Source organism: Syngnathus typhle, linkage group LG19 (genome assembly GCF_033458585.1).
Source record: "Syngnathus typhle isolate RoL2023-S1 ecotype Sweden linkage group LG19, RoL_Styp_1.0, whole genome shotgun sequence".
Taxonomy (NCBI): domain Eukaryota; kingdom Metazoa; phylum Chordata; class Actinopteri; order Syngnathiformes; family Syngnathidae; genus Syngnathus; species Syngnathus typhle.
Window position 1 is genome coordinate 1990099 of NC_083756.1, and position 133880 is coordinate 2123978.

Sequence of the window (133880 nt, forward strand, 5' to 3'; positions counted from 1 at the left end):
TTGTGTTCGGTCCTTTCAGTTTAGCTGCCGAGATGTGGCCTCACGACGGAGAGCTCCAGGCGGCCAAGTAAGCGGTGACGGCTGGAGCAGCGGTGGGGCCTTCGATAAGGAACTGCACCCACCGCCATCTGAGCCTAGCTAGGCTATAACGCTAAAAATAACCCGAATCCAATTAAGGGGAAGTAGAGACGGCGGCTGCACTGCTTGTTGGGTTGTTTTTTTTCTTCCAAAAGAGGACACAAGATTTATGAATGCTGTCTGTCTGCACTTGCCGTAAAAACTCTGAGCATATAATGTACCATAAACAAGATGGAAAGCCTGAATGGTGATCTGTCACATCCGGATGCCATTCCGTGATTTATGAAATCATAAAAAAAAGACATCACCACTTTTAGGGCTTTACGAGTGAATAATATCCAAGGCACATTTAGTTTACAATGACAGCGGTGCAATACTGTGGAAAAAGTACATGGTAATCCTTTACGCTTTTTTTTAAAGTCTGAAACCTGCATAACACTGAGCAAGCTAAAAGCAAAAAATTGCACCTCAGCATCACGCCGACTTCCACAAAATGTCTCCAGTGTGATGAATGAACAATAAAAATATATATAACCCCTCAGGAGTGGTGCGCATTCTGCCCGTTCTAAAAAGCCAACACAATAATTTGATAGGGTCCCAAAAATAAAAAATAAATCTATTCCTCCAAGATAATCATATTCATTTGGGAAAGGAAGATGAATCGGCGGGGAGAAAATAAGAACACCGTCAGCCAACAATAAAACGTCGATATGAGCCGAGGAAGCATACCGTTTACATTTCACTACATGGAGCGAGGGAATGAAAGGGAGGGGTTGAAATATCACGTTGCTCTAAGATATCGAATCAAAAGCCATTTAGTTCCAGACACAGGCGGTTAGGGCTTCGACGTCGCAGCCTAGATTTTGGGAGTAGATATGAGTTTTAATTCGGATCAGCAAAGGACTCAAGGGAGGGAGCGGGTAGAAGTCACTCATCTCAACGGCGAGGTTGAACCGACAGGTAATAAGATGCGCGGAAGGGCGGGCGGCTAACAAGCTAACACGTAGTGTCTTGCCGTCTCTCAAGAGACCAAGTGTTAGCCCTCAATTACCTACGGAGCGTTACCTGGATTATGTCGACGACCTTGTTAATTGGCGCGGCGAAAAGGATAAATCGCACGCAGCAGTTTTGACGAGGTTGTTAACAAGAGGCCAGCGGAAGCGTTAGCCAAAATACATAACCGTTGCTCTGATTCTTTGGAGTTCACATTGGCAAGGTTGCCCTCGAGAGGGTAAAGGCCACATGACGGTGTCGGGCGCTTTGTATTCTGCACCAGATGTGAATCAAAAAGGGCGCCAGCCTGGTGAAACTTAAGGTTGGGGGCAAACCTCATTGTACCCATGGTGTCAAATTAGCCCCGCTCTCAGATCTCACCCCGGCGACATCTCGTCTCTCCCTTGAAGGGAGGAGGAGGGATACACAATACCAAGCGGAAACCCCTGTTTAGAATAAGGCTCAGATTGCCTAACGTAGGGGGTGGTGACTTTTCCTCGCTACCCTTTCTCGGGTGAGCATGGAAGAGGCAAAGTAAGGCGGGCAAATCAAAGGGCACCCCGCTCCTCATGCATAGGAAATGAGCCTTGCGTGCAAAATGCAAGTTTCAAGTCGGGGCAGATGCCAAGAGACGCAAAATGCCTCATTAGCAGGAGAGAACAGTGCCACGATATAGCGATAGCTAGGCCTCGTGTTGACTTAAAACAGAATGAAAGGTTGCGGATATTCCAATATTTCAACTCATCTTTAACATTTGACAGGATAAGCCAGATAAGATAGGGAATTTCCTCCAGGGATAATCTCCGCCGTTGTTCGTCAAATCAAACTGGATTGAGATTAACATATTAGAGGGCTCGGATGCCACGGGATAAACCAATTATCTCGGAGGCACCTGTGGGGAATTTTTAAGACCACATGTGGTCACAATGGCAATCGTTGATATCACGTCATTAAATCTTTTAGTCTATAAAATGTCAAATTGTCAGCCGCATTCCCATTGTGTCAACCAACTGTACTTTAAATGACAGAGCAGACTCACCTTTTGGCAATGGTACGCTCCAGCATTTTTCTTCAGTGCACCGGCGCAAAGGTTAAGTGCATCCAAATATTCAACTGAGTCGCATTCGCTTTAGAACTTAAGTCTCAAAGCCCACACATGAAAAAAAGCGTTTAACGGCATTTGCTGGCGGCTTTCGCCGCAAGATCAGACGAAGCTTCCACTTTCCCACCCCTGCTGTCATTGCGAGGCTCCAGTTGCCAAGGTTATCGACTGGGGGAGTCAATAATGTTTGATCGCAAATACAGACAAAAAAAAAAAAACTCACAGGAGAAAGCGCGCGGGCGGCTTGCAATGAGAGAATCTTAACGACAGCAGCGTTTTACATTCCTGGAGGAGCATTTTTAAAAATCAGCACCAATTAACAGCAGCCTCCTCTCGCAGGGGACATTATTAATCCGGGGATCTATTTGTTTTTGAGGTTTTCGGGGTAATAATGTGCTTGACTGTTCAGAGGATAGCATGCTAATTTGGATTGATTTTAAGACTAACCTGATGTTTAAAGGCTCAAGAAAATCAAATGGCAGTTAAAACGAAAATAAAAAGATTAGAAAAGTTCTATTATGCAAAGTGGCATGGGAGTGCATTCATATCCAAAAAGATCCCGTCTCATTTTGACTCCCGGCACATTTCCCTAACAAATAAGCAACCCGAGTCATGCAAATTGATGTAAATTCTGCTGCAAAGTGCGTTACAAACTCGCAGTCGGAATATTTTCAAGAAGGAGTTCCCGCACTTGGGATCGGTACCCCCAAATGTTACTGACTGACTGCCTGGCTGTGGGAGTAAAAATATTAAAAGCTACTTTATTTAATTTATAGGGTGTTTTAGACACGTGATCCTGTCTAATTTAGATCTTGCGCTGAGACATAAATGCTGCATCTCTGCATTTCAAACACTCCGTGTGCAAATGCAACGCAACCACACGGTTTTACCAACGTTATTTCAGTTTTCTTGTTGTATTGAGTTCAAATCGAGCTTCAAACGAGTCACGGAAGTTCTTTTTCTGCAAAACATCACGCAGAACCGTTTTAGCGGTTATGTTACCCGTCTTGTCGCCGCTCGGGGACAATGGGGGCATCCGATAAGAGAAGAAATGCTCTTATCGTCTGCTTTCATCGGAGAAAAAGAAACTAAAGTGTCACGCGAAGCCTCGTGTAACAGAAAAATCACGAGCCAGCCAAGTCAAAATTGCACAATCACCTCAATGGCTTAAACATTAAGGCTGAAGTCGAACTGACGAACTGATGGAAGCCAAGTTGAAGAAAAAAAACAACAAACCTGAGTGACTTTTCTTTCTTTCCAGGTTAAATGTGCAAGAACTATCAGCAGACGCTAAGCTCTCACGCGATCATTCTTCAAAGTTGGTGCGTGGGGTGATCAGGACCACATCAAGGCAACGAAATAACAACAAAAGGCAGTTTCAACTGGGCTTGGTTCCCATCGATCACAACACGCGAGCTTCTGCTTCGTTGCAAGTAGCGGCTCCCCCCGTGCATGTAGCCAGCTAGCCTGCTAGCCGCTCAGATAAAACAGTTAGGATGTCAAATCTTAACTCTTCGTAGACCGGCTCGTCCTGCGTCCTCTTCACAAAAGAGCCGAGCGTTGGCGCAGAGCGTGGACGTCCATGAGTGTCCGCGGGGCATGGGTCTCTTTGCATGGGCAAGAAACGTGCTCCTGCTCAGCTCTTCTCGCCCGAATAGCGGTTCCCTACTCGCCTCATCAAACCACAATAGAATCTCTGGCGACTCTTTTCAACAGCAGGCTTTTTTACGACAGCTTACGTCTGTTTACGATCGTGTTTCCATAGCGACTCTTCCCATGTTTGTCTCGATGGAACGCCCCTCCCCCCCTCGCCCCCCGAGAACAAAGTTTGCCCTAAAATGCAACATTTTCTGAACTTCAGGTGAATATATCTACAAGTTAATTATTAATGTTATTCAAGAAAATATATTGTTTGATTATACGCCCCGCCATGGAAAATATTTTTTTTATTACTACGTTGTCCTTGGAAAAAAAACTGAACCCAAACGCACCATATGGGGACATTTACAATAATAAGCGAGCCACTCGTTTGTGCAACCGGGACAACACTTAGATAATTGCACTCCTTCATCACAGAGACGATGTTATTACTATCGTAATCAGCGAAGTAATGCACATGGCAAACACAATTCACACGAGCCGAATGACTAATTGATTAATTAGCCGCTAATGGCTGGATCACTCGCACCGAGCAGGACAATGACAGCGGCGACTCGATATTTCCGGTTTAACTGAGGCGAGCTCAACCTAACACCGGCATGAATTAGTTTGCAGTCACCGCCATCTCGTGGTCAAAAGTAGGAAATGTTTTTTTAAGTTATTTGCGGGGCAACTATAAATGGTTCCGAGATTTACCAGGATCACTCCACGCAGCACAAAATGTTACGGAAATAACTATTTAAAGTCCCCTCAAAAGTTTGACATATCCCCCAAAGAAGAGTCGAATTTTGCTCACTGTAAACACTTTAACGCTTATCATCCAACCCAATTTACCACCCGGCAAGTCTACATTGTGTAGAATTAAATATTTGCATGGAAGGTGAAGGGGGGGAAAGCAACGTATGGTAAGTTGCAATGCCTTTTAGTTTGTTTTCATATGACACTTGTTGATGGATTTGTTGCATGAAGAACCAACTTTAATAATAATAATAATAATGATAAATTATATTTATAGTGCACCTTACTTTTTTTTTTTTAAATCTCAAAGTGCTACAGAAAATGCCTTTTTAAAAAGAAACGTCTTAAGACCATTTTTAAAAGTCTCAATAGACTGCGGTGCTCTCAAGTGGACTAGTAGGGCATTCCACAATGTGGGTGAGACAGAGCAGAAAGCCTGGTCTCCTATGGAACGGAGGTTAGTTTTGGGGGTTTTGAGGTGGTAGGTGTTAGATGAGCGGAGATTCCGTGTGGAAGACTGGAGAGTGATTAGTTCCTTAAGGTAAGAGGGTGCGTTGCTATGGATGCATTGATGGGTCAGCAGAGAATTTTATATTCAGTCCGAGAGGTAATGGGAAGCCAGTGTAGTGATTGGAGGATAGGTGTGATGTGGTCGTATTTGCGCACTCTCATCAGGATCCTGGTGGCGCTGTTTTGGATATATTGGAGCTTTTGAAGGCTCTTCCCAGGGATTCCGATGAGAAGTGCATTGCAGTAGTCAAGCCTGGAGGAGACAAAGGCGTGGACGAGTTTTTCCGCATCCTGCAGTGACAGGGTGGGGGGGATTTTGGCTATATCTCTAAGGTGGAAGAATTATGTTTTACAGATGTGTTTGATGTGGGCCTCGTAATTGAGCTGGGGGTCCATTTGCACGCCAAGATTGGTGACGACGGATGACAGCGGAATGTCCTGACCAGAAAAAGTGATGGTTGTTATTGGGGAGGATGTGATCTGGTGTGGAGTCCCGATGAGGATGGCTTCCGTTTTGCATCTGTTTAATTGCAGGAAGTTTTCTCTCATCCATGCCTCTATCTCCTCCAGGCAGATGGTGAGTGTAGTGCAGATTGAATTAGGTGTTTTGTCCAGTTTTATGTAAAGTTGTGTGTCATCAGCATACTATAGTAGTTTAACATATCCTGAAAGGTAGTCCTTTTTTACAACCAATAAGGAAAAATGCAATTTTAATAGAATATCCCTGCAAACCTGCGCTGCAAACCAACAAAACAAGAACAAAGGAAAAAAGTAACAGCGGGCCAGCTGGTGAGAGGTCTAAATATCGTAAATGGTCCCGCCAACCAGCCCCCCTCAATACAAAGTCCATACCATAAGAACACCCCAAAAACACACATATTTGATTGCGTTGCTTTGAGATGAAACTGCCCAAATAATCCTACAAAAAGCTGTGTTTTTTTAGTGTTAGCAATCTTTCAAATGGGTGGAGCCTAAGAGGTGACCCTTGTTCCTGGGCCAATTGCATCTCCCCCACTCTACTGCTGCCTCATTAGCAAACGCTCGACCACACAGGCCATTACGAAGGCCCAAACCATTCTGTGTTGACTTCACGCCATTAAGTCGGATTCATAAGGGGACCGAGCTGGGGCAGATAAAGATTTCATTGCATTACCGAGTCCATTATGCGCCACAGGGAAGTTTGTGGTCCAATAAAATATAGTGAGCTGCTCGGCCGAACGTGCAATTATTGTATACACCGCACCAACGTGTGTCGCAGGTGACCCTTAAAATAAAGCCATGAGCGTTATGCATAATTGATCAGTAACAGTGTCTACATCAGTTTTTCTGCAGACATTGTCATACCTCAGCAGATGAGAACATAATCAAATCTGGTTTGCAGTGTAGGTAATTGCGCTTGCGATAACAGGCCATGAGAATGGGCATTTTTCTGCCCAGAACAGGAATGAAATGACGAATAATGGAAAGGAAATATAGGCTGAGCAGACTGGGCAGCAGCTTTCAACTCATCATCACAAGCAAGCATGCTCAGTTTGTAAAAGTAAGAAAAAACAACTCAGCGTGTTATTGAGAGTGTAGGTTGCAACCATTAGCTTTAATCCGCTGAATGTCTGCGCATGCACATTGACCGTGGTTCGCATTGTAATAATTCAGTGGTGACGGCCGCCTGCCTTCTCATTTTATATTACGCTGTTAATCACCACCGGAGGCTCCAGTCAGTGATGTGGGATAGAATGCTAATGCAGTCATAATATTACAGGCTAGCCAAGGGATATCAGGTTATGTAATTCATCAACTGGCGCTCACCCTGGAGATTGATTGTTGACATATGCGTTGATTGACATATTTTGAAGCGGGGGGGGGGGGGGTTCTTGTCAAACAATGTTCCTCTGGACTTTTCTAAGGGAAAAGGACAGGGTAAAGCTGTTGTAAGCGCTGACCTTGAGTGAATTACTCTTGTGTGATGTGTGTCAATCACTTTCGGTTAAGCGGCGTCCCCGTGGGAGAACTGTCAGTCACCGACCGACACAGGAGCTCCATCCTTTTTTTTTTGCCCGAGACCTCTGATCCTGTCACCCGTCATCTTTCATGGAGCTAAGCAGGCTGTCCTGTCAGGCCTCCAAAATGGGGCTTGGACACTAGTAGCGGAAGTGTGTTTTAATGACGCTATTAAATCCATGATAAGGTCAAAATGTTAGAAACAGCAATCTGTCCACAAGTCTGTCGTTGAACGTACACCTTTTGTGACTATTAATTAAAATTGAGCGTACAGTTTAGTGTACAGGTAAAAAAAAACAAAAAAAAAACGGTGGCCTGCTGGTCTGGCTTGTGAACACGAGATGGTGCTGTTAGAATGGGTGATTATTCTGCGTTGCTCCCACAACAGAATCCTTGTGGTTGTTTTTGTTTGTTCCACTGGATCATGCTTTATTTTATTCTCATCTGACTGCAATTACTCCATTCATCATTCAGTTATGCTTACTGTGTTTAATCTCCTCTGACATGCATTTATCAGAGTATCTGCTGTATTGTGATTTATGTATTTTTTCCATCGTGAGAAAGCACAATCTTGACATCCTTTTCCAATGTAACCTGTCTTTAAAGACTCCCTTAAAAAAGCCCATCGTCCCCAGTCCTCCCTCCTCCTTGAGGGGAAACATGGCTGACTTTGACAAGCTGGGTCATGTTTGCATTCTTTGACGTGCTGGTGTCGCTTATGTGTGAGTCAGGGGTATGCAGAAAGAGTGTCAGGGGAGCAACGAAGCCTTTCCGGTGCCGTTTAGAAGCCGTTGCGCCTCTCGTCAGCCTGTCATTGTTTCTATTTTCATCACGAAGATGTGCTCGTACTGTACACTGCATGCCATGAGCTTCACGTCATATCCCTTCGAGACACTGCTTCTCTGCTCAACTTCAGTCCAATATTTATATGAAAAGGTCAAAGGTCAAAGGTCAAAGGTCAAAGTTGAGGGGTTTTTTTTTCCCCCCACCCTTCTGATCAAAATTCCTATTTATGTGGTTAATAGTGTTTTGGGCCAAGCCATTGACTCGATGATTGTGAGAAAACTATTGCACAGTATTTGCACAAAGGCTAACAGTTAGCTCTTTTATTTCTTGTAATACCACATACCGTATTTTCCGCACTATAAAGCGCACCGGATTATACAGCGCACCTTCAATGAATGGCCCATTTTAAAACTTTGTCCATATATAAGGCGAACCGGATTATAAGGCGCACAGAATAAATAACTCAACGTTGCTCAAACATTAATGCAATCACAATATAGTAACACTCGAAGTAGTGAAAACAATAATAATATATCAATAACTAACTAATAACGTTGCTCAAACGTTAATATCACACAACACAAAATGAACACGTTAAGCTTACTTTAATAAGTTAGTCCTCATCCACGAATCCATATTGGTCCATATATAAGGCGGAAAATATGGTACTATGTTTTATATTTTCTTCTTTGCAATAGATACAATAGTTATACAATTACAGCAACCACAAATTTAATGTAAAACATCACACCATTATACATGCACTATAAAAGACTCCAGTTTATGATCACAATTAACCGTCGTCATATGGCGTCCAGCTCGTTGGCAGCTAGCGAGACGCTAAGCTAGCAGTCAGATTTTGGCTCTTTCTCAATTGGCTTAAAAATAAATGATAAAAACACAGAAAAGCTACATGCAGCCAGGAAAGATCCTCGCTTGTTATTATACTAGGTGGCAATATGTTGAATTTCCTGTTTTATGGTCGTCATCTCAATTTTACTCTTTGCTATCATGGGTGTAAAAAAAATACTTAATACTTAATCTATTTAGTCTCGATGAAGTCCTCGTGGTTAACCTTCAGTTGAACGTATGCAGGTAGTCAGCCTTTTAAAGCGAATTCTGCATCACGGAATACTTTGGGTTTCGTGCACTTCAAACAAACCTCTCAATCCTCTCACAGATTGTGGCTGCGAGCATGAATATTATTTCAGACACATCACACGGATCTGCTTCAGGTTAGTGCATACAAATGAGAAACAGGAGGCAGTGGAAAAGCAGGAAGAAGGAAATCCAAAGCATATGATACACCATGAGTGTTCAGTGCTTTTTTTTTTCATTATAGTCATTTTGATTTGATGACAGAAATCTATTAGATGATCACTTGACACAAAACACTACATCAGATTTAAAGGTGATACTCAAATAATCAAAAAAGTAGTACGTGTATACGGGCGTATATGACCTCAGGAGGCTTCCATACGACCTCTCCTTGATCTTCTGCCTGAATCGACTCTCCGTGTTAGTTTGTTGCCACAGTAACAGATGAACACTTGTCTGCTGTAGCTCAGAGGGAGCCATGGCAACACAGCCCGACGCCTTTGTGTGTGCGTGTCTGTCTTTGTGTGAATCCTGTGAACGGTGCTTGGATGTGTTATTGTCAGCCAGGCAGCATTATGGGAGTGCTATCTATTTTATCTACACCATTACTTTTTTTAAAACATCTAAATATAGTATTTTCCACTTGGATCATATTTTTCAACTGTGATGACTGAGCTAGGATTATTACCGTATTTTCCGCCCTATTAGGCACACCGGGGTATAAGGCGCACCTTCAATGAACGGCCCATTTTAAAACTTCGTCCATATATAAGGCGCACCGGCCTATAAGGCGCATAAAATAGAAGCTTTACTGCAACAAACTGAGGTTGACTAGGGTTGCGGTATGCACCCACTAGCCAATAACCAACGAGCCCTCTGTAAACAATCGCGTTTCTCAAACAATCTCCTATAAAATGATTGGAACTGACTAAAGTTCAATCTAACGCATTGGTACTACTTACCTATGTTTCCCTTCCATATCGATCCGTAGATTTACTCGAAACATGAACAGAGCAGCCTATTTTGACATGAAATAGCCTCGCGCGTATAGCAGCTATCGTTATAGCATTAGCCATCCGCAAAAACCCATGACCCTCAGCTCGCAATCTCCCATGAGCCTCAGCAAAGTGTAAACAAACAATCGCGTCTCTCAAACGAGCTCTTATAAAATGATCAGAACTGACTAAAGTTCGATCTAACGCATTGGTACTACTTACCTATGTTTACCTTCCATATCGATCCGTAGATTTACTCGAAACATTAACAGAGCAGCCTATTTTGACATGAAATAGCCTCGCGCGTTCAGCAGCTATCGTTATAGCATTAGCCATCCGCAAAAACCCATGACCCTCAGATCGCAATCTCCCATGAGCCTCAGCAAAGTGTAAACAAACAATCGCGTCTCTAAAACGAGCTCCTATAAAATGATCAGAACTGACTAAAGTTCGATCTAACGCATTGGTACTACTTACCTATGTTTCCTTTCCATATCGATCCGTAGAATTACTCGAAACATTAACAGAGCAGCCTATTTTGACATGAAATAGCCTCGCGCGTATAGCAGTTATCGTTATAGCATTAGCCATCCGCAAAAACCCATGACCCTCAGCTCGCAATCTCCCATGAGCCTCAGCAAAGTGTAAACGAACAATCGCGTCTCTAAAACGAGCTCCTATAAAATGATCAGAACTGACTAAAGTTCGATCTAACGCATTTGTACTACTTACCTATGTTTCCCTTCCATATCAATCCGTAGATTTACTCGAAACATTAACGGAGCAGCCTATTTTGAAATGAAATAGCCTCACGGGTACAACAGCTATTCGGTGACGCCCACTGACTACAGTTACCTTGTAATTTACTAGTCGTACTAAAACGTACTAAAACATTTTGGCAGAGCACTGTGTACAACCAGTATGGATCAACAAATTCATCACTTGGTCCATATATAAGGCGCACCGGGCTATAAGGCGCACTGTTGACTTTTGATAAAAATTTAGGTTTTTAGGTGCGCCTTTTAGGGCGGAAAATACGGTAATTCATTTATTCATTCATTTATTTATTTATTTATTTTATATTTTATATTTTATATTTTATATTTTATATTTTATATTTTATATTTTATATTTTATATTTTATATTTTATATTTTATATTTTATATTTTATATTTTATTTATTCTTTTATATATTTATTTTATTTATTATTTTATTTATCTATTATTTCAATTATTCTTTATTTATTTAGTTATTTTTATGTTTTGGGTTCGGCATAATCTGTGTTAGTTAGTATTATTGTAGGGTTAAAGTTGGTTTGGTTCCAGTCTGTTTTTTTTCTCGGCTTCTCCTTTGACTCCAGCCAAGATGATACCCGTGGCCTCGTAGCGGTTGTCATTCACTTTGGGGCAGCCCTGACATGCTATCTGCTATTTTGTCTCCCCGCTCTCAGTCCTCGCCTTGTTGTCAGATGCCGATCCGGCAACTCGACCGTTTGGCAACGAGCTGTCGAATCCGTAACACCAAGGGGGAACTCGCCTTTTTATGTCCTTGTCTTGTGAAAGAGGAAATTATGTGGGAGTTTCTCGTTTGTATTGTAGAGATTGATGTTTGTGACTGGCAACCGGACACGATAGAGGAGGCAAGGACAAAGCGACACCTCGGATAGGATCAAATCAGACAAGAGCGCCGCTGCCATGGATGAACAATACTGATAGGAGTCCCCTTTTATTCTGCTTGTAAAAAAGAAAAAAAAGAAAAACGGCTATTGTGGGAGACGGAGGAATTTCTGCTTTCAGAGGTAGCAACAGGGCCGAGACGACCAAGTCGTCAATGCGTGGCGGCCGTGCCTTTGTCCGCCACACAGTGCCATGTTTGTTCCTTGAGTGTCGCGAGCAGCCGCACTATCCCTGTCACTTGACCGGTCCGTCGGCCTGCTGTTCCGCCTGGCCCCGCGCACAAAGACGCCCCTTATTAGGGAGCCGCGGCGGGTCCCTGGCACTGGAATGTTAACAAGCTCTCCCGGAGCTGCTTATGACCTTATGGCGAAGCGCCCTCTCCAAAGCCGTGTCAACCGGGCCCCCGTTGACCCGGTTGACTGGAGGCTAACAAGACGTCAGTCAGTCAGAGTTTTTCCCAAGGCGACATACTGAAAATTGATTTTTTTTTCTTTTTTTTTTAATGATGGCTATTTGAAGGAAAAACATTACCATTTTTATGAGATTGTTTTAAGTGAGCAAACACCGAGGGTGTCCGAGGGCGGTTTTGTTCTAACACGTTCTTTCTGACGCTTGGCACACACTGTACGGTATTTTGTATTTTTTTTAATTACATTCCTATATTTTCTCCTTAGCAGGGTTGCCAACCTAGTACAGATTACCTTGGGTGAGAGGCGGGGGAGTCTGACATTTAAAGATTTTGCTTAACATAATAAAAATCGGTATAATCGGCATGGACATGGAAGAGCCATACAAAAAAAGAGTCTCAGAGTCATGACAAGCCGGCCTCTGCAAACATCTGCAGTGGCGCCTGCCTCCACCCGCTTCACCTCAGGACCACCATCTGGCTGGCTCCCCTACCTCTTCCCCAATTGCAGCCTCCCTCTTTCATCCCTGCGAGGCCTCTTTTCACTCAATTACTTCCTTGTGGATATCTCCCTTCCCCCACAGAGAGTATTTATAGCGCCGCTCTGCCTCCCACAAACTAATAAGGGGCATTCCAATAAAGGAAATAAATGGCAAAAAAATTACTTTACAAAATGTGTTTTGTTAAAGAAACACTCTCACTTTCTTCCTTTCTGATGTTTATTTTCTCTGTTGGGGTGTCTCCTTCTTCTGGATTGAAATTTAAAACAGCCCTTGTATCTTTCACTCCCTTTTTTTCTCTATCCATCGGTATGCCGTCATTATTCCCAAACTTGAAAGTGCTCCTACAACAATAAAGCGAGCGGAGAGGTCATTAACGTCGCGATCAAGCATCCACTCACGTGGGTGGCGTTTCTCTCTGACCTAAGTGAGAAAAATGTGTCTTCTTGACATGAGGTTTGGGTTACACCTCTGTGTCCTGACATTTGTCTGAAAAAAAAAATGCATTGGCTTTGATCGTTCGTTTAAATACGCTATCATTTTCCTGCTCCTTAATTACCCACGTCTTCTTCATTGGCGTCCTTGAACAGCCTCGCCTCATATGAACCCAGTGGACCATCAGGTGTGTGTGCCGTGCGTGGGAGGTGGGGTCAAACAGGTCAAACAGGATACAAATTATTTTCATAAGCAACCCGCCTTTTCTCCTCGGGCTCAGCCTTGTCGTCAGACTCCACATCAACGGATAAATCACAGATGTGCAGAAAGTTGTGAGATCATCAAGATCTGACACCGGAAGTGCAACAATATAAAGCATCAGTAGATCGACTGCTTGGTGTCCGCAGAGGTACACTAAACTAGTCCCATTTCCAGGCGCAATTCCCCAAACTCATTTCAACACGGTGTCCATTAGAGCTTAAATGGATAGACGGCTATATTTATATCATTGAGCGATACTGTTAAATCAAACAAGATTTACTTGTCTACATTTCTGTTAAAGTGCTATACACAAAATTCTATAACCTGATGCTCGTCACTAACGATGACTGCAAAAGTGTGAGAGCGGTTGCTGGAGTGACATCAGACGGATTCCGGTTTATGGCGGTCGGAGGAGAGCGTTTTAATAAAAACGGCTTGACCTTTGCGACTCGGGTGTTTGCAGAGTACACGGCGGCGTGGGCGGCAAGCCTCGATAAAACCCAGGATTTTCTGCTCGATATTGAACCGGGGGTGTTTTTAACAAAGATGTTATCTTTATTGTATCTCCCTGGCTCACTGTGAAATACTAAATAAAAAAAAAAAAAGTGGATTTCCCAATAGTGACCAACAAATCTGCGGGGATTACCGTCATATATGCGTTGCTAGTATCTTGTGAGTTTTTGTCGACCACCCCGACGGCCTTTTGCTAATTGGCCCATGCACTTAATGAGTTTCAAAGTCAGCCATCATTCATCTTGAAGCTGTTGGTTACAAGATGGCGTCTTATCTGGTAGCGGATGAGCGTAGCCGTTGCTGCGTCAACACGGGCGCATTGTTCAAACAAATGGAGTCGACATGAGACGCGCTCCATTAGACTCACTTGAGGAATGCTGAGAAAGACGTTTGTGGGGCGAGCGTGGTGAGGCGCAGGTCAGGCTACTAGTTAATGCATGCCGTGCGTGGAAACCTGCCGGTGAAAACAACCCTAAGTGAGGAGAGGGATGATGTGGCCTTTTGTTTTGCACTTTTATTATCATAAATTTATAAAAATATCTCGAAATCAAGGCTGTGGACTCGGACTTGAGGACTCGGACTCAGTCGGACTCGGTCATTTTTGCCGGACTCGAACTCGGTGCTGATTTTGACCGAGTCCACCGAGTCCGACAATAAAAAAAATACGTAAAATTTTATTTTCATCATGCTGCTGAGATTGCGCGTAGGAATACTGTCCACAGCCCTGCTTGCTTGTTATGAAGACAGATTTAGTTGTTTTGTGCGCGCCCGCACCTGCCTGCCTGCGTGCGTGCACATACAAGACCCACAATGCCCCGCGCGCAGCCAAGATGGAAGAACCCGGGAGCAGCGAGAGAACAATGTTTTGCCTCTAGATTTGGGGGGGAAACGGAGCGTAAGTTACGATCAATGAGGCCACGTTGAGTTGCATTTAGGCTAATGTTTACATTATGTACCAATGTCAAGGACGATTATGTCACCCAGCTTATATCATCGATGTGTTTCGATAGTTGTGGGGTCGTCACTAATTATTTGTGTTTAGATAAATGTCTGAGCGATGATGGTGTAATTAATGATTAAAACTTGAAAGTATCTGTTTATTGTATTCGTTTATACTATGTTTAATAAAGACAAAGCCATCACAAAACTGTTGTAATTATTTAGATTTTGATCTAAATTAGCCTCGAATAAAGACTAAGCAGTCACATGAATTAACAGAAAAAATGGACAGCTGGACTCTGACTCGGACTCGTGGTCAAGAGGCCGGACTCGGAGCAAAAATCCGACCGAGTCCACAGCCCTGCTCGAAATATATCATAGTGAAAATCACTTTTTCGCTTTATGACGGGTGTGTCCAAACTTTTTGCAAGGAGGGCCAGATTTGATATTGGCCCAGGGGCCAATAGTTTTTTCGGACATTTCTAACTACAAAAATTTCGTACAAATACACACTGTTATAATACAAATTTCATTGTCCCAATTGTCTTTATGTTATAATGACAAAATAACCAAATATAAGCCACTCAGGCAGATGTGAACAACTCTAAAAACACAATTTCTGCCTTTCATTCATATCTGAAGAGTCAGATAACATTGAAGAAACTGTATAAAATACCTTAAATTTACATGAGTTTAAAATTATTTTTGCCTCATGAACTGTAAGGCTTCGGAGGGAGTTGGAAATGGAATGGAGCAGGGCGACCATGTGCAGCTTGCACCAGGGTTTATTGGAACAAACTCAAAACACGAACTTGGTAGACTGACATAACTTAACTACCACACTAACAACAGGACTGACCTATTATGACGTGAAACAAAAAGACATGGTGACGTTACCATGACAGCAGCGATTGCCTGCAACAACCGACAAGCAATGATCCGACAGTGAACGAGGGGCAGACAGGACTTAAATACAAAACACAAAACACGAGGCAGGTGAACGCGGTTACATTGATTGAGGTGACACAGGAAGGGAGGGACGACGCGAACAGAAACCATGGCAACCTAGCAAAACTGGGGACAAGACATGACAGAAGCACACATGATCCACGGACATGAGCACACAGACAAAACAATGACAACATGGACGTGACCGGGGACGAATCATGACATGAACATTTTAAACGGGAGTTATAAGTAATGCAAAGTTGTCTGTTAGATATTAAGACTTAAAACAAGTGAATTTTGCTCTTGTCATCTACAATATTTTTCAGAAAGTAATACCGTTTTTTTCCGTGTATAGTGCGCCCCCATGTATAGTACGCACCCCTAAAAATGGCATGCTGATGCTGGAAAAAAGCTTGTACCCATGTATAATACGCACCCAATTTTTATGAATTTTTAAAAAAAAAAAAAATTAATTTTTTTTTTTTTTTTTTTTTTTTTTTTTAACTCCCAATGATCGTCACACACGCAGGGAGGCAGTGGGTCCCATTTTTATAGTCTTTGGTATGGTCTTAACTAGGCTGGATGTAATTTTTTTTGTTGGCGTTGATTTCTCCGACTGCCCGTAAACGCACCACCGCGCTCCGTGCGCGCACGGGACAGCAAACGAGCAGGTGATCGAGCAAGCGTCTGATACGAGAGCATTGCGGTCGCATGGAGCGTATTTGAAGTGAACAGCAGAGACGAAAGGAACAAGGCAAAGTGTTGTGAAATAAAAGATTACCTGTAATACGGATTTAGGTAGAGAACTGAACCCTCACTCTTTATATAGCTGACGTGTCTTGCGCATCCGTTCTGCGCATCTGTAATGGCGGCCTCCGTATGATATCCGGTTTGCGTGTGTGCGCGTGTGCGTGTGTGCGCGTGTGTGCGAGAGCGAGAGAGAGCGAGAGAGAGAGCGCAAGAGAGAACTCTCAACCGTAGCACGCCGACGACCGCCCAACTGCACCGCGCTGGTAGCATTATTGTGACAGAGCCGTCGCTGAAATTTAGAAGATATTTTTAAAGTCCTGATGTACTTTCTAAAATTTAAGTGGACCTCAGTGCGCACTGCGCAGGGAGCTTAATTTGGTGCGGTCGCGCAACCGCAGCGCGCCGGGCGCTCACTGTCGCATTGCTTAAAGAGCGCCTTTGTGTTTTAGGATGAACAGCAGAGACCAAAGGAACAAGGCAAAGTGTTGTGAAATAAAATTTTACCTGTAATACGCATTTTGTTATTTGCTGATTGAAACTGCTAATTAAACTGTGAATTGAAACTAATAGGAAGAAAACAACTCTCGCTCTTAATATAGCTGACGTGTAAATATTACCTGTAATACGGATTTAGGTAGAGAACTGAACCCTCACTCTTTATATAGCTGACGTGTCTTGCGCATCCGTTCTGCGCATCTGTAATGGCGGCCTCCGTATGACGTCCGGTCCGCGATAGAGATTAAAAACAAACAATATTTGACAATAACACACCCTCAAGGATTGCACCATCGCATCAAACGATGTGTCGTCAATTATGTATTTTACTGACTAAGTGTGTTGGCCAGGATGGCTGAATGCGATGCGCGATTGACAACAAACAAGAAGAAAGGTGAGTTTTATTTCGGGGGAGATTTGTCATGTCTCGTCCCCAGTTTTGCTATGTGTCTAGGTTGCCATAGTTTCTGTTCGCGTCGCCCCTCTCTTCCTGTGTCACCTCAATCGATGTAACGTGTTTTGTATCTAAGTCCTGTCTGCCCCTCGCTCACCGTTGGATCATTGCATGTGTTACTGTCATTCTGTTCCTGTCTTTGGTAATGTCACCCTGTCTTTTTGTTCCACGACTTTGTCGGTCAGTCCTGTTGTTGGTTTTGTTGTACCATGACTTTCTTTAAAAAAAAAAAAAAAAAATTAAAAAAAAAAAAATTAAAAAAAAAAAAATTAAAAATGTTTTTTCTTTGTACCCATGTATAATACGCACCCCAGATTTTAGGACAATAAATTAGGTAAATTTCGCGCACTATACACGGAAAAAAACGGTAGTTTGTGTCACGTCTACTGGTTCATACCATCAACAGTATTAACATGGCCACTTCGTAGCTTGCTTTAGTAATATTTACTTTTGACTCACAGGCCCACGTGAAGAATCGTTGTTGTGATCCCAGTTCAGCTTGGCGCTGCTTCACTTTATCAGCACGGTCACTCCCTGTTAGCTTGTCGTATGTGTTAGCATGTTTAGTTTGATGGTGTCTCTTTAGGTTGAAATCCTAAGGCAACCGTCTCTTTACAAATTAGACAAACACAATTGCCTTGATTCTCAGTGAAGTATTCCCATTTCTATTGATAGCGACGGCCCTCAATGTCAACTTTCCTCGTTTTTGTTGCAGTCGCCATGGCAGAAATGAGCGGAGAGGGGTGGTGCTGCCACCTTTTGGTAATAGGAGAAATTACAGTTTTAAATTTCCAGATTTTTTTTAATTCAGTTTGACAGTGCGGGCGGGCCATAAATAATACATTACAAGACCAAAGCTGCAGGCCGTATGAAATCTGACCGGGGGCCGGATTTGGTCCGCGGGCAGCACTTTGGACATGGCTGCTTTACGATATAGTGTTGTTAGCATGGTAGCTAGCATGCTTGAGGCGGGGCTTCTAAACTGATTTTTTTATAATGGAGTCCTTCTGACTTACTTCATATCAAATGATTGATATTTAATCTAATTTATTGGGCAAAAGTAACGAAGCAGAAGCAAGCAGGGCTTCCAAAAAGATAATTAGCAGCCCAAAGCAGTCTGCTGCTGGGAGATGGAAATGGCCGTGGCTCGCCATCATGGTAATTTCCATTTTCTCTCAACAAGTCCAATTGAATTTGTGCAACATTTTCTGTTCATCCCAGGCTGCATTTCACATTTCAGCTAGCTCGTCCAAACTCGCCTTTACCAGCAAGGGCAGTCTTCAGCACTTTTTGCCGCCTGGTTTTCTCTTGATGACATCAGGCCTTTTTTTTTGGCAGCTTTTGTTTTCAACTACAGCACTTGGCCCTGGTGGTTGTTTGAACAGCTGGTTTTCGGTTTCAGCTGGAGCCGGTTCAATGGGTGGTTACAGGGTTGGCTTGGTGGGATCCCATGCTGTACGACTTTTGAATAAGTTATGTGGACATCTGGAATTCAGCGCGAGCAGCACAATAACCGGTTTCAGGGTTGGGCTGCTCTTACTCTTTCCTGCTTCATATTCAGATGTAATTGCACACTGGAGGATCAAAAGCGGCCCCTTTGGGGAGATCGAGCTTACAGGGCGTATGCTAATCAGAGTTTCCACTTTATATTTCATGTGTGCTTCCTTAAACTAAAACACACACAGATTTTTAAATTCTTCAAAGTCCCTGTAAATCAATCCTATACCACAACCTTCGGCAAACCTTAGTTGGTTGTGACTAAAGTTGGCTCTGACAATTCCCACAACGGCGCAGGTTCCCTCTCAAGAGATACGCCTCACCGGATTTATGCCAGTCATGAAAATAGCAGTCCCAAAAATGTATCTTGCAGTTTATTAGTAAGTTTAATTCAGTCTCGTTTGTATAAATAAGTGAGTGACTGCATTTTGTTGATGCACGTATTGATGAATCAACAGTATTGTTGTCCGGCAGGATTCATCCTGATAGAAGCCTGCAATACGTCATGCGTGTGCTCATCTGGTGATGCATTATTTAGTTGTTGCAAGCTCCAGTCTAAAGTGCTTCAGAGTGGTTTGTATGTCTTGAGTATGTCTCCAGCCAGCTTAACGGACAAAACTTCACGATTGGTCGTTTAAATGGACGCCGGGAGGTGTTCTCTCCAAGGCATCTCGTCCTCGTTAAACGAGGCGTGAAGCTTGTGTAACTAACACGCACGGCTCTTTAATAAATCATCGACGCGTTATCGCCGCCATCCAAACGCTGAGGGGGCGGTCCCACCCTGGGCGCCAAATTGAATTTGGCGGAACGTGTAAGCAAAAAAGTTCAAGACAAATGGTTTGTCATTTTGACTCATCTGTCATGTTGTGCTTTTTCCTGTCATCAGGTTCTTCTCACTGGCAGCATTTCATAACTTCAGGACCATAGAAAACTGATTTGAAAAGATTGTCTCTTCAGCAGACAGTTATTGAACTCCAAGGATTAGAGAATAACATCAACATTGACTGGATCTAAGCCCGTTTGCGATATGATATGATGATCCTTGATGTCTTCCTTGGCATACATGACGGAAGCGCCGCACTCGCCGTCACAATCTGCTTGAATCTGTCTGACAATAATTGGTGGCTCTTTGAAGGCGTCCATTGACTAGAGGGAGACTGTTAGAGTGGTGCTCACTCCACCACACGGGAGACAGTATGCCCTTTTAAACACCTGCAGGTGGAGAGTCATTCGTCGCTGTGCATACAGCGATGATCGAATGAGGTCTGACTCTGGCCTCTTGCAAGAGCATTTTTATTAAGAGAAACAGGGTGGGGGTGAAAGTGGACTGGATGGAGAGAAAGCCCTTGACCTCTAGTCAAAGCATAGCAGGGGGTATTTTATGACGTTGTGTAAGATGGGACATGCTAGGTTATTTATTACAGGTTACATTCCAACAAAAGCATAACACTAATCTAGCTAGGTTATTTATTACAGGTTACATTCCAACATAATCATACGATCAAGATAATCCGGAAAACCCTGACAGAGACACTCCTTTGGAAGGCCTCTTCGGCATCTCCACTCCCCTGCTGCGATGCTTCCGTGTTGTGTACCGCTTGTGTTTGTAATTTTGTGCGTTTCATCTGCGCAAATATTGGTTTTTCCAACATGACTGTGTTTTTTCCTTGGGCAGTCTGCAACTGGTTGTTCATTACATTGGGCAGCACAGTGGACTAGTAGCTGGCATGTCTGCCTTGCAGTGATGAGGTTTAAGGTTCTTGGTGTGCTTTGAGATGTTTGTCATGGACGAAATTGATTTCATCAAGCACCTTAGCTACAACCTCTCTATCTCGGGCAATGTCCCACATGCACGTCTGAGACGAATGGCTGTCGCTCGCGTCGGAGGCTAGAAGAATATTTGAGGTGAAGTGACATCGGCAGCTTCCCTTACTGCTCGGCTTGACCCACTTTGGCTCCTACGTGGAGAAGCTTGGCTTGTTATTTTGCAAAAGTTGATCCATAGCCAACTTTTTATTTATTTATTTGTTCGTTCGTTCGTTCGTTCGTTTGTTTGTTTATTTATTTATTCATTTACGCGTTCTTTTTTAATATATATATATTTTTCTTTTTTTCTTTTTTTTTCGCGATTCTGTGCCTTGAGCTCCTGACATTTGCTCTGGGTCAGCAATATGTCCATGACAGTAGATTGTGCAGGGGAATATTATTTCATTTACCCCCTCGGATAGTGGGTTAGCTCTTTGACGGATGATCAAAACCCGAGCCTCAGAGGTACCACGGCTCTCCGTATCTTTGGATCACATTTCAATCCTTAAAGCTCTTACCCGGTACATTAGAATTCTTTACGGTTGGCCGTTATCACCAAACACTGCTGCAGCTCCGCCAAGGAAGTTTAAATGAGAGAAATATTTGGCCAGGTTTCAAGGCCAGAAGCTGTGCAAAAGAGGCGTGAAGAATGCAATGCACTTATTATTGGATCACTATGCTTTAATTGACTCCCACGGTTTGAGTCCCCGAGGGTTGATTAGCAACAGGTTAGCTTCAAAGCAAAATGGCAGCTCTCCCGTAGCACCACAAAGCCAATTTTCATCATTTGATGTAAAATGACAATTTATCTGACTTTTAGATGAACTCATTCCCTGTCCAGTTAAATTGGATGTTCGACGTCTATTTCCATCAATGGTAATGAACCAGTTAACAACAGCAATGAAATTATTCAATTGCAAGTGTCATGCCTTGTTCCCAGTTTTGGTTATGTGTCTGTGTGCTCGCCCCTCCCTACCTGTGTGCCCTTGATTAATGTAACCACACGCACCTGCCTCTCGTTACCTGTGATGTATTTAAGTTCTGTTTGCGGGTCACTCCCCGTCGGAGCATTGCGCGTAAGATGTGGACAATCATGTCTCACGGTCACGGTTTGGTTGGTCCCTGTCTTTTGTTTCACGCTTTGGTCTGTTAGTCACGTCAGTTTGCCGAGTCTTTTGAGTTTGCTGCAATAAACCCTGGTCCAAGCTGCACTTGGTCGCCCTGCTCCATTTCTCCACTCCGCACCGTGACAGCAAGATGGCCGTCACACAGCACTAATAAACGTATTGCTATATCACTAACTTCTGCCTGCTTTCAATCAAAACTGAGTTTTATTAGCTTTATGTCTCGTATTGGATATTGGATCACGTTCTTCTGCCGTTTTAAAATGACCCTAACTAAAGCTCGCCCATGTTGTAAACACCTGAGCTTGCTTTATCACTAATGAATTGCAGATTGCCTTTTGTAATGTCATCTGTCGAGTTGTTTACTGGATCTTTCATGGGAAGATAAGCTTCAACAAACATTTATGAACAGTATAGCAACAATCGCGCATTTATTTTCCCCTTCCCAGATTTTTTGTCTCAGAACAATTACCCTGAGCGTTTATTTTGTCGGCCGGTAGATGACCACAGAAAATAGGCAGATGTCCAACCCAATTTCCTGCCTGCACTGTGACTGGATTGTTAATAGTGCCGCACGGTCACGTGCACAAGCAGCGGCGACCCGCGACGAGCAACTGCTTAGAAGCTATTGAGCAGTTTAAAAGAGATCATTTCCGGTCGTCTTCTTCCCGTTTTGTTGTTGTTATTTACACCTGCACGGGAAGGGTATCTTTGATGCAGCTGCCGAGATGAAATGTAACAAAACAACTTGAGTAATTCCTCATCAACCTTGTTTTTCCTGCAGCCCCTCAATATAAGAAATGAAGATGCTGGGAGAAAGACATTGTTGACTATAGCAGTACAATTAAGTCACTATTTTAAATTCATTTACTGACTGACTAATTGAAACAAGGATTTTTTTTAATTTGGTGTCCAACAAAATTCTAAAAAAAAAAAAACAGCAACAACTTGTAGGAATTTTTTATTTTTTTACATTTTATTATTTTACTTTAATATCAGTCGGGCTCTATTAATTGCACTTTTTTGATAAATAAACAAAAAAAATCACATTTTATATTATTTTTCAAAATCCAACGTAAGACTCACATTTCGGCTCTGTCACACTTCCTGTTCTCAAGCTCAGCTCTGACAAGGCCGGAGATGACTGTTCCCCCCCCCCCCCTCCCCCGGGTCGAACCGACCCAGCACGTCTTTGAACCTTGTCCAGCTGCATCCTCTTCAAGACCTTTTTGCTGAATCACTTTTATTTTTCCTCCTACTGACTAATAGCTCTCGATGGCTTTTACCATGCTCGCCTCTCTATTAATAGTGAGAGCAGGCACTGTGAATTAGCAGCGGTGGTCACTAGGTCGGAAGACTTAATGCCGCCCGCCGCATGTTTATTGCTGCCGCGCACAACCCATCAGCGCTTGCCCTTACTCACTTAATATCAGGCAAAGGCCGGCTACTATTAAAGATTCTTCATTTGCATACGCGATGGAGTGCGGATGACGGAGGGCAATACAAAGATGCGTAAATTGCTCCAGCTCAAACTCGTTAATTGCTTGAAAGTACGCTCGATTGTGCGTATGGGCGAGGATGCTGTAAATTAGCGGCCCGTCGGAGCCAGCTGTGAGTCGTGAGTGGACAGATGGGCCGTCGGACGGGGTCTTGGATGTCGTGGCACACTCACTTGTTAGCTTCTGCTGTTGCTGTTTTTGGATGCTAGATTTAAATCTTGTCAAATTCTTACGTAACTTGCTAAGGTGCCAAATTTTGGCTCAATTTTTTCCAATAGTTAAAATTCTTTCCGTATGGTAAACTGACCAATAGGGATGATGTCATTGTCCGGCTATGTGTGAGTCACTTGGTTTTATTTGTTTCCTGCTCAAGGCTTCCTTTGATAAGGTTAAACGAGGTACCGAATGATGGATTACAGGGCTAAGGATTTTTTGTTGTTGTTAGCAACATTAGCAAAAAAAAAAAGAGTATGATGATTCCTCCTTTTACATCTTTCCTCCCAGGGCAAAACACATTCATTATTAATGCAGAGTGGCGAGCCGGTGATGGATTGGACTTCTAAGCCGTGCTGCGCTCTTGCCGTTATTTATCAAAACAATGTGGAGTTCATATGCGCTTCATTTATCCTTTCCTCTTTTCTTCCCTCTCCCTTTTCTTTGGCTTTTTATCCATCCCCCTTCCCTCCGGGTGCGTTTGCTCATTTTTCATCCTGTGACGGCGGAGGCTCCAGTTGGCGGCTGCGTTTAGCCGCGCCAGCTGCACCCTCCGCTGATGACGCCTAATCAAACTTCATTTTAAAATCACAGATGGCTTAAAAAAAAGTGTTGATAGGTGGCTGAAGGGGGAGCAAATTGTCTGAGCGGCTCAAATGGGAAAAAGTTTATCTCCTTAAATTATCTCGCAAGGGTTATTCTGTGTGGCATCATCTATCGCGCACGTGTGTTGATAGTTGATCTGTGTGTATGCATGCACAAAATAAACAGATGCACAAAAGTTCCAGTGGTGTTTTGACCAATTGATTTATTGATCATCAAATGACAATCAGGAGAAATAAGAAAATTAATTGAATTGATTCCCCCTTCTGCCAACCACAAATTGGCCACAAATGACTCCGCCTCCTTTAATCTTCGGTCCTGCGAGCAAATATCAACCTGCCCCGTCTTTTACAGCCTGTTACAACCCCATTATAACCTTCTCTAACAATGGAATATTCATAGATCAATAAACTCGTGGCTATTAATTATAGTCTAAATCAGGGGTCTCAAACTCCAGTCCTCGGGGCCCGCATTCCTACATGTTTTCCAAGTTTCCTTCGTTAAACACACCTGATTCAAATGATCAGTTCATCCTCACGTCTGCAGGAGCCTGATAATTTAATCAGGTGTGTTTAACAAGGGAAACTTGAAAAACATGTAGGAATGCGGCTCCCAAGGACTGGAGTTTGAGACCCCTGCTCTAAATGAAGTACATTTATTTATACTTAACAAAATCAAGTGCAAACAAAAACACCTGTGCCTAGTCGTGGTCACGTGACACCACGTACAAAGATGACAGGAAACAAACGACAGCTGACAAGAAAGAGTTAATTGTTTCAAGAGACAATATTATCAGTTACCGTTTTTTTCCATGTATAATGCGCAAAATTTAACTAATTTATTGTCCTAAAATCTGGGGTGCGCATTATACATGGGTACAATTGTTTTTAATTTTTTTATTTTTTTTTTTGAAGAAAATCATGGTACAACAATTTTCGACCAGCTTGGACCAGGGTTTATTGGAGGAACTCAAAACACAGACTGTTTATTGAAACATCACTCAAATATTGGTGATCCCGTTGAGAGTCTCACATATTTCTTCACTATCGAGTCGGAGTCGGAGTCAGCTTTATTGTCGAGTTTGCTACTGCATGCGCAGTGATACTGACACTCCACTCAGAATAACATCCGGTTGTTCCCAAAGATGATCTTTTTTCTGAAATAATTCTACGTTTACGGACTTAAGTAACCCGGCTGGGTCATACCAAAGACTATAAAAATGGGACCCATTGCCTCCCTGCTTGGCACTCGGCATTAAGGGTTGGAATTGGGGGGTTAGATCACCAAATGATTCCCGAGCGCGGCGCCCCTGCTGCTCACTGCTCCCCTCTCCCCCAGGGGATGGATCAAAATCACATGGGGATGGGTTAAATGCAGAGGACAAATTTCACCACACCCAGATGCGTGTGTGACGATCATTGGGCCTTTAAAAAAAATATTAATAATTTGGGTGCGTATTATACATGGGTACAGGATTTTTTCCAGCATCTACATGCCATTTTTAGGGTGCGTATTATACATGGGGGCGCATTATACATGGAAAAAAACGGTACTGAAAATAAGGATTTGGGTCACGCAGGTGATTCTTACGCTCGGGCTAATTTGCGGCAACAACCCATATAACATCTTTCCGTTTTCAATATCCTAGAAACATGATTTTATGCTACGTCTGCTATCAAAATATTGAGAGAGACGATAGCAAACGTACAACAATATGGAAGCCGGACACATTGCCGTGGTAACCGCGTTCAGTTCATCAGCTAGAGATTGACTGTCAAGAGCGAGGGGGGATCTTGTGCATCGGAGTCTCCAATAACAAGGCCCGGAGGCAAAGCTTTAATGGACGTGACGTCATTTGGACGAGGAGAAGGCAGAAGCGAGTAATAAAACTAAATTAGGGTTCCCCAGACCTTTAAGGTTTTTGAACATCTGCGCCAAACAATAAATGAAAACCATCGATTTAACTCATTCACTGCCATTGACGGCTATAGACGTCCATTTTAACTGGGCTGGCAGTGAGAGCATCAGTATGTCTCTCCAGCAAGTGTCCGTGGGCTGAGAGAGGATCGGCGCATGACTCTGAATAATAAAACAGACATGGTGCCACTGCTGCACACGTGTACTTTGGCACTGCTGGTAGATGAACAATGCTTCCAGATTCTCCAAGGACTGGAGGGAGTGGTAATGAGGGTTGAAGGATGATGCTGATGGGTCTAAACGCGTGTGCTGGATCTTGTTGTGTTATTGCAGGACACCTCGTTTGGAAGCTGAACGTGCTAATTAATCCTAGTTAGCCCGTGTGTGTGGCTGTCTTTCAATCACTCCAAGTGGATGCCACTTATTCATAGCGGTATTATTATTAGCACGCACAATCTCATCTCTCTGCCTCTTGAATAATTAGTTGGAAGGAGAGCTTGATGCATATGTTGGGAAAAATGGAAACAATGGTAGCCATCTTGGGCAAATTTGTATAGAAAAGGGATATTTTTGATGAATTTAATTCAGTTTTATTCCGAATAAATTTGGTCCATTCCGTGATAAGTTAGTGCTAGAGACTTTCTCTCTCTCGATGTTGCTGACATCATCTTGGAACCATTAAAATGCTCTGATCTGAGGATCTGACGGGGCCTGGCTCATGATGAAAGATACGCGGCGTAGCTTCACGCAAGGACGTGGAGGTGAGAGTTTTTGTAGAGGGAAATGGAATGGTGGAAATCGTGGAAATACGAAGGTTTGCAGTCGTTGAAAGTCATCCGGTTCACCTTCGATCGGTGCTGTGAAATTCGAGGATTCAGGCTTCTTATTGTGGAGGCAGGGGAGGAGAGAAAACAACATTCCCAGATGGGAGGGCGGGAAAAAACCGACAGGATTTAATGATTTGGAGGGAGGCGGGAGTCACGGGAAGATAAATGGACCCGACTCGCCGCGGGACAATCAAGGGAGATGTTCATTTACTTATTCAGCCTCCGAGGCTAGAAACTGTGCGACTCGATTCCATCCAATCACATCTTCATTGACGTGATTATGTAACTGGAACGCTACCTGGAATGAAACGCACGGTTTTGTTTTGTGTGGTCTTATTTATACTAAAGAACTCAAGAATACATTTTGCAGTTTTATCAAGCACTCTGGTTTGGATCCAAGGTGCTAAAAAGTGAATAAGTACAACCAGCATTTTGTGCTCGCGTTGTTTGGCTTGTGCCGTTTTCTCACAAGAAGAATCGTCGACTCATCAGCTGTCATTTGTTGTATGAACGCCGAGGCAAAAAGTGGCGGCAGCAGCAGTGGTGTTGTTGTTGGTGGTGGTGTCGAGGGCTGGAGGGGGTTCTCGTATCGATTCATCCCCCGCTGCAACGTGCCAAGAAGCCGCTTTCATAATCCTTCCTGCCTAAATAATTCATCACTTGTCCTCAAAATTTCATCAGCCACGATGGAGACAATTTCCCCCTCCGTGGTGGTGGTGTGGTTTCAAAACGTACAAGTAGCATGATGATGATGATGATGATGATGATGATGATGAAGCACCATAAACCGGAAGGGGACTGAGGTTGACCTTTGCAGTACACCCGTGTGCCAAACTTGGTCCCAGAGTGCTGGAAAGCTGCCCACTTAGCTTGGCTAATGGTGTGTGCCCTGTTCCCCGCTGTGATGGGTTCAAAGCAGGGAAAACCTTTCATGTATATTTTATGCGTCTTAATCTGGCCTTGCTAATAATGGAAAAGATCTGAGGAAGATGGTGAAGCGTGTTCAATTGCACCAACGCATATCTGTCTGTCCATTCGCATCATCTTAGAAATATGTAAATATACTTGATGTTTTTGTAGATGAGTACGTGTCATTTACAAATTCATAATTACAAGTTGTACTTTCGCACTGGCCCCCCTTCCCCCAGCAGACTGAAAATATCCGTCTTGTGGGTTGATGGCTCAAGACAAGATGTGATATCTATTATTATTGCTTCTTGGATATAGACCGCCGTTTTTTTGTTGTTGTTTTTTTCAAGGCTGCAGGAAGACAAACCGCGCCTCGCTTTGTTGTTTAGTTCATTGTCACAACTCACGCATGACATCTCATTTGCAGTTAAGTCTGCACCATTGACTTGTTATGGCCAAACATGTACAAATAAGCGCGGACTTACACCTGCTACTCAATGACTATGAACGGAGCATGAGCAACTCATAAGCGACGTCTGTCTTCACATTCTCACAAAATGTAAGTATCTGAGTGAGTTTTGTGGGATCTGAAATTTTTTTTTTTTTACATACAAGCTAAAATCTGTGACCTAATATAGTATATACCAGCTCAGTGTCCTAGTGGTAGAGTGTCCACCCTGAGACTGGAAGGGTGTGGGTTCAAACCCTGGCCGGGTCACACCAAAGACTATAAAAATGGGACGCATTGCCTCCCTGCTTGGCACTCGGCATTAAGGGCTGGAATTGGGGGGTTAGATCACCAAATGATTCCCGAGCGCGGCACCGCTTCTGCTCACTGCTCCCCTCTCCCCCAGGGGATGGATCAAAATCACATGGGGATGGGTTAAATGCAGAGGATAAATTTCACCACACCCAGATGTGTATGTGACGATCATTGGGACTTTAACTTTAACTTATACATACGTATATATTAGGGTCCTGCATCTCTATGTCCACAAAATACGTTGTACAGTAGTTAAAGTCGAGCAACAAGCACAACTTTCTTGACCCAAAAGTACTCTAATTTATTTTCTGTACTTCATAGTTATGTAATTTGTGCTCAGTCAAGGTTTTTGTGAAGCCCCTAAAGCAATGACTTCCACATCACAGCGTTATTAATAGCAACATGAGTCGGCAGCTCGAGAGAAAAGTGGCCGGTGCTGCATCATCCTGGACTGAGTTTTTTCTCTTTTTTTTATTATTAGACTGAAGCTCAGCACACACACATAAAAATATTATAACACCAAGATGCCACCTAACCCTAACGCTAAAGGTTTCATTTCGATCCAGCGGGTTACATACTATCCCCACCACCACCAACCACCTCGTTTCTTTTCCCTGCCCCTAAGGGGGATAATAATGGCTGCCAGTCAGACGATCGGCTCTAATTGCGGCGCTGTTTGTCGCTAATCAAAGGTTTAGCCGGCTGACATTTTCTTGGCGCGATCTACAGACGATGAGGCTGATTTTGTTTAAATTGCGTCAAAAGGTCAAACCGTGGCGGGTCTTGACTTTTCGTGTGTGTGTGCATATGTGTGTGAGTGTGTGTGTGTGTGTGTGTGCGTGTGTGGGTGTGTGTGGGCGTGTGTGTGTGTGTGTGTGTGTGTGATCTGCGTGTTTAATTTGATCATTTACCGTTTTTTTCCATGTATAATGCGCCCCCATGTATAATACGCACCCTAAAAATGGCATGTTGATGCTGGAAAAAAGCCTGTACCCATGCTTACGCACCCAAATTTTGACTCCTACTTAAGTCCATAAACGTAAAATTATTTCAGAAAAAAGATCATCTTTGGGAACAACCGGATGTTATTCTGCCGGTCAGTATCACTGCGCATGCGCTAGCAAACTCAATAGCGAAGAAATGTTTCGGATTTGTGTAGGGTACATTGTGACAGCAAACGAGCAGGTGATCGAGCAAGCGTCTGATATGAGAGCATTGTGTTCGTATGGAGTGTGTTTGAAGTGAACAGCAGAGAAGAAAGCACATTTGTAATGGCGGCCTCCGTATGATATCCGGATTAAAAAAAATTGTACCCATGTATAATGCGCACCCCAGATTTTAGGACAATAAATTAGTTACATTTTGCGCATTATACATGGAAAAAAACTGTATTTTTTTTCAATCCAGACGATTGTCACCAATCTGGATTTGTGTCCGTCCGTTAATACGAAGTTTATCCGTCAGCAATATATAATATAAAATATTCCTTTTGTCTGCGCCACTTTTCCCTGATTGCGTTTGTACTGCAAAAATTCCCAAGGGGGCATTTCTGTATTCCGCTGCTTTGCTTCTGCCTCCGCATTGCTACACTGCTTCTTCGCAAATGCAGGTATGGCCCAATCTCATTAACAATCTTTGGCATTTGTGCCGCATTGATTAATTAGGTGCACTCAGTCAGAAGGTTTTTTTTTTATGTCCTACTAAATGGTCATACTGGTAAAAAGTAAATTCGCCAAATGCATCCTGCAATAAATATGATTATCTTTTAACCGGGTAAAATTCCAAACAGGTAAACCTCATAAAGTGAGCGTTGAGTGTTGGTTATTATTGATAGGCGCAAGACTAAACACGGGCGCAGTTAAATGGGAAAGCCCCCTTGAGTCTTCTGTCGACTCCATTACGGTTGCAACTAATCTAATCGGAGCGCTTAATGGCCTGGTGACCGGGCGCTCCACATTATTTTGACTTTATGGACTCTCTGGACTCAAACACAAAGGCAGGATTTATGCTGAAGGTCCAAGGGCGCAATTTTATTTAAACCCTATGGCCTCTTTTTTTTAAATATTATTATGAGGCCTTTTTTTGTGTCTCATACAGTTTATGGCATTAATTGATACAGTTTTTTTAATTTGGTGCCATAGTTTTGCATGTCTATCTGGATTAAAATCATCTAGCCAAAAAAATGTCATTTTTACAGGAGCTGGAACAGATTAATGGATTTAACAAAGAATTTTTATCAATAATCTAGTTGCAATTTGTTTCCCCTCAGATTAATTTCAGTACATTTCAATGGGAGAAATTAATTTGATACATTATCAAATGGAGGGATATTAAACGACATGCACTTTCTGAGAGTCCCAGAGTCGAACTCCACAGAGGAGGAATTTGTTTGAATTCAATGAAGTATGTATGCGCGTTCATCTTTAATTCACTGCTTTATCTTATGCGTGCTAAATTGCGCGGGTGACATCGGAGGTCATTTTGCCAAGTGGGACTGCTGCTTTGTGATTCAAGGCAAGTGCATTGACACTTTATTATAAAGGCAGCGGCGTACCAGACATACTTTCTCGTCTTTTCAGGGCTGGTGTTTTAGTTTTTTCCTGTTTTAAAGAGATATTGTTTGCAATATTTTCTATAAACACCTGCCGAAGGATGTGATTTGATCTTCCAGCGGGGAGGTCTTAGTACCTCTGACTCCGGCTTCTCGGTACTCGTTGCCCCCGAAAGCAAAGGCCCTGCCTTGCAAAACCAACGGGGTCACCAAGCGCATCGGAGTGGAAACAGGCAAGCTGCTAGCTTCCACAATGTCAGCCAAATTTGAATTTAACATAGAGATCGTTGTGAGGACAATGTGAGCTTTCAATAGTGCGACGCGCATGCTTGGACATTTTGGAGATACCACAGTGGAATGCTGTGTCTGGCTTTTTTTTGTTTGTTTTAAAATTTAAAAACTATGTAAACTAGACTAGAGCTGAACAAATAATCGAATTCAAATCGAAGACATATTTTTGGCGCTGTTGATTCAGTGTCGACTAAATCGCTGTATAAAGAAGGCGACATTTTGAAATCAAAATTCAACCAGTCGTCTTTTTTCCCTAGAGAGCCGCAAAATTCTAGATGCTGGTTGTGTGTTTTTTGTTTTTCAGAATATCCGACATATTGGCCATTAGAAGGATCCTCTGTGTTCAGAATGAATTCTTTTTTGTGGGTCAATTTAAAGGCACTGAAGTGTGAAGTGGCTGTTTCAATGCAAGGGAGAATAAACTGATGGCGAGAAGAAGATGAAGAAGAGGGAGGGAGGGGGGAGGAGCTCTCTCAGACTTTACTGTGTAATCTTGTCATTGTGGAAGCACACAATGACAAGATTACACTTTGCATGTGTCATTTTGGGGCCACTTTAAGCATCGAGAATCATGTTTTCTTTTTTGTCTCTTCTCTGTTTTATCACACCACAACAAAGGCTGAGTGGGGGAAGAAAAATATGACTGCAACCTCTGGTGTTAAATGTCAGTTAGCGTGCAATATCGAATCAATACACGGGATAAAATGCGTAGTAACTCTTTGCTTGTTTACTGGATATTCCCCTCCCCCCCACCACCACCACATAATGGAGGTCACGTGAGCGTTAGATGAGAGTAAAGCCAACGATTGTAAACATTGGAAAAACAAGACTGCTCACATGGACGACGAGGACTTTGGCAGCTCCGCAGCAGTCGAGGCATTGTCCACAGTGCATCATCCCACAAGGACAAAAAAAAAAAAACAATAACAAAACAAACAAAATAATCTAGTCTGACGTCGGCCTACTCGAATATGGCATTGATTGTCTTTGACCTTAAACATATTTTTTTTATCCACTAGTTTCACTTGTACAAATGATATGGAGACTGGAAAACACTTTTTTTCTTCCAAACATTCAAAAAATAACATCCACTTTTAAATTTACACAAACGTCACACCAGAGGTTCTCAAACTGGTGGCTGGTTCAAGATTCATACTTTGCTTGAATTATAATTTGCAAATTTATTTAAATCAAATTTGATATACCGAAAGCACTGCAGGTATCGGTACTTGGTATCAAAGAGTGAATATTTGTATCGGTGGTATCGAACCCATCCCTAATTGTGATGATGGGATTGTAAGGTGGTCTTTGGATAAACATTTTCAAGGAGCTCCTGACCCAGACCCAAAATGTTTGAGAACCCCTGCGCAAAGAGATTTTCATTGTCATTAGTAGGCCTGGCAACGAATGGCATCCAGTGTTCCGATAAAAAAAAGCAATCGGTCCTTGCAGGCGCCGTTCAAAAGGCGCTACATTCCCAATGTGAGGCCAACGAGATTCCCCCACTTTGCGTCTTTGGCAGCGTCTTCACAGCTTTGAGTGCGTCAGTAATGATTTGCTCAGGTCCTTGGCCTCACCGGCGGTCCGCACGCGCTCGTAGCCCAGCACAGACATGGAGTGATGGCAGTAGTCCTCCACCTGCTTGATCTGCTGGATGCTGAGCACCGTCCGCCAGGCGCTGGCCGCCTGCGTGGCGTTGCGCGACGACACGATGAAGGGCTTGGACGACGAGTTGGATCCGCTGGTCATGTTGAGGGCAAACGACTCGATGTCGCGGTTGGCCGTCAGATTGGCAAAGCGGTAGATGCCGCGCAGCGTCTTGACCGGGTTGTCCACCAGGTCCTCGTAACGCACGGCCATGTAGTTGCCCTTGAGCCAACCAGGCGGGTTCAACGCAGTCCTCAGCGTCCGGGAGGTGCGGTCACAGATTACCTCCATGGCGCCGATGGAGTGGTAGTCCGAGCCGTCCTTCTTGTTGGCCTTGTGGCTGGCATCCACGAACGGGATCCGGCGGAGTTTGGGGTCCCGGCTGCGCACCACCTGCAGGTTCTCCCGGATGAGGCCATGCCGGGACTTGATGCGGGAGTTGGCTACCGCCCGCGGGTCTCGGACCAGGTGAATCACCTTCAGGTCCAAGGAGGGGTCCTCCATGAGGGGCGCCAGAACGTTGACGTCCAGAATGCGCACCCCTTTGATGACCACCGTGTTGTACTTGAGGCACTCGTCTTCTAGCAGCCGGAGGCTTTGCGGGGGGCACTTTTTGCACACTTTGTCATCAACCATCCCCACCACGTCCTTCTTGTAGGCCGAGCAGAGCGGGTAGGAGCACACCACCTTGTTAAGCGTGGCGCCAAACAACCCCAACGAGGTGAAATTTTTACCCCCGGGGCTGTTGTAAAGCTGAAAGACGGACAAGTCGCAGCGGTACAGTGAGCTCAGCATGTCGCGCGCCGCCCCTTGCAGAGACACGGCGTCGCCCGGGTACAGCTTCTGCCAGATGTGCCACATGGGCTCGTACAGGAAGAACACATCGGGGTTCTGGTTGAAGAGCTCGCCGAAGAAGGACGAGCCCGAGCGCCACGTCGTCAGCACGTAGATGAGTTGCCTCTTCTTGGCTAGCGAGGGCCTGTAGAGGTAGCGCAGGTCAGAGCGACCCTGGTAGGTGGCGCCCCTCATGGGGTGGCTGCAAGGCTGCGGCTCCTTGGTCCACTTGTAGTTGGCCAAGTTGAGCATGGTGAGCACCAGGAGCAGGAAGTAGGCCGCAAACAGCACAATCCGCTTCCTGCGCAGCACTTTCATCACGATGCCGGGGTGCGCTATTATCTTGGTATGGTTCCTGTAGGTCTTGAGCTTCCTGCCGAAGCCAGCATCCTTCTCCCAGGGTGCTGTCAACTTCAGCGGAGGGTGATATGTCTTGCCTCTCATCTGTGCCCACGACACAGCCCCCACCCCCCCAAAAAGTGACTCTCCTTACATGCACACGAGACGTGGAGGGGATATGAGAAGCAAAAATAAAAGAGGGGGGGGGGGTCTAGACAAGGATGATTCTTTTATGTAATCGCCGCCGATCCCAAATCCGGCTATGATGTTTGGCGCTGCACTGCGCAACGATCTTCATGGCAACGCCGGATGAGAGCGGAGGTAACAAGGAGGCGAGTCGTTATTGTCCCAGACGCCCATGATGGAGCCGGAGAACTCCCCCACGCGCTCTCGCCGCGGGACGCGTCCTCCTCCCACCCCCACTCTCGAAAATGCGCATCCCAGACAATAAAATAGTCCCCCCCCCCCCCCCCCCCCCCTTCTCACCAGTGCGGCGAGGAGGCTTGGCGGAGCTCACCGCGACTCAATCCACATCCGCTGCGAGGAAGCCGCACATCCACATAAATGCAGTTTTGGGGTATTTTGGAGAGCGTTTGCACACTTCCTCCCGTTTTGCTCCAGCTTTGACAAATGCGTACACTGGAGACATTCAATCTGAGGTTTACGGCGAAGCCCCGCCCGTGGATTAACACCATTGGTTAGCTATATGACGTCATGCCGGCGTTTTTGCCTGCGACTGGTTGAGCAGGCCGTCGGTCTGACTAATATTGTGACGTCCCATGTCTGACAAAATTAGTCAAATCTGTTGATATTTTTACTTTATTTCATGATTTGAGACATACAGAAACGTCAACATCATGACTGCGGTGGTGTACCTGTTTGTTTAAAGTAAGGCTTCATCGAACATTTGCATTTGTTAGACTCAAATTTACACATTTGGGATTTTTGTCACAATATTGTGAAATATTGAATCCTGGCCGATTGACATCGTCACACAATGTGTATACTCTGTTTACCAAAATATTAAAAACTGAATGCAGATGATTTAGAATCTAAATCTGCATCTAAATTTTAGATGATGTTGTAGCCTTTGACCCCAGCCTTCTTCAATATTTCCGCTCCTTTTCTGCATGTTCGGGCCTGTTCCGTGGACCACTTAGTTTTCCATGTAGCATTCTCCCTAAGAGGGGGGAAATTATACTTCATATGTCAAGTTATTTTGCTCCCCTGAGTTCATGTAACGGATTACATTAAATCTACGAGCACACTGCCCTCTGCTGCTTGTTACAACTACTGCAATTTATTGTAATTGTAAAACACGTAACACAGGGGTTGTCCAAACTTTTTGCAAGGAGGCCAGATTTGATAAAGTGAAGGGGCCCAGGGGCCAATAGTTTTTTCGGACATTTTTTAACTACCAAAGTTTCATGCAAATACACACTGTTATAATACAAATTTCATTGTCCCAATCGTCTTTATTTTATAATGATTTTTTAAATGACAAAATAACCAAATATAAGCCACAGGCAGATGTGAACAACTCTAAAAACACAATTTCTGCCTTTCATTCATATCTGAAAAGTCAGATAACATGACTTTGACTTTGACTTTGAACTAAATTTACATGAGTTTAAAATTATTTTTGCCTCATGAACATTTAACATTCGAGTTATAAAGAATGCAAAGTTGTCTGTTATTATTAAAACTTAAAACAAGTGAATTTTTTTTTTTTTTTTTTTTTTTTTTCCGGTATGGCGCCGTAAGTGGCTGCCTCCCAGCAGTGTTCTCTCTTTTCCTCTTTATTTCTTTCTTTTCTCCTTTTTCTTTCTGTCTTTTTGTCCATTCGGCGATGCTGGTGCCTTCTACCGCACCTCGGTATCTCTTCGGATCGGATATTTTGTATTATTATTTTTTCTTCCTGGGACCGGGATCATCGGTCGAGACCGGCGTAACTCTACGGCGGCTTCCTGCTTATCCGGCCAGTGATGACCGGGTCCCTCGCCTTGGCCTTGCAACCGCAACCCCTGTGGGGACTCCGCTCCCTCGTGCTCGTCGGAACCAACGACTTTCGCCATGCTAGCCCCGTGGTGACCATCTGCACGTGCATCCGACTGGGTGCCCAGGACGCTGCTCACACGTTTGCCTGCTTTGTGATGTTTTTCACCGATTCACGACCACGGTCCATTGGGCGCCGTTGAACTGGACTGCCGTTACACCTGTCTATGGACCCCGTGGAGGCTATTTTGTGTGTTTTGGGGTGTTCTCTTGTATTGAGGGGTGCTGGTTGGCCACAGTTATTTTTTTTCCTTTGTCTTTTAGCTTTGTTTTGCTTTGATGGCTTTTATCTTGAGCACTTTCTGGCTTTCTTTGTGGCGCCGTTGTGTGGCAGCCTTATGAGAGCCTATTGAGTTGCGCTCATGCCATCTGTGTGTCTTTTGTATACCCACTCTGTGGTATGAATACTGCTGGGGCCTGAATTTCCCCACCCCTGGGGATCAATAAATATTCAATCAATCAATCAATCAATCAATCAATCTTGCTCTTGTCATTTACAGTATTTTTCAGAAAGTAAGTTTGTGTCACGTCTACTGGTTCATACCATCAACAGTATTAACATGGCCACTTCGTAGCTTGCTTTAGTAATATTTACTTTTGACTCACAGCCCCACGTGAAGAATCGTTGTTGTGATGCCAGTTCAGCTTGGCGCTGCTTCACTTTATCAGAACGGTCACTCCCTGTTAGCTTGTCGTATGTATTAGCATGTTTAGTTTGATAGTGTCTCTTTAGGTTGAAATCCTTAAGCAAGGCAACCGTCTCTTTAAAATTTAGACAAACACGGTTGTCTTGATTGTCAGTGAAGTATTGCCATTTCTCTTGAAAGCGACGGCCCTCAATATCAACTTTCCTCGTTTTCGTTGCAGTCGGCATGGCAGAAATGAGCGGAGAGGGGTGGTGCTGCCACCCTTTGGTAATAGGCGACATTACAGTTTCAAATTTCATGATTTTTTTAATTCAGTTTGACAGTGCAGGCGGGCCATAAATAATACATCACCTTAATACATTACATTGGGACCAAAGCTGCGGGCCGTATGAAATCTGACCGGGGGCCGGATTTGGCCCGCGGGCTGGACTTTACAGACACGTTATTGTTTACACTTGTACCATCCTATACAAATAGTTCTCAACCCGGCAGTACGACATTTCAGGGCGTCTAACATAATACAAATGTTTAAAAATGAAAACTAAAATCATATTGGAATCATAATCATAAGAGCGTCATTTACGCTTCATAATTGTATTTGTGTTTATTGTTTTTTTTCTCCATTTTTATGGTATTGCTATCATCATTATGAAAATTACAATCAGTGTATAGTATTTTGATGACGCGCTGAAAAGCTGCAGTAAAAAGGGGGGGGGTCTATTACGCAAGCGACATCTCCAGGCGCGCGCATGCGCAGTAGGCGCCTCGTCCCAAGCACCACCATCAGAAGCAGCAGCAGCATCAGGACCACCGAGCTCTCCCCCCACCCCCATCAACGATGATGGCGCATGTAAACACGGCGCTCGTCCTCTCGTCTTCCCGGACCCTCAACCGCCACTTCCTCCCGTCGATCTGACGTCACGACCGCGTTCTCGCGTGCATGCGTGCGTGCGCAAGCGAGCTTTGGACTCCGGCTGACATTGTAATGGTCACACCGCGAAGCACTTGCAACAAAAGGCAGCCTTGAGAAACCCCCTCGGCTCCAGAGTAGGGGGATATGCTCGTCAGTGTTTGGCCCAGCTCGCTCTCTGTCGTGATGGCAGCGCTGTACCAGGGCACGGACGCTTCCTCCCCGGATAAATTCCTCGCCCTGAAAGACGTCAGGGAAGTGAAGGAGGAGACCACGCTGGATGAGAAGCTCTTTCTGCTTGCCTGCGAGAAAGGTCAGTGCACAATCAAGTGTTATTACGACTTGGACAAAAGTATTGAAACACCTCCTTTCTTAGTTGCCCCATCATGGGACGATTGTGTGCTTGCATTGTTTGTTTCGGATTAATTTAAACACAAATTAGATTTATTTTTGGGTGAAGGATGAAAAGAGGGCCAAAAGAGCGACTACACATAATTTCTGGATTTGCTCTAATTCATGAAAAAATATTGGCACAAAAATCTTGCTAATTATAGTGTATGATCAAATTGGCTGGTGCGCACAAAAACCTGACCACCTCTTGCAGAGGAAGCATAAAGGAACGAAGGCATGTGGATGGGACGGTGACAGGCAGGACACAAAACAGCCCTTGTGACCATATAAAGTATCCAAACGTGGCCCAGAAACCGGAGCAGCCCTTTGTGGGAGCTGTAACTATAAACAGGAACTAGCCGGAAGCCGAACACCCCACTGGAATTGCTAATCCGTGTCGACTCAGCGCTTCTTTGGTCACCAGGTGACTACTACATGGTGAAGAAACTACTGGAGGAAAACAGGCACGGCGAGCTCAACGTCAACAGCGTGGACGTGCTCGGCCGCGACGCCGTCACCATCACCATCGAGAACGAGAACCTCAACATTCTGCAGCTTCTGCTCGAGCACGGCTGCCAGGTAGTAAACACACACACGTCTGCTGTTTTTGTTTGTGTCGTACTCTGAGCTTTGTTGCCTCACAGGCCACCGACGCCCTGCTGGTGGCCATCGACTCGGAAGTGGTGGGAGCTGTGGACATCCTTCTCAACCACAGACCCAAACGCGCATCCAAGCCATCCATCGCCGTGAGTCCTGAAGAAAAAGAACTGTCAACACAGTAAAATCGCAATACCTTATTAAATTTGCCGCCTTGTAGAAACTAATGCAACGAATCCAGAACCCCGAGTATTCCACGACCATGGACGTGGCTCCTGTCATCCTGGCGGCGCACAGGAACAACTACGAAATTCTGACCATGCTTCTGAAGCAGGATATCTCGCTGCCACGGCCGCACGCCGTCGGATGCGAGTGCACGCTCTGCAACGCCAAGAACAAGAAGGACAGCTTGCGGCATTCCAGGTGCGAAGAAATAGAAGACCCTGTTAGTTTATCTGTTCCAAGCTAATGTTCCCCCCTTTTCTCTGGAGGTTAGGTTCCGCTTGGACATCTACCGCTGCCTAGCTAGCCCTTCACTCATCATGCTAACAGAGGAAGACCCCATCCTCAGGGCCTTTGAGCTGAGCACAGATCTGAAGGAGCTCAGCCTGGTGGAGGTGGAGTTCAGGTGCTTCCTGACACAAACAGAGAAATATTTTGCGTCTCTGGATTTGTTGTCGCTACCGTTAACGCTTCTACTGCCGTGCCTAATTGTACAGGAACGACTATGAGGAGCTAGCCAAACAGTGCAAGATGTTCGCCAAGGACCTGCTGGCTCAGGCTCGCAACTCCAGAGAGCTGGAGGTCATCCTCAACCACACGTCCAACGAGGATCCGGTGGACAAGCGGGGGCTCCTGGAGGAGCGCATGAATCTCAGCCGCCTCAAACTGGCCATCAAGTACAACCAGAAGGAGGTCAGTCAGACAACGAGCGGTTTTTGCTCACTCTTCTCTCCGCACGATAAACTGTTGAGCATCATGGCCGGAAAGTTGGGTGAATTCTTTGCGCGCATGTGCTTTTCAGTTTGTGTCCCAGTCCAACTGTCAGCAGTTCCTCAACACGGTGTGGTTCGGCGAGACGGCCAGCTACCGTCGCAAGCACACCTGCCTGAAGATCGCCACGGTGCTGAGCGTGGCCATGCTGTGGCCGCTGCTGTCTTTCTGTTACCTACTGGTGCCGCGTTCCCGCGTGGGCCAGATCATCCACACGCCCTTTGTCAAGTTCATCATCCACAGCGCTTCCTATTTTACCTTCCTACTACTGCTCAACCTCTACTCGCTAGTCTACAACGAAGGCAAAAAGAACACCATGGGCCCGGCGCTGGAGATGATAGACTATCTGCTCATCCTTTGGATCATAGGTGAGCTCAAAATGCTATGTTAGCCTGCTCATTTTGTGATAATTGTATGTCCATGTTCCTGCAACTGCACATGTCCGTGTTCCTGCAACTGCATAACTCTTGATCCAATGAGGCCAATCATATCCTTTAATTCGATGTCTAATATTGTCTAGTGGAGCATAAATGAGACATTTGCGTTATGAGCCTGGCTTCAGTCCAGCAACGCTGTACTGTCTGTCCATAATGCTATCAGGCGTGTACACAACAAATAGCCGTCTTGATTCTAAACGATAGAGAGCCTGCTTTCACCAAATCGACATCCGCTCTTGAGCGATGACACATGCTCAAGATCACGTGAGGCTGTTGAGACAGGCTGTCCGCTGCCAAGAAAGCATTAGCGCTATGGTCGACTCGCTGGAATGGCTGTTTGCCTTCTCGACCGTGATGGTTTGACTCATGCTCGCGGCAGTCAGGCAGAAGCTCGTCGGTCGGCCAGTCGTAACTCACCGCGGTAACAACCCCTGATAACTTTTCCAATGTCAGCTATTAGCTTTGGGTTTTGTCATACAGAAGCGAGCTAGCAGATCTAAAATGGACAGTTGGGTACAAAAATGAACTGTGTCCTTTAGGAATGGTGTGGTCGGACGTGAAACGTCTTTGGTACGAGGGGCTGGAAGACTTCCTAGACGAGTCGAGGAACCAGCTGAGCTTTGTGATGAATTCCCTTTATTTGGCTACCTTTGCCCTCAAGATAGTTGCTAACAGCAAGGTACACACACACACACACACATATACACACGTATACACACACGTTTTCTTTCCTCCGCAGTTCAAGAATGTGGAGGACACCGAGAGAAAGAACTGGGATGCTTTCCATCCCATCCTGGTGGCCGAGGGCTTGTTCGCCTTTGCCAACGTCCTCAGCTATCTGCGCCTCTTCTTCATGTACACTACCAGCTCCATCCTGGGGCCGCTGCAGGTAGGAGAGTAATGTTACTCACTTTGAAATAGGCTGTTGTGCGTGGGATGCAGTGATGGATGCGAGAAGCACATCTGTGAAAGGACAGCTCTGGAAAAAAAAGTGTTATGTCATCGCTGTTGTTGAAAGGACAAAAATCGGAAGATTAGCGTCGGGGTGCATGAAGCGGATGCCCACGTGTTTCCACATGTGTGAGTCAGTCGGTGCTGTGAAGGCTGTCTCTCATTTTACCTTGAGAATCCTCATCTGACTAATATCACCAAGTAAGAGGAAAAAGTGAATGGTGCATATTTCAGATCTGGTACATGGAGGTCTGGAATTGAAAAGTAAACAAACCTAGCATCTTTAAAAATAGAGTTGATGATGTCCCGACACTTTGCGTTCCTCAAAGATGAGATTCTTGACAAAACAAACATGGTGGAAGATTTCAGTAAATAGGAATATAGTCATAGGGACATAAAATGGCAGGCCACCGAATCATGGGTCCAGGCAACCCTTGGTTAATTTTGATGTCCCTTTGGAAGTACAACCCTACGAACCGTTTGAAGACAATAGAGGAATTCCAGGGACATGGGTCCTTTTTGGAATCTGGAGAGAAATTGAATCAGGAACACTCAGATAAAGGGACCATATGACGGTCATTCAGTCCAGGAAGAGACAACGTCGGATGATTGGTAGTTAATCTTGTGTGGTGCCAGATGAAGAACATGACCTGCATTGACCAGGACATAAGACCATTGATCCATAAGACATTGGAAGTATTCAGGAAATTATGATTCAAGGTTCCAGGGAAAAGAGGAGATATGATTTGACAGCCTCATGGTATAAAAGCGCTTGAAACTATGAAAAACATATGGGGATAATTCAGGGTGACGTATCGTTAAACCCCAAGTACATGTGGAATAAAGCAAATGACAACCGCAAGACTCTCGTAAAAATAAACTATAAAATTGTGGTGCAAGTGAATCAGTCCCGTAAATGTCTCGGCTGGCTCTTTATTTCTCGGCAGATCTCCATGGGTCAGATGCTGCAGGAGTTCGGTAAGTTCCTGGGTCTATTCCTGCTCGTCTTGTTCTCCTTCACTATCGGACTCACCCAGCTCTACGGAAAGGACCGGAAAGATCCGGATAAGAGTCCGCCTAGCGACTGCCAGGGTATTTTCTGCCAGCAGCAGAGCAACGACGCCTTCCACACGTACGTCTCGGTGTCGGTCAAAAGCGAACGTCGGGCTCGAGCCATCGTTTATGTCGTTCTCGTCTTTGCAGGTTTATGGGCACGTGCTACGCCCTCTTTTGGTACATTTTCTCGTTGGCTCACGTGGCCCTCTTCGTGACCCGCATCAGTTACACGGAGGAACTGCGCTCTTTTGTGGGCGCTCTGATTATCGGAACCTACAACATCGTGGTGGTCATTGTGTTGACTAAGCTGCTGGTGGCAATGCTCCATAAAAGTTTTAGACAAATTGCTGTGAGTATGACAATTTTAAATTTTCAGGTCTGGATTTCAAATCAGGGTACCCAGCCAGATCATCTTAATGAATCCATCTTTGTGATTGTTTGATAGAATCACGAAGACAAGGAGTGGAAGTTCGCTCGAGCCAAATTGTGGCTCAGCTATTTTGACGACAAGTGTACGATGCCGCCCCCATTCAACATCCTACCCTCGCCCAAGACCGTCTGCTACCTGCTCACCAGTATGAGCAAGTGGATCTGCTCGCATACCTCCAAGGGACGGGTCAAGAGACAGAACAGCCTGAAGGTAAGACCAATCGCTCAGGTGGTGATTTTCTGGAAAATGCATCACGGCTGCTTTGCTCTCCCGCGCAGGAATGGAAGAACCTGAAACAAAAACGCGACGAGAACTACCAGAAGATTATGTGCTGCCTGGTGCATCGCTACCTGACATCCACGCGGCAGAAGATGCAGAGCACCGACCAAGCCACCGTGGAGAACCTCAACGACCTGCGCCAAGACCTGTCCAAGTTCCGCAACGAGATGCGGGACCTGCTGGGCTTCCGTACTTCCAAATACGCCATGTTCTACCCCAGGAGCTAGAAGCCTTTTTACCTTTGCTCTTGACTTCTCCTCCTGCTACTCATTTATTCTTTGAGAGGAAAACAAAAACTGACTGACTAAGGCGAACTAGAAACACAATCCATGCATTCTCCCGTTTTTCTAAAGACAGGAAGCCGTTGTTTTGAACAGAGATACCAATAAATATTTATGCAAAATTTCACCGCGGGGTGCAATGTTTATGCCCCCCAATTTTATGACATCAAAGTAAACTCATTTTTTAACGTCTCAGGTTCTCGAACAAATCGGAATTCGAACGAAAAATTCGAGAATTTTTTGCTTCGGTTGTCGAACAAAATTCGGAGGTCGAACCTCGCGAGATGAGCCGAAAGGACCAGAGAAAATCCGACCTCGCGGCCCGGATGCCGACTGACTCCGTTCGTTATTGTTTTTTCGTTACTTTGGGGATTGTATTAACCCCTAATCATGCCTCCAAAGAAAGCAAGTGGGAGCAGTAAAGCCATCCTAAAACACAAAGACGCTCTTAAAGCAATGCGACGGACCAAATTAACCTCCCTGCGCTCTGAGGTCCACTTAAATTTTGGAAAGTACATCAGGACTTTAACAATATTTTCTAAATTTCAGCGACGCCTGTCACAATAATGCGACCAGCACAGTGCAGTTGCGCGGTCGGCGGCGCGCTACGGTTGCGCTTTTGGCGGTGCGCTGCAGTTGCGCGATCGGACAAAAATGCGCAAATGAAAAACATGCTTTAAAAATGCAATTTTTTAGTCTTGGAACGGATTAAAACATTTTCCATTATTTGCAATGGAAAAAATAGATTCGGAATTCGACCAATTCAATTCTCGAATCGCCTTCTGGAACGGATTGTGGTTGAAAACCGAGGTTTGACTGTACTGCGTACTATATGTTTAAAACAAGAACAGCGTTCAACTCGGAGAAACACTATCCTCTAGTGGCCTTTTCTATTACTGCAAGTCTCTCAACTGCTGTGATGCGTATTTGCCCCTGCTAGAGGCCATTGAAACTCGGAGAAACATTATCCTCTAGTGGCCTTTGCTGTTACTGCAAGTCTCTCCCAATGGCTGTGAGACCGCTAGAGAACGCCATTGATTTGAACTAAAATTATCGTCTTGCCTGCATGCAATATAGGCCTACATCATGCACAAAATATTAGAAAATATGAAAATATTACAAAATAAAATTGTCTAATAATTAGACGAAACACAAAAGTGACTAGAATGACCAAAAAAAAGCATTGTCGTCACCGACATTCTTACATACCATTAAAGTGAAAAAAGAAATAAACCAAGAAACAAACTACTATTATATAATACAAGTGATGCTCTCAGGAACACTAGATTGCAGTTGAAGACCAGTTTTTAGTATTTCTATTGCATTTCTGAGACTCCTATCTGGTTGGTGAATGCGCGTGCGCAGTGGAGGAATCCCACCGTACCTCACGTGACCCGGCTCGTCGGCCAAGCAGCCTGGTTTAAAAGCACGAGAGGTGCGAAATCCTCCCCCCTTCTTCCTCCATCACCTCCTCCTCTTCTTCGCGTTTGGCACTTCATGCGCATCAGGTGTCAAAAACCTTCCAGTCTGAGTTGGACCGAGTGGACTCCAGACACTGGACCAACTTCATCATTCAAACTTTAACGTACTTTTTTTATTAGCCACAAGATGATAGTGGAATTCGGGTGGGCATTTCGACTTTTTTTGCTGCACAGTGTGACAATTTTCAGCGGTGTGCTATGCGCGCACTCACTCTACAAGAACCGCTACGCTGGGTGAGTAAAGGAAGACATCCCCCCCCCCTTTTCCATTCATGTGTGGCCATGAGGGATGCAATTGCAATCAGATGTGTCGCAGGGGTAGATTTTCTCATAGCGCGAACAAAGAGAGGCTCTATATGTGCTTTTTATTGATTTAAGTCCCGCATGCAAGAATGTGCAGCGCTTTGAAACATTTCAACCTGGACGTTTTTTTTTTTTTTGGAGTGAGGAACTCATCTGTAACTTCAAGAAAGTCTTTGAAGTAAATGTTTCGAAATTCCAAACTGTAGTGCAAGTGGAAAATACCAAAAAGAGGATGGGGGCAAAACAGCCACCCGCCCGCGGAGTTCATCTTTTCTGCTAGCTGAAGTGAGTTTTGACGAAGCACTCTGACATCTGAATGGAGCTTTTGATGAAGAGCGGGAGGTGGGAGCCACCTCGTCTCATTTCCTCCTCCATCCACAACATATATAAGCAATGTACTGTATTTTGGAGGGATGTCAAATAAGAGTAGTCTCCTTGAGAAATTACTCTAAGTGCACTTTTTACATTTTACCTGGAAAATAATCTACTTATTGTTCCATTGGTACATATGGTGCTCCAGGGTGTGCCTAATATAGTGGCTGAAGTCCTTTTGTCACTCTCACTGACGCCTTCGCTTCCTGTGGGACATTGTAAAACCTTTTAGTGAGTGCATACACACACGCCAAACGACCAAACCATTACATCTGTGAGCCATGACGCTCGCAATGCAAGCCCGAAGGCACTTTGACATCAATTTCAATTGACAGGAGAGTAAAACACTTGTTATTTTTGCAGCGATCAAGTCTTCAGGATAAGCCCCAGTAATGACGACGAGGTTTGCACCCTCAAGAACGTTCTGGAAAGCATGAAGGTTTGTTCTCAAAAATAGTCGGATTGTGTATGTTAACATGAGCTAGCACTGTATTACAATTTAGTTTTATGCGTTAAAGGTGGATTTGTGGCAGCCCAACAGCGTTTCTCTGATTAGCCGGAACGCTACGGTGGATGTGCACATTAAACGCAGAGACACACGACGACTACATGCCGCCTTAAAGCAGGAACATATCAACTATAGGTCTAACATCTTGTTATATTAAATTTCATTGTATTGGATTATTGGAAAAAAAGTAGACGACAGGCCACATCTTGCAGCAGACATTTTTTTAATACAGCTTCGCAATATTCTTTATATAATGTGACGTCAATCTTCTCCTCCCGCAGCGTTTTTATCTCTAATCTGCAGCAGGAAATTGAAAGGCAGACAAGGCGTCGCTCGTCCCGCAAGCGAAGGTCGGATAGTCAATACGACTACGAGATCTACCACTCTTTGGAAGAGGTAACCTTCCTCTGATGTTATTGTGTATAGTTTTCGACATTTAGGCAGGTCTATCACGGGTAGAAAACCAGAAGAACCCATTCCTGAAAAGACACAGGAAGTCAGCCATTTTCGTCATGTTTATTCCCACCGTCAAGATCCAGAGTTGGATGTTTGAGATGAACATAACTCACCCTGACCTGCTCAACATGTTCTCCATTGGGAAGTCGTACGAAGGGCGACCCCTTTACGTCCTTCAGGTAAGAAGCGTGAAGAAAATTCAAAATAAATACTGAACTGACAAGGTTTGTCCGCTGCCAGCTTGGAAGGAGAAGTCGGCCGCAGAAAAAAGCCGTTTGGATCGACTGTGGGGTTCACGCCAGAGAATGGATAGGACCCACTTTCTGTCAGTGGTTCGTCAAAGAGGTACAAATCTAAATGTGAAAATCTACAATATATTGTATGTGCCCCCACTAGTCTAAACATGTCACTATGATTAATATTGTGTTTGTGGAATATGAGTTTGGCAGCAAAATTCAACTGTTTTGGGTTTTTTTCTCATCTCAGAGTGTGGCCATTTTGTCACTTGCTGTCGCTTGAAAATGACATCACAGTTGGCCTGATCTCAGTTGCCCAATCACGACTCACCAGTTTTTTTTTGTCATTGCTCATCTTTGGCCAAATAAATGGCCATTTTCTGGACAATTCAACCCCCACATGAATTTTGATACGAGTAAAAACTAAAAACTAAAAACTTTATAATCATGTAGTATGCTTGATTGGCCACATGAGTTCAGGGTCTCATTGTCGTAAAGTCTTCAGCATTTTGAAGACCTTGACATTAGTTTTTCACTCTTAATTTTCACTTTGCAGGGACTTTAAAGGGCGTGCTTGATTCATTCTGTTATGTAAAATTACAGGCGCTGAATTCATACCGGTATGACTCAGCAATGAGACGATTGCTCAACCAGCTTAATTTCTACATCATGCCCGTCTTCAATGTGGATGGATATCACTTCAGCTGGACTAAGGTATTTGGACCAACACAAACAGATGACAATAAACATCTACAGGACCAGAAAAGCTATAGCTTTAAAATGTCTGTGCAGGATCGCTTCTGGAGGAAGACGCGGTCCAAAAATCGCAAGTTCCACTGTCGAGGCGTGGATGCAAACAGGAACTGGAAAGTCAAGTGGTGTGGTGAGTGTGATCACAAAAAGCATAAAGCATTCTAAAAATATTTACAACATACTCAAATTAAAAAAACAGGTCAGTATGTTTGTATCTCAATTTCTGTTAGGTATAATAAATAATAAGTTAAATATGGAAAAATTATTAAGCTACTTCATAGTACCTTAAAATGATTTTAAATGAGGATAAATATATTTAGAAGTTATCATGCTCCTGTATTTTTTTAGATTAAATTAATAATTATGGATTATAACTGAGTTGATTAAATTTATTTCATTCATTAATTTTCCGTATGCAATCTGGAAACCATTTCAAGTAAACAATGTAGTATGTAATTATTTCAATACATTTGTTTTTTTTAACAAAAGTGTATTTGTTTATAATGTACAAAACAGCATTGAATATATGTATTTTATGACAATGTAAATAATGGAACCTCAAAAAATCAAACACAACATTTCTCCTCAATATAGTTTTTTTGCCCCACTAGTACAAGTGTAAAAATAGTTTAACCGCCATTTAGGAATTGCGCAATCAATATTGTCACTTGGCTTCGGCTATATCTTTCATGATGATGAGCACACTCCTTGGACAGCGTTACACAAATCAAAGCAAGCAACAAGAGCAAAACAGACGGTTAGGATGCTCGATGAACTGAAGACATTATATAGTGGTACCATATTTTTTATAAAGATGTCAGAGAGAGGCGAGATCGAGGTCGCCTTCAACAGTCTCAGCGTGCAGATGCTCTGGAGTCTCCGGGTGAACTTTAACGAGCTGCGATGTCAACTTCTCCATCTCGGCTAACAAGGTAGCTAGCAGGTGGTCCTTCTCCTCCAGGGCCCGGAAGCTGTGCCTGCGCATGTGCTCCCACTCGGCTTTAAACTGCTGCCACTCGCTGTTGATGGCCTCCACCATGGTCTTGGCGTTCTCCTCTGCGCTCCTTTTGAGCTCTTCGCATTCTTGCATCCAATACTTGCGCACGTTGGTCGTTTCCTGCCGAGAGCTGGCCAGAGCATCCCGAAGCTCGCCGGCTTCGATTTGCTTCTTCTGCAGTTTCTCAGACAAGCCCCGCGGCGTCTGGACCTCGTTCAGAGTTTCTCGGAGCATCTGCCTCTCCTCTCGGTGATGTTGGCGCTCCAGTTCCATCTCTCTCGTGAGAGCGGCTATAGCCGCGGAGAGTTCCTCGTCCACCAGCGTCTTGGCCTCCCGCTGGACCTTCAACTCCTCCTTCAGACGCTCGATGGACTTTTGCAGCTGGGAAGCCTCCGTCTCCAATTTGACGATCTGTGCAGACAAGGCGGCGTGGTCCACTCTGACTTGGCAGTTGTCTTTGGTCAGCTTGGCGATCACGTCATCCTTCTCCCTGATGCTTCGGTTCATGTGCCACTGCTGGCGATCCAATTCTGCCTTGTAGTAGACGGCGGTGTCGTTGCTGTGCTTCTGGAGGCTTTGCAGCTTGCCGTTGAATTCAGCCGCCATCTCCTCGGCGTGCCACTGGGCGCTCTCCCACTGAGCGTGCAGCTGGGCCGCCGCCTCCTGCTCACGGACACTCCACCACTGCTGCCACTCGGCGTTGACAGCCGCCACGATGTTCTCTGAGTCGTCCTCACGGGCCCTCTTGAGCAGGTCGTGCTCCTCCATCCAGTACTGACGCACCTGGACCGTTTCACGCTGGGCCGCCGCCAAAATGTCCTGAAGGACTCCCATCTCATGCTCCCTTTCCCGCAGCTTCTGCTCAATGGCTGGGGCGCTCTGGTCGCTCCTGGCCTCGTCCAGAGCCTTCTGGAGCCTCTGCCGCTCCCTGTGGTGGCTCTGGCGCTCACTCTCCATCTGCACTCTCAGGCCGGTGTTTTGAGCGACGAGATCGCGGTTGGAACTCTCGCTGTAGAATAGCGCCCGCTTGAGGCCACTCTGTTTGGTGTAACCTCCTTCCGCCACGGTTGCCTGATGCCGTTGGTGGTGCGTCTGAAATGACAGTTAAGACCTCTGAGTGTCCCCAAAGTGCAGATACAATTTGATACATTCTCAAAAGGTGAACTCACCCTTCGTGGATAGTCAGCTATAGGCGTGCTCGTATACTCCCTGCTGCCCACGCTTGGGCTCTCACTCCCCAAGTCCTCCATGCTGTTGTTTGCTAATTAGCCATCGCCACTGAAACGTTTTCCAGGTCACCTAATGCAGTGCGATTGGCGGAAAAAAAATGTTGATAGTGAAGAAAAGGGAGAGTTGATGGCGGCAAAGCCCTCCAGTCACAAAGGGCGATGTAAAGAAAATGTCATTTTGTGGGCTTTGTGATCAAGGTGCTGACACTGGTATGACATGCGTAAATTTCATGACCTCATCATCTGAAGTACATGTTACTAATTATAACTATACACCCACCAATAACAAACATTGAAAAATATCTATGACAGTGTCAATCTCACTTGAGCATTATACAAACATCAGCATACTTGGCTGCAATGTTCCCTCTAATTTTTCAAGTGTCTGTGCAAACACACACGCTCCCTGTGCACACTGTGGACCATTGTGTGCAACACCAGATTGAATGAATAAATAAATAAATATTGTCAACGAAAACGTTAACATACTCGGGGTCGGATTTTGTTTTGTGTGACAGCTCATTCCTTTTCTGTCGATCTTTTGCGCTCTCTCGCATTAATGTACCGATCCCCTGTCCCATCTTGAGTCTTTGTGCAATTCCAACAGCTTTCAAATGTCATTTCTGTTGAAGGTGACGCTTGAGGTAGCCAAACTTCCATTCAGTCCATATTTTTCCCTCCGTAAACTCGCCCGCCACTTCGGCTTCACTGCATGTTTTGCATAGTAGACCATTCTCACTCAAAAAAGAGAAAATCACACCCAGCTTCACCATTTGTTCTTTTATTTGCACGCACTCCGACAACCGTTCCATCTTAAAAGAACCGCGGCATCTCTTATTTACAGTACTTTGGCTTGACGAGTGGATGCGTCGCTGCTCGTTCGTTTTGCCATGATAAGGGGTTAGCTAACTTGGCATTTGCATCTCTTGACTCCGCCACAGTGTTGTTAGCTAGCAAACCTGCATGGGACGGATGGGCAGGAGACATTTTCAGGCACTGTCAATGCTATGATTGGCTATGTAGCGTAAGTGAACCATATAACCTTGGCTGGTCAATCACTGATTTGGCACAGAAAGAAAGTCATTGGTCCACTTAATTAGATTACCGTTTTTTTTCCATGTAGTATAATGCGCCCCCATGTATAGTACGCACCCTAAAAATGGCATGTTGATGCTGGAAAAAAGCCTGTACCCATGTATAATACGCACCCAAATCTTGACTCCTACTTAAGTCTGTAAAAGTAAAATTATTTCAGAAAAAAGATCATTTTTGGGAACAACCGGATGTTATTCTGCCGGTCAGTATCACTGCGCATGCGCTAGCAAACTCGATAGCGAAGAAATGTTTCGGATTTGTGTAGGGTACATTGTGACAGCAAACGAGCAGGTGATCGAGCAAGCGTCCGATACGAGAGCATTGTGTTCGTATGGAGCGTGTTTGAAGTGAACAGCAGAGAAGAAAGCGCATCTGTAATGGCGGCCTCCGTATCATATCCGGATTAAAAAAAAAAAAAATTTTTTTTTTTTTTGTACCCATGTATAATGCGCACCCCAGATTTTAGGACAATAAATTAGTTAAATTTTGCGCATTATACATGGAAAAAACTGTAGATTACGTCTAACATTAGATACTGAGCAATTAGTGTATGCTGGATTTTATTTTGTGTGCAGCATGGAGTTTCTTGTGCGCAGAGACTTCGCGAGCAGTGCGCAATTGCCCAGCTGCGCAGCTTAGAGGGAACACTGCTTAGCTGTGTTAGCTTAGCTGGCTAACTGCTATCATAACATTAGCATTTGGTTAATTAGCATGATTTGGTGCAGACAAAGGTGGGCTTCTTGATCATTTTAAGAGCCATACCTACAAATGGAGCCAAAGATATATCCCAAATGTAAAAATAAAACTGATTCACTCTGTTTTGCAGAAGAGGGGGCGTCGTCTCACCCTTGCGACGACACCTACTGCGGACCCTACCCCGAATCCGAGCCCGAAGTACGGGCTGTTGTCAAGTTCTTGCGCAAGCACAAGAAGCGCGTCAAGGCCTACATTTCTGTACATGCATATGCCCAAATGCTCCTCTACCCGTATTCGTACAAGTACGCTGCCATCCCCAACTTTAACTGCGTGGTAAGACCGTCGAGTGAAGAATAATAAACTTGGGTCAAATCCTGTCCTCCGCGGGCTATGTGGTTGTTGTTGAAATGTTTGCAGGAGTCTGCAGCTCACAATGCAGTGACAGCACTGTACTCGGCCTACGGAGTCAAGTACAGATATGGACCTGCTTCCACGACCCTATGTGAGTATACATTGTTATGACAAATATTCTATACTGGTGTCTCAGATGCTCTATGGGCTTCTCAGTGCGGCCGTAATTCCTCACAGTTCTTCTCTGTCATAAAGATGTTAGCTCGGGCAGCTCCATGGACTGGGCCTACAGGAACGGGATCCCATACGCGTTTGCCTTTGAGCTGCGGGACACGGGCTACTTTGGCTTCCTGCTGCCAGAGACCCTCATCAACCCCACGTGTACCGAAACCACTCGGGCGGTGAAGGCCATTGCATCGGGCCTGCTCAAAAAGTGCCACACGGACGCGGAGGCCTTCCCGTACATATAAATGCACTCACCATGTGTTTTTTAGACCATGATAATATACAACATAAGGACCATAAGGTGCCATTGAAGCACTTGTCTTTCATCATCTAGCAGCACTTTTTGGTAAGGATTCAACATTCAAGTGACCTGCTTAGAACTTGATGTGTATGTTATGATTGCCTTCATTACTGCAACATTGTCTGGGTATCTCATTTGCTATAGCCAAGGCGTCATTAGTAAGGGTAGTCGTACCTTGTCATTTATTACTCAGGTATGGATCAGGTACTCATATGTTGAACTTGATATTTTAACTGTGTGTATATGTGTGATTATGTACTGGAATAAATTAGTTTTAACAGACTGATTTTTTGATAAATAAAACAGAACACAAAATGTAGTTATACAGGGAGGGTATGCTTTTTAACGTTGTCATACTGTATTGAAAAATAAGAGGTAAAAAAAAGAAAATATTGTACTGCTTAAATAAACAATAATAATAAATATAATAATTACTGCACATAAAACATGTAAATCCATATATTGTGTTTATATAATATCATTTTCCTTATATATATTTTTTCCACATTTGTTTTTATGTGGACAAAGTAGTTGAGCAGTTGTACATCTAATTAGCATTAGCATCACAACCTTCTTGCCGCCTCCCTGTGACGTCATTTCCTCTCCAACATGGCGCAAGAGGCAGGTCGCTGATGGCCATCGAACGGGATTGAAGCCCACTTTTTGTTTGTGTGTGTCTCTTTCTTTTCTCTTTTGTTCTGTCTTGGTTGCTGCTGGGGGATCAACGTTGCAGTGAGGGGAAGCCATCGTGTTGTGGGCAAAAGCCTCCCCCCACACCACCACCATCACCTCTCCTCTCCTGAGACGCATATACCGCGCCCCGATTCCGGTGCGTCATGTTTGAGGGCAAAAAGACGAAAAACATGTTCCTCACCAGAGCTTTGGAGAAGATTTTAGCTGACAAGGAGGTGAAGAAAGCCCACCACTCCCAGCTACGCAAAGCCTGCGAAGTGGCACTCGGTAAGTTGGCTTGTTTTTGCTTCTACCCACCCCACACCCCCTCCTCGACTTCTCGCCTTCGTGCTCATTGATTTAAACACGTCACGCAGCCCCTTTGGACTCATTAACAGGCTATTCCGCGACATGTTGTGATTATTTGGCCCGAAAAAACAAACACGCAAAAACGCCATTTTGTCTTGTTAGGTGACTTCCACGTAAGAAGCCCAAGAAACTCGTGCGTTTATCCCACATTCAACGCGGAAATTGTGCAACGGGGGGCTGTTCGTTTGCGGTGTTTTGGCGTGCCTGCAGACCACTAATGACACACTGTTGGCGACGTTGGCTGTTATCACTTCTCCCACTCACAAACGGCAATTATGAGCCGTTTAATCGCATGCTGTCAAGGCCACAAAGGAGCGGTGTGTCGGCGTCTCTTCCTGGTACGCTCGGTACTCAGTCGCCCTCTCTCACTCTTGACAGCGACACGTTAAATTTTCTCAGTTTTGTGCACGTTTTTAAGGGGTTAAACGACAGGTTTGTGGCGCAACATTATCACAAATTGTCATCGAAGCCGGGGATAAGGTGACAGCTGTCAGAGCAACGTTTAAGCTAGCACAAAGCCGCTCTCGGAAATAGACGAAACAACTTCCGGTTTGACTTAAAATTAAAATCTTTAGCACTATTTGTTAAATTTTTATAAAAATTCTTAGCCACCCAAATTAGCCAACTGAAACATTTTCAGTAGATTTCAAATCTAACCTTACTTATCCTGTAATTTAAATTAGGGACCAAACCATTTTAACACGATTTCAAAGATCTTATTTTGAAGTATATCTTATGTCGCGTCCGGTTTGCACGTTTCCATTCACACCACTTGTACACCAGGCGTATCCCCATTTCCAGTCTCTATTAATCACAATTTCCCCAGCTAAAATAGGAGCCATTTGTGTTTGAATCACACCGAAGATGTCTGCACAGTGTTATTCTGCACGGGCATTATTTATGACGCAGGCTGCTCGGGACAAATGAGGCTTTTGTCTTGTCAAGGGGTGTAATCCGATGCCCAGAGTGGACACAATGGCAGCATCTTGTAGAGCAGCCAACCACCTGTGTGAGGAGATCGGGTGACCTTGAGGGCCTAAACACACAAGCCTTGCTCTGTGTTGTTATTAAACCACCGATTTGTTGTCAATAAAGAAATGGTAGATGCAGAAAAATTCAAATAAAGCCTCATGCACTCTGACAAATGTGTGCAATGGTGTCACCACTTAACTGTGCAGAACGCGAAGAGTGAGCAGCAGCGCAGTCGTAGTATGTATATAATAGGGGTGTAAATCGCGGGTTTTGTCACGATACGATATCATATCGATACAAAGAAACACGATACGATATTTGCTAGAGATGCACCGATCCGATATCTGGATCGGATATCGGCCCCGATATCAACAAAATAGATGGATCGGGTCTCGGAAAATACAGCCGATCTGTGAGCCGATACTTTCCTTAATCTATTGGGACGCGGGCTACGTCATACGTCAGCAGCACGTGTGCCGCATGCCACGAGAGTTTTCTAAACAAACGCAAACATGGAGCGAACGTTCGCTTCTCTTCCCCGGGTTGCTAAGCGGACGTCAAACCCTGCGCGTTCGCTTCTCTTCGGGTTGCTAATGGGACGTCAAAGGCTGCGCGTTCGCTTCTCTCCCGAATGGGGGGGGGGGGGGGGCTGAGGCTAATCGGATGTCAAACGCTGCGTGTTCGCTTCTCTTCCGGGGGGGTGTTAATGGGACGTCAAACGCTTTGTGTGGCGGGCTCCATCTAGTATGGAAACTGAGAAGCTGAGCTCAAGCTTCTTGTGCGGGCCATATTCAATTATGTTTTCAGAATTTGCTGCGGGCCAATAAAAACTGGACCGTTAGTTTGGACACCCCTAATTTAGAGCAAAGAACTGTGTAGTCTGCCTGATGCCATTGCCTTTGGTCTTTTCTGTTCCACATGTAGAGTTATGTAGCTTGTTAAGTCAACCATAATATCGGATCGGTATCGGGTATCGACCGATACGCAAAGCCACGGCATCGGTATCCGTATCGGAACTGAAAAAGTCGGATCGGTGCATCTCTAATATTTGCAGATATCTTAAAGCCTGCTGTGATTCATTCACGATACATCGCAATATAGTGCTCTATGATCGATATATATATATATATTTTTAATAAAAAATATAGAGCAATATCCTGATTTATAACAATTCATACGCAAAATCAACAAAGTACTGCAAACTCTTTATTTACGAAATTACAAGAGTATTGTAGTATACAAAGTGCTTATTTTAACACTGAACTTTGATGTCGTGTTTTTTCTTTAAATGTGCGGCGAGATTTGTGCTCCCTGAATATTTGATCACTGCATGGGAGGATTTACAAACTGTACGTGTCTTGCCCGTTGAGCCATCTTTTCTTTGGAATCCAAAGTGCTTCCAAACAAATGACTTGAAGCCTAAAGGGGAGCAAATTTCCTCGTCTTTTTGGACACTAGCCTTAGCACCATCCCAGGAGCCGCGTACTAGTTGTCGACTCCCCTTTCACGTGCCTGCTCTGTTCACAACACAACACGCCGCTCACTGCTCCCGGAAAGAGGAAGCAAGCAACAATGAACTGGATTTCAAAATAAAGTCGCGTCTAATGTCCGAGGTCAAACACGGCGATATAAATCGATGATTACGTTTAGCATCGATGCCAATAAATCGTAGAGCATTGTATCGATTAATCGATCTGTATCGATGAATCGTTACACCCCTAGTATATACACATAAAAGGGTGACTGCCTGACCCAGAATACTGAGTGACTTACATAATCTAATACTCTCAGGGCTCAGACACATCTCTGCGCTGTCACTTAACATCTCTCGATGTGGATTTTCCATTTTACCGTTGTGTCTATTGCGACTGTACCTAATGCAGCACTTGGGAGTAATTGGAATAAGTCAAAGTCTGCTTTATTGTCAATTTCTTCACATGACAAGACACACAAAGAAATCGAAATTACGTTCCCACTATCCCACGGTGACAAGACATAGTGCACAAGATACATACAAGTAAACAACACAAAAAAATAAAAACAAAAAGGCACAAACAATGAATAAATAAGAGTGATGAATAAATAATAAATAAACAAATAACATAATAATTAAGAGGAGGAAAAATGGAGCAAGTGAGCATACAGCAGACAGTCATTGGGTTTTTTTTGGGTTGATTATGGTTCACTCATATTTGTTTCTCCGATATCTATAAGGCGAGTCACAGGGAGCGAGGCGAAAGGTTTGGGCAAGACAAAGCGCATCATCGTCATCCCTGCTCCCGCTCTGACCTTTTACTTGGAATGCCAAAGTGTCACCCGGCAGGCCTTCACTTCAGGAACGCTACGCTCTCGACAATGCACTTGTCCCTAATATTTTGACCTACTTTGTACCGCCGCTCCGAGCATGACGGTGGTGCCGATGGCACTACTGTCCCTCGGTAACATCCGCTCCTGCCGTATGGTTAGAAGCTCTTGCAGCCGGGTGTGCAACCACGATAAGCACCGGGCCATAAATAAAAAAGTGTTTGCCAAGCCATGGTCACCTCAAGACTCATGCAGCCTCAAAAGTGATCATTCATGTCACTTGAATGTTTTTTGACAAAGTGTACACACTTGAGCTCCTTATAATCCCAAAGGTGGCCCCGGTCTCCTGATAATGAGCTTGCGCTCCTGCTCATGTCAGCGTGTGTCAGGGCCCTCCCTCGCTCTCGACGCATAAATAATCCTTTCATCTATCCTGAAGATGATGCAGAATATATTTATTATTGCGTGTTTTTAAACTTGATCCCTCCATTCATTTTACATGATCTTGTGGACCTCCTTCAGTCCGGAGACGAACTATGAATTAAGTATTCCCACGTGTAGATGAGGAGGCGCTTTTATCACCATTTACTAGGGGTGTAAATCGCGGGTTTTGTCACGATACGATATAATATCGATACAAAGAACTACGATACGATGTTTGCCGATACCTTAAAGCCTGCTGCGATTCATTCACGATATATCGCGATATAGTGCTCTACGATCGATTTTTTTTTTTTTTTTTTTTTTTTATAAATAAAAAATATAGAACAATGATTTATAACAATTCATACGCAAAATCAACAAGGTACTGCAAACTCTTTATTTAGGAAATTACAAGAGTATTGCAGTATACAAAGTGCTTATTTTAACACTGAACTTTGATGTCGTGTTTTTTCTTTAAATGTGCGGCGAGATTTGTGCTCCCTGAATATTTGATCACCGCATGGCAGGATTTACAAACTGCACGTGTCTTGTCCGTTGAGCCATCTTTTCTTTGGAATCCAAAGTGCTTCCAAACGAATGACTTGAAGCCTAAAGGGAAGCAAATTTCTTCGTCTTTTTGGACACTAGCCATAGCACCAGTCCAGGAGCTGCGTAGTAGTTGTCGACTCCCCTTTCACGTGCCTGCTCTGCTCACAACACAACAACGCCGGGCGCACTGCTCCCGGAAAGAGGAAGCAAGCAACAATGAACTGGATTTCAAAATAAAGTTGCGTCTAATGTCCGAGGTCAAACACGGCGATATAAATCGACGTTTACGTTTAGCATCGATGCCAATAAATCGTAGAGCATTATATCGATTAATCGATGTGTATCGATGTATCGTTACACCCCTACTATTTACACTGCTTGTTTGGATCAACTGCCTTGATTGATTTTGATCAATATCGTTGTTGGCTGCCGAGTGGAATACATCACATTTAAAGAGGCAATTAGAAAGAAGCTACCTCGCACTATGTATGCCCAGACTCCAGAGGAGGCGAAATAGCGTGCCTGCTAGCTTGCATGCTTAGAATAGACTCCAGGTGAGCACACATGAAATGCAACACGGCAGTGTGACAAAACCCAAAGTTGTCGCCAAGTCAAGCCGCCCTAACTTAATGCTATTGAGCCTGGGAAACAGTTTTAGATGTTAAAAAAAACAAAAAAAATCATGCTGTATGTTTAAAGGCGAGTCGTGCTACTGGTTCCACAGTGTCGGTTGCTGTTTGGGAAGTACCTGCATTCCTTCATACTTGAAGGCCTTCAAAAAATGCCCGGGTGGCTGAATGATTAGCCAGCCGTGTCGCTTGCGACCTTCTCGTCTGCTTAAAAGCTCCTCACTTGTCGGACAGCCTTGTCCAATAATCAACACATTCGTCATATTGGCCTCATCGGCAGCCGCTTCAGGATTGGAGCAGTGTAACCATGGCAACAGTGTCCGGTGAAGATGAAACGGATCAATAGATATACTCTAAGTTCTGGACGCCCTTGGGAACAAGCAAAAACAAACGTCGCAATGGTGGAAGATGATTCTTGTGCAAATACGATTCACTTTCTGAGCCACTCGTCTTCAATTTGCCGTCTTTTGAAAGCACTCCGTTCGTTCTGTCGCTCTGGCCCGCTTTCGTCAAAGCTCCCCACCGCCTTCATGTTTGATGCAAAGAGTGGCTGGCGACTCTAATGACTTCACATGACAAAGCCCAGGGGCCCATGCAAGTGGGGGGGGGGGGGGGGGGGCATCTGGGATTTGACAATAAAACCCAGAGAAACTGTTGTTTCAAAAACTTGTTTCTCTTTTCTTTTTCAGAGGAAATCAAAGAGGAGTCAGGAAAATTAAGGTGAGTGTCTGCAAACAGAACACGGCGGCTGACTTAACAAATGTATACAAAGGCGCTGTGCAGAGTTCAACTCAAGGCTACTAGAACACTGCGTGCGTGTGTGTTGTCGAAGTGAGTTTTGTTGTTTCTCACATCCTTTATTCTCCCCACTGCGTTTGCGCGTGTTGCCAAGTTACGCCGTCCTCGGAATGAGCGTACATGAACCGCATTCCACCTTCACTCGAGCTGAGTTTTTGCAAGATTAACGTCCAAAAAAGAAATCTCTGATCCTCAGCAAGCCCCGACCTTGTTTTTATATCTGCCAGATGCTTTTTTGCGGCTAGCCTGCAGCGCTGTTTAAACGGCCGCTTTATTGGCAGTATTGCGCAAGATTACGAGTTCAGAGTGACAGGCCTGCTGGGATATGAAATTAACATTTGAGGCATCTTTAATTGAATACCATCAATGGAGGCAGTGACTCTATTGTCATGACGTTTGTAAACTTAAATTGATTCCAGCCACAATCTTTTTTCATTTTTGGTGTTGCCCTTCCAGCCTCCTCTTTGGCATCTCGCGGTGGGTCCTTGTGGTACTTAACAGGCTGAGCTCATCCCGCTTCGCTGCCAAGACATAAATACGAGCCCTCCCTTCACTGTGTCTGCGCTCATCAGGGCGTGGCGGCCGCTCTGGGGGATGCATTTGTAGCCTTCACAAAAAAAAAAAAAAATCACCAGAAGTCGGAAAAATAAATAAAAATCTTGCTCGGTCACTCGACGTAAGGGTTGAGCGGCTTATTCGTGGCTTGGAGATGCTTTCTCAGCATGAGAGCTGATTACCCAGCCCGCCCTCCTTAGATAGATTAAGTGAAGCACTCAACTGGACCCCAAGTTCAGCGCTTTAGCGTTTAGCATGCTAATGGGCGTCCGTCAAGGAATAGACAGAGAAAGAATGTCAAGTCACAACTTTGCTGTCAACACATGTCCATGGTTGGAATTACACAGAATTAAAAAGTCACAAAATTGAGATCGGTCTACAAAAAAAAACTTATCGTTAAAGCCGTTTGTTTATCCCCTGATTGTTCCAGCCCGCCCAGCGGAGATGGAAAATCGGGTTCGTCCACTTTGCCGCCAGTCAAATCCAAGACCAACTTCATCGAAGCCGACAAGTACTTCTTGCCGTTCGAGCTGGCATGCCAGTCCAAATGTCCTCGCATCGTCATCACCTCGCTCGACTGTTTACAGGTTAGTGCTTTGACACGTCTTTCAGCGTTCCGCTCTAGTCTCAGGCCGTCATTGGTTTTATTTATTGTCCTTATAGAAGCTGATTGCGTACGGCCACCTGACCGGCAGTGCGCCGGACAGCACAGCCCCGGGCAAGAAGCTCATCGACCGCATCATCGAGACCATCTGCGCCTGCTTTCAGGGCCCGCAGACGGACGAGGGAGTGCAGCTACAAATCATCAAGGTGGGGGACCCCCCCCCCCAAGAAAATTGTCCTCTCTTGCCGTGCTGCTGATGACGGCGCTCCCCGTTTCAGGCGCTGCTGACGGCGGTGACGTCGCAGCACATCGAGATCCACGAGGGTACCGTGCTGCAGGCCGTGCGCACCTGCTACAACATCTACCTGGCCAGCAAGAACCTCATCAACCAGACCACCGCCAAGGCCACACTGACGCAGATGCTCAACGTTATCTTCGCTCGCATGGAGAACCAAGCAGTACGTCCCCACGCCCGCCCGCTCATCCGCCGACTGCGCACACACAAACACACAACTTCCCGGTTTCATCCACTGTCGGACGTGTTGCCTTGCTCTAATGTCATCTTTTTCTTTTTGAATGACACTTTTCCCCTCCTCCTCCTCCTCACCTACCTCCCCCCCTTCCCTCCCTGTGGGACACATAGCTTACAAATCACAAGCTATCTTGGTCTCTGGCCTCCAGAAAGCGTGACCGCCAGGTAAAGAAAAGCGTGCAGGACTGCCGTGAACTTTTCCTCCCTTTTTTTTTTTTTTCTTTCTTCTTTTTCTTTCTCTCCACTTGCCTGACCCACAAAGTCTCCAGTGCGCCTCTCTTGTGTTTCCTCCTCCCTCCTCCAACTTCCTCCTTCTCCATCCATCCATCCAGTTTGCCGTATTCTTGCCGCACGTCGATTCACTCCATCGTTTGTGCCACTTTGAACTTCACATAGTTACACCAAGGGAGTGTTAAAAATACTAGAAATAATCATCAATAAATGCTAAAAAAAATATTCACACGGAGCATTAACAGACACTCGGGCCTGGGTGGTATTTAAACAATGAGCTTAGTTTGTTTGCGCTGCCTCGGAGGTGTCTGGCCCGGACGCTCAATGCTAATAGCATCAGTCAAGATGTCAGCTTCATTTGGCAGTTTTGCAGACATGATGAATTTAAGGCCATCACTCGTCATTGTTTTGTGTGCTTGTGACTCACGTCTCCTTCACTCGTTGTGCCTTTTTTCTTTTTCCATCCTAAATTTTGAATCGCTCAGTGCACTTGAACGCATCATGGGCTGTTAGTTGAGCTTGGCTGAAGGAATGTCTACTGCTTGCTCTCTCCGGTTTGTTTGTTTGTTTGTTTGTTTGTTTGTTTGTGTTTGCCACCTAGTAGCACCATCTGTATCGGCGCGCACAAGCTAGCAGCGCACTGCTCATTGGCAAAGCGACGTCATCGACTGGCATGTAGTCGTTCATATTCGCATACGTACGTATGAAGGATTTTAGAAAGGCTGCGTTGAGAAGAAATGAAAATATTGCAATATAAAGTTTTTTTTTTTTAACGAACACACCACATTGCCAGTTTAATTTAGGATGTCTGGCTGTGACGTGGAAAAAGCGTTCAGGAGCCTTAAGGGAACGCAAATATTCTTCCAAGTTTTTTAATTGAACAATGTATTAATCTCTCTTTTTTTTCTCTGTGTGCATGTGTGTGGTTGAATTTGTTTTAACGCACGTATGCGACCCCCCCACCTCGCGTCCCGTCAATTAGTTGCAGGAGGCAAAACAGCTGGAACGAGAGCGGCTCCGGCAGCACGCCGAACCGGACTCGCCTCAAATCCACACGCCGCCCAAGGCTCCCACCCGGGAGGCCAACGGTCCCATCACCACCCCGAGCATCACCGCCCCATCCACCCCGACATCGCCTTCCACGCCGGCGCCACAGGCCGACGATGAGGGCGGAGGCGGGAGCAACAGCCACTCTTCGCCCAGAGAGTGCCGGCCCGTCTACGAGAGCCCCGATCCGGAAAACGGCTCCGACTTCTGCATGGCGGAGAACGAACAGACGGAGGCCGACCAAGCCGCGGCGGCACAGAGTAAGATGGCGGCTCTCGACGATTCATTGAATAAAAAAAAGCCGCCCATGTCTCTCGCCAGGCCAGGCCAGGCCCATTTTGTTGTGTAATAATGTTTAACGTGACATTGTGTATGTGTTTTTGTTTTTTGTTTCTTTTCTTTCAGATGCAGCAGGTGAGGAGGATGAGGAGGAGGAGAATCTAGTACGGCCTAATTATGAGGAGAAAGCCCAGGAGATCGTGCAGAGCATCCTGCAGGAGGTGGTCAACACTGTGGCAGGAGGTAAGACTCCCATTCAGATGACACTCCGCGGTCTGAATCAAAATGGTAGCCCAAGGCCACTGCTGTCCAAAAGGTGGCCCTCATTAAATGACCCTCGCTCTCTTTGGCAGGTAACTGCCTGGACCCAACCCACCTCTGCACGGACGCCAAAGAGCCACCAGGCGAGGGCGAGCACACAGAGGTGGATGCGGGGCCACCCGGGGCAGTCCCACAGGCTGTCCAGAACTCGCTGGAGGACGAGAGCACGCTGGCGAGCGATGGCGAGCACGTTCACGCCAACGGCATCCCCGGCACGCCCATCTCGGCTAGCTTTGCGCCGTCGCTGCCTGATGACAGGCTGTCCCTCTCATCCACTGACACTCAGGTGCAACGAGCTGATCATACCTTGTTGCCCTACTTAATTGTCACAATAAAAAAAATACACAAAAAATAAAGAGGCAAAAAAATCCTGTGTTAGGAATCGGGAGCGACGCCGGGACAGCCGCCGGGTGCCAAGTTCTCTCACATCCTCCAGAAAGATGCCTTCCTGGTTTTTCGCTCGCTCTGCAAGCTGTCCATGAAACCTCTGTCGGACGGCCCGCCCGACCCAAAGTAAGTCAGCCTTGTCCACTAGATTTGAATCACGCCTTTCAAAATGGATTAACGGGTTCTGTCCATTCAGGTCTCACGAGCTGCGCTCCAAGGTGCTGTCGCTGCAGCTGCTGCTGTCCATCCTGCAGAACGCCGGGCCCATCTTCAAGACCAACGAGATGTTCATCAATGCCATCAAGCAGTACCTGTGCGTGGCGCTCTCTAAGAACGGCGTGTCGTCCGTGCCTGAGGTCTTCGAGCTGTCACTGTCCATCTTCCTCACGCTGCTCTCGCACTTTAAGACGCACCTCAAGATGCAAATCGAGGTGAAGAGCGGCGCCAGCTAAGCCGTACAGAGACGGCGTGACCCACTGATGATTACTTGCCTTGTTCTCCAGGTTTTCTTCAAGGAGATTTTCCTCTACATCCTGGAGACTTCCACGAGCTCTTACGACCACAAGTGGATGGTCATCCAGACCCTCACCAGAATATGTGCAGGTCTGACTTCGATGTAGACATGACGACGCGCAAGGGTGACCGTGAGTTGTGACCCGCTTGTTTTTGTCCTTCAGACGCTCAGAGCGTGGTGGACATCTACGTCAACTACGACTGTGACTTGAACGCCGCCAACATCTTCGAGAGGCTCGTCAACGACCTCTCAAAAATAGCGCAGGGACGCGGTGGCCATGAGCTGGGCACCACGCCCCCGCAGGTGATCACCACTCCGTACAAGTATTCATCCAGAATTGGGTCTCGATTATGACCATGACACATTCACGTCGTCCGCAGGAGCTGACCTTGCGGAAAAAAGGCCTTGAATGCCTGGTGTCCATTTTGAAATGTATGGTGGAGTGGAGCAAGGACCAGTATGTTAACCCCAACTCCCAAACGAGCCTTGGTAAGTGCTGAGATGTTATTTGCCAAAGGTGGAGCCCAAACAAAAGAACGTGTGTTCCATAAGCTCAGAAAGCATTCCTCTGGCTAAGCTGTCAAGGCTAACCAGCTAACTCATTAGCGTGTGGAGCAGCAAAATATGTGAAAGCTGTCAAGGAGCCATTTTCTTTTTTTTTTACCTTGTAACTGTGTTTTATTTTCTCCCCTTTTGGACATGACTTTAAAGCCAAAACAGGTAATAGTAGCATTAGCACAAGTGCTTTTTAGTGCAATTAAAAGGATGGCTTTAGTGGCGTGTCTGTCTGTGCTTTTTGTAATTAGATAACATTCGGACGGCGGGCAAAATGACAGCTCACGTTACCGTGACGACACCATGCTGAATGTTTTAAAGGGTTTCCGATACGCCAACGCAAGTGCTGGGTTGCAGCTCTTCTACGTGACCTTGTGTCTGCTATCGTGATAGTTACAATCGATTTAATGTAATAGCAAAATATAAATATTTTAAATGAGTCGTCGTACCTTGATACTGTTGTGCTTACGCCTTGTTTAGTTTCCCCGTTTTAGTTAATGTCCCTCAATGTCGGCCGTATTTGTCGTGACCGCCCAATTGGCCTTGCCCGCCTTCTCCCCCAGGCCAAGAGAAGCCGTCGGAGCAGGAGAGCAGCGAGACTCGGGCCCCCGAGACCATCAACCGCTACGGCAGCATCAACTCGCTGGACTCCACCGCCTCGTCGGGCATCGGCAGCTACAGCACACAGATGTCCGGCACGGATAACCCCGAGCAGTTTGAGGTCCTCAAGCAGCAGAAGGAGATCATCGAGCAGGGCATTGACCTGTATGTTGCAGTCTTGATTGTATTATTTATACCGCTTTAATAATGCTGCTGGTCGATATTATTTTTAACAACCACTGCCCTGTAGGTTCAACAAGAAACCAAAGAGGGGCATTCAGTACCTTCAAGAGCAAGGCATGCTGGGTACAACCCCAGAGGACCTGGCTCAGTTCCTGCACCAAGAGGAGCGCCTTGATTCAGTGAGGCCCGATTATTTTTTTTTAGATGTTAGTCGTTACGTTGACATTCCAATCATGTGACTCCGCTGTGTTTGCCGTGCTGCCCGCACTGCCGCAGACTCAAGTTGGGGAGTTTCTCGGTGATAACGAGCGCTTCAACAAGGAGGTGATGTACGCCTATGTGGATCAAATGGACTTCCAAGGCAAAGACTTTGTGTCGGCGCTGAGGATGTTCCTGGAGGGCTTCCGGCTGCCCGGCGAGGCTCAGAAGATTGACCGGCTCATGGAGAAATTCGCCGCCAGATACCTCGAATGCAATCAGGGGTGAGCCGGGCAAACGTCAACCAGCGCTCGATGACGCCATCGAGTTCATTGTTGGGAAATTGCTTTGCCTGCAGGCAAACCCTCTTTGCCAGCGCAGACACCGCCTACGTACTTGCCTACTCCATCATTATGCTGACGACAGACCTTCACAGTCCACAAGTACGTACGCCACCTCCAGATGATTAAGGACAGCAATCGCAATTTTTTTTCTTCTTCTTCTTCCTGAAAAGGTGAAGAACAAAATGACCAAGGAGCAGTACATCAAGATGAACCGCGGCATCAACGACAGCAAGGATCTGCCCGAGGAGTACCTGTCGGCCATCTATGACGAGATCGCTGGCAAGAAGATAGCCATGAAGGAGACTAAAGAGCTTACCATCAAGTCCAGCAAGCAGAGTAAGTGTTGTCAGCTAGTAGCTTAAAGCAAAAAAAGATTCTAATTTATATTTCCTCCTCTAGGCGTTGCCAGTGAGAAGCAGCGGCGTCTGCTGTACAACGTGGAGATGGAGCAGATGGCCAAGACGGCAAAAGCTCTAATGGAGGCCGTCAGCCACGTGCAGGCGCCCTTCACTAGCGCCACCCACCTGGAGCACGTGCGGCCCATGTTCAAGGTAGGACAGGTCGTCATCGGACGCCCATCGAGATCTGCGCTCACTTTCTGCTGCTGTCGTCCTCAGTTGGCGTGGACGCCCTTCCTGGCCGCCTTCAGCGTGGGCCTCCAGGACTGTGATGACACCGACGTGGCCTCGCTGTGTCTGGAAGGGATCCGCTGCGCCATCAGAATAGCGTGCATCTTCTCCATACAGGTTACAAATCAGAATTGTGTACTGTATGTGACAAAAAAAATAAACTAGTTTATTTTATGATTTTTTTTCCCCCCCTTAGTTGGAAAGGGACGCCTACGTGCAAGCACTGGCCAGGTTCACGCTGCTTACCGCCAGCTCGGGCATTTCCGAAATGAAGCAGAAGAACATCGATACCATCAAGACGCTCATCACGGTGGCACACACTGACGGAAACTACCTGGGCAACTCCTGGCACGAGGTTGCCCCCCTTTAAAAGTTTTTATTATTATTAAATCTCAACAACTATACTTGCTTGAGGACACTGAGTTAATGAACTTTTTTCTTTAGATCATGAAGTGCATCAGTCAGCTGGAGCTGGCGCAGCTCATCGGCACAGGCGTGAAGGCGCGCTACATTTCGGGGACTGTGCGGGGCAAGGAGGGCATCATGGCCAGCACTAGGGAGCAGAGCAACGACGAGTACCTGGGCCTGGGTAAGTCAGCATTTGGTCCAAAGTCTCATAAGTGTTGCTAACCGTTCCCTCCGCTGTGCAGTTGGCGGCACGGTGGATCGCAAGCAGATTGCCAGCATCCAGGAATCCATCGGCGAGACCAGCTCTCAGTCAGTGGTGGTGGCTGTGGACAGGTGGGTGGAAAAAATCACATTGATAACTATCATAGACATATATGGGACTTACATTAAAACCTTTTTTCTTCTTCAGAATATTCACAGGATCGACCAGACTTGATGGCAATGCCATAGGTGAGTCGAGGACTGGCCATTAGCAGCATAAAATATTGTGTTGTCTGATGCAAAAGCAATTTCAAATCACTATGGGATCCGTATGCAATGGCGTCCATCTTTGTTTTTGTCTGATGTCCATAACTATCCTCAGTGGATTTTGTGCGCTGGCTGTGCGCCGTGTCCATGGATGAGCTGGCCTCGCCCACGCACCCGCGCATGTTCAGCCTGCAGAAGATCGTGGAGATCTCCTACTACAACATGGGACGTATCCGACTACAGTGGTCCAGGATTTGGGAAGTCATTGGGGACCACTTCAACAAGGTGGGCCGCAATTTAGCAGCATTAGAACAGTTGGAGTGTTTTTTTATCCTCGTATCTATTTTGCAGTGCGTCGTTTTCTGGCTTTGATTAAATGCCGCTCTGGTCTTTCAGGTGGGCTGCAACTCCAATGAAGACGTGGCCATTTTTGCCGTGGACTCACTCCGGCAGCTGTCCATGAAGTTCCTGGAGAAGGGCGAGCTGGCCAACTTCCGCTTTCAGAAGGATTTTCTGAGGCCCTTCGAGCACATCATGAAGAAGAACAGGTGCGTTGACGACGACAATGATGATGGTTCTTGGCTCTCTCTTATCTCTCTTGTGTCTACAGATCTCCTACCATCAGGGACATGGTGGTGCGCTGCATCGCCCAGATGGTCAACTCCCAGGCGGCCAACATCCGATCGGGCTGGAAGAACATCTTCTCCGTCTTCCACCTGGCGGCGTCCGACCAGGACGAGAGCATCGTGGAGCTGGCCTTTCAGACCACGGGACACATCGTCAGTGAGTGTCACGAACGGTGCACCCCGCCGGACCTTACGATTCGTCGCTGACTTTGTCTTTCCGTCATCGCCAGCGAATGTATTCGAGAAGCACTTTGCGGCCACCATTGATTCCTTCCAGGACGCCGTCAAGTGCCTGTCGGAGTTCGCGTGCAACGCCGCCTTTCCCGACACCAGCATGGAAGCCATCCGCCTCATCCGACACTGCGCCAAATACGTCTCGGGGAGGCCACAGGTGGGTGTTGCCGTGGCGACCGCGTTGCCAGCCAGATCCACTACTTGTCTCTGCGTGTCCAAATGTGGCTAACTTGCGTGGCAGGCCTTCAAAGACTACACCAGTGATGACATGAATGTAGCGCCGGAAGACCGCGTATGGGTGCGAGGCTGGTTCCCCATCCTCTTCGAGCTGTCCTGCATCATCAACAGGTGCAAGCTGGATGTACGAACCAGGTACATGGGCCCCACCAGTTTCCAGGCCACTAAATTGAAGCATTGAGTTCATCAATGAAGCATTTTTGTTTGTCCTTGTTCAGGGGGTTGACGGTGATGTTTGAAGTGATGAAGACGTACGGGCACACTTTCGAGAAGCACTGGTGGCAAGACCTGTTCCGAATCGTCTTCAGAATCTTCGACAACATGAAGCTGCCCGAGCAGCAGACTGAGGTACGTCTGTCACGCCATCACAAGGACAGATATGAAAGTGATCAGCAAAAAAGCCAATGTCGGCTGATTTGATTGCTTGGCCGGATAAGTCTTGTTGCCCCCCCCCCACCCACGCAGAAAGCAGAGTGGATGACCACCACCTGCAACCACGCACTTTACGCCATCTGTGACGTATTCACGCAGTACTTTGAGTCCCTCAGCGACGTGTTGCTGGATGACATTTTAGCTCAGCTCTACTGGTGTGTGCAGCAAGGTGAGTGTTCAGAAGGCAGCGATTATGCTTTAAAGGGATTTTTATTTTTTGGCAACTACTAAATCCTCCATTTTGTGCGCAGACAACGAGCAGCTAGCCCGCTCGGGCACTAACTGCCTGGAGAACGTGGTCATCCTGAACGGCGAGAAATTCTCCGCCGAGACATGGGACAAGACGTGCAACTGCATGCTGGACATCTTCAAAACCACCATCCCGCACGCGTAAGCCATATTTAACCACCCTCCCCCTTCCATTCTAAATGTGTGATGAATGCTGTGTTTGCCTCAGACTGCTAACGTGGAGACCAGCAGAAGGCGAGCACTTCGACAAGCAGCTGGTGAGACTAGCCTATTTCCACTTAGATCAGTTCGCATTTGATCTTCATCATGCCATCTCCCCTCAGGATTCCATTTCTCTGAAGTCCTTGGACGACCAGCGCTCTGTCGGCAGCGTGGAGAGCCGTCGCCAGAGCCAGCAGAGTGGCGTCACCTCCACCCCCGGCGAGGACGTCAACAGGGGCAGAAACTCCATCAGTGAGTGGAGGGCATTACATAAAGCCAAGGTCCAAGTGGCCAATTCTCATTTTATGCTCATTCTTGTGGGAAAGGAGAGGCCACTGCCTCACAACGAACGTCACGTTCCGCTCGAAAGGCGATTTTGTGACCATGAACTTTGGTGCTCCGCAGGGTTGCAGGAGCAGCGCTTGTTTGCCGCCTTGCTCATCAAGTGCGTGGTGCAGCTGGAGCTCATCCAGACTATCGACAACATCGTCTTCTTCCCGGCCACCAGCAAGAAGGAAGATGCTGAAAACTTTGCCGCAGCGCAGGTGCCGACATAAATATTAATTTCTTTGATTCTGCTAAATATTGTCAAGCTGTACTAAAAAAAACAAAAAAACGCCACCCTTGTATCTTCTTTCCCAAAGCGCAATGCGGCCTGCGCGTCAGACGTGGTGGCGGAGGCGCCAGACCAGGGTATGTTCCGCTACCTGACGTCACAGCAGCTCTTCAAGCTGCTGGACTGCCTGATGGAGTCGCACCGCTTCGCCAAGTCCTTCAACTCCAACAACGAGCAGAGGACGCTGCTGTGGAAAGCGGGTAACTCTTGCTGCGCCACTGCTAAGTTCGGCGTAAGTGCGTGTGCGTGACCGACCTCTCGCATGTGCGTTGTAGGGTTCAAAGGCAAGTCCAAGCCCAACCTGTTAAAGCAGGAGACGGGCAGTCTGGCGTGCGGCCTGCGCATCCTCTTCCGCATGTACACGGATGAAACGCGGCGGGACGCCTGGGAAGAAGTCCAGAGACGACTGTTAGAGTAAGGACGCAGACGCAGCCCATCGCAATCATGTATCACTTTTTTCACCAACATTTTTTTTTTGTGTGTGTTCAGCGTGTGCGGCGAGGCAGTGGCCTACTTCTTGGCGTTGACCTCGGAGAGCCACAGGGAGGCCTGGACCAACCTCCTTCTCCTCTTCCTCACCAAGGTTCTGAAGATCAACGACCAAAGGGTGGGTTCACACAAATACCACTCAAACACGCTAACACGCACTGTATTTACTCAACTGCAATTGGTTAAAAGATAAAAAGAAAGCGCCAATGCTATCTGTACATTAGCCCGCCTATGGCACTTCCCATTATGCATTTAGCTAAGCAGACTTTAAGACGTCTCTCCCATTCAGTTCAAGGCTCATGCATCACGGTACTACCCGCTGCTATGCGAGATCATGCAGTTGGACCTCATCCCAGAGCTGCGCGCCGTCCTGAGGAAATTTTACTTGCGGATCGGCTCAGTATTCGGCATCGCACCCGAGCCGCAACCCCGGCCGGCGCTATTGGAGAACTGCGCCGACCCGAAGGCGGCGGAGGAAGCTCAATAACGCCACCTGGCTGCAGCCTCCAGCCCTCCATCGACCTTGGCTATCAGCACGAAAAAAACAAAACAGTCTGGTTTGTAGCGATTTCCTCCTCCGCCACCATATCTCCGAGCTGCTCAGACGGAAATATTTTAAAAATTTAAAAAATGTGCTTCTTACTGTATATTCAATGTAACTGAATGATTGCAAAGACATACTCAAAAACCATGATGAAATGTCACCTCTCTCTCTCTCTGCACCCCTATGTGGTCAACATTCATATGTATAGATGTAAGAATCTGATGACACTAGATTTTTTTTATTCTATTCTATTCTATTATCATTCATCACTGCACTTGAGCTCCATTCGGAATGCACTGGAGATTTGACATTTTACCCCTCCGCTCCAGATTTGACTGTAACATATCACCAGTAAGTGAAGGCTGCATTAAATTATTCCATTTTCAATGTTGGTTTTGTTTTGTTTTTAACTGGAAGACTAGATGCTAGCTGCTTAAAAAAAACTAAAGACTAATTGCTATTAGTCTGTTTTCATTTTTTACTTTAGTTTTCATGTGTGTATAAAAAATCAAAAATAATATATTTAATTTTGTCTTGGGTTTTGGGAGGTAGTGATGTGTATAGAGAGAGAGAGAGAGAGGATAAATGAGTGATGTTAGCTGTGCTTTATGTGCGAATGGGATGCATTCCTGCTCATGGGTGTAGAAAACAAATGTATATGATGCAGCAATGTAAAGTTTTCTATGTTGCAAAAAAGATATGTACAAATTTGTGTACATCCTCTGGCATTCTAATCAGGTTCTAGGTCAATAAAGTTTTTTTGAACTTGGTTCATTTGAATTGTCACTTATTTCCACTCAGCTATATTATGTTAAGAATGAAAATTAGAAGAATATGCAGATTGCTTTTTATTTATGAAAAAGGAGCTAATACAGTAATCCCTCATTTATCGCGGATAATTGGTTCCAAACACCACCCACGATAAGTGAAATCGGCAAAGTAGGGTCACCCGCTCATCTGTACATTTTTTGTGTGTCAATAAATGTATATGATGAAACCATTTCAAAGTCCCAATGATTATCTTCACACACACATCTGGGTGTGGTGAACTTTGTCCTCTGCATTTAACCCATCCCTGTGTGATTTTGATCCATCCCCTGGGGGAGAGGGGAGCAGTGAGCAGCAGCGGTGCCGCACTCAGGAATCATTTGGCGATCTAACCCACCAATTCCAACCCTTAATGCTGAGTGCCAAGCAGGGAGGCAATGGGTCCCATTTTTATAGTCGTTGGTATGACCCGGCCGGGGTTTGAACCCACAACCTTCCAGTCTCAGGGCGGACAATCTACCACTAGGTCACTGATCTGGTTTAAGTGCATATTGTATTAGAACATTAAATACTTGTTTCAAACATGTACATAATACATTAATAGTATAAATAACATACAGAAGTTTTTGTATAAATATTGAAAATATAAATATTATACGTGTGTGCGTGTAACATGTTAACAAGAAGTACTGGGCAGGCTAACGAGTTAGCGGGAAGATGGTGATTCGCGATCGTGCTAACACGCGAAAACGGACCTCAAAAGAATGTAAACCAACATTTGGAGCAATACTACATTGTCCTAAAGGTTAGACATATGTGATCGTTCATTTCTCTTGTTAGGAGACCCACTTACATGTCAATGACTGGTGTACCACTGTAACATGTATGTACACGAACGTGAAACAGGAAGTGGTATCGCCTAAAAACGGTCTTCAAAATAAAGCACCCTACATCAAATCAAAGCACGACTGAATAACATGGAGAATTCTTAACACATACTGTAAATATGTTTTTAGAAGAGCTTTTATTATTATAACATTTTTTATAACAAGGCACGAGTGCACATACTGTAAATATGTTTTTAGAACTCTTATTATTATAACAATTTTCTATAACAAAGTACAACACTGTAAATATGTTTTTAGAACTCTTATTATTATAATATTTTTAATATAAAAAGGTACAAGTGTACGCACTGCAATTTCCTCCTGCCATAGTTCCCCAAATTAGAAGTTTAATTTCGAATTTCTATATATTTTGGGGGGGGGGGGAATCCGCGATGTAGTGAAATAGCAATAAACGATCTGCGATGTAGCGAAGGATTACTACATATTGAAATATATGAAAATGTAGAAAACAGTCGCAAGAGGGCAGTATAGCTCTGGTTTGCTGTTTCGGATTCCCTCTTTGGGCTGAACCATTATGCGATATGGGGGGGGGGTTACCTTGCTTTGAGTTTGACAAAGATTTTAAATGTAATTCGATTATTGAGCAAATACTTATATTTCCATTAAAATTTTGTTTTTTAATCAAAAGTACAAATCGAGAACGAAATTTATGGGAAATTCTGATATATAATGGCGACTTGAAGTTGAACGCCCCCTTAATCTCATAAATGATATTTGACTGTCATGGCGCCCTGAGCTCGGAGCTCCTTGATGAGGCATCAGCGTATTTGGTTAAAAAGACAAAATTTTCACTGCATTTAGCCCACGTTCATTGTTTGACATCAACTCGTCGTCCTCGGCCGAGAGACCATGGCGGCCAGTAACACGGCTCAGAAAACCTGGGAGCTCACCAACAGCATGCAGGAGGTTCAGAGCATTGACGAAATTTACAAATATGACAAAAAGCAACAACAGGAGATCCTTGCGGCTAAGCCGTGGACAAAAGAGTGAGTTGAAGTGACAAATAGGTATTTTGCATGTTCAAAAGTCATTGTAGGTTGCTCAACATTCATTTGTGGTCGTTAAAAGAGCAACAACACCGGAACTGAATTTTGACGCTTTACCGTAAACCGCCGCCTATGTGCCTTTCACTATTCACAAACTCAAGCACGAGAAAGGTTCGAATCGCCATGTGTATGTTTTATTTTTTTATTTTTTTGCGTTTATGTGTACCTGGTACCAGCCACCACTACTTCAAGTACTCCAAGATCTCTGCACTGGCTCTGCTGAAGATGGTGATGCACGCTCGCTCGGGTGGCAACCTGGAGGTGATGGGCCTCATGCTGGGCAAGGTGGATGGCGAGAGCATGATCATCATGGACAGCTTTGCGCTGCCTGTAGAAGGGACCGAGACCCGAGTCAACGCGCAGGCCGCTGCCTACGAGTACATGGCAGCCTATATTGAGAACGCCAAACAGGTTTAGTGTTGTTGTTGTTGTTGTTTTTTTAGTTCTCCTATTGAGAGTCATGAAGGTGTAAAGGACTGTCTGATGAGTGTTTTTATAATCTAGTGGCAACTGTTTTGTTGTGTCAGGTGGGCCGACTGGAGAACGCAATCGGCTGGTATCACAGTCACCCGGGCTACGGCTGCTGGCTCTCGGGCATCGATGTCAGCACTCAGATGCTCAACCAGCAGTTTCAGGAGCCTTTTGTTGCCGTGGTGGTAATATATTATGAGCCACCTCTGATATTGTTTACGATATTTTTGTGATTGCATCTTGTCTACCCACATCTTGTCTACCCTATCTTGCCGCCTTTTACAGATTGACCCCACGCGGACCATTTCGGCCGGCAAGGTCAACCTGGGTGCCTTTAGGACATACCCAAAGGTAGAGGAAACCACTTTCATGGTCCACAACTGTGAGGTTTTATTTACTGCCTTTTGTGAAATATTTGTCATTTCAGGGCTATAAGCCTCCTGACGAAGGGCCGTCAGAGTATCAAACCATCCCTCTGAATAAGATTGAAGACTTTGGCGTACACTGTAAACAGTGAGTCTATTTTCTAAAGCTCGAGTTTCCACATTTAAAAACGGTTCCTAAGATTTTCTTTTTCTTTGTGTTTGATAGGTATTACGCAATGGAAGTGACATACTTCAAGTCATCCCTGGACAGAAAGCTGTTGGAGCTCCTCTGGAACAAATACTGGGTCAACACGTTAAGCTCCTCCAGTCTCCTCACGGTAACTTCCTATTATGAAAGCCCCCGCAGTCTGAGTGAGTGAGGGGTGCTAAATAGCCAGCTAGCTTATCCAAACAGTGCACGCCAGGCCAAATTGACTATACGTCAAGATGGTGACAGCGGCGTGCGCCATTGTGCTCTAATGAGCCTCCCCACTGACAACATGTTGGCATCACCTTAAGCAAACGCTTCCAGCAACACGCCTCTGTCTTCATCGGGCACATCCCGTTGGTCTTTTTGTGCGTCAGAACTCGGACTATACTACTGGTCAGGTGTTCGACCTATCAGAGAAGCTGGAGCAGTCGGAGGCTCAGTTGGGTCGGGGGAGCTTCATGCTGGGCCTGGACACGCACGACAGGAAGTCCGAGGACAAGCTGGCCAAAGCCACCCGGGACAGGTATGTACCGTTTACAATGAATAAATCAAACGCTGAACCAGAAAAAATCTTAAAAAAAACAAAAGTAAAATATTTTTTGCCCCTCTTTGCTTCAGCTGCAAGACGACCATCGAAGCCATTCACGGCCTGATGTCTCAAGTCATTAAGGACAAACTCTTCAATCAAATCAACACATCTAATTAATTTTTTTTGGTTTGTACCGGCACTTCCTGGGGAATGTTTGTGTATGACGGCAAAGTGTTTATGCTTAATACCCCATTTTTCACTTTCACTGTTGTAGCCAGAAAATATATCGGAGTCAATAAAATTTACTGTCCCATGCAGAAGTATTGGAATGGCAAGGTCAGTTTCTTTGTTTTTGTTGTATTTGGATTTCAGATGATCTCAAGTGGGCGGCACGCTGGCACACTGGTTGTTAGCACGTCCGCCTCACAGTTCAGATGGCGCGGGTCTGTGTTGAGTTTGCATGTTCTCCCCGTGCCTGTGTGGGTTTCCTCCCACATCCCAAAAACATCAGTGGTAGGCTCATTGGGTTTATAGGGGAAAAGGTAAATTGGGAGAAGCTTGCTGTTTCAATACTTTTGGAGGGACTGTTGGTGAACATTGTTTTATTATTTTGCAGGAATGATGGGGGGGGCTGGTCTATGTAAAATTATGTTGTTGTTTTTAAAACCTCCTTTGATTGAGTCTAACTTGACCCTAATGAAGATAAGCTCTTGAAGAGGAATGATTTTTTCTGGCTGCCCCTAGTTTGACCTGAATATTTTCTTTCTTCAAAATCTTTTGATAATCACGGTGCAATTTGCAACGTGTTCCAACATATTTCAGTGATCGGCAAAGCAACACGCAAACATTTCTTCGCTGTTTCCAGACGGATTGCAAATGAAAATCATTACAAGAAGTGGTGCCCAATTTCATCTTGTAGAGAATAAGCAGGCACGGCTGCTGCCCCCTCGACGGGCTTCCCTTCTCAGTTGAACACGACATCCAAAATATACAGTTGGCCATTACAATGCCCTGAGAAAACGACGTGACACTTCGGCGTAGTGGACGCAGAGCAGGCTCGTGCGCTCGGCGGTTGAATGGCCTCCAGTGTGCTTTTGTTCCTGGCCTGTGTCACTGCCACGGCGCCGAATCCAACGGGGAGGACTCGGGGCGCGAATTGTGGCCGGGAAAAGGGACGCCATTTGAAACTGTGCAGAACCTTGACTTGGTTCTTCCATTGTGTAACGCGAAGTCGTCCGAACTGTGCTGGAAACCACACGAGCGCAGGAAGAGCATGCAAACTCAAACCTGCGACTTCTAGTCCGCCTTGCCGCGACTTATTTAGATTTATATCTACTTGTTCTGATGAGATGCGTTAATGATCGTTTTTACACAATCTTCAAGTTCCTGTTTGTCGGCTAGCTTCTGGCGCGTCATGGTTCCCATGGCAACGTATAGACGCCCAACAACTTTTCAACACTGACACTTTTTTTTATTTTGCCCCGACCACTCGCTGTCTCCACAGAACGCAGGTAGGATAATAAAATTGATTTTTGCTGTTTTATTTCAATGTCCGTGTACTCGACGTCATATTATTGTAGCTGACGTAGAGTACGTCATTTATTGTGCCAGCCGAATTAGCATTACAGGCTATACACACGATTCCGTTACGAATTTTGTAATAGTTGGATTCCGTATTATAACTTATATTATGTGTTTTACTATCGTTTGCTACGTTAAATAAAGCGGTTAGATTGCCGTATATGACGTGCTAAATGTTGAAATGACAAGTGAGATGAGCTACTGGCGTTTTGTGACGTTGTATCTGGAGCGACGCAATTTATACTGTAGTACCATCTTGAGGCACGCAATCACTTCGGTAGTTAATTGCGGTTCATATTAATTACTCGTGATGTGCATTTAGAAGGTGATTCCGGGCAACCATGGTAAGCCTGACAACAGACCTCATAGCCAAGTCCAGGAACTTCAAGAAAAAGAAAGGCCTCTCTCTCCAGTACAACCTCGGGACGCTTACTCACCTCCACTTTTCCGGGCACGACATCGAGGACATTGTGAGTAGAGGCCATTGCGTTTCACTCTTAAAAATGTAAAAGTAAATAGCTGGTGATGATTTAATGCTTCTATTCCCATTGATAACAGTTTTCTTTTTACTTCTGATTCAAACTGAGATGGTTCCCACTTGAGAGGGCGTCTGCATGCTTAACCTCGTGCTGCTGTTTCAGCTGTTTCTAACCAGCCCCCCCCCCCTCCTCGCCTTTTGCAGGGTGACCTCTCCGCATGCCACAACCTGACCGTCCTCTACCTGTACAACAACCGCATCAAGCGCATCCAGAACCTGGACTTTGCTTGTAACCTGACCCATCTGTACCTGCAGAACAACAACATCACACATATTGACAACTTGGCCCATCTTCGCAAACTCTCCAAACTGTGAGTTTTTTTTTAACCATTTGTGGGTATCACATTGAAGGATTTTGCATGTGTGTGTTTTGCAGCTACCTGGGTGGTAACAGGATCTCGCTTCTGGAGGGTTTGGAGGGCCTGGGGGAGCTGGAGGAGCTGCACATGGAGAGCCAGAGGCTGCCCCCCGGGGAGAAGCTGCAGTTCGACCCCAGGACCCTGCGCTCCCTGGCTGTATGACCCACTTTCCTTTCTTTCTTCTTTTTTTCATATTCTCTGAAAATACTCCTGGCTGCACTTGAAAACGATGTAGCAAGTTCCCAAGGAGGTCAGATGAGAAGCTGAAAACACGTGTTTGCTACAAGATGCCTGGCTGCTTGGTGGTCCTTGTCAAGGGGATCTTGTTTGATGATGTCAAAGAGGCCTGTGTGGCTCAGTTAACGGCCCAGCGCGAGCTCAACTTCGTGTTATTTTAGATCATTCCAACAAATTGCTGTGCAAATTCAAACAGTTCCAGTTTTTTTTTTTCGTGTTGCCATTCCACAACTTTATCAAGGTGACTTGGATCGACTATAACGGCAAATACAAACCTTAAAGGAGTCTTGCAAGATTGAAGTCTCAAAATCTCATGAGATTTGTACAAGATTTCTGTATGAGATTTTTGTACTCTATAAACTATTTTTTGTTTTCTCCCAGAAATCCATGCGCATCTTCAACATCAACAACAACAACATCAACAAAATCGCCGAGCTGGCCGCACTGTGGGAAATCTGCATTTTCTCTGCCGCCGACAACAAGCTGCAGGACGTGGAGGTAAAAGCACTCCTCTCCCCTTGAAGTTCATCCGACGCGTGATTAGCCGCCGGCGTTAGCGTGAAGGCGCTGGCGGAGCTGCATGCGGCCAGGCGTGAAATGAGATGGAGATGCGGATTCTACACAAGCAAATCTCGCAAATCCCACCGCCGGCTCGAATGACTCTCGGGGTTCCGATTTATTCAGAAAATCACCGAGCACCACCCACCCCCTCCCCCCTGGAGGGTTTTGCTCACTGACAGCTTAAAACAAGCATCAGTTTTCCTGCCTGAATCTTTTTTTCTTTTCATATTTGGAATTTGTTGATTGCTTTTAAACGTGGTGCTCCCAAATTTGCGATCGGGAGTTCGTTATTATTGGAATTGCCAACTTTAATTTCAACGATTGTTATACAAAATGTCATTTTTGTTTGGCTGCATAATTTATACAAGCAGTCTGCCTTTATTGATTCCTCAACGACAGGCCTCCAAAAAGATCAATCGGCTCTTCTGGAAAATGTATTACTTTTTTTTTTCCCTTTGCTCGAAATAGATTATGACAGGTAGTCAGTCGGGGTGACAAATGGGGAGCATCTTCATCCTGAATCGAAGCGCTGGTCAAATGCAGGTTCATAACTGGCCCATCATTAGCCTGGCTCTGGAGCTGAGGCGGGGGTGGGTGCCTCAGTGGCGGCGAGGGGGCTAAAGCTCTGACTGACGGCCCTGACACGATCATTTATCAAAGCCGTGCTCAGGGGTCCCCCCCACCGCCCCGCACACACACACTCCCTGCCGAACTGATTGCACCGCCGCTCGGTAAAGTAGAAGCGCTTTGGCCAAGACAGGAAGGCAATGAACAATCAGCGTGTCCAGAGAGTGTTCATATTTCCACAGCGTGGATTAATGTGCCTTTTGGATAAACATACAAGCGAACCCACACCTCCCCGCCCCCCCCCCCCCCCACCCCTCCCCGCGGGCGATACTGTTTATTAAAATAGACTGATGTGTTGTTTATGGACTGTGTTAAACATCCTTCCGTGTTTGTTTCGAACTCAGCAACTTTGTGAAAAAGCAGCACAGCACGATACTTTAATAACTAAAATATCTCCCCCCCCCTCTCTCCTCCCTCGCTTCTAGGAGCTCGAAGACGTGACAGGGTCCTGGCCTTGGCTGGTTCAAATGGATTTGCGCGGAAATCCTGTGTGCAAAACCGCCAAGTACAGAGACCGACTGATCACAGCGTGTAAGGCACTCGGTAAAGTAGCTTTTTTTTTTTTCTTTTCAAAATAATCTAACTTAGAAACGAGCCAGGCGAATTGTTTGTGTTTATCAGAGGTGCTGGATGGCCGCGACATTCAGGAGGTGACTAGAGAATTTTTGGTCAAATGGGAAGCCTCCAAAGAAGCCAAGAAGAAGAAGAAGAAGGACGAGGAACTGTTGAAAACACTTGCAATGATGAGTAAGGCACTGCAGTTAATTTCTTTAATTTTTTTAAATTTATTTGATTACAACGATATATTCCTGTACAGTTCAGTTGTATTTAACTTTTAAGTAGTGTACATTTGCATTTAATGTTTTACAACTATTTAGATGCAGTCTAATGTAATTTTATGTACAATACATTTTTAATTTAATTATTATTTATTATTTAAATTTTTTAGATATATTTTCACAATGCTACGGTGGCTTAAAATATTTAATTATTAAATCTCTGCCAACTGTATTTTAATGTTATCATTGGAAAACTTGGTATTTTGTGTAAAAAATATAACTACTGATTTAAATGTGAAAAATATTTCCACACATTACATTTTGAAATTGTAAACATGTTATTGTGTTAATTATTTAGTAGGATTTGACATGGATAAAAAAATGTACAAATGTGGAGGTTATATGTGTTTTATTTTTGGGTTTTTTTAAGAAAATAAATCCAGTTTGTGTTTGCTTGTGTTGCAGATAACGTTGGTGTGGGTCAGACGGGTGCGTACCCGCCTCACGTGTGCTGCCACGCTCGTGCGCGAGGCTGGTCGGCGCAGCAGCAGCCTCACAGGTCCCCTCTCATTGTTTGTTGGATTCAATTTGTCATGAGTTAGGTTCAAATTGATTCAAATTAAATGTTTATTTTTTTTTACTGTCTTTCAGGGTTCAGCAGTTAAAAAGCTCCTTGTGCAAACAACTCAACCGAACGGCGGTCACGTCCGACGCAAATAAAAAAATCACCCCATAGATTTGCTAGCTGTTCCAAAATGTGATTCATTAGATTTTTACTCAGTTGCTGTGTGTATGTGTATGTGTGTGTGTGTGTGTAATTTAACATTAAAATGGTCTTCTTGACATTGTCCTCAGATAGAAATGACTTTTTATTTTGCTCATATGATAATTTAAAAGATAAATGGCAAATTGTGACACAGGTATCCAAATGGAGGGATGCAAATGCTAAATGGGTGCATGAGGTATTTAGGCAAACAAGCTTACTTGACCTTTCTCTAATGAGCACCCCTGCCGGATACTTCTTATGAAAACAAAAAAATTCTCTGACGGTTAGATTACGTTCATGAAAAAGAAACACTTATTATGACTAATTGTTTCCATTAATATACCATCCCATGAGTGATTCATTAAGGAGCCTCTGGGGAATTTCCTCACTGTTGATTACAGCAGTTTTTGTCCCCCAAAGTTTTCTTTTTTTTGTCTTCTCAGCTTGTCTTCACGGTCTACTGCAAGAGGTCTTTTGACGGACAGGCCTTTCATCCTTGTCGAGAAAAAAAAAAAAGAGTCCATTTTCTGATAGGCCAGCGAAAGCAGCCAATTAGAGCGGGACTGCGGCCTCAAAAACAGTGAGAGTGCAAAAGGGAACGCAGCCGTCATCGAGACACAAACTGGCAGAAGGAGAAGAGGAAAAGTAGTCCCGAGTCACGCTGATTAATTCGAAGGTGAAGCATCCCCGTTCCGAAACAATTCCGTTTTTTGCCCCAAGGGGGATATACAGTCTTTAATGACGCCTGCTCGGAGATCGAGAGGTGAGTCTTGACATTGTTGATGGACATGCTGTTTACACTAAGTTTATTTCCTAGTCACGAAAGTTTATTTAGCGTTTTTGTTTTGGGGTAGAATTGCTCCGTAGTGCAGCCAGCTTAAAGCTGGTGGACTCTTGCGTTGACGTATCACCTAAAACATTTTTAATCAATGCTTTATTGTATATATTGGGATTTCATGTGTAACTTCTAAAAAAAAAGTTGTATAAACTAAATATTGGTGATTAATATTTTTTATGCATTGATCTAAAAACATTATTTCGGTCCCTGGAAAACAGTATTTCTAATAAAAACGCAGGCACTTTCACAATTATAATTATTAGCAAACATTTTTAAGACAAGAATTCCACAAAATATTACTGTAAAGGAGGTTTTTTTTAAGGAGCATTACTGTAGTTCCCGAGAAACATGAAACGAGATTTCTTAAAACTATCTTATGCATTAAAACATTTTAACATGCATTTTTCTTTCAATAGAAAACGAGTAATCTAGTTCTAATGGGCCGAACTGACCCATTAGAACATTTTTGCATCGCTGAACCGTTAGCCTAATTGCCGAAATCATTTTGAAATAGTTTTTTTTTCTTGTCGGAATATAGTTTTTCAAAAATAAATGGTCTTAATTGAATTTGAATGAAAATGATGCGGCAATTATGCTATTGAGCTTTGTATTTCTTAGAACTAATTTCGCTGACCAACTCCACGGAACGTGTGTCATTCATTGAACTTTCAAGGTTAGCAAGATGGTCGGGAGACAGACGCACCGAATGGACAGCGGCAATTGTTCCGTGACGGTGGTGGACGACAGCCCAGGCTCCAGCCCGAGTTCTAGTCCAGCTGGTAGGGCGCCGCCGCCGCAGCTGGCCGGTGGGGGAGGCGGCAGAGGGCGGCCGGCGGCGGCCAACGCGGCGCGGGAGAGGAGCCGCGTCCAAACTCTGAGGAACGCCTTTTTGGAGCTGCAACGGACGCTGCCGTCGGTGCCGCCTGACACCAAACTGTCCAAACTGGACGTGTTGATACTGGCCACCACCTACATCGCCCACTTGACTCGAACTCTGCAAGAGGAAAGCGCCGACGAGGGCGAGAGCACAAAGCAGCACAAGGAGGCGTTAAAATCGCTCAAAGGGGAAGGATACTTGCACCCGGTCAAGGTCAGTCACAAAAAAACGGGAGATTATTATTCTTATTATTACTATTTAGAAAAAAGTGTCATAGAATAAATACTTAAAATCTCAAATCTTTCATTTATTTGGTTTTATTTAAATTCTCTGTATCAGGAAATACGCATGGAAAAAAATCTATGAAACCGATGTGTAGTGTTTTTTAAAGGCAAAAATACTGATTAATTCTATCAGTAAAGTATTTTAAAAACATACATTTTGTATATTATTGTATATATTTCTTGCTGCAGCACTAAACAACCAAATCAAAGAGCTATTAATAGCGTTTTACAAATGTATTGTTTGTACTTTTGTTATGAGTGAGCATTGATTAAAGTAAATATATAGACATTTATGAATACCTACTTGTAATATGATTTGACATATTGATAAATATATGCAAGTATTTCTAAGAGGTTTTATTGATTTTTTTCTATAGTTTCCTAAAAATGTATCTATGGCGTTATCGTCACGGGGTTTAGTCATTTTCTATAAATATATTCATGCCTTCCAATAACAGTGATTCTCAATTTTTTACAGTACGCTAATGCATAATTTGAACACAAACACTGCACTTAAAAAGTGACAAATAAAAAATTATTTAGAGAACATCAACATTTAAAAAAAAATTAGCCTATGGTAAAAGCTTAACAATGTTTCTAAAAGATATTAAATGCAAACGTAAATGCAACAGAACTATACGTGGACAGTGAACCTTTGCCCCATCAAAACAGATTATGTATTACAATATATTTATTTAGAGACAATTTTATTCAGGGTTATTGTTCCATCTTAGTAACTCTCTTTGTGTTTGTGAATCTTGCTAAAATTGCTTCAATATCCCGTAACAGAAATGGCCGATGAGGTCCAGACTGTACGTGGGAGCGAGCGGTCACTTCCTGAACGATCCTTCAGAATCTGAGAACCAAGGTCCATCATCATCATCTTCCTCATCATCCATCTCCAAATAAATCAACCAAGTGGTTGCCATTTGCATGAGCGGTGCTGAAGGACACGTGTATTCCACTATATCGATACAGGGAGACGCTGTAAAGTAATATATGATGTGTTGTGTTTTTCCTCAAGTGTTGTCGTGTCAGTCTTGTTTGCATTGTGCAGCTACACCCCCCCAGTATGATCTTTGGCTATAATAATAATGAGCCTGTCATGCTTGGAGTGTGCGCTTTAAGCCTGAGACATTTGTACTAAAATGCATGTGTGAATAACTTAACATCTGTCATGTGAAGAGATCTGTCGGGGGGTCAACAATAGGGGGCTGCCAGTCTCACGTTCCCTCCTGGTATTGTTTTTTTGTGTGTACATGTGCATGCTTGGAAAAAACAGTGTGAATAAAAAGGTAAAAATGTTGTTGTATCGTATACTCAATCAATGCTATTTAAGAGCAATAACAACTGAAAAGTGGGTTAACTTATAAAAACGTCATTATAGATATACATGTTATAATTGCTATTTTAGAGGTTTAAAAATATTTTACGCATAATATATACATTGTACAATAATGTAAATAATTGAAAACAATTGTGTTATTCAAAATTTTTCATTTTATGATTACAAATTGTTTTCCTATTCATACTGTATTTCAATCTCGCGAGATAAAGGGCGCTGTCGACGCTAACATTAGCGCGTTCTACGTGACGTCCACTGCGCAAGAGCGGAAGTTCTTCCTTTCGGAGAGGGTGAGGAGAGGCGCAGTATAAGAGTCTTGCTGCTCCTCTCTGCATGTGCATGACATACTGTTGATTTTCGTCAACTCCTCACGCGCGTGGAGCGGTTTGTGCTTGTAAAGGTGAGCCAAGCAACTTGGTTTGTAGTATTCATAGAACCGCACTCAGAGCACAATTTTAGGCTGCAGACGTTGGATAGCAACTTAGCTGTAGCATATAGCTTAGCAGCTCGCGTTGTGACCACGTGAAAGACGAGCGAAGCTAGATTCTAACGGAAATATGTCATCAAGCGTATAACGTGCAATTATAACGACTACTTGCAAAAATGTAAATACCTGTGGTATTTAAGTCATAATTGATACTGAAGAATTTTATATTTAAAAAGTAATTAATAACAGTATATTAATTTTAATAATAAATATAACGGTGGTTTGCATGAATTTGTACAATTTGAATAGTACGTTAAAAGAAAAAGCATTTCTTAAATGCATGATTGATTAAATGCTGAATCAAAATTTTAATGAAATTTAACACTTTAACAGCCTGTTCTACTGCGTCACAGTTTTAAATGAACTTGAAAATCTTATTAAAAATCTAAAGTTAAATATTTTCGTTGAATTTTGATTGTATTCTGAACTTTACAAGTATTTCTTTTTATTTGATAGTTATTCTTAATTTGCTGGTATACTAACTGAACTGGAATTAACACACCAAGTCAATGATGTCCACCATGAAAGCTGCGATTGACTTTCGGTCAAGTTTGTGTCTTTTAAAAGCCTGCATCTTGTCCCTTGAGGCAAAGTTATTAATCATCCGTGTAGACAGATGAAAGTGTCTATATTTGTAGTTGGGCAAAGGGGACGTGGCCTTTTGCCCATTATTTCTTTACTCCTCGTGAGCGGAGCACGCAAGGTCGCGGCCGAGGTGGCGACCCGCGGTTGAACCCTCTGCCTCAGACGAGTCGCTTATGCTCCCAAGCTGTGTTGTAGTGTGCACTTTGACCTTTAGGTGATCAGTCAATGGTATTGGCGATCCCGTCTGTAGACCCTCTGCTAATCAATAGGTCTCACTTCTCATTACAACAAATATTACATGATCAGTCAGGTTTTTGAGTTTTTACGGCTTGTGGAAAAGTGACTAGAATCTCAGACCATCTTGCAGCGTGAAATGATGAATTCACCTTTTTGCCGTTTACCCGTCAGACAAACAAGTGGTGAGACTGTGACAACTGAATTACTTGCTGCAAGATGGGAGACTTTTTTTTTTTACCAAAGAATCCCAGCCAATGAATATGAAAGTGATACTTCTCCCCACTGTGACTGCAGATCAGCAGACGGGCGGCTGTTAAATTTGATCTTCGGCGGTCTATGGTGAGTCCATTGTCCAGATTCTAGTAACTAAGCTAAATAGTAATGATAAATTCACCTTTTCGCCGTTTATCACCACTATCGGGTGGTGACACTGAGGCAACAGAATTTTGTGCAAAATTGAAAAATTGTAGATGTGCTTAATTATACATTATCGGACATGTTTTTGAGTTTTTACGGCCTGTGTAAAAGTTACTCGAATCTCAGACCATCTTGCAGCGTGAAATGATGAGTTCACCTTTTTGCCGTTTACCCGTCAGATAAACAAGTGGTGAGACTGTGACAACTGAATTACTTGCTGCAAGATGGGAGATTTTTTTTTGACCAAAGAATTCCAGTCAATGAATGTAAAAGTGATACTTCTCCCCACTGTGACTACAGATCAGCAGACGGGCGGCTGTCAAATTTGATCTTCGGCGGTCTATGGTGAGTCCACTGTCCAGATTCTAGTAACTAAGCTAAATACTAATGATGAATTCACCTTTTTGCCGTTTATCATCACTATCGGGTGGTGACACTGTGGCAACAGAATTTTGTGCGAAATTGAAAAATTGTAGATGTGCTTAATTATACATTATCGGTCATGTTTTTATAAGTTTTTACGGCCTGTGTAAAAGTTACACGAATCTCAGACCATCTTGCAGCGTGAAATGATGAGTTCACCTTTTCGCCGTTTACCCGTCAGATAAACAAGTGGTGAGACTGTGACAACTGAATTACTTGCTACAAGATGGGAGATTTTTTTTTTTTGACCCAAGAATTCCAGCCAATGAATATAAAAGTGATGCTTCTCCCCACTGTGACTACAGATCAGCAGACGGGTGGCTGTTAAATTTGATCTTCGGCTGTCTATGGTGAGTCCACTGTACAGATTCTAGTAACTAAGGTAAATACTAGGGGTGTAACGATTCAGCGATACACATCGATTAATCGATATAATGCTCTACGATTTGTTGGCATCAATGCTTAACGTAAACATCGATCTATATCGCCCGTTTTTGACCTCGGACATTAGACGCGACTTTATCTTGATATCCAGTTCATTGTTGGTTGCTTCCTCTTTCCGGGAGCAGTGCGCGGCGTATTGTGTTGTGAGCAGAGCAGGCACGTGAAAGGGGAGCCGACAACTATGCGGCTCCTGGGCTAGTGCTATGGCTAGTGTCCAAGAAGACAAGGAAATTCGCTCCTCTTTGGGCTTAAAGTCATTCCTTTGGAAGCACTTTGTAATTTCCTAAATAAAGAGTTTGCAGTACCTTGTTGATTTTGCGTATGAATTGTTATAAATCAGGATATTGTTCTATATCGATCGTAGAGCACTATATCGTGATGTATCGTGAATGAATCACAGCAGGCTTTAAGATATCAGCAAATATTGTATCGTGATTCTTTGTATCGATATATTGTATCGTTACAAAACCCTCGATTTACACCCCTAGTAAATACTAATGATGAATTCACCTTTTTGCCGTTTATCGCCACTATCGGGTGGTGACACTGACAACAGAATTTTGTGCGAAATTGTAGATGTGCTTAATTATACATTATCGCTCATGTTTTTACGGCCTGTGTAAAAGTTACTCGAATCTCAGACCATCTTGCAGCGTGAAATGATGAGTTCACCTTTTCGCCGTTTACCCGTCAGATAAATAAGTGGTGAGACCGTGACAACTGAATTACTTGCTGCAAGATGGGAGATTTTTTTTTCGACCAAAGAATTCCAGTCAATGGAAATAAAAGTGATAGTTCTCCCCACTGTGACTACAGATCAGCAGACGGGCGGCTGTTAAATTTGATCTTTGGCGGTCTATGGTGAGTCCACTGTCCAGATTCTAGTAACTAAGGTAAATACTAATGATGAATTTCCCTTTTATCGCCACTATCTGGTGGTGGCCATATCAACAGAAAGAAAGCTGAAATTTATCTCAGGTATCAAACTGTCATAAGAATTATTTTTTAAAAATAAATCATTACAAAACATCACTGTTGTTTTTGTGCTTACTTCTCAGAACAGCTACGTATTTTTAGAGGCGCTCTTCGGCTACTCCTCCCTGATGTCTTTAACGGCCTGTGGCGCGTAGGCGTGGATAAAGCGTAGGATGTCCTGCCGGAGTAGATCCAGGGCTCGCTCTCTCCTGAGCAGGCCATCCACATCTCCCAGATCATTGGGAAAGGCGGCGTCGGGCGGGATAACGAGCGCTGAAGCCCCTGTGTGTGTGTGGGGGGGGGGTAGTTTGGTCCAAGGGAAAGTTGGTGGCGTAATGATGACATGCGGAAACGTACCATGCTTGAGAGTGCTAGAGTTCTCGCAGAGGAGCACCGCAATCACTGCGTCTTCCTCTACTACCTGCCGTCGCAGGCTTAATTTGGAGTGGGCCTCTGCTAAAGAGATCCTGTTACAACAAACATGAGAAGGATCACCTTTTTTTTTTGGAGGGGGTGCTAATACATTTTTAAATGTACTAAATGAAGCAAGACATTCCTGATTTATTTGTACATTACGCTCTTGCAAAATATTTCAATTGATTGCACAGAATGGCATTTAACATTTGGGTTAAACTACGCCACCCAGTGGACAATTGAGGTACTGCAGGTATAAGGCGCTGTAGTTTTCCCTTAATTTGATTATTTTGGAGGTATTAATTGGGTTGTTTAGAGCTGTAATGAACACCTCAAAACATCAACCACTAGACTGCCACTTACAACAATTTGATAGAAGCCATAGACATCTTGGCAGCGTGGGTTTGTGAGCAGACCGCACGGCTGGCCATGTAGTAGCCATGGATCATCATCTGTGCGCTGGTGCTCAGCTCCACTTTCAAATTTTGTGCGTGGGCCACCAGCTGGGAGGAAAACAAATCAGGCCAACGACACAGATGAACTTCAGATTGGTGTGTTTCCTCACTCCCTCGTAGTCTTCAGCGGAGAAGTTCATCAAGGATGGGTGATGTTCCTCAGGCAGAACTGCTTGTCGGAGGGTGTGGACAGCCTGCGCGAGCACCGTCTGCTTCCCGCCCTGATCTACCTGGACCACCAGGCCAAAGCTGTCTGCCAGTTGAGGCGGTATAGCACCCATTCCCTGATCGTGAAGAACCTGCTGCTGTGAACTGTTAAGTCAAGGTATTGGTCACGCTTACCGCAGCTCCCAGTGTGACATCGTGTGCCCTCCCCGAGCGCTGAGGAGGGTGAGTAGAGTCTGTGAAGGCCCAGAAGCTGCACGAGACCGGGAAGCTAAGCTTCTGGTCAACAGCCTCGCCATATTTCTTGCCGGGGATGAACACGGATGTAGTGCGACTGTCCAGAACTGACACAACAGTGACATGACTTCCATGTTCTTATCCATTTTCAAATACGGTCTACCTGACTGAATGGCATCCAGCTCGTCCTTCACAAAGCCATTCAAATCTCCCAGCATGCAAATGCCGCCGGTGGCCAGCAGGGCGGAGCCGGCGTGGATGTTGGCGGTGCCCACCCCGTGCTCATCCTGGGACAGGGACGCAAACATCTTCTCCGAAGCAGGATGCCGCACCCCGCGACGTGCCAAGCTCAGCGCATATGCCATCAACCTGACAAATAAGTTAATTGGTTTCAATTGCGCTCAAGAGATTGTTTCATTGTGGCCACCAGGTGGCAGTATAATATACAGCTGCAGTAATATTGGTTGTTTTTTGCAGAGGATAAAGAATGGGGTTTTTTTTGCCTCCATGTGGCGTTTTGTTAAAAGAAAATGCGTTTCACGTTATGTGCAATGCCACTGAGACCCTTCTACCTGTCCAGTATGAGTTTGTCATCTGTCATGACCAAAAGATCCAAGTTGAAAACTGTGTTTTTTGCTTCTGCTTCAGTTTGCAACAAGCTGAGCAACAAGCTGAGCTTCAAGGTGTTGAAGAGGCCCAGGGGAAGCACATCCAGAGCGAAGCAGTTAGTGACCACAGCGGCAAACCTCCAAGGAGAACCTCTGGTAGCGTCAAGCAGCGCCTTGAACTTGACACTGATTTCATGTGGATCTACCAAAAGTACCAAATAAAAATGTATTTGAACACTATTAAAAACTGTTGAGACTTCTAAGAGCAGGTCATGTCAATTAAGTGCTAACATGCCAAAGCTCGCTCAAACTGTTAGCAGACATGCTAATATTATAAGATGATGGCAGTGCTCATGTGAATGGTTCTTCGTTTTAGGGCTCGGCCTTACACTCGGGTTCCCACGGTTGGACGCTGTTGGCCTCCACGCTCCAGGTGATGTTGGGCGAGCGGTGCACACGTGCAGGTATGCCGATCACTCTGTAGAGCCGACCGATGCTCATCGCGTTACACAGCTCGTCTGTGGCGGTTGGGCAAACAAAGCAATCACTCCCAGCGGGAGTACAGAAAGTCACATGGCGTAGCAGCCACTGCCAAGACAAACAAGCATGAGGCCCTTTTGGAAACAAAGATTCGGCTGTGTGCTTGTCGTAACGAGCGCCCCCTTTGCACTTATTAACATGTTCGTAACGGGAAGCCCCTTCCGAAATATGCTAATGCCCGTTGCCGAGTTTTGCGAAACCCTCTGGGGTTAGCGACCGGAGGACAGAAACACTTAATACCCCGCCGAGTCAGACGCAGACGTGTATTTATTTGAACTCTTCCCCCTGCAAAGTTTGGGTTCCAAAGTGAGTTTCATTTAGCACAAGCCGGACAATATTAATGAGCGGGCTCCACCAACGTGACTGTGTGCAAATAGCAGAAATTAAAATCCGAATGATTCGGTGTCGGGCGTGAACGTAATGGATGAGGTGAGGTCTTTACAAACAAATATCAACCGTGTAAATGTTTGGCCTGTTAATTTAGGGCACGTATATGAAAGCTGATCCGCCATGACTCGCCGCGCAGCACTGATTTGATTTACTGGTCCCTGTGAAACAATGACATCACTGTAGCGCGAAACCTCCAAAGATCTGTTTTGATCCCACAGCAATTATTTTCCTCTGTGGGGATTAACATTAATTAATTAATTAAAATAATTAATTACAACCCCAAAAAATAATATGGACAAGTTGTGTTGCTTTAATTACACTTTATGTATATGCCTTACACTTACCTCTGAGGAAGAATGTGACCGACTGGTATCTAATAGCGGTTTGTTGAGGAGCATGGAGGACGTTGAGTGCATTGACGTGGATCAATTCCACCAGCTGCTTGTCTGTCTCACAAAGACACAAATAATAATAAAATAATATACGGAGTTTAAAATGCCAGTGAAGATGTTGCCAGCACTTGCTCTCACCTCCCAACACTCTGAACTTGATGTCCTCTTTGAAAGGTGAGGTGCAAACCATGCAAGTGAAATCGTTGTCCACGGTTGCCGACTCAGTGGCTCCCGGCGCGTGAAAGCGGATGGTGTGGAATCCTAAAGCGAGCAGGCGTGGTGGCAATTCAAGACACAGGTTGTCCACCTCATCATAATGTAAGCCTCTTACCCAAAGAGAAGGGACAACAGTCATTACTGCAGAGGAACCTGGTCCCCTGGGTGTATTTAGTAACCCAGGTGGTAGCAATGGCCAGGCCCTCCATAAGGACGGGCCACATGCTTTGACGCATGCGGGGGAAAGTGGCCAGGTTCAAGACATACTCCGGAAAAGGAGGCAAGTGTGTCAGCTTTAAAACGACGTTCACCTCAAAAGAAGCAGAAGCCAGTTTGTTAATGTTACATCTTATAGCTCAGCAGTCAGGTGATTGACCTCTAGTGGACGCCAGAGAGCAATTTACAGAGTCTGATAGATAACCAGTGCATTCTTGTTGCTCAATACCTTTTGAAATAAGTACAATTATTTCCATACCTGGCACTCTGTTTGTATTTTCTTGACAAGTGAAAGATTCTTAATGGCTGTGAAGCAAACCTGTGAGAAGGAATAATTAGGACCAACCGTTGGGAATGTTTCAGCATTAACGGTGATGCGGCTGCCTTACAGACTGAAACAAGGAGGTGGCTCGCTGGGGGTCGTGTAAGATACAGTCACCCAGTTCAGCGTCCAAATCAATCACATCAGAGGGGTTGACGGTAATGCAAAAGCGGTACACGTCCTTAGCATGCTGGGGATCTACGAAAAAGGAATCATGCTAATTAGCACTAAGCTAAGCACAAGGACAGAAAGTTAAGTATTCACCGTTAAAGGATGCACAGTCATTGACGAGTTTCTGAAGTCCTCCGCTCAAATTAAGATAGGAGAGAATGGACTTTTTTAAGGTAAATATGTTAGCCATTATAGCTTTATGTTGCGCTTAGTGCTTTTTATTTCTAAAGTGCGGGGAAAGATCTCGTCTCTATGGCAACCAAGACCGAACGGCGGGAGACATGAACGTGACGTCAACACCGGCCACAGAAAAGCAAATTCACTCGCATTCACACCCATCATTTTTTCAAATAAAAGTCTTACAAATGTCAATGCCATCATTTGCTTTAAATAATCGTATTCTTAAAACTTTGTCGCTCGGCTACGCATCGTTCCCATGGCAACCAAACCCGGGCAGCGCTGATGGCGTCATCAAAAAGGGCCACGGCAAGGTAAGTTCTAGTGCTCACACAACTTATCCAAAAATACTGTACTATAACGCTTTTTCTTATCTAAAGCCCAACACTGAATAAACGGTTCAATTAGTAGTAATTACTTTTGTTAAAGTATGAAGTTTCGTTCGTCTGCATTTTCTATTCAGTTATTCATCGTCATCAAAACCGGACGGAGAAAAGTGAACGTAATTGATGAATAAATAAATTCATAGCAAATTGTTAGGATTTATTGTTTTTCAAACCTCCAGACAGACAAGACAGAGACTTTAAGATTTTGTTTTATTAATGTACAGGACCATAAACCTATTGACATTTTTGAAATAAAAAAAACAATAACATTTAAATAAATGTGATACGCAAAATCTGCTTTCTTGTGGTCAAGTAATTCTACAGCATAGAGTCTAGACTTCAGGAATACGAAACATGGCATTTGTTACACAGCAACTACATGGAAATAACATATAAGTCTACATTAGTAGTGAATTAGTGACAAACATATTTTGCTGTCCAATTTTTGTCCTTCAGGTTCCAGTGACATTTTTCTTTTTTAACAAGACAAAGTTAAGGCACAATTTTTTAAGTGACATCAACGCTGAATAAATGCCCTTATTTCTTAAAATAGAATATGTTATATATATTTATATAAATACTAATGGGAAAATAATTTATTTCCATCATAGTTTGTTCCCAATAAAATCTCTTAAGTGCTGTTCCATCTGCTTCCTTTGGCTTTATAGAATAAGCGACATTTTCTTCCCTTTAAGAAGTTACTAAGGTGGGCCGTTGGGAATATATTATAGGAATGAGTCGTCAGAGGGCGGGGCGTACGAGAAGCCCACAAAGGCGTCGTCAGCCTCCATCACGCTGGCGTTGACAATAGAGTGATCCTGGGTCCAACACACAGAGTTGGGCACCAACTCCTCTGTGAACTCGGGGTCAAAATTCGAGATGTCAGAAAAAGAGTTCTAGTTAAAAACAAACAGACCAAGAAAAGACAGAGAAAACAAAAATACATGAACCGTTATTATTATTATTTTTAATCAGGCAATGTATAATGAATACTGCATTTGACATTTGGCAGATCAAATTTTGCCTAGCCTAAATATGACATTAATACAGATAAAATTAAAAATAATTACCACATTGGGCGTAAAGGGTGGCGGGATCTTTTTTTGTTCAAGGTCATTCCAGTTGATGGGGGAGAAGAAGGTGTGCGTTTTGATCTCATTCTGTATGTAACAATAAGAAAATAAAATTAAAATATCTTCACTTACTAAATTTTAATACATTTAATTAATTATAAATTAAATATGTGTACATTTAATGTTGGTCTAATTCAGAATTGGATATTTGGACACAACGGTGAGTAAAAAGGGAGAACATTGCCAAGCTTGTGGGTAGCAACTATTCCACTAGATGACGCTAAAACACCATGTAAAAACAGAAATTTGCCCACTCACAAAGTCGTCCCTGGCTCCCAGCCTGAGCGCTCCGTCTTTCTCCAGAAGGCCTAGCAGCAGCGACCAGGCCGCGTTAGACGCGCTGCTGCGTATTACCAGCGGCTTGTGCAGAATGTTGTCGTACATCTCGTGCGTGTCTCTGCTGTAAAATGGCGGCTGGCGAAAATGACGTCGATTAGCCTCGAAATACGTCGTCATTTTGTGGATTGAAAAGAAGTCTTACCAAGCCAAATAGCATCTCATAGAGCACGGAACCCAGACACCACCAGTCCACTGTGTTGTCATACGGCTGCTTCCTCAGCACCTCTGGAGCCAAGTACTGGTGGGCGGAAAAATAAACCGGGACTTGGAAAGTTTAAGCGCTTCCAGATACAGTTCATATAAACGGAACCTCTAAATTTTGATTAAAAAATGTGTATCATTACATTTTCTTTTATTTTTTTAATTAAAATAATTTAAAAAATAGAGTATTTAAATTTAAATAATTCTGTGAAATTTACTATTTTACTAAACAGGTTTGGTTCGGACTCAAAAGTGGATCGAATTGGAATTTCCACTAAGTGAAGGCGTACCTCGGGTGTGCCACAAAAAGTGCTGGTGGTGTCCGTCTGGGAAATGCCTTCCTTGCACAAGCCAAAGTCCGTCAAAATGATGTGACCCTTTAACAGAGAACGACAAGTATTTTATTATACAGCAGGCGAATGAGTGAGGCTATTGTGGGGGGGTGGATCATTAGGACCAGGTAATCTAATCACGTATACATTCTGTTCCAGCTGGGAAAAAGATCGGTCACTGGAAAAACCTGAAACTGACCAAGTGAAACTACAATGATGTTTTCCTCAATTTGTACTGTCCAGAATAACTTGACAGTCCTGTTCTGGCCGGATGTAGCAAAGTAGCCCCACAACATTTCAAAGCAGGCCAGTTTCAAGTTATTGCAGTTTTTTCCCCCCGCATTTAACATTTTTTGTCTTGATTGTTCTTTTTACTCACTTCGTGGTCAAGCAGGATATTTTCAGGCTTCAAGTCTCTGAAAGGAATGAACAAAAAGTTTAGCTTATTGCGTTTATATGTAATGAAAAAGTCGCGTTGTGTTGTTTGTGACGGCACGTACCTGTAAACGATGTTGAGCGAGTGCAGGTAGCCAAGTGCGCTGGCCATTTCGGCAATGTAAAACCTGGCCCGGGGTTCAACAAAGGTGCGCTCCTTTTGAAGGTGGAAGAAAAGCTGACGGCAAATGCGAGTCATTAGTCAGCATTCAAAATTGAATCTGTTGACCAGCGGTCACCAACACGGTGCCCGCGGGCACCAGGTCGCCCGTGAGGACCGCAGGAGTCGCCCGCAGGACTGTTCTAAAATTAGCTCAAATAGCGGCACTTGTCAGTGAGCTGCATCTATTTATATTACAGTCAAACCTCGGTTTTCGAACGTCCCGGTTCTCGAACAAATCGGAATTTGAAAAGAAATTCGAGATTTTTTTTGCTTCGGTTGTCGAACAAAATTCGGAGGTCGAACCTCGCGAGAGGAGCCGGGAGGACCCGAGAAAACCCGACCGCAGGGCCCGGATGCCGACTGACTCCGTTGTTATTGTATTTTCGTTACTTTGAGGATTGTATTAACCCCTAATCATGCCTCCAAAGAAAGCAAGTGGGAGCAGTAAAGCCATCCTAAAACACAAAGACGGTCTTAAAGCAATGCGACAGTGAGCGCCCGCCGCATTATGCTAATGTTCCATATAAATATCAGCAAGATGCTCATTACTGCTTTCATGTGATGGGGCTGGTTCACGTTGATGCATCATCATTTGGCCTCATAAAGCAACATTACTTATGCAAAGGCTTATCAAGTGGGACAATTTGTGGAAACATTACACCCAAAAATGAAATGTGGATTGAAATACATTCAAATATTATACCGTTTTTTTCCATGTATAATGCGCCCCCATGTATAATACGCACCCTAAAAATGGCATGTTGATGCTGGAAAAAAGCCTGTACCCATGTATAATACGCACCCAAATTTGGACTCCTACTTAAGTCTGTAAACGTAAAATTATTTCAGAAAAAAGATCATCTTTGGGAACAACCGGATGTTATTCTGCCGGTCAGTATCACTGCGCATGCGCTAGCAAACTCGATAGCGAAGAAATGTTTCGGATTTGTGTAGGGTACCTTGTGACACCAAACAAGCAGGTGATCGAGCAAGCGTCTGATACGAGAGCATTGTGTTCGTATGGAGCGTGTTTGAAGTGAACAGCAGAGAAGAAAGCGCATCTGTAATTTTGCGCATTACACATGGAAAAAAACAGTAAGCTCCCTGCGCACTGAGGTCCACTTAAATTTTGGAAAGTACATCAGGACTTTCAAAATATTTTCAAGATTTTAGCGACGGATCTGTCACAATAATGCGACCAGCGCGGTGCAGTTGCGCAGTTGGCGACTCGCTACGGTTGCCCGTTCAGCGGTGCACCGCAATTGCGCGATCTGACAAAATTAAGCCCCCTGCGCACTTAGGTCCACATATATTTTGGAAAGTACATCAGGACTGTCACAATAATGAGACCAGCGCGGTGCAGTTGCGCGGTGGGCGACGCGCTACGGTTGCGCGTTCGGCGGTGCGCTGCAGTTGCGCGGTCAGACAAATATGCGCAAATGAAATACTGCTTAAAAAAGGCGGGGTTTTTTGTCTTGAAACGGATAATTTTTTTCCCATTATTTGTACTGTGAAAAATAGATTCGGAATTCGACCGATTCGCTTCTTGAACAGCCTTCTGGAACGGATTGTGGTAAAAAACCAAGGTTTGACTGTATTTTTGCTATTCTTGTTAAAACCGCACTTACATGTGAACTGGAAATGACAATAATAACACATAGTGAAAGCCATATTGAGCAAATTGGCTATTTCAGAAGTGTGTGTCAAACTGGTAGCCCTTTGCCTTAACGAGTACCCAGGAAGTAGCTCTCGGTTTGAGAAAGATTGGTGACCCCTGCTGTTGACATTGTGCAAAATGAAAATTTTGGTTCATAAAGTAAATTTATTTAATTTTTATTTGTAGGTGCAAAAGCGCAGGATTTCTTTTGGTGAATAGGTACAACAGTTCCAGTTTAATTTTCTTTTAATTTGTTAAATTTAATAAAAAAATTAAAAAATTGTAATTACAGTTTTGAAATTGTAATTTGATTTCTAAAACGTATTCCAATTTTAGGAAGCCTCCGCTTAAATTCCAATAGCTACAATTCGCCTTTCACGGTCAAAATCCTCTGAGCGCTTGTGTGTTTTCCTTTTTCTATCATCAGCTGTTTTTTTTTTTTTCTTTTTAAACTTGTGACTCACTACTCACTTCCCCTCCGTTGACGAAATCCAAGACAAAATACAACTTGTCTGCGGTCTGAAAGGAGTAGTGGAGGCCCACCAGGAAGGGATGTTTCACATTCTTGAGCAGCACGTTGCGCTCGGCCATGATGTGTTTTTGCTGAGGAAGTCAAAGATTAGCTTGCGCGCCTGGAAAAATATGGATCTACTTTTCTTGCAGACTCACCTCTTTTCTGTTGAGGATGACCTTTTTCTGTAGGACCTTTATGGCATAATACTTAGCGTCCAGCTTCCTCTTGGCCAGAAACACCTAAAAAAAATAAATAGAGGAGATTGTTATTCTACTGTTATAATCAAACAATGCTAGCTAACAGCGCGCCCCTTTATTAGATTAGCATACCTTTCCAAAACTCCCCTTTCCGACCACTTTTAAAAAGTCAAAGTCTGTGGGTTTGGCGCTAAAAAAAAAAAATGACTGTGTGTCAATTATACAATAAGTTCCTTGTGTATGTGTGAGATGGCTCATATTTTGAAACCTACTGTGGGTTTCCAGATGGTCCCAAGTTAATGTTTCTGGAAGATGAGTTGCTCTGTCAAAAAGTAGAGATAAAATATTAGCCCGTGAAGTTGCAGAGTGAAAATCTATACAGGTATTTCTTTTTGGACTTCTTAGAAAAAATACTAGCATCATGACCACGTGATCATTGTTGACTAGCATTTGTGAAACCAAATCTGACCATTTTGTAAGAGCTCAGCTTACTTTGTCATCTTCATCTTCGGAGGCGTCGGAGTTCTGCAGGTTTTGCTTTTTGTCCATGAGCAGGAAACTCCTCACATCTGGGCTGCAGATTTTAAAAGGGCGACAGAATATTTGTTGTAAATATTTATTTTAACTACTCTATACAAATACAGTGCTGCTCAGCCTGTTTTTTTTTTTTTTTCATACACACCGCAAAAACATGTCATTTTAACAAGGGTGTGTAGACCTTTTATATCCCCAGTAAGTTGCCCTTACTTGTTGCAAAGCTCCGGAATGGATACGATGCCTTTGATAAACTCGTGCAGGCCGGCTCGCCTCTGCTTGATGAATTCTAGTTAAAAAATAAATAAAAAATATTTAAATTACATTTTAAAATAATTATTTTATAAGTAAGCATAGAAAAGCGGCAACCCACACTCACCGGGTTCAAAGTTATCGCCGAAGATCCTCTTGGCAGGAATCTTCAAATTCAGCGATGGGAACTGTTTTTTTAACTGTAATGACAAAGAAGGCCGATGTGATAGTTGCTGACCCCCCGCCGCCTCATAAAATGGCGGCCACTGACCGTGTTGTAGAGTTTATCAAACTCAGCGTATCGCCTGAAGACAAACCACTCCTGCTGCCCCACGTTAACGATCACTTTATAAACCTGGGGAGGTAGAAAAGGGTTTGTGAAGGGTGAACTCATCCTGGGGGCTCTTGACTTACCGTGTAGCGCTTTTTCTTGTCCCTCTGCTCATTGTGACAAGGTATGCTGACGTTAGGCAGGCCCGATTGTTCCTCCATCTTGCGGAGGGTGAGGAAAGGTCGCGAGGTGGTGCCCCGACGGTTCCTGCTCGCAGGGACGGGGAGTCAACGATGCATCTTGGTGAGGGGATAGAGGAAAATCTGTTTTATGAAGTTACTGAGAAATGTACAAACGGGTTGGAGGGGCTCCTCTTAAAAAGGACGAGCAACAACTGCCCAAGCAAGCATACAGTATGAAAGTGGCCGTGCGTTATGTCACGTCTTGGGACAAAGCTCTTTGTGTCCACATGTGAGCGCGTCCATTGTTTGCTTCGCGATGAGGTCAGCCTCGTTTCTTTCGAAGTCCCTTTGTCCCTGTCCGGCCGCGAGCCTCGTCGCTTTGGCCGTGCATTTGTGTGCCTGCCATGCACGGAGGAGGAAAAAACAAACGTTTTTCTATTGATCTGGCGGCAAACGCATCCTGACAGGATGTGAGAGTCTGCTCACGTCCAGGGAGTGGGGGGTGGTTGTAGGCCTCTTTAGGATGCATCCAACGTAACACTAAGGCCTCACATGCAATATGTACAATTTCCACCAACACGCCTACTCTTACATACGGAATGGGACTTATTGGTTCTATAAAGAAACAAAGTGGAATGAACCTGTTAATGGTACCGGTTTTGCAAACTGCCACAAAAAGCAACGTGTGCTGACGAGCATAGACATGCCAGGGATACAATGAGGAATCCAAAATAGGACGCTTCCTTCCAAAGAGGGCAAACCTTTTTCTGCATGTTTCATGCATTAAACGAAATTTGAGTGTGAGGTCTAGACAGTAATTACATTACAAAATCTAACTTTACTCAATAGTAACATTTTAAATACTCAATAAAAACAAGACAAAAACATTGGAGCTAACACAAAATAATGCATTTCCCTTTTACACATTCTCATTGAATCTGTAAGAATGCTTTGCTTTTAAACATTTGTTTGTTTGTTTGTTTGTTTTACTTTGAGAGCCAAGTATTTTTGGGGTGGAATTTGATGTAGAATATTTTATAACCACTGCACAATGAGGAAGTTGTTATAGAAAAGAAAATATTTAACTTGTTTAAGCAAATTGGCGCTAGATGAACTTCCGCCTATATAGTAGTAAAATAAAACCAAAGCGCAATGTGGAAAGTCGGTGTTACGTAATGGCATCGTCAACGTAAACATACGTAGGCGCAGACGAATACGTAAGAACACCGCTACGTAAAGAACAAATTAGCCCCCGCGGCTAGCCAGCACGACGTTAGCGATGCAAGGTGACGTTTAAGTCGCGCTCGTACCTTTCGCTGTTTCCAGGCGGCGCTCCTCCAAAACCGCGGTTAAGCCAATCTTTTTTGGTGTTTGGACCCTTCGCCCCCCCAAAACCCGTCCGATATGTTCCGGGTGGTGATGTTCTGTTGCTACCTGTGCGATGCAGCTTAGAAAAGCAGGAAACATCAGTCTTTCCTGGTCGGGTAAAGTTACGATGTAAATTCGTCACGGGACCTGAAGGCAACAGGCGTGTGTGGTCCACCTTGAATGCACGTACTTTTTCCGGTTGGCACTTTCAAAATAAAACAACAAACGTGTAAAGTTGCGAATGGACAGGTACAGAGGGACAAGGAGGTTCACCCCTTTTTTTGTAAATGATATCCAAAGTTTTTTTTTATGTGCTCTATACACCTTGCATCTTGTAAAAACCCGTGCATGCATCTTTTTATCTCCCACAAACGATCGAGGTGTTTACGTTTTTCGGACAATTTCCGTTTTTATATACTTCGTTTGACACACTTTACAAGGATGATGACTCAAAAATGCAGTCGAGTCGGAAGAAATGTGTAGAATAGAGCCACCTACAGCCTAAGATACTACACTCTGCTATATTAGAACACAAAATTAAATTGTCTTGAGTAAAAAACGCGATAACACCACTTGATTTTTTTATATGGAGTAACTGGTATACTGTAAAAGTTAAAGTATAAAATATTTAAAATATTTGTTAGAAATTTAACCGGGCAAAAGTATTAATATCTCTAATGTCTGGCAAACAGCACAATTATTGAATGGAAAACTCACAAAAAGAATACGTTAAAAATATATAAAATGCAACTACAGTATTATGGTCTATTTTTTCCGCAAGGTGGCAGCAAAGAACTTACAGAAAGCAACAGAAAATGCAAGCTGAATTCACATTTTTGTTCTGTACTGTATTTAGTCAAAACAATATATTCTCCATTTCTTAGCGTTTCTCTTGATTTTGCTGAATCTGTCCAATCAGTTTTCAGCTTCTTACTGTTGTCACATGTTTTTCGAAATATTTTCTTTCTCACAGAATAATTTGTTCCAGTATTGAATATAACTTGTTGATACAACAGTGAGAATATGGGGTAAACACCACATTGGATTTGTCATCAGAAAAATTAATTATGTGCTTGTGTAGACCCCTTGGAAGGGCCCCTCAACGCCGCCCCACAGCCATGTTTTGGGTCACTGGTGCCCGCATGAAAGAGCCATTCTACCGCACTGGTAACAGTAGCGCTTGTCCGCTTCCTCTAAATTTCCACCAATCGCGTGAATCCTCCCCAAATGCTTTCCGCCAATCAAACAGAAGCTTAGCTCCGTTCCTGATCAATTTGACGCGAGTTTCTCCTCGTTTTTGGCCAATCGCAGGCTAGGCCGCCCGAGCAGGGGGCTGGGCAATAGAATCGGCGGGATGGACAAAACATCACATCACCGCATGAATTAAGCCGGGAACGTACGCACAGCGAAGAACGAAAGTAAAATTGTTGCGTGTTTTTGCCGTTTTAGCTCATATTTTACGTCGTGAGTCCGATCACACGAAAAGCGGCGTGGACATAGTTACGCTGTTATTCAGAGAGATGTTGCCGATGGCTTTTAGCGGAGAGAAAGTAATAACGACGACGACTCAATTGGCAAGATGGCTAGCGTGACAATGCTAACTAGATCTGGAAGCGAGCACCCACGGACACTTTTATGGATGAACGTCCAATCTTGTTGCATTTGAATGAACTGAGGAATAAGAACGCGCAGAAGAGGTCCACGCAACCCCGCGGCTGTCATGGACAACGTGAGGTCGGGACGCAGGTGGGTCGCCGCTGTCTGAGGTCGTTACTTGAGGCTTGCGTCACTTTCTTACGTACGTCACTCAAGTGACGTTTTGGCGTTTTAGTTATTAGTCTATATAAGGACGTATGCATATAATAACATCTTATCAGGATTTTTTTTATATTTTAAGCCTCGACAACATTGTTGTGATAAACACAGTAAAATAAAATAAAAACTATAATGGACTTAGATTATCATTAATCTAAAATGTATTGATCGTAGAAGTGTAAAATATACCAAATGTAAACAAAGTAAAAGACCGAATGTATTGTACTTAAAAGTCAAACACAACTGAACTGTTATAAAAAAATCTGCTGCACTGTATTAAAGCAAATAATGCTTAAGCTCCATAACATGTAATATTACATAGGTTGCACATTTCATTCAGTGATTCTCATTTACCACTGAAGTGAGCACCACTGTTTGCATTTATGCATGATGGGGGTGTGCTCTAGTTTTGCAATGCTCGCTCACTCATTTCAGATAGACTTGCAAAACTGCTCCCACGGCTCCCTTTAGATCAGGGTAACACCGTGTATAACCTTAACATACACATATGGCATATGAAAAGATAGAAACATGAATCAAACAAATAACAATTTGACTGCGAAGCATGTACATCCATATTTGAATTCTCAGTCAAATTAACTTACAACCTTTAATCCTTATGACGTCAATATTTCAACACAAACTGAGCAGGGATTCACCACACCCCAACGTACCTCTGAAGGTGAAAGAACCCGTTTATGGCTCGGGATCCCCCCCGCTTCACCCACCGTTTTTCCCCCCTCCCTGTTCTTGCTTATGGTGTTGACAGGAGCACCTTCTGCCAAAATCCATGTGACTCACTTGAGTTTCCACAATGATGAAGATCTTTGGAGGGAATGATGTTTTCCCTAAAAAATTAATGGAGGGAAAATAAATTACAAATAAGATGGAAAATACACAGACTTTAGGCAAGAAAATTTATAGGTAAAATAGGCATGACAGACAAAAATATTGCGTGTGCAAAAGGAATGAGACTTTTTTTTTTCCATTCTGTAAAATGAATGTCAATTTATTTCCTCGTAGCCACGACGAGGACGAAGAGTCGCACTGCACAGATCCTGACATGAAAGAGCGGATCAAAGACAAGAAGGTTTTGTGCAAAGTCAAGTGGTCCCGCGACGAGGTCCGAGTCCTGCACTTCAGTCTCAAGTTGAACGCTTTCATCTAACAAGAACTTGAACTGATTTTTCTTTTTGCTTTTCCCCAAGGACGAAAAACTGAAAAAGCTGGTGGAGCAACATGGCACAGACACATGGAAATTAATAGCCAGCTATTTTCCTGTAAGTTTGTCGTGTCGTTAGGACATGCTACCTACAGTAATAGCAAATGAGCGTCATAGCGTGATAGTTTCTTTCTTGGACGGTTTATATATTTTTTTCCACGTATGTAATGAGGTCTTGCTCACTTGTCAGGGGAGGACAGATGGCCAATGTCAGCACCGCTGGCAGAAGGTGCTCAACCCGGAGCTGGTGAAAGGCCCGTGGACAAAAGAGGAGGATCAGAAGGTAAGTGGATCCGGGAGTGTTCCGTGGGGCACGCACGTTACCAGTAAGCGATAGGGGAGACAGAAGGCAGAGCCGGCCTGCGCCATTTATTCCACTTCCCGCCAAAATAAAAAAAAAAAACGTTCTTGGCTCCGGCCTGTGGCGCCTGATCCAAACACTCCACTACATCATGGCTAATAAAAACACCTCACAAGTGGCTGCTTTCCAGCCGTTTCCCTGAAGGGAGGGGGTGCTAGCCACCGCCATGAGATGAACAACAACCTCCTTGAATGAATCAGTAAATCGTTGGTTTTTTTTTTCCCTGAACCTTTGTGCAGGTGATTGACCTGGTGCACAAGTACGGCCCCAAGCGCTGGTCGGTAATCGCCAAGCACCTCCAAGGCCGCATCGGCAAGCAGTGCCGCGAGCGCTGGCACAACCACCTCAACCCCGAGGTGAAGAAGTCGTCGTGGACCCAGGAGGAGGACCGCATCATCTACGAGGCCCACAGGCGGCTGGGCAACCGCTGGGCTGAGATCTCGAAGCTTCTTCCCGGACGGTAAATATCCAGAAAGTCAAAAACTCCAAAGTTTTCAACACATTTACTGATACAAGGGCACACTCATCGAATCTATGTAGGCTAAGGACAAGCACACACTGCTAGCTTACACGACAGTTTGTTTATCCAGCTCAGAAAAAAAAATCATCCGACATTGAATCAACACAAAACTTGAAGGCAAAGACGCAGGGGTCCTAAAGGGAACATTCAATTACTGAAAACTGAACATTTCCAAGTTTTAAAAGCCGCTTGAGTGTGTGGATTTTTTTCCCATTTCAAAGCACCAAAAGTCTTGCTGCTCGTCACATGTTTTGAACAGGACGGACAACTCCATCAAGAACCACTGGAACTCCACCATGAGGCGAAAAGTGGAACACGAGGGCTACCTGCAGGACGCTGCAGCTAAGACGGGCACGTCCCCGCACGGCGGCGCTGCCAAGAGCCGCCATCACTTGGCGCGTCCTCTGACGACAACAGCGGCCGAGCCGCAGCGTTGCGATCGGAGCCCCCTGCCCCCAGTGACAGCACCCAACCAGGTCCACGTTCAATCAAATTGCGCTCACTTGTGGCGTTTATCAACCGCTGTTTGTTTTTCTGCTTTTGTAGATGGCGGGATATGACTTTGATCCTCAAAGGCGCCACCTGATGGACACTTTAGTTTTCACACAGGTGAGTTTGACCATTTAAAACGGTTTCAAGGTGTCATAATAAGGTTAAAAGTCCCTCACTGTACTGTATGTCTGCTTTAATGTGTTCTTTAATCGCTGGACTTTCCTGTGTTCATTTTTTTGCTAACGCTACAGAAAACAAACCAACCTACCAGACGTATGTCTCCTGTGTCCAAATGTGTACTTGTCTATCTGTTTTTGTCTTGTCGTCTTGTCGTTCTTCTTAACCTCTTTCGTTTCCCTCTCGTCCTGTCCGACTCTTCCCTCCCGTCGCCCCTCCGTTTCAGCCGCCCTGCCCGGATGATCCCGACAGAGAGCAAAGAATTAAGGAGCTCGAGCTGCTGCTTATGTCAGCCGAGAGCGAAGTCCGTCGCAGAGGTCCATGTGTAAGCGCAACATTGTTAGCAACGTAGCATAGCTTGCATGTGTGTGTGCGTGACATGCATACACTGCAAAGAAAAAAAATAAGTGAATTTCCTCCAATCTACATTTTTGCAGTGTATGTAAAATCAAGGTGGCACACATGTTTTTTGGCTCTAGTGTTTCTCTAGTAGCTAGCTTCCCATCTGGCTCCTCATCCCGACTGGCTTGAAGCTGCACTTGGTAGCACACCCCTCCCCCCCTCGCACCCATTTAGGACCCATCCAACTCCTCTTTCTATCTCATTCACTCATTTTCCACATGGCTTCCATCTTCCCAGACCTTGGAGGAGTATTCGGCCTGGTCGGATAGCACTCCAGATACAGCAAGCGGCAGCCTGGAGGCGCAGGCTGACGGGGCGTCCTGGTCGCAGCTGGAGAGCCTGCGAGGGGACCCCTGCCAGCTGCCCGCCTCCTCCGGCAAGTTGTTGGCTGTGGAGGCCAGCGCGGTGCTGTCCACCCTGCAGACCATACGCGACTTTGCCGAGACCATGGAGCTCATCGACTCGGTAAAAAAGAAAATTAATTGAAAAATATTGAATGTGTTAAATGTGTTAGATGTATCCTGCCACGCAGGACCCGGCGGCGTGGAGCGACGTGACCAATTTTGACCCCTCCGAGACGGCGGTGGCGCCGCGGCACGAGCAAGCCGCCTTCGCCGCGCTGCTTCAAGAGAGAACCGCTGACGCTTCGACCGTCTTCTGCCCGACCACTGCCGCCTCTTCCAAGGCGTCGGCGGCCAGGAGGAGGAGGAGAGAGCGAGGCGAGCCATCCCCTCTTTGCGACAGAACCTACTCCTCTTTTCTGGAAAACGTTTCCAATTCACCCAAGAGGACGCTCACCAAGTTGCAGCCATTCACGCCGACGCGGGTAAACCACATCAGTCCAATTTCCTTTTAACTCATAAAGTTGAGCTACCAAATTGAGGCGTCTTGTCTTTTGGTAGTTCTGTAACATATCAGGGGCAGAGCATCTCAACTTGGAGAACCCGGCGCTCACCTCCACGCCCGTCTGTGACCAAAAGTGTCTCCTCAGCACGCCTATTCACAAAGAGTCCACACCCAAGCATCAGAAGGAGAACGAAGGGTAAGTGACCTGCATGTCAAAAACTAGCTATGGCAACCCTAATATACACATATATTAATTTATTTTAGTTCCAGGACACCCAAGTTTCGTAAAACAGTTATGATTCCAACACCAAGGACGCCAACGCCCTTCAAGAACGCTTTGGCGGCGCAAGAGAAAATGCACGGCCCACTAAAGCTGGAAGTGAGAGTCACGAACATAAAAAATAAACAAATAAAAGTTTTTCAGAACTAATTGAAGGCGTTTTTTTTTCTCAGCCGCAGCCGTTAGCGTTTCTGGAAGAAGACATTCGCGAGGTTCTGAAGCAGGAGACCGGGGCTGACATCTTTAACAGGGCAGCCATCTTGCAATCCGACTACCGAGAGTGGAAAGAAAATGTACTCACCAGCACTCGGAGGAGACACACACACACGCTACATCTGCGGAATTCTGTCCTCATGTGTGTCGTTATTGTAGGTAGACGCTCCAGCTCGAAAAGTCCGCAAGGCCCTGGTGCTGGACCCCTGGGGGAAAGACTCCCTCAGTCGCCAGCTGTTCCAAGATCGGCTCAATGATGCACAAGTCCGTCCTAAGCTCATCCATTCTGCTTTTATGCGCACTTTATAACGTTTTGGAATTTATTGGTGTGCTCCAGGTTCCGGATGAGAGTCTCTTGTCCGGCTCCTCCCTGAGCTCCGCAACCCCCGAACAGCAGCTGCAGGAGGAGGCGGGGGAGGAGGACGAATGCGGAAACCCTATGACAGAGCCGAAGGAGACCCCTTCGCCAGTGGCCCAGCACCTTCGTCGCTTCATCGAGAAGAAACCCCACAGGGGGGCCAAACAGGTGCTCATGTGGGGAAGTCGGACGGTTTTTGATGATTTAAAAAAACATCGGGCCTCATACAGTACTCAAAGTTCTCAGCCTCTCTGCCGTTGAGTAAAATACAGGGATGAGAATCTTCCGCGGATCCGGGGATTTCTGTGTATTTTTCCATCAGGAGTATCATTTTCGTGAATCGTGTAGATCCGTTGAGAATTATTTTTTTATATGGGGGGAGCGGCTAGCAGCAGTATTGCGACAACAGCCGCCTTATTCTCTGCAGCATTTTGGCGCTACTTTCGTCACATAATTTGCCTACTCATTTGCCTAATCAGCAAAAGTTTTAGCCAGCATGGGGAAAGTTTTAGAGAAAAAAGACGAGGATCGTGCCAGGGAAATAGACAAGTCGAACAGGATCAGGAACTGCTTCAGATAGGCATGGTTCGAGAGCAGCGTCATCTTACAACTCGGAACACTGTCCGTAACCACCTGCCTGGAGGAACATATCCGTAAATTAGATGTCCCGGGGTAGGGTTTGTGCATTCTTTGTCAAGATGTGATAAGCTATGTAGGTCGCGGCGCTTCGAACATTAAGGAGCACATCAAAACAAAAAAACACAAAGGTACGTTTTTATTTTTACAAGCATGTGGGTAACATGATGTTACATGTAAGCTAATGTTAGGCTATTGTCATGATATCGTTAAAGAATAAATCTTCAGGTAGGTAGGTAGGTAGGTAGGTAGGTAGGTAGGTAGGTAGGTAGGTAGGTAGGTAGGTAGGTAGGTAGGTAGGTAGGTAGGTAGGTCGATCGACCTACCTTGGGGTCGATTAGTTTGAATCCTTCCTAATTAAATGCTGACGTTAAATGCTGTTTGGTTGAAATGATAATTGGATGTACAAAGTATTTTTTAAAACATCCTAAAAAATGGATTCATTGATACCCATACTCAATACTCAAAAGTGTCCCGATACTACACAGCAAAACCAACCATATAGATCGATCGATCTATAAATTGAGAAATTGAGTGATGAAATTACTGGTTTTGGGGTTGCTATACTGCCAAAATCCAGGAGTTTCCAGGGAGCTTTGGCCCCCAATGAGGGCCTGTGGGTCCTGTGGCCCCCAAAAGGCGCCTGTGGCCCCCTGCAGCCCCCATTGGGGGGAAGGCCCCTGGCTACTTTTCAGTGTTTTTTTTTTCATTTTCCGTTCTCATCCCTGAAAATATGTCGTCCGAACTCGTTCCGCAGGTGAGCGAGTGGGAAGCGGTGGTCTATGGCAAGACACAGGACCAGCTGACCTTGACGGAGCAGGCCCGCCAGTACCTGAACCAGTACCCGTCGACCAGCGGCCCCACACCCAGGGCTCTTGTACTATAAGGACACCATCGACCCCCACACACACACACACACACAATGAAGGAATCCAGCGCAATAAATGTGAGGACACTAACCGCCTTTCAACAGAGAGCCTGCAAATTTGCTTCTGTAAGAGAAGATAAGGCATCAAGGCGGAATGTTGCAACTGCATCATTTTCTCTTTTTTTTTGGCGGAGATTTTCTTTTTTATGGTTTGAGGGCAATGTGGATAGCACTTGTTATTGTTTTTGGTTTCTAACAAACGTCCCCTGGTCCACAGCCGAGTTGAATGTATTTCATTGTAACGGGAAGGGTACTTTGATGTTGAGGTTTTGTTTGTATTTATATTTATTATTATTATTATGGCTTAGATATTAATATAAATCAGACAACCACAGAGTGAGTAGTTCAACTAAAAGGAAAAACGTTTGGCATACGGACAGCGTTTGCTCGAAGCAGGCTGCGGCTGTTATTTATTTACTAATTTATTTATTTTGTGATTTTCAAAGAGCGACTATGGAAATAATTTTTATCATCACAATCAACTTGTAGGATAACTATGACTTGCTAGCAGCACCTGGCCAATCATTATTTAGCTGCGTTTTTTTACTTAGGTGTTCATAAACATATTCTGACCTCTAATCATAGACAAATTGCACTTTTTTTTTAAACTGAAATTATTTAGTTTTGTTTGTGAACGTGTAGTTTTTTTGTGTGTTACTTTGAATCTTTCCTAATTCAATGCTGACGTTAAATGCTGTTTGGTTGAAATGATAATTGGATGTACAAAGTATTTTTTAAAACATCCTAAAAAATGGATTCATTGATACCCATACTCAATACTCAAAAGTGTCCCGATACTACACAGCAAAACCACCCATTTCGGCTTTAAAGCAAAACTACACGATTTTATTGTCTTCTAATCTGGATTATCCTGTATTACAAGTGAGAATAAGAAGGGAATCTTGTCAGGGAGCTCAAGTGGAAATATTAAGAGAGTCTATGTATATACATTGTGTTTTGTTGTATATTTGAGTTAGAGCAATGGAGTGCATATAAATGGTAAAAAAAGGCAATAGAAGCAATACTACTGTATTTGTGTGTAACGCTGGCTGTACTTTGTAACAATTATTTTTAGCTGAGGTTTGAAAGCTGCCCATATCTACCCTGCTCTGCATTCCGGACAAATAAATGCAATTTATATTTAAATATAGTATTTGGGGTTTTATTGTAGCAAGTGGAATGTAGTGCCATGTAATGACTTCAAGTACTGTTACCTCATTAAAATATATTTCCAAATAAAATATGTATGCATTAAAACTACTTTGAAAAGTACTGAAAGATAAATCATGCCAACATGACAACTTTTAATAATTAGCAAAATGCTATATTCTCCTATAAAGTTGAAAAGTAAATGTAGCGATAACGACATGAATGCTAGTTTTGCTAGCCTTATGTTGCCCATCAACTGTTAGCATGAAGCTTGCAGACTTTCAGGCTAATCTTTTGATTTCAACTGATTGAAACAAAACAATTCATCCACTTGGGTTGTTACATGACCTCAGGGAAAGGGGAGTGGGTGCGGGGGTCCGCGCAGGGGCACGAGCCCCCTCGGCCAGAACAACAGGCCCCTCCCCTTTAAAGGGGTCAGCTGCCAGGCCTGAAGAGGCCCACTCAGCCGTGACTTAATGCCCCTCGTGGGCCTCTTTTGTCTTACGCATTCACTCAATTGGCCACCAAATGGAGGGAGAATGGGGCCACTGGCCTTATGCTACACACGCACATAATTGCACGCCATGTCCTCTTCAGAAATGCACTGCACAAGAGGCGACCCCGGTAAAGATGCGGCACAGTTGCTGTCCTACCTGCAGTTTTCTTTGAGATATTTTCCTACTTTACTTTTTTTGCCTTACAGTTCAAGAATATAAAATGTCATCTTTAAATGTCTCTTAAAAAAAAGTGGTCATTCTGGTGTGTGTGTGTGCGCCCTTCAACACACCCACCTGCCTATCAGTCTGCGCACACACACACACTTTGCCTTTGTGAGCGCTAGACACCAGATGGCAGCCCATTATCAGGCTGACAGAGCAGTCATCTGGCAGGCATCTCGCTCCCCCACTCACCACCAATCGTCCCTCCCTCCATCTCAACACACTTTAGGCGGGAGAGTCCAAATGATGATTTGTATGCATATGTGTGTACTTGTGAAGCCACCCCCCTCACCTCAATTAAATATTAGGGGTGTAAATCGCGGGTTTTGTCACATTACGATATCATATCGATACAAAGTACCAAGATACTTGCCGATATTTTAAACCCTGCTGTGATTCATTCACGATACATCACGATATAGTGCTCTACGATCGATCATTTTTTTTTTTTTAATAAAAAAATATAGAATATCCTGATTTATAACAATTCATACGCAAAATCAACAAGGTACTGCAAACTCTTTACTTAGGAAATTACAAGAGTATTGTAGTATACAAAGTGCTTATTTTAACACTGAACTTTGATGTCGTGTTTTTTCTTTAAATGTGCGGTGAGATTTGGCTCCCTGAATATTTGATCACCGCATGGCAGGATCTACAAACTGCACGTGTCTTGTCCGTTGAGTCATCTTTTCTTTGGAATCCAAAGTGCTTCCAAAGAATGACTTGAAGCCTAAAGGGGAGCCAATTTCCTCGTCTTTTTGGACACTAGCCATAGCACCAGCCCAGGAGCCGCGTACTAGTTGCCAACTCCCCTTTCACGTGCCTGCTCTGCTCACAACACGCCGCTCACTGCATCCGGAAAGAGTAAGCAAGCAACAATGAACTGGATTTCAAAATAAAGTCGCGTCTAATGTCCGAGGTCAAACACGCGATATAAATCAATGTTTACGATTAGCATCGATGCCAATAAATCGTAGAGCCTTATATCGATTACCGTTTTTTTCCGTGTATAGTGCGCAAAATTTTACTAATTTATTGTCCTAAAATCCGGGGTGCGCATTATACATGGGTACAAAAAAAAAAAAAAAAAAAAAAAATTTTTTTTTTTTTAATTTGTTTTTTTTTTTTTTTTTTAAGTCCCAATGATCGTCACACACGCAGGGAGGCAATGGGTCCCATTTTTATAGTCTTTGGTATGGTCTTAACTAGGCTGGATGTAATTTTTTTTGTTGGCGTTGATTTCTCCGACTGCCCGTAAACGCACCACCGCGCTTCGTGCGCGCACGGGACAGCAAACGAGCAGGTGATCGAGCAAGCGTCTGATACGAGAGCATTGCGGTCGCATGGAGCGTGTTTGAAGTGAACAGCAGAGAAGAAAGGCAACGTGTTGTGAAATAAAATGCACAGAACGGATGCGCAAGACACGTCAGCTATATAAAGAGCGAGAGTTGTTTTCTTCCTATTAGTTTCAATTCACAGTTTAATTAGCAGTTTCAATCAGCAAATAACAAAATGCGTATTACAGGTAATATTTTATTTCACAACACTTTGCCTTGTTCCTTTGGTCTCTGCTGTTCATCCTAAAACACAAAGGCGCTCTTTAAGCAATGCGACAGTGAGCGCCCGGCGCGCTGCGGTTGCGCGACTGCACCAAATTAAGCTCCCTGCGCAGTGCGCACTGAGGTCCACTTAAATTTTAGAAAGTACATCAGGACTTTAAAAATATCTTCTAAATTTCAGCGACGGCTCTGTCTGACGGCTCGGTCGGCGGCGCGCTACGGTTGAGCGTTCTCTCGCGCGCTCTCTCTCTCGCTCTCTCTCGCTCTCGCACACACGCAAACCGGATATCATACGGAGGCCGCCATTACAGATGCGCAGAACGGATGAGCAAGACACGTCAGCTATATAAAGAGCGAGAGTTCAGTATACCTAAATCCGTATTACAGGTAATATTTTATTTCACAACACTTTGCCTTGTTCCTTTCTTCTCTGCTGTTCACTTCAAACACGCTCCATGCGCACGGAGCGCGGTGGTGCGTTTACGGGCAGTCAGAGAAATCAACGGCAACAAAAAAAATTACATCCAGCCTAGTTAAGACCATACCAAAGACTATAAAAATGGGACCCATTGCCTCCCTGCGTGTGTGACGATCATTGGGACTTAAAAAAAAAAAAAAGAAAAAAAAAAAAAAAAATTAAATTTTTTTTTTTTAAAAATTCATAAAAATTGGGTGCGTATTATACATGGGTACAAGCTTTTTTCCAGCATCAGCATGCCATTTTTAGGGGTGCGTACTATACATGGGGGCGCACTATACACGGAAAAAAACGGTAATCGATGTGTATCGATGAATCGTTACACCCCTAATTCCTACCAACAGATTTATGGTACTGAGTACTTTCGTTTCTGCCCCCTTTAATTTCTTATCTTAACATGGCTGCATGCAAAAAAAGACATACTGAGGATTAGCTTTTTGGTTATTGAGGAAAAACAGCATATAAACATATCAATGGGAAACTGCCAATAAATGTGAGGTGGTCTTTGTTTAGTCCCCCTCAAAGGCCCCGTTGGTGGCTCCCTGACATTCGCTCTTCCTGCGATACTTCGACAGCATTCTGTGCAGCAGGCCGGGGGAGCGCTGCATCTGAGGGGTGCCGTGGGGGCTGCGTGGGGCCGATAGGGGCGGGGGCCTCCGCAGAAGGGTGGGGGCCTCGCCGGTGTCCGCTTCCCCTCCTGAGCGGCTCGCACTTCTGAGTGCTTGCAGAACAGGACCACTGGCCGACAGATGAAAGGATAGTAGTGAATTAGGGTGGATGAATTGTATGATGGGATAGTGTGTCCTACCTGGCACTGTTGCACCGTAGGCGTCGGCTGTCGCCTTCCGAGAATGAGGCGGCTCGCTGGGATGAGCTTCTCCTCCTCCTCATTGGAGTATTGGGTGCCAAGTTTTCCTGAAAAATAGGGAAATTTCAACATTCTAACAAAATATTAATTCTAATGTAAAAAAATTAAAATAAATATCATTGTATTTAATTTTAACGTGAAAGACACTGATTTTCTAAATGCCGCGAGTTTCATGCAAACACACTTTGTGAAACACCATTGACAAGGTCACAAAAAAAAAGATTGATGTCCCAAGCGACCTTTCCGAGCTCCAGGACACAAGATCCAGGGAAATATCCCTGCTGGCCGTCCTGCAGGCGCCCAAACCAGCGACCAGAGCAGTCCTGGGACAAAACCACGATGACGTCACCAGCGGCCAGCTCCAGCTCGTCAGGCCAGTGAGGGCTGTAGCTGTGCACCACCACCATCTAGTGGACACAAGGACAATCACATTGTTTGGATCAAACATACTGTATTCCATTGGATATACAGTACTGTATACATATACACAGTACGGCTTTTGTGAAATACTGTATTTCCAAGTTTTTCCTCTTGTGATCCAATTGCTGATGATCTACTTAATTTTCAGCCTGCTGAGTGAAAGTGCGCATCCGAACCAAGTGGTGAACAAATTGGATTACGTGTCAATGGGATTAAGGTGCACGATGGTGAAATAGAACGCCTAAATGTGGGGCTTCTTAGCACCTCTTAAATATCCCGTGCAATCGGCTCACTGGCGTCCAACATCAGCAAATAGAATGGCAAGAACAAAATATTTCATACAGTACTTGAATTCAATAGGCATCGGGGGGGTGATGTGCACCCTTAGGCCACCAGGGGGGCATTATAATATACACCATACAGTTATATATTGTATTTTCTACGGTATACACTTCAGGTGATGGTTTTAAATACACAAGTTTCCTAATCAACGTCCAGTACTTGTAAATTAATTTTTTGCCTTCCACTCAAATAAAAGAAATTACTTGAAAATTGACTAGTATGAACATATATAAAATAAAATAACTCGCCTTGACGTCATTGCCTCCGTATGGATGTCGGCCTGTCGGGTGGAGGGCGATATTTGTTAGAAATACACGACTTTAACATGCTCTTAATTTGCAAATGCTCGAAATAAAAACAATAACAAAAAATAAGCGTAAGACCACCCATCCCCTCCTTTAGTTTCCTCCAGTCGAATCTTGTTTCCTTCCGTCCTTTCTCTCCCTTCATCTATCCTTGTATCCTTTCTTCCAACACTTTTAATGCAACTCGTGTAACTTTGTTACCTCCATTCCTTCCAAGCTTCCTGGTATCTGTCCTTGTATCCTTCCTTCCTCACTGCTATCCTTTAGTCTATCATTGTTTTCCTAACGCTACACACATGCAATCTCCCCTTCTATCCTAACTAAATCAGTGGTGGTCAAGCGGAGGCACGCGTAGTTGCATGTGCCCCCCTCCCCGGTTATCGTTGGGTGGTTACTGACCTTGCGGCGCAAGCACCGTGGTAAACACCTCCAGGTGCTCGTGGTGGCTATGCATATAAATGCGCTGCATCTTCCCAACTGGCACTGCGTGGCGTGTTGCCCTGCACAAATAAAAATAAACGCCGCCCCACTAATCCACCGCAACCACTCACTGAGCGGTGGAGGCAGCCGCTGGCAGCGGTGCAGGAAGATATTTTAAGTAACATCTATTTAGTTAAAAGGTGCTTTACTATTTGTTGGTAAAACTAAAACTACTCCCTGAATGGAGAGAGTGGAAGGTGTTTGCAGGGCAGGCCAGGTTTTAAGTAACATTATTTAACTGTCATACAAATATAAATTATTTTAAGGGAATTATTGTTTTTCTGCTAATTGGTGTGAAATCGGGGTCCTTGTTTAAAAATTAGTGACTTGTAGTCCCCCGAACTAAGCTTAGGCCAAAAGGTTTACGTAAGGAAAAGTCACTGTTAAGCAGCTTAGGCGAGTGATCTGATTGATGAGTAATTCTTAGAAGTGCAGGTTGCGCCAATTTCAAGAATAAAAAGGATTTAGTGGAGAGAATTCAACTAAAGCGCAGTGACATTAAAAATTTCTAAAAATCTAGGTAGGGTGTCAAAAATTCCAGTTGAGGATTTGTAGAAAACATTTACTTTCACCCTGATAAACACAACACTTGAAACATTCCAGGCTTGTAGTAATAATTGACAAGTCCTTGTAGGTTTTCTTTTATCATTTCCTAGGTTTGGACTTCTTTCCTCCTGAAGGTCTTCCTTGAGGTTGCCCCCCCGCCGGTTTTACACGACCGCCCTTCTTGCCTTTCCCTTTGCCGCCGCCCCCCACATTATTCTTGCGTCCCTTCCTCCCGGCTTGCTTGCCCCTCTTGCTGTTCCTGGCCGCTGCCTCCTCTCGGTCCTCCTCCCTCATTTGCTTGTTGACTGCCTTGGTGACATCCAACTTAGGCCTCTTGCTGTCCATCATCTTAAGGAGCTCCAGCTGCTTGTCCTTCTCTATTGAGAAGTCACCCACGACTGGCTGGAACTTGCGCCTCTTGCCTGGTAGGGTTGAAAGAAAATTAACAATTTATTGATAGTTAGTATAGCAGAGAGGTTAACACAGCTAGCATGCAAATACTAACCGGCGCCCTTGGCCAGTTTCTCCTTGGGAAGCTTCTCTTGGAACTTCCCCACGGAAGCTGTGGATGTCCGCGCCACGATGGCCGCTCGGACTAGCTCGTCTTTGGACTGCTTGGCCACGGGAGTCAAACCCGCGCCAGGGACCTTGATCTTCTGCGCCCGGGCAATGTTACGCAGACGGTTCAGCTCATTCTTGGCCACACGCTCCTTCTTGGCGGTGACGCGCTTGGCAAACTGGTCCTCATTCGGGTCGGCGGTCTGTGGAACCTCGATGAGCCATTCCTTGGTGTCATCCTTGGCTCGCTTGTATCCCCATCGCCTCCGCCACTCCTTAGCTGTCTCGTCCCACACCAAGTTGGTCTTCTTCTTCTTCTGGATGCCCTTGAGCTTTGCAAACTGCTCCCACTTCAGATGGAAGAATTATAAAGTTAAAAAAGAAATACACCAAAACCAGAAAACTATTTTGCAACAGACTATAGTTGTTGTTGTTTTTTAGCTATCTTACTTACTTTAACTCTAGCCACATAAAATGAAAGTTGAAATAATAATGTGAACGTAATCCACAAGACTGTGCCGGAGACCCACAAAGAATTCTAACCTTGGTCGGAGGCCGGGGCTTAGGCGGCGGCTTCTCCCGAGGTAAGGGGGTCGTCGGTTCGGGTAGTTTGGCCACCACGACCTCTTGGATCCTCTCCGTGGGGAGCTTCCACAGCTCGTTGACGAGTAGTTGCGTGTTGTCGCGGGCCAGGGAGCGGAGAAAGTCGGACGCTTTCTTCCCGGTTAAGTCGCGCTGCTCCACGGGGTTCTTGTCGTAGGCCAGCAGGTTGCCCAGGTCGAAGTCCAGCTCTAGCTCTTTGTTCACTGTAATGCTGCGAAGCTTCTCCGCTTCGTCGCGCTTCGCTTGGGCGAGGAGCTCGTCGAAGTTACAAGAAGCAGTGGCCATGTTGGACGTGGACTGAAACGGTGTATTCACACGTGCTTGTATGAAAACACAAACACTTCCGGGTTAAGGTTGGAAGGATGTAATTGTGCAACTTACCCACAAGAGGGAGACACCCCCCTTTTACCCCACAAGAGGGAGACACCCCCCCATACCCCTTTACCCCAATGTGTGTTTTACTGCAGTTTATAGTACTGTACGTACTTAAATATTTTATATGCAATTTATTTTTAATGTTGATAATTTTTCAGAGGTTGTACGTTGCGTCAAATATTTTATATCCGCTGGCGTATACATTTCCTATTTCTATTAAAGGACATTCACATTATTTTTTAAAAATAGCTTTGATTAACTTTGCAAAAGATTAATGTCAGTGTTTCCACTGAGATGAAATGTGTATAAAAATATATAAGCCATAAATTGTAGGTCGTTATCTCGGTCCTTTTCTGCACTAATTTGAAGAAGGATGAAGGTGTCTGATAACAGCATGATGATGTTATTATTGGGAGTTGGCTGTATACATTGTCGGCCATAGCGCTCCGCCTGAATGTTAAGACGCTTGACAGGCTTGCAGATAAGGTCACAGGCAAGGGGATGGTGGATAATTGGTGGCCCAAAGTCTCTTGTGGGATTTAAAAAGACCCCTCATGTCTTCACCAGACGAGATATATGATGCAAGGCAGGAAATAGAAAGTTTGGAAATACCTTTGTTACAGAGATGAAGTCGCATTATGACATTTAAATTGTTCGGCCAGCCTGTTTAAATGTGGAATTAGGGTAAACATATTCTAAAGAAAATGTAAAATTCATTTGTTACATTTAATTTTATGGCGCTCGCTGAGTTGAGCATCCCGCCAGGTTATTCCAAAATGCCCCCCTGAGGATTTATGTAAAGTCAAAATGGCTGCCTTCCCCATTCCTTTTTCTCCTGCATTTCAGTTACCCCCCCCCCCCACACACACACACATCTTTTGCTGACTTTTGGATGGAGGGATGAAGGCAGTAAACAGGATTACTTTTCCACACCATTTCTTCTATAGAAGAACACAGGACACACGTCACTTTTGCACTTTTTCCTCCATGACGTATTGAAGCTTTTCATCCTCACACAGGTTTTTCTTCCCAAAGTGGTTTTGATCGTCTCCAGTGAGCTCTTAGTACGAATCAAAGCCTTTTAACAGCAATGATACACCTTCAGTCACCCTTTTACAGAGTTGAGGGCTTTTTTTTAACTTGCAGTAGCGCTCCTAATGTGTCAGAATGTGATGGTTTCCCCCATGAACAGGCCAAAATAGACCTACCCCCAAAACTCTCTGTGTTGTTGTTCTGTTGATCTGTAATTTAGAAATTGAATTAAAAACTAAAAGGATCGTTGCGCTAGATTGTAAATTGAATTTAATACATTTATTATTTCATCCAAATTCTAATGTAGTTTACAAAACACCATGGATGGATTAACGAATAGCACCCTTAAACAACATATTTGAACAAAAAAAGGAGGCACAACACATTTAGACAGACAAGATAACAATACTCACAGGCATTTATTCTTTAACCTCAGTGAAGAATGAGTAACATGTGTCACTACATATAATTGTCCTTATCATACTGCCCCCTTGTGGCCGTTGTGCACCCGCAATAAGGAGCAGCGCAATGTCCAACTGAATTTAACAGAACCGTATTTGTATCAGTATGTTCCGTAGCCCACTTTCCGCTCGCACAACGCCTGTGGCAGGGAGGAAGTCAACTCTAAACTGCTCATGCACGAAAAATAATATTCACCTACCTGCTCGGGCTTAGGCACTTTTCATGATTACATTGGCCGCTTCCTGTGGGTTTGAGTCTGGCATGTCGGCTCGGGTTAGAGGAGCCTTTATCAATCTGCTAAAAATGCCACTTTGGCACTACGGGCCATGTTAAGTCCCATCACGGATACAGAAGACGTCAGCGGGCGATGCCAGAGCGAGGCTATTTAGCGACGGATAATAAGAGCAAATATTGACCAGGTCTGTCTGTGTTTTTGTTGGCCCCCAGGTACACACGCGTCGGCAAATACCCATCCGGCCCTCAGGTGGAGCCTGAGAAATCCCCTTTGAAGCCGCCACCCCCCCTTAATGAACACGGGGGCCACCCTACGTGAGGGGCATTCGAGGTCCTTATTGATCCCCGCTTCTTAATTAGCCCTCCGAGTGCACATCAGCGCATAATTAGACGGATTCTATGTCCAATGAATGTGGACAGACACTAATTCCTCTCAGGAGACAGCTTGTCCTGAGAATGAAGAATTGGGTCAATTAATTTAGTTAGTATATCCTCAGCATTCTACATTTACCATTGTTTGATTAGTTTCTACTATTTCAAAATTGTGCATTGTAGTCCAAATCCAGCCCAAAGTGACTTTTATCATCCAGTTTTCTTTGCCTTCCCCTCCCTCGTCCACCTGATCAATGGGGCGATTAAATGGCGCTCACATAGTCTTTACCCGGCATGATGCAACCGTAGCAAAACGAACCCCGCTTTCACCTAAGCGTCCGCTCGGGGATGATCCCGAGCTATAAATAATATGGATTGTATACGTCTCTGCCGAGGCCCTGCGGCGCCGCTATAATGGCTTTGATATGGAGATTAAAAGCCTCCCCGCTCACCACCTCATGCCTGGACTTGGAGCGAAACAACTCCTCATATGTGTTTCTTGAGACATGAAAAGAGCCTCACATCAACGCACCTTCATGCGGAATTCGAGACCTCAGCATGGAAAGCGCGTTTCCGCCACCTTCCAGTCTTCAAAGCAAAAATTGCGTCCGTTCAATGGGGCGCTTTTCAGATAGCGAGGGAGTACGTAGGCGGTATGGCAGAGAAATCGATCCACAAAATGGAACTTTGGACACTTTTGGGTGAAAAAAACAAAACAAAAAACTTTTGGTATAAATAGTGATGAAGCAAATTAAGTGTTACATAAAGAGTAGCCATTAATCCTCGGTTGTAAAACATCACTTCAACTTGTGAAAGTCAAAATAAAGCTAACTCGTGGCAGTGTGCCCAGTAAAAGTCCAACGTGTGGATGACAACAAAAGAGGGGGAAAAACTTGTATCAGCCCTGAGCTCAGTTCAAACCCATTACATATGTTTTGTAAAGTCAGACACTCTACTTAAGTCTTTATTTATTTATTTTTATTTTTAGTCATTGTCACCTTAGCTCACGTGTAGAAAGAATGATGCAGTGACAGACAGCAATACTTCAAAATTTGTGAACCACCACCAGTTATTTACCAATATATTTATGTGTGTGTACATACATATATATATATATATATATATATATATAAAAAATTCCCCTCTCACCCTCCGCGGGTGGTCTCCCACTCCAAGCTCGGGTCCTCTACCAGAGGCCTGGGAGCTTGAGGGTTCTGCGCAGTATTTTGGCTGTTCCTAGCACTGCACTCTTCTGGACTGAGATGTCTGATGTTGTTCCTGGAATCTGCTGTAGCCACTCCTCCAGTTTGGGGGTCACTGCCCCAAGCGCCCCAATGACCACGGGCACCACCGAGGCCTTCACTTTCCAGGCCTTCTCAAGCTCTTCTTTGAGGCCCTGGTATTTCTCTAGCTTCTCAAGTTCTTTTTTCCTGATGTTGCCATCGCTTGGTATTGCTATATCCACTACAACGGCCTTCTTCTGCTGTTTGTCCACCACCACAATGTCCGGTTGGTTCGCCATCACCATCTTGTCAGTCTGGATCTGCTAGTCCCACAGGATCTTGGCTCGCCCGTTCTCTGCCACCTTAGGGGGTGCTTCCCACTTTGAACTTGGGGCTTCCAGTCCATACTCTGCACAGATGTTCCTGTACACTATGCCAGCCACTTGGTTATGACGTTCCATGTATGCTTTCCCTGCTAGCATCTTACACCCTGCTGTTATGTGCTGGACTGTCTCAGGGGCCTCTTTGCACAGCCTACACCTTGGGTCTTGTCTGGTGTGGTAGATCTTGGCCTCTATTGCTCTGGTGTTCAGAGCCTGTTCCTGTGCAGCCATGATGAGTGCCTCTGTGCTGTCCTTCAGTCCAGCTTTTTCCAGCCATTGGTAGGATTTCTTGATGTCAGCCACTTCACTTATCTGCCGATGGTACATCCCATGTAGGGGTTTGTCCTCCCATGATGGTGTCTCTAGCCACTCTTCCTCTGTTTGCCATTGTCTGAGACATTCACTGAGCACGTCATCCGTTCGGGCCTTTTCCTTGATGTACTCATGGATCTTGGCTGTTTCATCCCGAACAGTGGCTCTCACACTCAGTAGTCCTCGGCCTCCTTCTTTACGGCTAGTGTACAGTCTCAGGGTGCTGGACTTAGGGTGGAACCCTCCGTGCATGGTTAGGAGCTTCCGTGTCTTGACATCTGTGGTCTGCGTCTCTTCCTTTGGCCATCTTATTATTCCTGCAGGGTATCTGATGACTGGCAGGGCGTAGCTGTTTATTGCCCGGATCTTGTTCTTGCCATTTAGCTGACTTCTGAGGACTTGCCTTACTCGTTGTAGGTATTTGGCTGTGGCTCCTCTCCTTGTGGCTTCATCGAGGTTGCCATTTGCTTGTTGGATACCAAGGTACTTGTAGCTGTCCTCAATGTCTGTTATTGTTCCTTCTGGGAGTGAGACCCCTTCTGTATGGACTACCTTCCCTCTCTTTGTCACCATGCGACCGCACTTCTCTAGTCCGAATGACATTCCAATGTCTGTGCTGTAGATCCTGGTTGTGTGGATCAGTGAATCGATGTCTCGCTCGCTCTTGGCATACAACTTTATGTCATCCATGTATAGGAGGTGACTGATGGTGGCCCCATTTTTGAGTCGGTATCCGTAGCCAGTCTTGTTGATTATTTGGCTGAGGGGGTTCAGACCTATGCAGAACAGCAGTGGGGACAGAGCATCTCCTTGGTATATGCCACATTTGATGGAGACTTGTGCAATTGGCTTGTAATTGGCCTCAAGGGTTGTTTTCCACAGTCCCATCGAGTTTGCAATGAAGGCTCTCAGGTTCCTGTTGATGTTGTACAGTTCCAAGCATTCAGTGATCCATGAGTGTGGCATGGAGTCGTAGGCTTTCTTGTAATCAATCCAGGCAGTGCACAGGTTGGTGTGTCGAGTCTTGCAGTCTCGGGCGACTGTTCCGTCAACCAGCAGCTGGTGTTTGGCTCCTCTGGTATTGTTGCCTATGCCTTTCTGTGTTGTGCTCATGTATTGAGCCATGTGTACACTTATCTTAGCCGCTATGATGCCTGACATGATCTTCCATGTTGTAGGGAGACAGGTTATTGGCCGATAGTTGGATGGGACTGTACCCTTTGTGGGATCCTTCAGGATCAGGACTGTGCGTCCTTCAGTTAACCATTCGGGGTGAGTTCCAACTTTTAGTAGCTGGTTCATTTGTTCTGCTAGGCGCTCATGGAGTGCAGTGAGCTTCTTAATCCAGTAGGCATGGATCATATCTGGCCCGGGTGCTGTCCAGTTCTTCATACCTGAGACTCTCTCTTGGATGTCTGCCACAGTGATGGTAACTGGGTTCTGCTCAGGGTGGTTGCTGTGGTCTTCTCTTAGAGAGACTAGCCATTGTGCCTCACTGTTGTGTGATGTGTCCTTCTCCCATATGCCCTTACTACTCCAGTAAACCAAGTCAGAGGGGGTACATGAAGAGAATGTGGGAGCAATGGAAACTGCGATATCCACACTCAACACTAACCACTAAACAACTAGTGACTCAGTGCTCCAATATCCAGAAACGGCAATTGATATCACAACTTGAGATTGACGAGGTACAACACAGATGCCAAGACAAACGAGAACCCGAATTCCAGGTCAGAGGGGAGTCAACATCAACTGCCCAAGAAATTGGGTACATAGCCCCAAGAGGATATGCAAGCCTGAACAAGACAGCAACTGACCTGAAAGATAAAATCATGACTCGAATGAACAGCGGCCAACCCCGACGCCAACTACAAAGGCTAAGTGAAGCACCACCAGAAAGCCTGGTTGAAGATCTGAATGCAGCACTGAGAACAATCCCTACAACCACCATCACTGAAACCAATAAGTTGATATACACTTCAGCAACAGTAATCCTGGAGATGCTTGGTTACAAGAGCAATATCAAGCATGGGTTCCAAGACCCACCATGGAAAAGAAGGTTGGAGGCTAAGATCAAGACAGTGCGGAGAGACGTGAGCCAACTATCAGAGATCCAGAAAGGTGCAATGAAGAAACCAGCACCCAAGAAGTACAGCCAGATGAACGTACCTGAAGCACTAGAGACTGCCAAACAGAGGCTCCTAGCCCTGTCCAGTCGCCTAAAGAGATACACAAGAGAAAGTGAAGCCAGGCGAATAAACAGGCCTATATATATATATATATATATATATATATATATATATATATATATATATATATATATATATATATATATATATATATATATATATATATATATATATATATATATATATATATATATATACTATAAAATAGGGGTGTAAATCGCGGGTTTTGTCACGATACGATATCATATCGATACAAAGAACTACGATACGATATTTGCCGATATCTTAAAGCCTGCTGCGATTCATTCACGATATATCGCTATAACAATTCATACGCAAAATCAACAAGGTACTGCAGACTCTTTATTTAGGAAATCACAAAAGTATTGTAGTATACAAAGTGCTTATTTTAACACTGAACTTTGATGTCGTGTTTTTTCTTTAAATGTGCGGCGAGATTTGTGCTCCCGGAATATTTGATCACCGCATGGCAGGATTTACAAACTGCATGTGTCTTGTCCGTTGAGCCATCTTTTCTTTGGAATCCAAAGTGCTTCCAAACGAATGACTTGAAGCCTAAAGGGGAGCAAATTTCCTCGTCTTTTTGGACACTAGCCATAGCACCAGCCCAGGAGCCGCGTACTAGTTGTCGACTCCCCTTTCACGTGCAGCAACGCCGCGCACTGCTCCCTGCTCCCGGAAAGAGAATTCCAGTCTCTCGATGTGCCAAACTGATAGAGACATACCCCAAGCGACTTGCAGCTGTAATTGCAGCAAAAGGTGGCGCTACAAAGTATTAGCGCAAGGGGGCCGAATAATATTCCACGACTCACTTTTCAGTCATACACATACATACATACATACATACTAGGGGTGTATTGATACATCGATACTAGGGGTGTAAATCGCGGGTTTCGTCACGATACGATATAATATCGATATAAAGAACTACGATACGATATTTGCCGATATCTTAAAGCCTGCTGCGATTCATTCACGATATATCGCGATATAGTGCTCTACGATCGATTTTTTTTTTTTTAATAAAAGATATAGAACAATATCCTGATTTATAACAATTCATACGCAAAATCAACAAGGTACTGCAAACTCTTTATTTAGGAAATTACAAGAGTATTGTAGTATACAAATTGCTTACTTTAACACTGAACTTTGATGTCGTGTTTTTTCTTTAAATGTGCGGCGAGATTTGTGCTCCCTGAATATTTGATCACCGCGTGGCAGGATTTACAAACTGCACGTGTCCTGTCCGTTGAGCCATCTTTTCTTTGGAATCCAAAGTGCTTCCAAACGAATGACTTGAAGCCTAAAGGGGAGCAAATTTCCTCGTCTCTTTGGACACTAGCCATAGCACCAGCCCAGGAGCCGCGTACTAGTTGTCGCCTCCCCCTTTCACGTGCGTGCTCTGCTCACAACACAACAACGCCGGGCGCACTGCTCCCGGAGAGAGGAAGCAAGCAATAATGAACTGGATTTCAAAATAAAGTCGCGTCTAATGTCCGAGGTCAAACACGGCGATATAAATCGATGTTTACCTTTAGCATCGATGCCAATAAATCGTAGAGCATTATATCGATTAATCGATGTGTATCGATTAGGGGTGTAAATCGCGGGTTTCGTCACGATACGATATAATATCGATATAAAGAACTACGATACGATATTTGCCGATATCTTAAAGCCTGCTGCGATTCATTCACGATATATCGCGATATAGTGCTCTACGATCGATTTTTATTTTTTTTTTTAAATAAAAAATATAGAACAATATCCTGATTTATAACAATTCATACGCAAAATCAACAAGGTACTGCAAACTCTTTATTTAGGAAATTACAAGAGTATTGTAGTATACAAATTGCTTACTTTAACACTGAACTTTGATGTCGTGTTTTTTCTTTAAATGTGCGGCGAGATTTGTGCTCCCTGAATATTTGATCACCGCGTGGCAGGATTTACAAACTGCACGTGTCTTGTCCGTTGAGCCATCTTTTCTTTGGAATCCATAGTGCTTCCAAACGAATGACTTGAAGCCTAAAGGGGAGCAAATTTCCTCGTCTCTTTGGACACTAGCCATAGCACCAGCCCAGGAGCCGCGTACTAGTTGTCGACTCCCCCTTTCACGCGTGTGCTCTGCTCACAACACAACAACGCCGGGCGCACTGCTCCCGGAGAGAGGAAGCAAGCAACAATGAACTGGATTTCAAAATAAAGTCGCGTCTAATGTCCGAGGTCAAACACGGCGATATAAATCGATGTTTACCTTTAGCATCGATGCCAATAAATCGTAGAGCATTATATCGATTAATCGATGTGTATCGATGTATCGTTACACCCCTAGTATCGATGTATCGTTACACCCCTAATCGATACACATCGATTAATCAATATAATGCTCTACGATTTATTGGCATCGATGCTAAACGTAAACATCGATTTATATCGCCGTATTTGCCCTCGGACATTAGACGTGACTTTATTTTGAAATCCAGTTCATTGTTGCTTGCTTCCTCTTTCCGGGAGCAGTGCGCCCGGCGTTGTTGTGTTGTGAGCAGAGCAGGCACGTGAAAGGGGAGTCAACAACTAGTACGCGGCTCCTGGGCTGGTGCTATGGCTTCAAGTCATTCGTTTGGAAGCACTTTGGATTCCAAAGAAAAGATGGGTCAACCGACAAGACACGTGCAGTTTGTAAATCCTGCCATGCGGTGATAAAATATTCAGGGAGCACAAATCTCGCCGCACATTTAAAGAAAAACCACGACATCAAAATTCAGTGTTAAAATAAGCACTTTGTATACTGCAATACTCTTGTAATTTCCTAAATAAAGAGTTTGCAGTACCTTGTTGATTTGCGTATGAATTGTTATAAATCAGGATATTGTTCTATATTTTTTATTAAAAAAAAAAAAAAAAAAAAATCGATCGTAGAGCACTATATCGCGATATATCGTGAATGAATCGCAGCAGGCTTTAAGATATCGGCAAATATCGTATCGTAGTTCTTTGTATCGATATTATATCGTATCGTGACAAAACCCGCGATTTACACCCCTAATACATACATACATACAGACATACAGACATACAGACATACAGACAGACATACAGACAGACAGACAGACAGACAGACAGAGACACAGAGACACAGAGACACAGAGACACAGAGACACAGAGACACAGAGACAGAGACACAGAGACAGAGACAGAGACACAGAGACAGAGACACAGAGACAGAGACACAGAGACAGAGACAGAGACACAGAGACAGAGACACAGACACAGAGACACAGACACAGAGACACAGACACAGACACAGAGACACAGACACAGAGACACAGACACAGAGACACAGAGACACAGACACAGAGACACAGACACAGAGACACAGACACAGACACAGAGAGACAGACACAGAGACACAGACACAGAGAGACAGACACAGAGAGACAGACACAGAGAGACAGACACAGAGACAGACACAGAGACAGACACAGAGACAGACACAGAGACAGATAGAGACAGATAGAGACAGATAGAGACAGATAGAGATAGATAGATAGATAGATAGATAGATAGATAGATAGATAGATAGATAGATAGATAGATAGATAGATAGATAGATAGATAGATAGATAGATAGATAGATAGATAGATAGAGATAGATAGATAGAGATAGATAGAGATAGATAGAGATAGATAGCTAGATAGATAGATAGATAGATAAATAGATAGATAGATAGATAGATAGAGATAGATAGAGATAGATAGAGATAGATAGAGATAGATAGAGATAGATAGAGATAGATAGAGATAGATAGAGATAGATAGAGATAGATAGAGATAGATAGATAGAGATAGATAGAGATAGATAGAGATAGATAGAGATAGATAGATAGAGATAGATAGAGATAGATAGATAGAGATAGATAGATAGATAGAGATAGATAGAGATAGATAGAGATAGATAGAGATAGATAGATAGATAGATAGAGATAGATAGAGATAGATAGAGATAGATAGAGATAGATAGATAGAGATAGATAGATAGATAGATAGATAGAGATAGATAGATAGAGATAGAGATAGATAGAGATAGATAGAGATAGATAGAGATAGATAGAGATAGATAGAGATAGATAGATAGATAGAGATAGATAGAGATAGATAGATAGATAGATAGAGATAGATAGATAGATAGATAGAGATAGATAGAGATAGATAGATAGAGATAGATAGATAGATAGAGATAGATAGATAGATAGATAGAGATAGATAGAGATAGATAGAGATAGATAGAGATAGATAGAGATAGATAGAGATAGATAGATAGAGATAGATAGATAGATAGAGATAGATAGATAGAGATAGATAGAGATAGATAGATAGAGATAGATAGAGATAGATAGATAGAGATAGATAGAGATAGATAGATAGAGATAGATAGAGATAGATAGAGATAGATAGATAGATAGAGATAGATAGATGCAGAATAACGTGAAAAAAAAACATATATAAGTCGCTCTGGAGTATTAGTCGCATTTTGGGGGAAATTTATTCGACAAAATCCAACACCAAGAACAGACATGAACGAGCAACAACAGGCTAAACGATAGGTATGCTAAACGAAGAGCTGAGAACGGGCCTGACGTAACATTCAGAGTAACATTCAAATAACTATCACATAAATAACATGTTTATAAAACCATCTGTGGCACTCCAATTCATTAAATCCATCGATTGTCCTTTATGTCAGCAATGGGTGCGCGCCGCTGACGGCACTTGCACTTCAAAATATTCCACAGGCCCATATAACAATATATAAATTGTATATCAAATAACTATTATATAAGCAATAATATTATCAAACCATCTGTGTCAGTCCAAATCATTAAATCCATCGATCAAATTCCTCGTCCTTTGTCAACAACGCCGCGCGTGCGCCTTGACGTCAGCCTCGTCGTTATTCCACAGATCTAGTATATAACTATATTGTAGCGTTAACGAAGTACAAGGAAAGACGTGGGTTTGGTAAACGGCTCTTTATTTAACAAAACAAGAGGTCAACGAGCCAACAACTACTGAATTGTAACGATAAAAACATATACCGTAATTTTCCATGTGTAATACGCCCCCATGTATAATACGCACCCTAAAAATGGCATGTCGATGCTGGAAAAAAGCCTGTACCCATGTATAATACACACCCAAATTTTTACTCTTACTTAAGTCCGTAAACGTAAAATTATTTCAGAAAAAAGATCATCTTTGGGAACAACCGGATGTTATTGGTGTGGTGTGTTATTGTCAAATGATTCATTACAAATCAACTGAAATAATGCAAGCCTTTATTATTATAATATTGCTGATTATGTCGTACAGCTTAAGAAAACTCAAATATCTTATCTTGAAATATTAGAATATCATGAAAAAGTATACTAGTAGGGTATTCAACTAATCCAGGGGTGGGCAAACCTTTTAACTCGCGGGCCGAACTGGGTTCTAAATTTAGACCGGAGGGCCGAACCAGGAGCAGATGGACGTAGTGTTTGTGTGAAGTAATATAAGCGACCTGTAAAGGTCATTGCATAAAAGATTTTGGTCTTCAGTAGGTAGTAAAGCATGGATATTCCAAACAAGTTTTTTGAAAACAAAGGCATTTAATAACAGCATTAAAAAAAAAAAAAATCACTAAAAAACTGCTATCAGTGATTCTCAAAAAATACGACACCCGTTATTATGAATAACAGTCTCCATCACTTCAGTGCCTGCAGGTCAGAATAATGCAGTGCTTCTCAATTATTTTCTGTTACGCCCCCCCCCTAGCAAGAAGAAAACTATTCGCGCCCCCCCCTCCCCAACGTGACTTTCTTAACTTGTCTTGTAAGTCGTAAAATGTTGCACTGTCGCAAACGTCACAGAAGTAACAATGAGAGCGCCACTGCCCCCTGCTGGGAAGATCCGCAATTACACTTTATTCTAGTACTGCAAAAAAAAAGCCTGTTCCCCAGGGTCACACGCGCCCCCCCAGGTATAGCACGGCGCCCCCCAAGGGGGGCGCGCCCCACTATTTGAGAAGCACTGGAATAATGAAAGATGTTTATCTTATGAGATCACATCAAAAGGCAAACATTCTGACCAAATATATCATCTTGAAGAATTGGTGAAAGCATACATCCAAATAAGGTAATCAAAACTGCAACACGGTGAGGGGTATCTGAAAATCAGAGCAGAGTTTTAACTCACAAACACCTGGTAACAAACGTGAGGCAACGGGAAACACTTGCTTAAAGTAAGCCTTAAGAACTTTACAGGTTAAGATTAGTCGCAAACAGGTGGTGCATCAATGTCCTTGAGCATCCTGCATTGTTTGAAATGAGAATGGTCGCTAGTTTCAATCCCTGCTATGTGCACAAATCATTTTCAAAATGCATTTTTTACAACAAACTTGAGAGCCTCCCCTTCATTTTCAGTGGGAACAGTGTTGTTGGTCTCCCTTTTTTGCTAGTACGTCATAGTCTGGAGTAAAATTTGTTGTGGCAATTCTTAGGAGAGATCCGACGTGTTGGTCCGTTTACCTCGATCTGTGACAGGTTGATGTTGATATTCATGTGGCTGAACGTCACTTCGCGTACGTCGAGCCAAATTGGCCACTCTTTTTTTAAACACTCGGCACTGTCTCCACCTTGCTTTTCCTTGGGCGACTCATTTTAATAGAAGGATTCCAGGGGAAGGTTTGCGTAAAACTGTATCTGAAAGCTCAGCGCGCGAATTACAAGAATGCTGTCGTCACCGCCCACGCTCTAAATTCGGGACTGATACAAATAGAGCGCGAGTGCGCCATGTCCGTACTACTGAGTACGTACACGCACTTGTGAGTGTGCACCGAGCTTTCTGACACGGCTTCCGGCAGTAAATGCGCAGGCGAGCGCTTCCCCATCTACTGGGGAAACGCAGTCATTGCAGGCAAAATGACCAAAACAAAAGGTTTAATAATACAATTTATTCAGGGTTGGCGGACCAGATTAAACGGTCCCGTGGGCCGGATGTGGCCCGCGGGCCGTAGTTTGCCCACCCCTGAACTAATCACTTGAATCGTCTAATTAACTCGAAACACCTGCAAGGGTTTTCCTGAGCCTTGAAAAACACTCAGCTTGGCTCAGTAAACGAAATCACAAGTATGGGGGAAGACTGCTGATCTGACGGCGCTCCAGAGGACCATCAGTGACACCTTCAATCACGAGGGTAAGACACAAAAGGAAAGTTCGTAAAGAGCAAGCTGTTCACAGAGTGCAGTTTCAAAGCACATCCACAAAATGTCTGTTGGAAGGGGGAAATGTGGCAGGAAACGCTGCACAGCCAAGAAAGATGACCGCACCCTTAACAGCATTGTGAAGAAGAGTCGCTTCCAGAATTTGTGGGAGCTTCAAAGACAGTGGACTGAAGCTGGAGTCCAGGTATCAAAAGCTACTGTTCACAGACGCGTTCGGGAAATGGGCTACAATAGCCGTATTCCCATGGTCAAGCCACTTCTGAACTCAAGACAACGGAAGAAGCGTCTGACTTGGGCTATGGAAAAGAAGCACTGGACAGTTGCAGAGTGGTCCAAAGTCCTCTTTTCAGACGAAAGCAAGTTTTGTATTTCATTTGGAAGTCAAGGCGCCAGAGTCTGGAGAAAGGCTGGAGAGGAGCAAAATCCAAGTTGCTTGAAATCCAGTGTAAATTTCCCACAGTCAGCGATGGTTTGGGGAGCCATGTCAGCTGCTGGTGTTGGTCCACTGTGTTTCATCAAGTCCAGAGTAAATGCAGATTTTAGAGCACTACATGCTTTCTGTCTGCTGAAGAGCTCTATGGAGATGATGATTTCATTTTCCAGCATGATCTGGCACCTGCCCACAGTGCCAAAACCACCAGTAAATGGTGTACTGATGGCATTACTGTCCTCAATTGGCTTGCCAATTCTCCTGACCTGAACCCCATAGAGATTTGTGGGGTATTGTGAAGAAGAAGCTGTAAGACACCAGACCCAACAATGCAAATGAGCTAAAGGCGGCTATTAAAGCATACTGGGCATCCATAACACCTCAGCAATGCCACAGGCTGATTGCCTCCATGCCACGCCGCGTTGGTTGCAGTAATCCATGCAAAAGGATTCCCAACCAAGTGCTGAGTGCATTAATGGACATTTTCAAATGTTTGATTTGGTTTTGCTGTTATAAATCTTTTTTTTTTTTTTTTTTACTTGGTCTGAGGAAATATTCTAATATTGTGAGATAGGATTTTTACGTTTTCTTAAACTGTAAGCCATAATCAGCAATATTAATGTAATAAAAGGCTTGCAATATTTCAGTTGACTTGTAATGAATCCAGAATGTATGACATTTTTGTTTTTTTAATTGCGTTACAGAAAATAACGAACTTAATCACAATATTCAAATTTTCTGAAACAGTCCTGTGTATGAATGTATGTATGTTTGTGTATATGTATATATATATATATATATATGAGGCTGCAAAAGCGAGAGGCGACAATGACTTCACGGCCCAGCGAAATCCCCAGTCTAATTAATGTTTACATAAGCATCATGTGTAATTCACGACCCGGCACGTAAACTCTCAAAGACCCCCAGGGGGATGACTTGGGGCAGTCGGGCGTGGGGGTGGGGGGAGCCCCCCTGATTCCACACACAGCTCAATGAGCTGAGCAATTAAATAACAAGAAAAGTAATTAGTAAGTGATTAAGTCCTGGAGTGAGTCAGATAATTACTGTTGAGGGAAATCTACTAGGGGGGAGAAGAATGTCTGGGTGAAGCAGCATGTGGCTCAATGTTGTTTTGAGACAGACACTGTTGCGGTCTTAGTCCGAAATCCTCGTACATCGCTTTCCGTGTTTAATTTCAAAATGCCAAAATTATTTTTGACGTTTCTGAATGTGTCAAAGATTAGGAAGACCGTGTCGTTGTGCAGGAAATCCGACAAAGGGCAGATTTGGAGCAAAGGAGGCAGAACTGCTACTAATCCAATTAAATGGCAACATAATGTAATTTATTTAAGATTGCCTGAAGAGTTAATGAATGTATAACAACAAACAGGATAATTCTTTTGATAGATTCTCATAACAATATTGTGTGTATTATTTTTCCAGGGACGTGAAAATAGAAGCTGGTTGCACATTGTTGCATCTCATCATCTTCTCCGATATTTCCCGAGTGTTGCTGTCTGCTGCGTCTTCTCACATTTGGCCAGATCTCATCAAGACAAAAATGAAAAAGAGGTGGGTGGGTTCTTCTTGCTCTAATGAGCCTTGTTGGTTTTTTCCCCCTTTATGTGTGCGTGTTTTTCTGCTCGCTTCACAAACAAGCTTTTCCCCTCATTAAGAACATCTCACATTGGCTTTCAGGAAAGCATCTTCACTGACCTGCATCATGTTTGCTCAAAGAAAATAACCTTTTTGCACATTATGAACACAACCATCCCCTTCTTATGAAATAAAAATAATGAGAAAAAAGTCACTGGAAATAACAAGCGCCTTGTGAGTTGACCCTAGTGTGCCCCACCACCCCCTCCCGCCCTCCTTCCGATTTATCACGCAGGCTGGCTTGTCCTCACGCTGAAACCGTAACTCGGTGTGACTGCGGCGTCTAAAAAAGGTTACAGGCCGACGTTGAAGATGCGCAAGTGGCGCCGCCCGCAGTCTTGTGACAGTTGTCGCTCATTAGTTTGACAATAAGCTTTTCTTACATTTTCTGGCCCGTTTGCGTCCCTCGCTAAAATGTCCGCTGCTGCCGAGGCACGACCGCAAACACGACGTTTTAGCGTCTTGGTGATGGTGAGGGGAAATGAGTGGGAGTGCGAAACAATTTTTTAAGGTCAATGAAACTCAAAGAGGAAAAAGGCACGTCGGAAATACGAAGGAATTTCCTGCTTGATTTGTGACATTATATTTATAGATTTTGTTTTTCTTGCTGTCAGTCAAGAATAAAATCCCATGCTGTTATGTGCATGTCAAAACAACAGGTGGCGCTGTCACTTTAATAGCAGTGGCATTTCGGCTAATTAAAAGCCAAAAGAAAATATTTTCCGGAAAAAACTAACATTTGTACAATTCGAACCAGGGCCGGTTCTAGGAATACACATAAGAGGGGGCAGTCAGAAATGTGAAGGGGGTAGAGGCGTAGCCAGGAATTTTTCCAGTAGGGGTGCACGCCCACAGGAAAAAAAATCTAACATCACCCACGGCGTTCGCTGATCGCTAAAACAACATCCGGGTCCGGGAGGCAAACGGTGAATGGATAACATCGCGCACATAGAATAGCGCAAGCACATTCGCGCAAGACTGAAAGAAAAAAACGGCATGAAAATGAAGAATCGAAAAAGCTCGATTTCTTTCAACCGGGGCGCAGGGAGTCCTAACCGGGGCGCCGCCCCGGCTTAGCTACGCCTCTGGAAGGGGGCATGTTTTTGTTTTACACATTTTTAACACTGTTAGTGTTTTCTTCACGGCAGTTGTTAGCTGTGTGTCCAGATCTCAACCTGGAGAAGTGGATTGCACTCTGTCAGGCCTCTACATTAAGTTCTGTCCAGTTTGGGTGTCCCACCTGAAGATTAAAGCTTCTGCTGGTATAGCTCTTAGGGTCACTGAGGCACGCAAACCCCCTGACCACAATAAGGTGAGAATCTCTCAGGGGGGGGAACATATAATATGAATGTTATATTAACTATTATTTGAGTTGTTGTTAATCAGTAGTTATATCACGGGTCATTACAACGCGTTTGGTGGAGTTTTTACTGCTTCTTCCAACTTCTGCCGCGCTGACTGTAACTTGACTCTCTGGCTGCGTCTTGCCTCATTTGCATACTCACAGTGATTGGATGTTTACGGAGGGCGCGGAGTCCTGACAGCAGGCTGTGTGAGGACACACACTGCACCGACATGAGAGAAGAGAGGGGGCTGATTAACGTGTGTTTCTATCAGCGGATTTTTCACTTCTAAAAGTTTGATTCGAGGGGGCAGGACATCTGTTTGAGGGGGCGTTGCCCCCTCTTGCCCCTGCGTAGAGCCGGCTCCGATTCGAACAAAAAAAAAAAAACACTCAAAGCATTTGTCGTACCGGCTTAGAATTTTCAAATCAATTCCCAATTTTGTTCCCATTAGCGGCCGTCATTCTTCTCAGTGACACGCTCTTCCTAAATGGCGTCACTTAATGACAGCAAATCAAGCTCTGAAGCAGACCGTCAAACTCCTGGCCCCATATCCTCCTTCCGCACACAATACGACTAATGCCCCCAAGGCCGACCTTCACACACATTCGTCTCATAGCTTTGATTTACATCATAAAAGCAAAGTGCGTGATGTGCGAGGAAAGCAGGTGCAGGCAATATGGAAAGAGGGAGTCAAATACATGAGCGATGGACCTGCAATTTATTCAAAAAATTCCACTTTAGACTAACGTAGCACCGATATGGAACAATTTCATGTTCAATAGTCTTCGAACGAGGAAACGAAATACGTGCCGTTGGCTTCACGCCACCACCTTTCGCTATTGCAGCGACGCACTCCTGATTTATCGCAAGCCACGCGCTGGCCAACCTTGTTGAATATTTAAAATCATCCTTAAGGAACTTCACACGGAATTATTAATCACTTTCATTTTAGAACGATCCGACACTTGAAATACTTAAAATGCGCA

At 44.4% G+C, this 133880-nt stretch overlaps 13 protein-coding genes and 2 long non-coding RNA genes across 31 annotated transcripts in view; 8 read left to right on the forward strand and 7 right to left on the reverse strand.

Annotated features, from left to right (window-relative positions):
• Positions 1 to 3920, reverse strand: part of dipk2ab (divergent protein kinase domain 2Ab) — an 18257-nt gene extending 14337 nt beyond the window's left edge. For 3 of the 6 annotated variants that reach the window (XM_061265440.1, XM_061265445.1, XM_061265441.1), the window contains exon 1: positions 3410 to 3850. Coding sequence is in view for 1 of the 6 variants with exons in the window: in XM_061265446.1 (XP_061121430.1) it covers positions 3685 to 3774 (90 nt within the window). In the remaining 5 variants the exon portion in view is untranslated. Of the gene's footprint in view, positions 1 to 3409 lie in introns of all 6 variants that reach the window. The other 3 variants (XM_061265446.1, XM_061265442.1, XM_061265444.1) reach the window with 3 other exon arrangements.
• Positions 3921 to 28098: 24178 nt separating this feature from the next.
• chst2b (carbohydrate (N-acetylglucosamine-6-O) sulfotransferase 2b) lies at positions 28099 to 34828 on the reverse strand. The gene has a single exon (XM_061266202.1). It carries the CDS (start codon positions 34259 to 34261, stop codon positions 32864 to 32866), a length of 1398 nt encoding a protein of 465 aa, XP_061122186.1. The 5' UTR covers positions 34262 to 34828; the 3' UTR covers positions 28099 to 32863.
• Positions 34829 to 37716: 2888 nt separating this feature from the next.
• Positions 37717 to 43292, forward strand: trpc1 (transient receptor potential cation channel, subfamily C, member 1). 2 transcript variants are annotated; one of them, XM_061266015.1, is made up of 13 exons: positions 37717 to 38081; positions 38583 to 38737; positions 38803 to 38904; positions 38976 to 39178; positions 39252 to 39383; positions 39475 to 39670; positions 39780 to 40116; positions 40725 to 40864; positions 40925 to 41074; positions 42084 to 42268; positions 42340 to 42541; positions 42638 to 42832; positions 42901 to 43292. In XM_061266015.1, exons 1-13 carry the CDS (start codon positions 37916 to 37918, stop codon positions 43126 to 43128), a joined length of 2391 nt encoding a protein of 796 aa, XP_061121999.1. In that variant the 5' UTR covers positions 37717 to 37915; the 3' UTR covers positions 43129 to 43292. The 2 variants fall into 2 exon arrangements, with proteins under 2 accessions (XP_061121999.1, XP_061121998.1); XM_061266014.1 differs by lacking the exons at positions 37717 to 38081; positions 38583 to 38737; positions 38803 to 38904; ... (2 more) ...; positions 39475 to 39670; positions 39780 to 40116 and adding an exon at positions 40450 to 40606.
• Positions 43293 to 44564: 1272 nt separating this feature from the next.
• On the forward strand, positions 44565 to 52611 carry cpa6 (carboxypeptidase A6). Its single transcript, XM_061266013.1, has 11 exons — positions 44565 to 44897; positions 45702 to 45777; positions 45857 to 45981; positions 46128 to 46242; positions 46380 to 46481; positions 46543 to 46647; positions 47142 to 47252; positions 47331 to 47421; positions 51439 to 51641; positions 51726 to 51810; positions 51915 to 52611. The coding sequence occupies exons 1-11, from the start codon at positions 44791 to 44793 to the stop codon at positions 52127 to 52129; spliced, it is 1335 nt and encodes a 444-aa protein (XP_061121997.1). The 5' UTR covers positions 44565 to 44790; the 3' UTR covers positions 52130 to 52611.
• Positions 52612 to 52765: 154 nt separating this feature from the next.
• On the forward strand, positions 52766 to 71154 carry arfgef1 (ADP-ribosylation factor guanine nucleotide-exchange factor 1 (brefeldin A-inhibited)). Of its 2 annotated transcripts, XM_061266005.1 has the most exons (40): positions 52766 to 53145; positions 58793 to 58823; positions 59887 to 60043; positions 60120 to 60266; positions 60339 to 60518; positions 60704 to 60757; positions 61806 to 62130; positions 62276 to 62392; positions 62503 to 62756; positions 62850 to 62983; positions 63054 to 63288; positions 63361 to 63460; positions 63535 to 63674; positions 63752 to 63860; positions 64490 to 64691; positions 64777 to 64888; positions 64986 to 65191; positions 65266 to 65350; positions 65422 to 65587; positions 65651 to 65802; positions 65869 to 65997; positions 66077 to 66235; positions 66325 to 66469; positions 66531 to 66621; positions 66698 to 66738; positions 66872 to 67041; positions 67153 to 67304; positions 67367 to 67539; positions 67613 to 67773; positions 67858 to 67988; positions 68072 to 68201; positions 68319 to 68454; positions 68537 to 68675; positions 68743 to 68791; positions 68858 to 68987; positions 69141 to 69280; positions 69380 to 69551; positions 69627 to 69765; positions 69841 to 69958; positions 70130 to 71154. In XM_061266005.1, exons 1-40 carry the CDS (start codon positions 53022 to 53024, stop codon positions 70325 to 70327), a joined length of 5733 nt encoding a protein of 1910 aa, XP_061121989.1. In that variant the 5' UTR covers positions 52766 to 53021; the 3' UTR covers positions 70328 to 71154. The 2 variants fall into 2 exon arrangements, with proteins under 2 accessions (XP_061121989.1, XP_061121990.1); XM_061266006.1 differs by lacking the exon at positions 60704 to 60757.
• Positions 68477 to 69940, reverse strand: LOC133143833 (uncharacterized). Its single transcript, XR_009710493.1, has 2 exons — positions 69818 to 69940; positions 68477 to 69735 (listed from the first exon to the last, which is right to left on the reverse strand). It is a non-coding gene; the product is annotated as an uncharacterized LOC133143833 (long non-coding RNA).
• A 1612-nt stretch (positions 71155 to 72766) lies between the features above and the next one.
• On the forward strand, positions 72767 to 75017 carry cops5 (COP9 signalosome subunit 5). The gene is made up of 8 exons (XM_061266017.1): positions 72767 to 73046; positions 73283 to 73517; positions 73634 to 73762; positions 73863 to 73928; positions 74005 to 74090; positions 74169 to 74280; positions 74528 to 74676; positions 74772 to 75017. Exons 1-8 carry the CDS (start codon positions 72910 to 72912, stop codon positions 74857 to 74859), a joined length of 1002 nt encoding a protein of 333 aa, XP_061122001.1. The 5' UTR covers positions 72767 to 72909; the 3' UTR covers positions 74860 to 75017.
• Positions 75018 to 75430: 413 nt separating this feature from the next.
• On the forward strand, positions 75431 to 80174 carry ppp1r42 (protein phosphatase 1, regulatory subunit 42). The gene is made up of 9 exons (XM_061266018.1): positions 75431 to 76193; positions 76586 to 76733; positions 76946 to 77112; positions 77178 to 77316; positions 77779 to 77895; positions 79011 to 79128; positions 79207 to 79332; positions 79830 to 79923; positions 80016 to 80174. Exons 2-9 carry the CDS (start codon positions 76605 to 76607, stop codon positions 80098 to 80100), a joined length of 975 nt encoding a protein of 324 aa, XP_061122002.1. The 5' UTR covers positions 75431 to 76193; positions 76586 to 76604; the 3' UTR covers positions 80101 to 80174.
• Positions 80175 to 80724: 550 nt separating this feature from the next.
• Positions 80725 to 83372, forward strand: LOC133143870 (transcription factor 24-like). Its single transcript, XM_061266095.1, has 3 exons — positions 80725 to 80893; positions 81642 to 82058; positions 82919 to 83372. The coding sequence occupies exons 2-3, from the start codon at positions 81651 to 81653 to the stop codon at positions 83036 to 83038; spliced, it is 528 nt and encodes a 175-aa protein (XP_061122079.1). The 5' UTR covers positions 80725 to 80893; positions 81642 to 81650; the 3' UTR covers positions 83039 to 83372.
• Positions 83373 to 83719: 347 nt separating this feature from the next.
• LOC133143832 (uncharacterized) lies at positions 83720 to 91737 on the forward strand. 7 transcript variants are annotated; one of them, XR_009710487.1, is made up of 10 exons: positions 83720 to 83874; positions 85078 to 85122; positions 85501 to 85545; positions 85929 to 85973; positions 86884 to 86928; positions 87022 to 87045; positions 87126 to 89077; positions 89298 to 89385; positions 90418 to 90561; positions 91399 to 91737. It is a non-coding gene; the product is annotated as an uncharacterized LOC133143832 (long non-coding RNA). The 7 variants fall into 7 exon arrangements; XR_009710488.1 differs by lacking the exon at positions 91399 to 91737 and having other exon boundaries at positions 87126 to 88693; positions 88962 to 89077; positions 90418 to 90627; XR_009710489.1 differs by lacking the exon at positions 91399 to 91737 and having other exon boundaries at positions 87126 to 88236; positions 88496 to 89077; positions 90418 to 90627.
• Positions 87158 to 91358, reverse strand: mcmdc2 (minichromosome maintenance domain containing 2). Its single transcript, XM_061266019.1, has 13 exons — positions 91262 to 91358; positions 91065 to 91195; positions 90935 to 90994; positions 90575 to 90770; positions 90382 to 90504; positions 90196 to 90297; positions 89311 to 89439; positions 88886 to 89123; positions 88477 to 88682; positions 88254 to 88420; positions 88022 to 88195; positions 87820 to 87959; positions 87158 to 87509 (listed from the first exon to the last, which is right to left on the reverse strand). The coding sequence occupies exons 1-13, from the start codon at positions 91356 to 91358 to the stop codon at positions 87158 to 87160; spliced, it is 2115 nt and encodes a 704-aa protein (XP_061122003.1).
• A 187-nt stretch (positions 91738 to 91924) lies between the features above and the next one.
• Positions 91925 to 99490, reverse strand: sgk3 (serum/glucocorticoid regulated kinase family member 3). 3 transcript variants are annotated; one of them, XM_061266011.1, is made up of 18 exons: positions 99252 to 99489; positions 98172 to 98340; positions 97903 to 98058; positions 97760 to 97843; positions 97616 to 97688; positions 97450 to 97525; positions 97195 to 97276; positions 96975 to 97024; positions 96835 to 96892; positions 96661 to 96744; positions 96463 to 96594; positions 94237 to 94349; positions 94116 to 94152; positions 93695 to 93781; positions 93346 to 93441; positions 93123 to 93278; positions 92802 to 92891; positions 91925 to 92627 (listed from the first exon to the last, which is right to left on the reverse strand). In XM_061266011.1, the coding sequence occupies exons 3-18, from the start codon at positions 97978 to 97980 to the stop codon at positions 92457 to 92459; spliced, it is 1467 nt and encodes a 488-aa protein (XP_061121995.1). In that variant the 5' UTR covers positions 97981 to 98058; positions 98172 to 98340; positions 99252 to 99489; the 3' UTR covers positions 91925 to 92456. The 3 variants fall into 3 exon arrangements, with proteins under 3 accessions (XP_061121995.1, XP_061121996.1, XP_061121994.1); XM_061266012.1 differs by lacking the exon at positions 98172 to 98340 and having other exon boundaries at positions 91925 to 92591; positions 99252 to 99490; XM_061266010.1 differs by lacking the exon at positions 98172 to 98340.
• A 1168-nt stretch (positions 99491 to 100658) lies between these two features.
• On the forward strand, positions 100659 to 108705 carry mybl1 (v-myb avian myeloblastosis viral oncogene homolog-like 1). Of its 2 annotated transcripts, XM_061266008.1 has the most exons (16): positions 100659 to 101055; positions 102148 to 102247; positions 102333 to 102404; positions 102537 to 102629; positions 102947 to 103167; positions 103487 to 103703; positions 103774 to 103836; positions 104123 to 104221; positions 104536 to 104763; positions 104831 to 105124; positions 105201 to 105340; positions 105409 to 105523; positions 105598 to 105717; positions 105797 to 105901; positions 105975 to 106163; positions 107389 to 108705. In XM_061266008.1, the coding sequence occupies exons 1-16, from the start codon at positions 101030 to 101032 to the stop codon at positions 107515 to 107517; spliced, it is 2211 nt and encodes a 736-aa protein (XP_061121992.1). In that variant the 5' UTR covers positions 100659 to 101029; the 3' UTR covers positions 107518 to 108705. The 2 variants fall into 2 exon arrangements, with proteins under 2 accessions (XP_061121992.1, XP_061121993.1); XM_061266009.1 differs by lacking the exon at positions 104123 to 104221.
• Positions 108706 to 110677: 1972 nt separating this feature from the next.
• si:dkey-97a13.12 (E3 ubiquitin-protein ligase SH3RF2) lies at positions 110678 to 114286 on the reverse strand. Its single transcript, XM_061266187.1, has 5 exons — positions 113802 to 114286; positions 113346 to 113377; positions 112575 to 112742; positions 112276 to 112382; positions 110678 to 112205 (listed from the first exon to the last, which is right to left on the reverse strand). Exons 1-5 carry the CDS (start codon positions 113869 to 113871, stop codon positions 111977 to 111979), a joined length of 606 nt encoding a protein of 201 aa, XP_061122171.1. The 5' UTR covers positions 113872 to 114286; the 3' UTR covers positions 110678 to 111976.
• A 142-nt stretch (positions 114287 to 114428) lies between these two features.
• rrs1 (ribosome biogenesis regulator 1 homolog) lies at positions 114429 to 115929 on the reverse strand. The gene is made up of 3 exons (XM_061266186.1): positions 115530 to 115929; positions 114934 to 115336; positions 114429 to 114850 (listed from the first exon to the last, which is right to left on the reverse strand). Exons 1-3 carry the CDS (start codon positions 115872 to 115874, stop codon positions 114528 to 114530), a joined length of 1071 nt encoding a protein of 356 aa, XP_061122170.1. The 5' UTR covers positions 115875 to 115929; the 3' UTR covers positions 114429 to 114527.
• Positions 115930 to 133880: the final 17951 nt, after the last annotated feature.

Excerpts from the sequence above, each read along its gene's own strand:
- sgk3 (XM_061266010.1), bottom strand. The coding sequence starts at position 97,980 with ATGGAGGAACAATCGGGCCTGCCTAACGTCAGCATACCTTGTCACAAT. Across the intron at positions 96,745-96,834 it reads GAAAGGGGAGTTTTGGAAAG|GTGTTTCTGGCCAAGAGGAA; the intron begins GTATGCTAATCT and ends TATTTTTTTTAG. Across the intron at positions 92,628-92,801 it reads CACCCTTTACGCCCAATGTG|AACTCTTTTTCTGACATCTC; the intron begins GTAATTATTTTT and ends GTTTTTAACTAG.
- ppp1r42 (XM_061266018.1), top strand. The coding sequence starts at position 76,605 with ATGGTAAGCCTGACAACAGACCTCATAGCCAAGTCCAGGAACTTCAAG. Across the intron at positions 79,129-79,206 it reads CACAGCGTGTAAGGCACTCG|AGGTGCTGGATGGCCGCGAC; the intron begins GTAAAGTAGCTT and ends TGTGTTTATCAG. Across the intron at positions 79,333-79,829 it reads GAAAACACTTGCAATGATGA|ATAACGTTGGTGTGGGTCAG; the intron begins GTAAGGCACTGC and ends CTTGTGTTGCAG.
- mybl1 (XM_061266008.1), top strand. The coding sequence starts at position 101,030 with ATGGACAACGTGAGGTCGGGACGCAG. Across the intron at positions 101,056-102,147 it reads AACGTGAGGTCGGGACGCAG|CCACGACGAGGACGAAGAGT; the intron begins GTGGGTCGCCGC and ends ATTTCCTCGTAG. Across the intron at positions 103,704-103,773 it reads CAGTGACAGCACCCAACCAG|ATGGCGGGATATGACTTTGA; the intron begins GTCCACGTTCAA and ends CTGCTTTTGTAG.
- arfgef1 (XM_061266005.1), top strand. The coding sequence starts at position 53,022 with ATGTTTGAGGGCAAAAAGACGAAAAACATGTTCCTCACCAGAGCTTTG. Across the intron at positions 62,757-62,849 it reads TCTCATCCACTGACACTCAG|GAATCGGGAGCGACGCCGGG; the intron begins GTGCAACGAGCT and ends ATCCTGTGTTAG. Across the intron at positions 68,455-68,536 it reads CTACTGGTGTGTGCAGCAAG|ACAACGAGCAGCTAGCCCGC; the intron begins GTGAGTGTTCAG and ends TTTTGTGCGCAG.
- rrs1 (XM_061266186.1), bottom strand. The coding sequence starts at position 115,874 with ATGGCCACTGCTTCTTGTAACTTCGACGAGCTCCTCGCCCAAGCGAAG. Across the intron at positions 115,337-115,529 it reads AGCCCCGGCCTCCGACCAAG|TGGGAGCAGTTTGCAAAGCT; the intron begins GTTAGAATTCTT and ends TTCCATCTGAAG. Across the intron at positions 114,851-114,933 it reads GAAACTGGCCAAGGGCGCCG|GCAAGAGGCGCAAGTTCCAG; the intron begins GTTAGTATTTGC and ends CAACCCTACCAG.
- cops5 (XM_061266017.1), top strand. The coding sequence starts at position 72,910 with ATGGCGGCCAGTAACACGGCTCAGAAAACCTGGGAGCTCACCAACAGC. Across the intron at positions 73,518-73,633 it reads ATATTGAGAACGCCAAACAG|GTGGGCCGACTGGAGAACGC; the intron begins GTTTAGTGTTGT and ends TTGTTGTGTCAG. Across the intron at positions 73,763-73,862 it reads AGCCTTTTGTTGCCGTGGTG|ATTGACCCCACGCGGACCAT; the intron begins GTAATATATTAT and ends CGCCTTTTACAG.
- si:dkey-97a13.12 (XM_061266187.1), bottom strand. The coding sequence starts at position 113,871 with ATGCAGCGCATTTATATGCATAGCCACCACGAGCACCTGGAGGTGTTT. Across the intron at positions 112,743-113,345 it reads ACGGAGGCAATGACGTCAAG|ATGGTGGTGGTGCACAGCTA; the intron begins GCGAGTTATTTT and ends TGTGTCCACTAG. Across the intron at positions 112,383-112,574 it reads GTGTCCTGGAGCTCGGAAAG|GAAAACTTGGCACCCAATAC; the intron begins GTCGCTTGGGAC and ends CCTATTTTTCAG.
- LOC133143870 (XM_061266095.1), top strand. The coding sequence starts at position 81,651 with ATGGTCGGGAGACAGACGCACCGAATGGACAGCGGCAATTGTTCCGTG. Across the intron at positions 82,059-82,918 it reads GATACTTGCACCCGGTCAAG|AAATGGCCGATGAGGTCCAG; the intron begins GTCAGTCACAAA and ends ATCCCGTAACAG.
- mcmdc2 (XM_061266019.1), bottom strand. The coding sequence starts at position 91,358 with ATGGCTAACATATTTACCTTAAAAAAGTCCATTCTCTCCTATCTTAAT. Across the intron at positions 90,298-90,381 it reads CAAGTTCAGAGTGTTGGGAG|ACAAGCAGCTGGTGGAATTG; the intron begins GTGAGAGCAAGT and ends TTTGTGAGACAG. Across the intron at positions 89,440-90,195 it reads GGTCACATTCTTCCTCAGAG|ACGAGCTGTGTAACGCGATG; the intron begins GTAAGTGTAAGG and ends CAACCGCCACAG.
- trpc1 (XM_061266015.1), top strand. The coding sequence starts at position 37,916 with ATGCTCGTCAGTGTTTGGCCCAGCTCGCTCTCTGTCGTGATGGCAGCG. Across the intron at positions 38,905-38,975 it reads CATCCAAGCCATCCATCGCC|AAACTAATGCAACGAATCCA; the intron begins GTGAGTCCTGAA and ends GCCGCCTTGTAG. Across the intron at positions 40,117-40,724 it reads GCTCATCCTTTGGATCATAG|GAATGGTGTGGTCGGACGTG; the intron begins GTGAGCTCAAAA and ends TGTGTCCTTTAG.
- cpa6 (XM_061266013.1), top strand. The coding sequence starts at position 44,791 with ATGATAGTGGAATTCGGGTGGGCATTTCGACTTTTTTTGCTGCACAGT. Across the intron at positions 46,243-46,379 it reads TCTACCACTCTTTGGAAGAG|ATCCAGAGTTGGATGTTTGA; the intron begins GTAACCTTCCTC and ends CCCACCGTCAAG. Across the intron at positions 47,422-51,438 it reads CTGGAAAGTCAAGTGGTGTG|AAGAGGGGGCGTCGTCTCAC; the intron begins GTGAGTGTGATC and ends TCTGTTTTGCAG.
- chst2b (XM_061266202.1), bottom strand. The coding sequence starts at position 34,261 with ATGAGAGGCAAGACATATCACCCTCCGCTGAAGTTGACAGCACCCTGG.